We start from the raw sequence: 144,179 nt of genomic DNA, 5'->3' as shown, positions 1-144,179 counted from the left end.
TACCAGAAAGTTACCTTGCATTAAATTGAAGATTTACAAATTAAAACTCAAATCTTTTTTTTCCCAAATAACTCCACAAACATGTTAAACAGGAAAAGGAAGTTGGAGTTAGGAATTGGGAGGCTATAAGAATTTTTCGTTTCTAAAGGATTGGATGTGACTGCCAACAATTCCGTGGTTTTAGATGCTTTCAAAAGGAAGAATGTGATAATAGCTCCTGGGTGGAATAATTTTGGCTGGACTTGATTAAATCTAAGCTTAAAACTTATAGAGAACAGCTTGGACTGCATTTATTTTTTTTAAGAAACAGCTATGCATTTCATCTTACTGTGGCCTTGCCAAATTCAGGGCCTTTTGGGAGTCTGGCACCAGATTAGACACTAACAAAGCGAGCTAAATGCCCTAGGTGATATGAGTTACTTAACTCCAATCAACACTAATGAGTGTGTGTCTCACTAAAACCCTGCACGCGTAATTTTGGAAAGGAGTCCTTTCCTTTCTCAAAGAGCTATTCCATTAAACTCCCAGAAAGTAATCAATCTAAAACAGACTGAGTGACAAACACTGGACATATTCAGCTGGCTTTTTTATTTGTACTCTAATATCTTTTTCTGTTGGTAAATAAATTATTTTACACTTCTTAGAAATGCATCTAGAGTTTGCATCCAATATCTTAAGCTTTGTTCTTGACATCATTTTCTGGTGGCTTCAGGACATATGATGTTTTAAAAAATTTTTATTGGAGTATAGTTGCTTTATAATATTGTGTTAGTTTCTACTGTACAGCAAAGTGAATCAGCTATACGCATATATATATCCCCTCTTTTTTGGATTTCCTTCCCGTTTAGGTCACCACAGAGCACTGAGTAGAGTCCCCTGAGCTATACAGTAGGTTCTCATTAGTTATCTGTTTTATACATAGTATCAATAGTGTCAATCCCAATTTCCCAATTCATCCCACCACCACCACCCCTCCCGCTTTCCCCCCTTGGTATCCATATGTTTGTTCTCTATGTCTGTGTCTCTATTTCTGCTTTGTAAATAAGATCGTCTAAACGAATTTTTTCAGATTCCATATGTATGTGTTAATATACGATATTTGTTTTTCTCTTTCTTACTTCACTCTGTATGACAGTCTCTAGATCCATCCATGTCTCTACAAATGACCCAATTTCGTTCCTTTTTATGGCTGAGTAATATTCCATTATATATACAGGACATATGATTTTAGTACCACTGACAATAATTCTAGAATATTTGAAAAAATCAACTACATGTTGGATAACTCCTGGAGTCTCCATTTTCCAAATCTGAATACAAATAACACTAAATATTAAAAACTGCCCGATGGGTTTCTGGTTCCAAGACAAGATGGCATAAATGTACCTCTCCCTAATCCTCCTGCTAAGCATTGCTAAAATCCTGGGACATTATATATAAAACACACATAAGAAGACTGAATATTCTTGCAGCGGTGAAAGAAAAAAACTCTATATCCTTCAAGAATGAAAGGAAATTCAGACATTCTCAGATGAAAGAAAAGTAAGAGAATTTGTTGCCAGCAGGCTACCCTAAAGGATGGCTAAAAGAAGTTCTTAAATCAGAAAGGAATGATAAAAGAAGGAAACTTGGAACATCAGGAAGGAAGAAAGAACAAAAAGAGTAAAAAGTTGGGTAAATACAATAGACATTCCTTCACCTCTTGAGTTTTCTAAACTGTGTTTAATGGTTGAAGTAAAAAAATTATAGCATTATTTGATGTGGTTCTAAATGTAAGTAGAGGAAATATCAATATTTAAGACAATTACATTATAAATGGTGGAGGTAAGGTTTCTATACTTTATTTGAAATGGCAAAGGCCAACACCAGTAGACTGTGATAAGTTATGTATACATAATACAATGCCTAGCGCAACCACTCAGAAAGCTATACAAAGACATACACTCAAAACACTATAGATGAATTAAGACGGAATTCCAAAGAATGTTTTAGCAACCCACAGGAAGGCAAAATGGAGAAACAGAGAGAACAAACATAAAATGAAAAATAAGATGGAATACTTAAGCTATAAGATATCAATAATTACATTAAATGAAAATAGTCTAAGTTCCCCACTTAAACAGAGATTGGCAGAGTGGATAAAAACCATGACCCAGATATATGCTGTCTGCAGCAAACTGCATACAACAACTTGGATGGCACTCAAGGTCATGATGCTGGGTGAAAAAAGTCCTCAGAAGGTCACATACTATATTTTTCCACTTATATAACATTCTCAAAATGACAAAATTAAAAATATGGAGAACAGATTAGCAGTTACCAGGGTTAGGGTTGGGGTGGGCGTGCCTATAAAGGGATAGCATTAGGGGAAATTTTGCAGTAAAGGAATAGTTCTGTATCTTAATTGCAGTGGCAGTTACACAAATCTACATGTTATAGAATGGCATAGAACTATACACACACATTGCACCAATGTCAGTTTTCTAGTATTAATATTGTATCATGGTTACATAAGATGTAACCCTTTTATAGGCATACTGCAGAGATATTGCAGGTTCACTTCCAGATCACCACAATAAGGCAAATATTGCAACAAAGAGAGTCATGAATTGTTTCGTTTCCCAGTGCATATAAAAGTTATGTTTGGGGGGGGGGGAGAGATAAATTGGGAGATTGGGATTGACATATACACACTACTATATATAAAATAGATAACTAATAAGAACCTACTGTATAGCACAGGGAATTCTACTCAATACTCTGTAATGACTTATATGGGAACAGAATCTAAAAAAGAGTGGATATATGATTATGTATAACTGATTCACTTTGCTGTACAGCAGAAACTAACACAACATTGTAAATCAACTGTACTCCAATACAAATTTTTTTAAAAAGCTATGTTTACACCATACTGTTGTCTCTCAAGTGTGCAACAGCATTATTTTTTTTAAAGGTACACCTTAATTTAAAAATACTTTATTGTTTACAGAAACAGAAATATGGATCAATGGAACAGAATAGAGAGCCCAGAAATAAACCCTCATACCTACAGTCGATTAATCTTCAACAAAGGAGGCAAGAATATACAATGAAGAAAAGACAGTCTCTTCAGCAAGTGGTGTTGAGAAAGCTGGACAGCCACATGTAAATCAATGAATTTAGAACATACCCTCATACCATACACAAAAATAAACTCAAAATGGCTTAAAGACTTAAATATAAGACATGACACCACAAAACTCCTGAAGAGAACACAGGCAAAACATTCTCTGACATAAATCGTACCAATGGTTTTTTAGGTCAGTCTCCCGAGGCAATAGAAAGAAAAGCAAAAATAAACAAATGGGACCTAATCAAACTTATAAGCTTTTGCACAGCAAAGGAAACCATAAACAAAACAAAAAACAATCTACAGACCGGGAGAAAATATTCGCAAGCAATGTTACTGACAAGGGCTTAATTTCCAAAATATAGAAACAGCTCATACAACTCAATAACAAAAAAACAAACAACCCAATCGAAAAAAAAAAAGGGCAGAGAACCTAAACAGACATTTCTCCAAAGAAGACATATGGCCAAAAAGCACATGAAAAGATGCTCAACATCGCTAATTATTAGAGAAATGCAGATCAAAACTACAATGAGGTACCACCTCACACCAGTCAGAATGGCCATCATTAAAAAGTCTACAAATAACAAATGCTGGAGAGGGTATGGAGAAAAGGGAACTCTCCTACCCTGTTGGTAGGAATGTAAATTGGTGCAGCCCCTATGGAGAGCAGTATGGAGTTTCCTTAAAAAACTAAAAATAGAGTCTCCATATGATCCAGCAATCCCACTCCTGGGCATATATCCAGAGAAAACTAAAATTTGGAAAGATACCAAGGTTCACTGCAGAACTGTTTACAATAGCCAAGACATGGAAGCAACCTAAATGGCCATCAACAGATAAATGGATACAGAAGATGTGGTATATATACACAGTGGAATACTACTCATCCATAAAAAAGAATGAAATAATGCCATTTGCAGCAACATGGATGGACCTAGAAATTATCATACTAAGCGAAGTAAGTTTGACAGAGAAAGACAAATACCATATGATACCACTTATATGTGGAATGTAAAACATGACACAAATGAACTTATTTACAAAACCGAAACAGACTCACAGACACAGAAAACAAACTTATGGTTACCAAAGGGGAAAGGGGTTGGGATAGGGATAAGTTAGGAGTTTGGGATTAGCAGATACAAACTACTATATATAAAATAGATAAACAACAAGGTCCTACTGTATAGCACAGGGAACTATATTCAACATCCTGTAATAAACTGTAATAGAAAAGAACATGAAAAAGAATATGTGTGTATATATTATATATATATATATAATATGACTGAATCACTTTTCTGTACACCAGAAACTAACAAAACATTGTAAATCAACTATACTTCAATTTAAAAAATACTTTATTGCTTAAAAATGCTTCCTGGTGGCGCAGTGGTTGAGAGTCTGCCTGCTGATGCAGGGGACTCGGGTTCGTGCCCCTGTCCGGGAGGATCCCACGTGCCGCAGAGTGGCTAGGCCCGTGAGCCATGGCCGCTGGGCCTGCGCGTCTGGAGCCTGTGCTCCGCAACGGGAGAGGCCACAGCAGTGAGAGGCCCGTGTACCGCAAAAAAAAAAAAAAAAAAAAGCTAACCATCATCTGAGCTTTCAACAAGTTGTGATTTTTTTGCCATAGTAACATCAAAGATCACTGATCACAGATCACCATAACAAATATAATAATAATGGAAAAGTTTGAAGTATTGCAAGAATTACCAAAATGTGACACGGAGACACCAAGTGAACAAATGCTGTGGGGAGAATGGCACTGATAGACTTGCTCAATGCAGCGTTGCCACAAACCTTCAGTTTGTTAAAAACATATCTGCAAAACATAATAAACTGAAGTATGCCTGTACCTAGTTTCCCCAGTGGTTATGTTACATCTTATGTAATCACTGGGGAAAACTGAGTAGAGGGTACACAGGACCTCTCTGTACTATTCTGCAGCTTCCTGTGAATCTGTAGCTATCTCGAAAACAAAACAAAACAAAGAAAAAGCTCTGCCTAAGTTCAAATCCAGGCTCCACCACCCTCTGTGCGAACTTGAGCTCATTTAACCACTCTGTGCCTTGGTTTTGTCATCCTTAAACAAAATAACATTATCTACCACATCATGGCAAGAAATAACTGAAATAATACATTATAAGAAAAACTGTTCTATGAGTACTAAGTGATTATTTGCATATTTCTGACTTTCCTTTGTTGTAGAGCTGGGCAAGATCAAGTCCTCTTTTCATCTCTGATTATTTACATGATCTACTTCATGTCCAAATCATACAGCTATTATCAGGGAGCCTATATGACTAATAAAATGTTTTAAGCATCTCTCCAACACATCTACGAAAACGTTGGCCTGCAGGCTGAAAACAAGAACTAGACACTGAGCATATCAAGGATAGGCATGGGCAGTTCTACTCTCTGACTTTATTCACACCCTACCTTGAGAATCAAAATACGCCTCCCAAAGCACAGGATGTTTACTAGCCGTATAATTTATTGAACAAAAGCAAACAAAAATCATGCTGTTTAATTAATCAAAAGCAATTAGAAAACCTGACACATATATAGCAGACAAACCAGAAGAACAGAATAGGAAGCCAAGAAATAAATCAAATACATTTGGGAGTTAAGTATATGAAAAGGGTGTTATCTGAAATTGGTCAGGGACAGTTGGAATATTCAATAAACTGTGTTGTAACAATTGGACAGCCACCTGGAAGTAAAGGTTAGACCCACACTTTACATCAGGATAAATTCTAAATGGATCAAAGACTTAGGTGTGAAGATAAAGCAATGAAAGTACTAGAAGAAAATAGAAACTTCTTTTTAACCTTGCAGTAAGGCAGGCTTTTCTTACCATGATACAAAACAAAGAAGCCATAGAAGAAACAATTAACAAAACTGACTACATAAAATCAAAAAGTTCTGCATGACAAAAACAAAACCAAAATATCTCAAAAAAAAAAAAAAGAAAAGCAAAGAATAAATGAGGAAAAATATTCACAGAAAACAATAAGATCAATAATCCTCTTTAAAAACATATCTGGTTATTCCTGTAGCACTGTTTATAACAGCAAAAAATTGGAAACAACCTAAATGTCCATCAGCAATAACCCGATTAAGTTATAGTTTAGTAAATTTTACATGATAGAATATTATGCAGTTGTGAAAAAATGGAAAAGTTCTTCAGTTAAATAATACAGAAAGGGACCTATTATTAAAACTATTATTAGTTTTTTTAAAAAAGTAAAGTGAAAACAGAATATATGGTATGCTTCCTTTTGAGTAAAAGGGTAACTTAAGAAAATATAAATATATATATATTGCTTATATGCAAAAAGAAACTCTGTAATGATATATAATAAACCACTTATATTGGCTATCCGGGGGTAGGCAGGTAGGTGGGAACTGAGTAGATAAGAAAAAATTTTTCATTTTATACTTTTTGTTACTTTTTGAATCATTCAAAACTTTATCTGTTCAAAATATTAGATTAAAAACAACTTTTAAGCAGATTAGGAAAAGATTATTTTATTCATTTTAACCTCCATTAAAAGGTATCCCAAGCAATTTGAATAGACTGAAAATATTCTTATAAACACGTAATCAGAGAATGGGAGGTCTTAAGATGCTACCAAGAGCCCCTGAGTCAAAATACTGAAAAATGATTTCCCACTCAACAGTCTAAGAAATTAGTTTAAATTTACTTAAAAATAGGAACAATCATAAAAGTATTTTAGCAAATTTTAAAGGCATTAACAACTGAATTTTATGAAATTCTGAGGTCTAGAAATGCCACACTATATTAAAGAGAAAAAATATATTGTTTAAAGACAACAATGAAGGTGGACAATTGGCAGGGGTGGGGGAAGCAGCTTTTGCAGTAGGAAGATGACTAGTAGGAAATACCAAAGAGCTACAGTTTACTACAGCAGCAACCTAAAGTTTGAGAGAAATATTCCAACAGCTTATTATCTGTGTACTGTGTGTGTTTACCTATTTATTCATTTGTTTACTTATGTACTTGTTTATTTTAGTCATTCATTCATTCATCCCAGACTGATAACTTTCATGTTATTTAATTTTTTTTATTGAAGTAGAGTTGATTTACAAAGTTGTGGCAATCTCTGCTGTACAGCAGTGACTCAGTGATACACATATAGACATTCTTCTTTATATTCTTTTCCATTAGGATTTATCACAGGATACTGAGTATAGTTCCCTGTGCTATACAGGAGGACCTTGTTGTTTACCCATCCTTTATATAATAGTTTACATCTGCTAATCCCACACTTTCAGTCCTTCCCTCTCCCACCCCCTCCCCCTTGGCAACCAGAAGTCTGTTCTCTATGTCTGTGAGTCTGTTTCTGTTTTGTAGATAGGTTCATTTGTGCCACATTTTAGATTCCACATATAAGTGATATCATATGGTATTTGTCTTTCTCTTTCTGACTTACTTCACTTAGTATGATAATCTCTGGTTGCATCCATGTTGCTGCAAATGGCATTATTTTGTTCATTTTTATGGTTGAATAGTGTTCCATTGTATATATGTACCACATCTTCTTTATCCATTCCTCTGTCGATGGACATTTAGGTTGCTTCCATGTCTTGGCTATCGTGAATAGTGCTGCTATGAACATTGGGGTGCATGTATCTTTTTAAATTAGTTTTGTCTGGGTATATGCCCAGGAGTGGGATTGCTGGATCATGTGGTAATTCTATTTTTAGTTTTCTGAGGAACTTCTACACTGTATTCCTTGTCCTTTCATTTTAAACAAAATAAATTTAAAAGCTGAAGGGAATTATATTCTTAAAGCTTTCAGACCTACAGAGCTAAAAATCTATTTAAAGAAGCAATTTTTTACAGAACATAAGCCTAAATTATAAAATGGGAGGGCAGCATGATTACCACGTTGGTAAGTGATCATAAAAAAGTAAAAGTGATCATTCCTAAGACACTAAATATTAAACCCAGAGAGACTACAAATATAACTTTCATAGCTTCTAGTCATTTCTAAGCTTTAGTTATTAAATGATTTACATCTTAACTATGGAAAGAGTACACAATTTTTCCAAATTTAAGTATTTTACCTTGAGAGAAGAAAAAGGGAAATTTACAATGAATAATATACACTTTAGATAGAAACCTGACAATATAAAACTGGGGCTTAAGTTTTTGTTAGGGGAGACATAAATTTGTCTGTATTTGTCAGCTGCAAACTGGTGTGCCTATTTACATTAATCTGCTTTGTCTTTTATTTTCCATAATCCAAGATGGGGTTGAGAGTTCCTCCCACATGCTCCCAAAGTACTCTATGTATAATGCACCTTACTGTGTTCTAGAATTCTGTTGATGTCTCCATGACACCAGAAGGCAGGACCCTTTGTCATTCTATTCACTGTAGTAGTCACAGAACCTAGTAGAGTGTTTGGCTTGATGATGATTAATAGACATTGTTGATTTGATTAGATATCAAAAAATTTAGGTGTAGCACATATTGACTCTATTGATATTTTTGTTACCAAGATGCAAGTCCGTGTGCCCAACGATGCACAGTGAGGCCAGACAATACCAAAACGCCGGAGTCTGGAACAGAGAAAGGTTTATCAGTTGGTGGCTCCCTCGGGGCCAGGGGAGCCGACATCCCTTTTGGCCCTGCGATAAACCTTTCTCTGTTAAAAAGAGATGACAAACTTATAAGACTGAATAAGCATAAGAGGAATTGATCCTTAAGAGTTTCACTATAAAATTCTCCAAGGTTAATTTTCTTTCTGTTTATATAACTCAAAATTAGCTGTAATAGAGTTTACTCTTTTGCAGCATCCTTGTATAACTCTGTGGGAAGTATTTCAGATTATTTGGTCCCTTTGACTGTTATATGATTTTTATTTATAATTCAAATATTTGATGAATCCTCTAGATGTTGAAAATCCAAATTACTATGTTCAGAAAGTATTAAATGTTAGTGAGAATGAGGAATTATACTGCAGGCTCCACTGGGATCCTACAAAAGCTGCCCTGCTTTTATCTGGCCAAGAGGTGGCAGCATGCTCCAGGAAAACGTCACGAAAATCCTGTGACTTTCTCCTGAGTATTTAGAACCACTAAAGAATTGCTGGACTGTGGGAAACAAAAATTTAGCTATTCTACTGGTTCCAACCAAACTGAATGTCCAAAGCAGTAGAGGTCATTGGATGGTTTCAACCATTTTACAGCTAGATCCAATGTCACCACTGTTGCTAATTATCACCTGCTTGTGGATTCACAACAGGTGTAACACAACGCAAACTAGCAAGGTTCCTGCCAAGCCAGAGAGGAGAGAGGTAAAGGAACAAGGGGAGCTTGGGAATAAGAGAAACTGAAGAATGCTTTGAGTAGTCTGGAACACCTCTCATATGCACATTTGATGACCTTTCAGTCTAATAAACATGATTAATATGTGATATACTTTTACAGTTTATAATACTAACCCTTTATATATCTATATTATTAACATAGATACTAACAATAATATGATCAAATAACTACAAAAACTAGTGAGGGTTTTAAGGTCATTTAAGTTACTCATTCTTTGTACAAGTATACGAGTCGGTAAAAATAGAAGAATTTATCCCATGGCATAGGTACTTCTGTTTGACTGACATTCAACATTTTTATATATTTTATTATACCTGTAGGATGTGATCCTTTTATAGAATAATAAAATTATGGTAAAATATTGGGCCAGTTAGATATTAAAGATAAATAATTACTTGTTTGAGTTTGTTTGGTTTGGTTTAGTTAGATTCAGTCATTAGTTGAGTTTATTTCATTCTGCCATGTCATCATGCTTACCTATAAACTGTTCATTAATAGTGTCCTTGCTTTTAAAGATTTAAGAGATCCTGGCATGCTCTATATTTAAAGAGTTCCTAGTTGCCATGCAGTTTCCTAGGAGACTGAGAAATCTGCTGCTATTTAAACACAAAACTAAACCAACTAGACTTGTTTAACTGCAAAATTGACTTCAGACCTGTTTAAAATTATATAAGGGAGTAGCCACTAAGCTTAGAAATGTGTGAAGTGTGCATCAGGGTAGACCTTGAATTTCAAGTGAAACTTGGAGACTTAGTAGCACATCATCTTCCTGTGCACAGTCTCTGCTAGGACTCACCATGGACTGTATGGTAGCACAGCACTGGAAGAAGTACAATCACGCAACCATGGAGCTGGCTGAGCTGGTGGTGCAGGACCAACTGTTAAATCTTTCTGCCCCCTAATTGCATGCAAGCAGTCTAGACATCTGGTAAATGTTTGTCAAAGTGTTGATGACTGATGATGATGTTAGTTTGGTTTGCTAAGAAATCAAACAAAGGAAATTTACCAGGTAAAGAACTAAATGGTAATAAAAACTACATTTTTAAGGATCGTTTCTAAAAATAAGGACTTCAAATTTTAAAAAGAAGTTAACAGTATGCTCAAAGTGCTTTGCTAGACCCTAGGAATACTGACACGTACAAGAGGAGCAACTCATAACAGAGCCCTTCCTAGGGTGCTGAGGAAGGTTTCAAAGGGAAAACAATACATAAAGCAGCCTTGAAGGATGCTCAGGATTACATCCAAAAGCAAAAAGGTTAGTAAAGACAATTTATTAAAGACATTTTGCAACGGCAAAATGGTGAACAGAGCAGGATGAGAGCAGGATGAGAGATGTGGTGCCTCAGCTTTGATGCCCGAGTATACAACAGGCAATACTGTGGGTCAGAAGGAGGAAGATGCTGCATGGCGTGGCAATGGTGTGCACCTCGTATTCTGAGGACACAGCAAGGCAGCAAAGATTTCTACATAGGAGGCTTACATCATCAGATTCATGTTAAGACTGGCAGCAATCTGCAAGATGCACCGGAGTAAGAGGGCAGATGTGAGTCAAGATCAATTAAGAAGCTATTACTAGAAAGATAATAAAGGCTTGAATTAAAACAGTAAAAAGGAAAAGAAGACAAATTCGAGCTACTTCAGATGATGATTCAATACTGATCTCAGGTGGCCTTGGCCTGCAGCAGCTTGAAGCGGGATTTCGGTTCCCGGCCAGACACTGAAGTCAGGCCGCCGCGGTGAGAGTGCTGAATCCTAGCCACTAGACCAGTGGTCAGTGACAAGGCCCTGGCCTTTCGGCTTTGCAGAAATGAATTCCCACAAAGACACGGAAAGTAGTGAAACAAGCAAAGTGTTTACTAGGAGGAAAAAGAGTACTTGTGGATAGACACATGGGCGGGCTCAGAGGGAGTTGCACCCTCCTGGTAGTTTGAATCACTTTTATGGGGCATTTCTTCTGGGTTTTCTTTGACCAATCATCTTCCTTTGCCTAGTTTTGAGTCCGTATTTGGTATATCTCAGGGTCCTCCCATGTGCGTGCGTGCGTGCGTGTGTGCGTGCATCTCTTAGCCAAGATGGATTCTAGCAAAGAGGCCTATGTGTAGGTTGGCATCACTTACTATGGGGTGGTGCCCCCTCCCTTACTGACCTCCAAGGAGACTTTCTGCGCCTGTGTAGTCAGGAAGGTCTCCTTGACTTGGAGAATGAGGAATATGTGGTCTTTTATCTCTTATCTGGGCAGGGCTCAGCTTCTCCTCCCTCCTGCTATTTTGGAGTATCTGTCACAGGGGACAAACTCTGGCTGCTCAGCCTGGGGCCCATCTATCTCCTGCCTCAATACGACCAAAGTTTTTAAATGACCAATTTTTCCCAGTCCCTTCCACTGGCCCTAAAATTTCTACTTAGCCATGATGTGCGAGGTTAAAAAAGCAAGTTAATAAGTAATTATTCTAATAATTCCATAACATAACAATTATTAATAAGATTAAAAATGAAGGAAGGTAGTCAAGTCGGATTTGGCTGTGTGAATGTTGAAGAATTGGTAAACTGTCCAGGATACATGTCCTCACAGGTTGGAAATTAAGATTTGGGGCTTGGTAGATATAATAAGAAAGACATATTTGGTCCTCATCCCCCGTTCCTCGCACAGAGCTCCTAAAACCCCTGGAATTTCCTGAGTGGTGGGGTGAGAGGAGTGTCTTTTGTTATTCTTAATAAGCCCCTTTCAACTACACCTGAGTATATGTTAATGGCGTGACTATTGGAAGGGCTGTTTGCCAGAGAAAATAACCACATGGTTAGAGGACTGGAATTTTCAGCCTCACCCAGCGACCTCCAGGGAGAGGAGAGGGACTAGGGATTCAGTTAATCGTCAGTGGTCGATGATTTAATCAATCATGCTTTTGTAATGGAACCTCCATAAAAACCCTAAATGATGGGTTCAGAAAGCTACCAGTAGGGTGGCACAACCCAAACTCTATGGGAACAGAAGCTCCCACACCTTGAGACCCTTCCTGACCTCACTCTATATACATCTTCATCTGGCTGTTCATTTGTATCCTTTATAATAAATCAGTAATAGTAAGTCAAGTATTTCCCTGAGTTCTGTGAGCTGTTATAGCAAATTATCATACCTGTGCAGGAGGGACTGTGGGAACCTCCAATTTATAGCCAAGTCAGACAGAAGTGTGGGTAAGCTGGGAACCCACTACTTAAAATTGTTGTCTCGGGGGCTTCCCTGGTGGCGCAGTGATTGAGAGTCAGCCTGCCGATGCAGGCGACACGGGTTCGTGCCCCAGTCCGGGAGGATCCCACGTGCTGCGGAGCGGCTGGGCCCGTGAGCCATGGCCGCTGAGCCTGCGCGTCCGGAGTCTGTGCTCCGCAACGGGAGATACCACAACAGTGAGAGGCCCGCGTACCGAAAAAAAAGAAAAAAAAAAAATTGTTGTCTCAAGTGGGGGGCAGTATTATGGGACTCAACCTTTAACCTGTGGGGTCTGTGCTGACTGGGTAGTTAGTGTCAGAACTGAATTAAACTGTAGGACACCTAGTTTGTGTCCCCAGAGAACTGGAGAATTGCTGGGTAATGAAAACCCACACATTTGGTGTCAGAAGTGTCATGAATAGAGAAATGGTTTTCCTTTAATAAACAAGTCAGGAAGGAAAATACAAATTGGGGGATCATTTATGTATGAGTAGAAGAGTGAAATCACTCCCCCAACAGAGGGAATACATATGGAGAGTGTTGAAGATGAGCTCAGCAGAAGCCTGAAGGAAGGAAGTAGGTGGTAAAGAGGAGCTAGCTAGGCAAATCGCGGCTGGAGTAGTAGAGAAAAATAGTGCCCTAGAAACTAAAAAAAAAAAAAGGATAGGCTGTCAACAGTGACAAAGTGCTTAAGTTCAGGAAGGATAAGGATTGAGAAGAGGTCGCAATTACAAGGTTACTATCTTCTAAGGTTCAACTTCACTGGAATGGTAAGAGGAAACTGGATTAATAAATAAGAAGAGAGTATATTGAAAATTTTTAAAGCTATCACTTACTTTTACATTAAAGTATGATTTTGGGGAATTATGGAAGTGTGGAGATAAGGATACATACTTCCTTTTTTTTTTCTGTTCTAAATTCTTTTACTCAATATGAAAGTGTTACGACCTGCAGCAGTATAATCCCAGTCACAAAAAGATGATATAAAATAATGAATTTTTAAAAGCAATACAAATCCAGAAAAAGTAAGCAAACTGGACTGTACCTCCTGAAAAATGTTTTTTAAATAAAAGTATATTTTGGCATTTGGGAGGCCTAGAGGTAATACTGGGTAGTATATATATTAGTCATTTCCCACCATGTTACCTAAAATGATTAAAAGAAATGAACTTCTCATTAGATGTTGCCAAATGGAAACCCAATGAAGATTCAATAAGTTCACTGTTCTATTAAAAATTCAATTAAAACATCAATCTCCTTCTAGTAACAATTAATACAACAACAAAAGAATATAGGCAAATAATACAACCTCAAGACAACCAAATTAGATTTTTAAACAGGTCCAGCTTACCACAAATAACAGTTATAATGAAATGACATGCCTTTTAACACCTAAGTCCTACAGCTTTAAAAAAAGAAAAAAAACCTCCCCTCCACACTTTAATGTTTCCTACCCACAAAACCATTAGAAAATATTTCATTCAGCTTCTTTAGTAGAGTTGTTCTTTTCATTACTCATAATCCATTCATTTAGAAAGGCATTGCCTTTCCCCGCCCCCCCCCAATCTTAGAATGTATCTTTCTTTGTTGAATCACCCCTAAGGCAGAACAGAATCCTGGTGGAAGATCTTTCTGAAGTGGCTGGCAGGATTAAGAGCTAGGATGAGATCTGTCATTGTGGTTAGCCCATAAAGGGAAAAAAAAAAAAAAGTAAACAACAATAAGAGCCTGTCTGTAGCTTTATCTCTGTTCTAGGCATGGTAAATGAAAGAATGTACCTCATGAGCAACCTCAACGGCTTTCTTTGACATTGAGGCAAAGAGAAACAACTCAGTAAATAAGGCCTTTGTTTACTGTCTTTTGTGCTACAAATAAGCATTGTCTTGTTCTGTTAATACATCTATTATGTCTCTAAAAAAATACAAAGCTAAATTGGTGAAATAACAGTAACAGTAATAGAATTTAATTGTGTAATAATTATTCTTGATATTCCGTATTAACGATCTGGCATCTTGGAGTCATGGAGCCATGCTAATAATGCAAGGTTTTTTACAAACACCTCCACCATCAGGCATTCGGAAATCTGTCACAAACCCTCCAATCACAAGCATCAACTGTGTGTTTGGCTTCCCACTCAGTAGGAGACATCCCCACCTAGCTCTTCTCAGCACTATAACAAAGGTTTAGTCCCAGTTTTCTCTACTTCTCCCTGTAAGTGACGCCATATGGCCCCATGTGGCACGTGGTGCCTACCATCCTCTGGGTAACTGTGAGTAATAAACTCTTCTTTCAAAGGTTGTTGTCTGCACGTCTGTCAAAACCTGATTAAAATAAATCTTAGGTTAAAATAAATAGTCTAAGTATATTATTCAAAATTTTCCTTTCTGAATATTCTACATCTCTGAATCCTTCAATTACTAACACTAGTTTTGGTATTGTTAAAAGGTAAACTAAGGATCATGAAAATTTTGAAGAGTGTATTTGAGCAAACATCAAAGCAAATCAGGCAGCACCAAACTGAAAATGGCTAGGAGCACTCCACTGCAGGAGCAAAAGCAAAGGGTTTATAGAGCAGACGTGGCGGAAGCGAAGCAAGGAAATTGATTGACTATAGCTTAAGTGATGGCCTCATTTGAGAAAGCCTAATTGGCTCTTCGTGATTAGCTGTTCTTAAGTTTCACTCTCTTGACCTTGAGGTATTTACACGAATCAACTCTGGCTTAGGTTTTGGTTTGCTTATACAGGCTGCCAAGGCATTAGAGCCACCTCCGTCAAACGACCTCCCTGTTGAATTACTTTAACAGAACCAATGCTCTCTCTTGTGTATTTGTTTGCTAGTCATACTGGGGAGACGACAACAGAAAAACAAAACCCCTGCCCTCATGAAGTTTATACTCCAGGTGTTATAGTTGTAAGTGAAGTGAGGAAACTTATCTTTTATTTCATTTGATTCCCTCACTTCTCTTACATATACTAATATTCAATAATATTTGCTGAGTGAAAGAATGATCCATTTTCCTTTAAGCATCAGAAGCCATTTTCTTTATCTTTACAACTGAATAGTGGTTTACAGTTAAGTTTACCTCACTTGATGAAGACCATGAAGTATATAGCATTGCTAAATGATATTTACATAATTCAGGCAGTTGGACTCTACTGAATGAATAGCTTTACTCACCAATCACCAGTTTATGAATGAGTAAGTGGGTCCTCACCAGACACTGAATCTACTGATGCCTTGATCATAACTTCCCAACCTCCAGAACTGTAAGAAATAAATTTATGTTGTTTATAAGCCACTGAGTCTATGGTATTTTTGTTATAGCAAAATGGGCTAAGACGCTATGTAAGTGGAAATTGTCGACTAAGGCTCTTAAAAGTAATCAGTTGCTATCCCACTAGGAATTTAAACCAAGTCCTAGAAATTTGCTATAAATCTCTAGTCTACATCTCTTGCAATTAAGTAACTGGTTTATATTTTAAATATCTGTACCATCTTGTAAGGAATGATAGGAATTTGAATTTTTTCAAAATGTCTCACTTTCTTACCCATATAGGCCTATTACCTGTAAAAAGATTACCTACTGAAGTAGATGTTACTGTTGCACACTCTCTAACCCCTTTTTCTGTCTTTTTAACATAACCGTAATTTTGTTCACCTTCCCCAGACTGTCTGTGTCTTTCAGGAGAGGCTGGGATATGAATCTCAATTGGCCAAGCCTATCTTGGAGGTCTCACCCCTTTGTTACTGATAGGCATGAACAGGTGAAGCAATTTTAACTAATGAGATATGAGGGAAAATCTGCTGGGGGGAAAGGTTTTCCTTAGTCTTAAAAAGTGACCGAATATAAGGGTGTCCCCCTTTTCTTGCCTCTGGGTATTATCTGTAATCTGTAACTGAGACCATTTTAGGACCATAAGGAAAATCAGACTGGAGAACCAGCCAACACACTTAAAGATGGAGGAGCATAAAAAGGGAAGGGACCTGGGTCCTTGACAATATTGTCAATTCATTGAATTAACCAACCCTGGCGATGGCCTGACCTCCATGCACCTAGCTATGTTAAGTAATAAAAAGGCTTAAACATTAAGGATATTTAGTAAGGTTTTCTACCACTGCAATTGAGAGCATTTCTTCTCTCTCTCAATAGCTCCGCTCCTAAATAGTAGACTTCTCAATATAACAAGGTGTGGTAGATTGAATGCAATGATAATCGCTTTAATTTCCTCCTATGTTCAAGCTGCTCTTCCTATTAAAAGGTAGTCTATTTCAAGACGCTTCCCATGAGACTAGTCCTGCCAGCAGAATACAGAAGAAGTATTATGCATATATAAATATAATGCCAGTTCCAGACCTAGGTCTTAAGAGATCAAGCATCTTCCCTTCCTCCTTCACTGCTGAAACCAGGATGACGTAAGAAAGCCTAGGCTAACTCCCGAATGATGGGCCACTACATGGAGAGAAACTTTATGGAGGAGAATCAAGTAACTCCAGCCAAAAGGCAGCACCAAGACCACAACAATGTGAGTGACACCATCTTGGACCTTTCGGTCCCAATTAGGCCAAGAGGACTGACACATAAAGCATCTCTGCTAAGCCCTGTCTGAATTCCTGACCACAGAATTGTGAGCAATAAAACACCTGCTGTTTTTAGTCACTAACTATTGGCGGGCTTTGTTAGGCAGCAACAGCTGAAACACAAGGTTGTATTACTTGTTCTCTTGCTTTGTAAAATTACCAGTCTGTGCACAACGATTAAGAATTATTTAGTGAGCCACTCTGAATGCTAGTGAATATTTTTTTCCAAATATGTGTTTTAATTGTCTTAGCTCACAAAGGAGAATGTGTTTCTATGCATGTATCATCTTGTACTAACATTTACAAAATAATTAAATACTAATAAGAGGGGAAATATTTGTAACAAATGAGAGTCCATATCCTCAGCAAATAAAAACCTCTCTCAAATACAAAAGAAAAATAGTAACACCTCAATTTTAAAAACGGGAAAAGCCTGAGATTTATTAAGATGGCGGAAGAGTAAGACGAGATCACCTTCCTCCCCAAAGATACATCAGAAATACATCTACACGTGGAACAACTCCTACAGAACACCTACTGAATGCTGGAAGAAGCCCTCAGACCTCCCAAAAGGCAAGAAACTCCCCACGTACCTGCGTAGAGCAAAAGAAAAAACAGAGACAAAAGAATAGAGACGGGACCTGCAGCAGTGAGAGGGAGCTGTGAAGGAGGAAAGGTTTCTACACACTACAAGCCCCTTCGAGGGCGTAGACTGCGGGTGGCGGAGCGGGAGAGCTTCGGCGCCGCAGATGAGAGCGCAGCAACAGGGGTGCAGAGGGCAAAGCGAAGAGATTCCTGCACGGAGGATCGTTGCCGACCGGCACTCACCAGCCCGAGAGGCTTGTCTGCTCACCCACCAGGGCGGGCGGGGCTGCGAGCTGAGGCTCGGGCTTCAGTCGGAGCGCAGGTAGAGGACTAGCGGCGTGAACACAGCCGGAAGGGGTTAATGAACCACGGCTAGCCGGGAGGGAGTCCGGGGAAAAGTCTTGACGTGCCGAAGAGGCAAGAGACTTTTTCTTCCCTCTTTATTTCCTGGTGCGCGACGAGAGGGGATTAAGAGCGCTGCTTAAAGGAGCTCCAGAGACGGGCACGAGCCGCGGCTAAAAGCGCGGACCCCAGCGACGGGCATGAGACGCTAAGGCTGCTGCTGCCGCCACCAAGAAGCCTGTGTGTGAGCACAGGTCACTATCCACACCCCGCTTCCGGGGAGCCTGTGCAGCCCGCCACTGCCAGTGTCCCGGGATCCAGGGACAACTTCCTCGGGAGAACGCACGGTGGGCCTCAGGCTGGTGCAACGTCACGCCGGCCTCTGCCACCGCAGGCTCGCCCCAAATCGTGCCCCTCACTCCCCCAGCCTGAGTGAGTCAGAGCCCCCGAATCAGCGGCTCCTTTAACCTCGTCCTGTCTGAGCGAAGAACAGACGCCCTCCGGCGACCTACACGCAGAGGCGGGGCCAAATCCAAAGCGGAGCCGCGGGAGCTGTGAGAACAAAGAAGAGAAAGGGAAATCTCTCCCAGCAGCCTCAGAAGCAGCGGATTAAAGCTCCGCAATCAACTTGATGTACCCTGCACCGGTGGAATACCTGAATAGACAAGGAATGATCCCAAATTGAGGAGGTGGGCTTTGAGAGCAAGATTTATGATTTTTTCCCCTTTTCCTCTTTTTGTGAGTGTGTATGTGTATGCTTCTGTGTGAGATTTTGTCTGTATAGCTTTGCTTTCACCATTTGTCCTAGGGTTCTATCTGTCCGTTTTTTTTTACTTTTTAAAAAAATTTTTTTCGTAATAATCTTTATTTTAATAACTTTATTTTATTTTACCTTACTTTATTTTATTTTATTTTATCTTCTTTCTTTCTACTTTTTCTCCCTTTTATTCTCAGCCATGTGGATGAAAGGCTCTTGGTGCTGCAGCCAGGAGTCAGTGCTGTGCCTCTGAGGTGGGAGAGCCAACTTCAGGACACTGGTCCACAAGAGACCTCCCAGCTCCACATAATATCAAACAGTGAAAATCTCCCAGAGATCTCCACCTCAGCACCAACACCCAGCTTCACTCAACGATCAGCAAGGTACAGTGCTGGACACCCTATGCCAAACAACTAGCAAGACAGGAACACAACCCCACCCATTAGCAGAGAGGCTGCCTAAAATCATAATAAGTCCACAGAAACCCCAAAACACACCACCAGACGGGGGCCTGCCCACCAGAAAGACAAGATCCAGCCTCATCCACCAGAACACAGGCACTAGTCCCCTCCACCAGGAAGCCTACACAACCCACTGAACTAACTTTAGCCACTGGGAAACAGACACCAAAAACAACAGGAACGACGAACCTGAAGCCTGCAAAAGGGAGACCCCAAACACAGGAAGATAAGCAAAATGAGAGGACAGAAAAACACATAGCAGATGAAGGAGCAAGATAAAAACCCACCAGACCTAACAAATGAAGAAGAAATAGGCAGTCTACCTGAAAAAGAATTCAGAATAATGATTGTAAAGATGATCCAAAATCTTGGAAATAGAATAGACAAAATGCAAGAAACATTTAACAAGGACCAAGAAGAACTAAAGATGAAACAAGCAACGATGAACAGCAAAATAAATGAAATTAAACATACTCTAGAAGGGATCAATAGCAGAATAACTCATGCAGAAGAACGGATAAGTGACCTGGAAGATAAAGTAGTGGAAATAACTACTGCAGAGCAGAATAAAGAAAAAAGAATGAAAAGAACTGAGGACAGTCTCAGAGACCTCTGGGACAACATTAAATGCACCAACATTCGAATTATACGAGTTCCAGGAGAAGAAGAGAAAACGAAAGGGACTGAGAAAATATTTGAAGAGATTATAGTTGAAAACTTCCCTAATATGGGAAAGGAAATAGTTAATCAAGTCCAGGAAGCACAGAGAGTCCCATACAGGATAAATCCAAGGAGAAACATGCCAAGACACAAATTAATCACACTGTCAAAAGTTAAATACAAAGAAAACATATTAAAAGCAGCAAGAAAACAAAAAAACAACAAATAACACACAAGGGAATCCCCATAAGGTTAACAGCTGATCTTTCAGCAGAAACTCTGCAAGCCAGAAGGGACTGGCAGGACATGTTTAAAGTGATGAAGGAGAAAAACCTACAACCAAGATTACTCTACCCAACAAGGATCACATTCAGATTTGATGGAGAAATTAAAACCTTTACAGACAAGCAAAAGCTGAGAGAGTTCAGCACCACCAAACCAGCTTTACAACAAATGCTAAAGGATCTTCTCTAGGCAAGAAACACAAGAGAAGGAAAAGACCTACAATAACAAACCTAAAACAATTAAGGAAATGGTCATAGGAACATACATATCGATAATTACCTTAAGTGTAAATTGACTAAATGCTCCCACCAAAGACAGAGCCTGGCTGAATGGTTACAAAAACAAAACCCATATATATGCTGTCCACAAGAGACCCACTTCAGACCTAGAGACACATACAGACTGAAAATAAGGGGATGGAAAAAGATATTCCATGCAAATGGAAACCAAAAGAAAGCTGGAGTACCAATTCTCAAATCAGGCAAAATAGACTTTAAAATAAAGACTATTACAAGAGACAGAGGAGCACACTACGTAATGATCAAGGGATCGATCCAAGAAGAAGATATAACAATTGTAATATTTATGCACCCAACATAGGAGCACCTCCATACATAAGGCAAATACTAACAGCCATAAAAGGGGAAATCGACAGTAACACATTCATAGTAGGGGACTTTAACACCCCACTTTCACCAATGGACAGATCATCCAAAATGAAAATAAACAAGGAAACACAAGCTTTAAATGATACATTAAACAAGATGGACTTAATTGATATTTATAGGACATTCCATCCAAAAACAACAGAATACATATTTTTCTCAAGTGCTCATGGAACATTCTCCAGGATAGATCATATCTTGGGTCACAAATCAAACCTTGGGAAATTTAAGAAAATTGAAATTTTATCAAGTATCTTTTCCGACCACAACCCTATGAGGCTAGATATCAATTACAGGAAAAGATCTGTAAAAAATACAAACACATGGAGGCTAAACAATACACTACTTAATAACGAAGTGATCACTGAAGAAATCAAAAAGGAAATTTAAAAAATACCTAGAAACAAATGACAATGGAGACACGACAAGCCAAAACCTATGGGATGCAGCAAAAGCAGTTCTAAGAGGGAAATTTATAGCAATACAATCCTACCTTAAGAAACAGGAAATATCTCGAATAAACAACCTAACCTTGCACCTAAAGCAATTAGAAAAAGAAGAACAAAAAACCCCCAGAGGTAGCAGAAGGAAAGAAATCATAAAGATCAGATCAGAAATAAATGAAAAAGAAATGAAGGAAATGATAGCAAAGATCAATAAAACTAAAAGCTGGTTCTTTGAGAAGATAAACCAAATTGATAAACCATTAGCCAGACTCATCAAGAGAAAAAGGGAGAAGACTCAAATCAATAGAATTAGAAATGAAAAAGGAGAAGTAACAACTGACACTGCAGAAATGCAAGGGATCATGAGAGATTACTACAAGCAACTCTATGCCAATAAAATGGACAACCTGGAAGAAATGGACAAATTCTTAGAAATGCACAACCTGCCAAGACTGAATCAGGAAGAAATAGAAAATATAAATAGACCAATCACAAGCACTGAAATTGAAACTGTGATTAAAAATCTTCCAACAAACAAAATACCCAGGACCAGATGGCTTCACAGGCGAATTCTTTCAAACATTTAGAGAAAAGCTAACACCTATCCTCAAACTCTTCCAAAATATAGCAGAGGGAAGAACACTCCCAAGCTCATTCTATGAGGCCACGATCACCCTGATACCAAAACCACACAAGGAAATAAAACTACAGGCCAATATCACTGATGAACATAGATGCAAAAATCCTCAACAGAATACTAGCAAACAGAATCCAACAGCACATTAAAAGGATCATACACCATGATCAAGTGGGGTTTATTCTAGGAATGCAAGGATTCTTCAATATACGCAAATGAATCACTGTGATACACCATATTAACAAACTGAAGGAGAAAAACCATATGGTCATCTCAATAGATGCATAGAAAGCTTTCGACAAAATTCAACACCCATTTATGAAAAAAACCCTCCAGAGAGTAGGCATAGAGGGAACTTTCCTCAACATAATAAAGGCCATATATGACAAACCCACAGCCAACATCGTCCTCAATGGTGAAAAACTGAAAGCATTTCCACTAAAATCAGGAACATGACAAAGTTACCCACTCTCACCACTCTTATTCAACATAGTTTTGGAAGTTTTAGTCACAGCAATCAGAGAAGAAAAGGAAATAAAAGGAATCCAAATCGGAAAAGAAGAAGTAAAGCTGTCACTGTTTGCAGATGACATGATACTATACATAGAGAATCCTAAAGATGCTACCAGAAAACTACTAGAGCTAATCAATGAATTTGGTAAAGTAGCAGGATACAAAATTAATGCACAGAAATATCTTGCATTCCTATACACTAATGATGAAAAATCTGAACTGAAGTCAAGAAAACACTCCCATTTACCACTGCAACAAAAATAATAAAGTATCTAGGAATAAACCTACCTAAGGAGACAAAAGACCTGTATGCAGAAAATTATAAGACACTGATGAAAGAAATTAAAGATGATACAAATAGATGGAGAGACATACCATGTTCTCAGATTGGAAGAATCAACATTGTGAAAATGACTCAACTACCCAAAGCAATCTACAGATTCAATGCAATCCCTATCAAAGTACCACTGGCATTTTTCACAGAACCTGAACAAAAAATTTCACAACTTGTATGGAAACACAAAAGACCCCGAATAGCCAAATCAATCTTGAGAACAAAAAACGGAGCTGGAGGAATCAGGCTCCCTGACTTCAGACTATACTACAAAGCTACAGTAATCAAGACAGTATGGTACTGGCACAAAAACAGAAAGATAGATCAATGGAACAGGATAGAAAGCCCAGAGATAAACCCACGCACATATGGTCACCTTATCTTTGATAAAGGAGGCAGGAGTGTACAGTGGAGAAAGGACAGCCTCTTCAATAAATGGTGCTGGGAAAACTGGACAGGTACATGTAAAAGTATGAGATTAGATCACTCCATAACACCATACACAAAAATAGCTCAAAATGGATTAAAGACCTAAATGTAAGGCTAGAAACTATCAAACTCTTAGAGGAAAACATAGGCAGAACACTCTATGACATAAATCACAGCAAGATCCTTTTTGACCCATCTCCTAGAGAAATGGAAATAAAAGCAAAAATAAACAAATAGGACCTAATGAAACTTCAAAGCTCTTGCACAGCAAAGGAAACCATAAACAAGACCAAAGACAACCCTCAGAATGGGAGAAAATATTTGCAAATGAAGCAACTGACAAAGGATTAATCTCCAAAATTTACAAGCAGCTCATGCAGCTCAATAACAAAAAAACAAACAACCCAATCCAAAAATGGGCAGAAGACCTAAATAGACATTTCTCCAAAGAAGATATACAGTCTGCCAACGAACACATGAAAGAATGCTCAACATCATTAATCATTAGAGAAATGCAAATCAAAACTACAATGAGATATCATCTCACACCAGTCAGAATGGCCATCATCAAAAAATCTAGAAACAATAAATGCTGGAGAGGTTGTGGAGAAAAGGGAACACTCTTGCACTGCTGGTGGGAATGTGAATTGGTACAGCCATTATGGAGAACAGTATGGAGATTCCTTAAAAAACTACAAATAGAACTACCATATGACCCAGCAATCCCATTACTGGGCATATACCCTAAGCAAACCATAATTCAAAAAGAGTCATGTACCAAAATGTTCATTGCAGCTCTATTTACAATAGCCAGGAGATGGAAACAACCTAAATGTCCATCATCGGATGAATGGATAAAGAAGATGTGGCACATATATACAATGCAATATTACTCAGCCATAAAAAGGAACAAAATTGAGCTATTTGTAATGAGGTGGATGGACCTAGAGTCTGTCATACAGAGTGAAGTAAGTGAGAAAGTGAAAGACAAATACCGTATTCTAACACATATATATGGAATCTAAGAAAAAAAAGAGTCATGAAGAACCTAGGGGTAAAACAGGAATAAAGACACAGACCTACTAGAGAATGGACTTGAGGATATGGGGAGGGGGAAGGGTAAGCTGTGACAAAGTGAGAGAGTGGCAGGGACATATATACACTACCAAACGTAAAATAGATAGCTAGTGGGAAGCAGCGCATAGCACAGGGAGATCAGCTCAGTGCTTTGTGACCACCTAGAGGGGTGGGATAGGGAGGGTGGGAGGGAGGGAGACGCAAGAGGGAAGGGATATGGGAACATATGTATATGTATAACTGATTCACTTTGTTATAAAGCAGAAACTAACACACCATTGTAAAGCAATTATACTCCAATAAAGATGTAAAAAAAATAAAAGGAAAAAGCCATTTCCATGAAGAACCATAAATGGTCAATAAACATGTGAGGAAAATACTTTAACTCAAGCTCACTAATTTAAAAGAAATGCAAGTTAAAACATGAGGTGGGCTTCCCTGGTGGCGCAGTGGTTGAGAGTCTGCCTGCCAATGCAGGGGACATGGGTTCATGCCCCGGTCCGGAAAGATCCCACATGCTGCGGAGCGGCTAGGCCCGTGAGCCATGGCCACTGAGCCTTCGCGTCCGGAGCCTGTGCTCCGCAACGGGAGAGGCCACAACAGTGAGAGGCCCACGTACCCCCCAAAAAAAAGAAAAAAATGAGGCATCATTTTTTAATCTAGTGAACAGCCAAAGAAAAATATAAACCATAAAACTTAAGCCAGCTAAGTTCCAGTGAAAAATGGAAAAGTCCTGCATTAGAGGTGCAATGTCTGGGACCCCAGAGTGTCCTTGAACTACGGCGACTTCGGCGTATCTTGTCACACGTTGCCTGACATTGGGCAGAGTCTATGGCTGTAAAATGAGCATAAATAGCTATCGCACAGAGCAGTTGGAAGGCTCAAACGATACTCAGAGGGAAAAGAAATATAAATGGTTGTTACTTTTTGTTCAGCGCGTTCATCCACGGGTTTACTTCTGTCGGCAGTACGGGAAATGCACAGGAATTACAGGAAAATGACACGACACAAATCAGGAGGAAGAAAGCCAGGGTAGGAGGTAGCCGAGGCGTGCAGCAGTGCCCTAGGGGACGGCGACGTCCCCCTAAGATCTCCGCCTCTAGAGCATCCTAGCCCCGGCGTCGATGCTCCACGGGGCCCGCAGCCACCCCGGGAAGGCGGTGGGAGGGCCGGAGTCACGCGCTGATTGGCTGACTGTGAGCACGGGGCGGGACGGATGGAGGTTCGGGGGTGGGGGGGGGCGCGCGAGCGGAAGGCCGCCAGCGCGCACTTCCGGTCTTTGTGGCTCGCAGCTGCAGGTCCGGGGCTCGTGCCCTGGCGGCTCCTGAGCTTCGCGGTGAGGGACACGGGGCCTGAGACGGAGCGGGGGCGGGAGGGCGCGCGGCCGGGGCGGTGGGCGCTGGGTGGAGGAGCCCCGCTCCTCGGCCTGCCCATCTCCGGGTCTCGGCACCTTGTCCGGGCGGCGTCTCCGAGTGTCCTGGGGACGCAGAGGAGACCAGCACTGCCCCTGCTTTCCAGCGGAAAGGGCAGTTATTCCCCCACCGCCGTGATTTCGCAGATGCTGCGATTTAACCGGGATATAAAAATAGAAAGGCTAGTGCGGCAGGGCTGGTTAATAAACCACGGATTTGTAGGCTAAATATTCTGTTCTCTAAAGTTAACTGTAGTGTTAGTGTTCAGATGTACTGATCTGTCTTGCTAATTCAGGGGTACACCTTTCTATCAATATTCTCCCATCCAAAGACCAGATCATGATCGGTCTATATATTACAAAATTAAAAACAATTATTTGTTGCCATATTTCACTTTTTAAAATGTTTACTCCCCTATCTTCTAAGTTTTTGAGAGTTGAGATTAACGTTTTTGCTTTTGTGTCTCTATAATATCTGACATTTGCGTACATGGTAAGCATTTAACAAATACTTCTTGGTTAATTTCTAGGTAGACTCATTTATTCACGAGCAAAAACCTTTGTATCTTAATACCTGGCTCGGGACAGAGCCCATAATAAGTGCCTCAATGTTTGTTGAAGAAGCGCATTAAATACTAAATTTAATCAAATGGCAAACGTCCAACAATGTTTTTATTTAAATCAACTCATGTTTAATATGGATTTTTAAAAATGTTTTATTACTACCTAAATGACAAGCACCATTATGTGCCATAGGTTAAAGGTAACTAAAAATAAACGTTTAAAAATCAGCATATCAAATCCTAGCTAGATACTGTTACCCATGGAAGTCTGAGGCCTATAGTTTATTTAAAAGGGAATTCTGGGGCTTCCCTGGTGGCGCAGTGGTTGAGAGTCCGCCTGCCGCTGCAGGGGACACGGGTTCGTGCCCGGGTCTGGGAAGATCCCACATGCCACGGAGCGGCTAGGCCCGTGAGCCATGGCCGCTGCGCCTGCGCGTCCGGAGCCTGTGCTCCGCAGTGGGAGAGGCCACAACAGTGAGAGGCCTGCATACCGCAAAAAAAAAAAAGATACATAAAAGGGAATTCTGTAAGTAACATCTTCAGAAGGTGTTAAAGACAGACTATTCTGCTTGATACAAACAGGATTGACAGAGAATTGAAAAGGAAATTCCTCAATATGTGATTCATGTTAATATTGCATTCTTTTGCCTCTAAAATAATTTCTCATAGCATAAATGTGGTAGGAATTCTACAAAATGAGAGACGTTGAATGAGGTGACTTTTAGTTTTGTCATTTGATTATTACTTAGTTACAGTCTCAAACCTGATCCCTTTCCATATATTACTCCGATGACTGATCTTTATTATTGTAAGTTCTTAGAGGTTTTTTTTCATTGCTGTAAGTTAACAGTGCTTTTATATCCTTCAGGAAAGAAGAGATTACTCAAAAGCAACTGAAGTAGAGGACCTAGTTGTAGTGAGCTTTTTGCTAAGCTGTTTCAGCTCAGAACGGCTATGGAATCCAGAGCAGTTTCAACCCCAGTACCTCAGAATTCTCAGGAACAAGAGCTAATACTAGTGAAAGTAGAAGAAAGCCTTTCTTGGGGTCAGAAACTTAAGCAGAATGGGAGTACCCGATCCTGCCAGGAATTGTTTCGCCAGCAGTTCAGAAAGTTTTGCTACCAGGAGACACCTGGGCCCCGGGAGGCTCTGGGCCGACTCCAGGAGCTTTGCTGTCAGTGGCTGAGGCCAGAGTTGCACACGAAGGAGCAGATCCTGGAGCTGCTGGTGCTGGAGCAGTTCCTGAGCATCCTGCCTGAGGAGCTGCAGATCTGGGTTCAGCAACACAGTCCAAAAAGTGGCGAGGAAGCTGTGACTCTGTTGGAGGATTTGGAGAGGGAATTTGATGATCCAGGGCAGCAGGTGAGAACAGGGAAGATGTGATATATTTTGGGGAAAGGAATCTACTTCCTGGAGCATGTGGTGGCATCATAAGAATGGAGTGAGAATTTGTCTCTACTGAACCGTAACCCTGAAGTGACTGCCAGGGCCATACCTGTCTCTGTCGTTAAACAGTTCTTTTGTTCCTACCCGTCATCCCTGGAGATGTCTTCGGTGACCTCTTGGAGATTTTTACTAAGCATTTTCCCTAGGGATTTTCTCACAAATTTTCTCACAAATTTTACTGATTTCAGGTCCCAGCTAGTCCACAGGGACCAGCAGTGCCATGGATGGATTTGACATGTCTTGGAGCGTCCCAGGAGTTAACAGACATCGAACTCCAGCCTTTAAAGACACAGCTGAAACCCTGGGAACCTTGCCTTTCCCCCAGAAGCGGTAAGAAGTAGAAACTCATCTAGGAACTGTTATCAGGCCTCTGGTCTTGAGGGTAGAGAATTAACGACATTTTACAGCATGCCCCATGTGAGCCTCACGTTTATTTTTCTCGAATGGAGGTGCTCACTCTTGAGCACCTTTGTATTCAGCAATCCTGATGAATTGCAGTCAGCCCTCCTTGTGTCAGTTTCCCCATCATTTATCCAATTATCCCTTCATTTCATGACTTAATAAGGTGCTAGTACACGTCTGTATTGTGGTAGGCACTGGGTCTCTATCCTGAAAGAACTTTCAAGCCTAGATGGGGTGGTGGACAAGCAAAAAGGCAATTACAATACAGTATAGGGTAGTAAATTACAGAATAATTAATGTACTCTGGGGGCACATATAAAGGCACCCACCCTAACTCCACCTTAGAGGTCCAAGGAGTACTTCCTGGAGGGAGAGACATCTAAGCTAGGACTTGAACTCTGAGTAGAAGAAAGCCAGGTAAATAGGTGGGAGGAGGAGATTCCCGAGCTAAAGGGAAAAACTGTTTCTCTGCTCACAACATTTCTGACACTGCATATGTGGGGTTTTCCCTCCCATTAAGCAATTCTGACACTAACTACCCAGAACCAGTGCAGACCCCACAGGTTAAGGTTTCAGTCCCAAGAGACTGCCTCCCACATCAGATGCCAGTTGCATGTAATGAGTCCCCAGATTATCCACACTTCTGTCCGATATGGCTGCAAATTGGTGCTTCCACAACCCCCTCCTCAGGTTTCATAATTTGCTATAATGGCTCACAGGACTCTGGGAAACACCTTACTTACCATTACCTGTTCATCATAAAGGACAGAAATGAACAGCCAGATGAAGAAGTCCATAGCGCAAGGTTCAGAAGGGTCCTGGTCACAAGAACTTCTGTCTCTCTGGAGTTTGGGGTTCACCACTCTCCTGGGTGCATTCACCATCCCTGAAGCTCTCTGAACCCCTTTGTTTAAGGTTTTTATGGAGGTTTTGTTAATTAAATCATTGGCCATTGGTGATTGATTAACTCAATCTCCAGCCCCTCTCCCTGGAGGTCAGAGGATGGGTCCAAAAGTTCTAACACTCTAATCAACCAGCCGCCCTGCCCTCCAAGAGTCAACTCATTAGAATAACCTCCGGCACCTTCTCATCTCTACCAGAGAGGAAATTTTCAGGGGTTTTAAAAGCTCTGTGCCAGGAACTGGGGGTGAGGCCAAATCTATATTTCCCATATTACAGTATCACATGAGCAAAGTCCACAAAATCCTGAAGGTGAGAGATTACAATCCATTCCGGGAATTTCAGGTAATTCAATTTAACTTGAAGAGAGAACTCCTAGGGGAGAGCTGGTTAGAGGGAAACTAGAGACGAAACTGGGACACAGATTGTGAAAACGTGTCTGTCATGCTCATTCGTTTGTACAGTACAGTGGGGAACAGTTGAAGGGTTTTAGACGAGTGAGTGACATGATCAGATTTGTGTTTTAGGACTCAGTTGCAGAGCGGGAATGGATTTGAGGAAGGCAAGAGTAGAGTCTGGTTAGAGACAGTTGTAATCCAAGTGGCCACAGTGAATAAATCAAGATGTATTGTGGTGAGAGGTGGGAAAGATCACGGCTGACTCCTGTTCTTCTGCATTTAACTTGAATTGCAGTAGCTGGTCGTAAACGTGGAGCATGTGGGAGAGGAGTTGAGGGTGATACTCGGGTTTCGGTCTTGAACAACTTGGTTAATGGCGGTGCTATTCATATAAGTGGGAAAACATAAGGAAAAAAAATACATATGATGATGTGTTTAGTTCGGGACATTTTGGTGCTTGTCAAATATTTACAGGTAATATGGCCAATTAGCATTGGATACGAGAGTCTAGAGCTTCATAGAACTGGGATAGAATTGGGGATCTGGGGGGATATTAGCTTATAACATAAGTAGTGATTGAAGCTTAGGACATAGAGAGTTGGTGGAGTGAGGATATATGAGAGCTCAGAACAGAACCCTGAGAAACTCGTGTTCGAGTGATTGACCTTGAATCTAAGAAGGAACAGCCACAGAAATCAGGCTAATGTATTTGGAAGAGAATGGCTCTGGAAGGAAGATGTGGTCCCCAGTGTCAGTGCTACAGAGAGGCCAACTAAGTAAGATCCAGAAAGAAGCCATTGGATTTAGCAGCTATGAAGTTGATTTTGATGAGAGTAGTTTGGGGGGTGGGAGGTGCACAGGTATGGCAGAAACCAGATTACAGAATGGGAACGAGTACCAACAACCGTTTGAAGAAGCTTTATTCTCAGTGGGAGTGATGTTGCATGAGGGAGAGTTGTAGGCAAGGAGCTTGATTTAAAAAGATGAGAGAGACTTGAATTTATTTAAATGCTGACGAACAGGAGTCAGCAGAGAAAGAGATTGAAAACAATAGGAAAGGAATAGTGGGTAACTGATGAACTGAAGTCTCAGAGGAAGCAGGAAAGGATAAATTTCAAACTGTAGACGTAGGCCTTAGTATTAGAAAGGAGGAGGGACCCTATTTTGACCAGTTAAAGAAAAGATACATGCAGATGGCTTTATGTTTGTAAGTAGAAGCATCTGTTTTCTCTCACATAGAAAGGGAGTATTGAAAGTGGAGAAATAAAAAGTTGTTTTTTTGCTGTTATCATTTCAGATTGTGAGAACAATGGATCAGCAACAAAGAAGGACATTTCAGGAGAGAAATCACAAAGACTTCCCCAGGAGCCTTCATTTGGAGGAATTAGTGAACATGAAAGCAGTTCAGAATGGCAGCAAGGAAGTGCTACAGGGGAGAAATTAAGAAGATCCCCTTCCCAAGGGGGCAGTTTCAGTCAAGTAATCTTCACACACAAATCTCTAGGAAACAAAGACCATCCTGAGCCCCAGAGAAGCTTGATTCTAAATACAAACTCTATAACGTATCAGAAAGTTCCTGCAGAAGAGAGACCTTACAGGTGTGATGTATGCGGGCACAGCTTCAAACAGCATTCTGCTCTAACACAACATCAGAGAATCCATACTGGAGAAAAGCCGTACAAATGTAGCCAGTGTGGGAAGGCCTTTAGTTTGAGGTCCTATCTTATTATTCATCAGAGAATTCATAGTGGTGAGAAAGCATATGAATGCAGTGAATGTGGGAAGGCCTTCAACCAGAGCTCAGCCCTCATTAGACATCGGAAAATCCATACTGGTGAGAAAGCTTGTAAATGTAATGAATGTGGCAAAGCATTCAGTCAAAGTTCATATCTCATTATCCATCAAAGAATTCACACTGGTGAGAAACCCTACGAGTGTAATGAGTGTGGGAAAACCTTTAGCCAAAGCTCAAAGCTTATTAGACACCAGCGAATTCATACAGGAGAAAGACCTTATGAATGTAATGAGTGTGGAAAAGCTTTCAGGCAGAGCTCAGAGCTGATAACCCATCAGAGAATACATAGTGGAGAGAAACCCTATGAATGTAGTGAGTGTGGAAAAGCCTTCAGTCTGAGCTCAAACCTCATCAGACACCAGAGAATTCACAGTGGAGAGGAACCTTATCAGTGTAATGAATGCGGCAAAACCTTCAAAAGGAGCTCAGCCCTTGTTCAACATCAGAGAATCCACTCTGGGGATGAGGCTTACATATGTAGCGAATGTGGGAAGGCTTTCAGGCACAGATCAGTCCTCATGCGCCATCAGAGAGTCCACACTGTAAAGTGACTTATGAATACAATCAGTACTGTAAATACTTCAGTCAGGCTTCTATCTTTGTTAGTCAAAAGGGTTTAATTTACTTTGGAGTAAGACTCCATGGGGTGGTTGTACAGTACTAGGTCTCGAATCAATCTGACTTTATACAGCACTTGCCAGTGCTCATGCACATTGTCCCCTGAAAGCTTTTCCTGTGACTAATTAGAAGAGCAGACAGAAGAATCATTGCTTCCACCTTTCTCTTACCAGTAAGAATACTCAGGAACTGTGAAAGATGGGACTATAACATTGAAACATCATTTTCCATGAGAATGTCACAAAGGGCACCAGCAACTCTTGTCACTGCATCTAATTGTCAGTGGGCCAGATTTGGAGGATGGTGTGGAGAGTATGAGGGACATTTTGTCTCAGGAATGCAAAAATTGTACTGACCAGTTAAGAACAGTGGCAGGGCAGCGAGATATGGGGAAACAGTTTCATCGATGACTTATTGAGCCCACGGCAGACCAGAAGTGAGATAATGAAAAGGAAATACAAATTAAGTTATCCAACAGTTATTTTTTGGGTGGCTGCTTTGTGCCAGGCGCTAGGGATACAGTGGAGAATAAGACCATACCTTCAGTTTCACGGACAACACAAACAGGCGGTGACACTGTGGTACGATCCGTGCTGTGTGATGTTAAGGAGTACCTGGCCCAACCTTCCATCAGGGGAGGCTTCTGAGAAAAATTATCTGAAGGATGAGTGGCCAGGAAGGTCGGCCAGCCAGGAAGAAAGTCTGGCACATCTGAGGAAAGGAAAAGGCCATTTTGCCTGGAGTATTCTTTTTGAGTTCCTTTTGAAGTGGGTTCCTGTCTGTAGGAAAAGCATGCATGTGGCCAGAATCTGTTTACTGCAGTGCCTATAGTGAAACTGAGCCAGTGGAGGAATTTGTTAATAGACAAAACCTGGAGTCCTTGGAGCATGGCGTGGTGAGGAGCTTTGTCTTGGTTTGTATGACCCCAGGGGAAGGGTTAAAACGTAGCTTCCTTGTCCAACCTGGAGGCTAGGCCTTCCATGTGGGTGAGGGCAGAGCCCAGTCTAGAAGTTAAGAGTCTTAGAGTTGCAAATCTCACCCTCGCAGACATAAGGACTCCTTTGGTTCTTAAGACGTGACCAGCGCTTCTGTCGGCTTCCTCCTAACTCCCCAGGCTCCGGGTCGGAAGCCGCTACGGCTGCCGTATCATTTGTTTCTGGGTCTGTACTTCCACAGTTCCTAGTGCGCGCCCCTAGGCTCAGGCACTAAAAACTTCCTCCACTGCTGGGTCTGTTACTCTCCAGGCGCCTCACGTGTGTTCAGTTTTGTCCTATCAGCAGTATTTCACAGTCTTGTGAATTTTGTTAAAGACCATGCTAAAGGGAAATAACAGTAACAGTCACGGTCCATCCAGAGAGACTGCCCTCTTCTGAGGGACCCAGCAGGAAAAGGATCCCTAGACTGGTGCTTCTCAGTGCAGTGCAGAAAGGTGTATAGGTTAGTCAGCAACAGAAAGACATGTTATTTAAAATACCTAATAGGTCAGAGTTACAACACACCTTACCAAAAAATTCAAACCTTTGGGAATCTCGAGTCCTGCACATAGGAAGAGTTTTCATGAGGATAAATAGAGAAGTAATGCCTCTGTTGGGGCATGGGCATGTACTAACCAGTAAGAATGGCAGGAGGACTAGATGCCCATGCTTGGAGAGAATGTGAGAAAAGAAAGGGCTAGGTTAAATAACCAAACAGCATGGTAAAGCTATTCAACTCATATTCCTCTTCCACAGAGGAAGATCCAATCAAACTGAAAAGGGCAGAACAAATGTTAAGTAGGAATTGATACAACATATATTACAAAAGGCAAATATTCTTTATATAGAGGGTTCTTGCATATATTGGTAAGAAACATAATAGGTACTTGCAAAGGGCTTTGTGTATATGTATTACTTCTCAGCCCATATTTTGCAGATGAAGAAATGAAGGCTTGAGGTCATGGCTTACTCAAGATCATGTAGCTACAAAGTGGTGACCTCAGACTTTAAACCCAGGCAGTAGGAATCCAGAACGTGTCTGGGGAGCCACTTCTCTGTACTATCTCCCCATGAAAAAGTCCCAGTAGAAAAAAGTAGTACTTAAATAGGCAAATCACAAAAGAATAAATGCCAATGGACAGTAAATATTAGCCTTGCTAGAATTAAAAATGTATATTAAAGCAAGAGTTGAGATGGCACTTTTTTTCCCTCATAAAACTAAAAAAAGATTCAGGGAAATTGGGACTCTAATGCTGCTGGTGAGATGTGAGTAGATGCTGTCTGTGGCAATCAATACCAGAAGCCTTAAACATTGCCTTTTGACTTTAAAATTCTACCTGGAAATGTATGCTTCAGAAACCATCATGAATGTATACAAAGTCTTAAAAGCTGTTAAAAGTGATGTTGATTAATATTAAATAAGAAAGCGTTCATATCTTAAGTAAAAATATAAGACGATATGTACAATACGATTTGTGTAAAAATATATTTATGCATTAAAAATACTGGAAATATATATAATCTTAATGCTATACTGGTTATATCTGAGTAATAAGATTATAGGAGATTTAATTTTTTCTTGTGTTTGTGTCTTCCAATTTTTTCTACAGTAAATATCTAAAATTTCTAAAGTTAGAGAAAAAAAGGTTTAAAAGGGAATGGAAGCCCAGGATAGCTGAGAAATTATCAAGAAAAGCATGTGCTTTCTATGGCATCTCTGTGCCTTCCAAGTCCTAGGCAGTTAGCTAACTCGTTAACTGATCTGTGACTTCCTAACTGGTAAGTGACAATGGCAGATGTACTCATCTGACTAGTGTACAAAAAAACCAGTGCAAATTATAAATCTCTGTGCAAATATAAGTTATTTGCATGAAAGTGATTATAGTTGAGAAAAGCAATAGCCTTGAAGTGAAGACTTCTGTTCTCATTAGTGCTTCTCCGTGAATTCTGCAGCCATAAGCAAGTCACCTGACAACTCTGGACCCTCAGTTTAAGAGAGCTGAAGTAGGTGATCTCTTACAGTTAAAGCTTCAATAGTCTATATGAAACAGAGGGGGCACCAAGTAGGTGGATGTCAAAGGTAATTGTTTTTTCCTTCACCAGAGTTGCCTGAGGAAAAGTAATCCATCCCTTTCCTTTCTGCTCAGAGCCCTCATTTCTCTCGGTGTAGAGGCAGTCCACTGTTTACCTTAAATGGGTCCTGCGCAGATTCATGGATTTTAAAAGATGTGGAATTTAGGCAAAGTGCTTAATACCAGTTTCCTACCTCTCCACTCCTCCCTCCTCACTTCCACAGGCTGCAGTTAACACTGTCCAGATGAGAAGATTAGAAATTTAAGCAAGTCTGACCTTGGTCTCTCCAACCCCCCCTGTGAACAACTTTGCTTCTTTTGCCCCGTAAAGTGAATCCTTAGAGCAAGGAGGATTGCCAATCATTTCCATGCAGAAGGAACTGACCTGAAGAGCATTTCTGCAAAGTCAAGAGGAAGGGTGAGCAGGGTAGGCAGACCTACCCCCTGCTCTCTGATGGCCCAAAACCAGATGTTGCTGCTCAGTAACTTTATCGTTCACAGCTCTCTTGTTGGCAGGCACAAATGATGACAGATCTAAAGGGTCATGGGGTGTTCTTGCACATGTGTGTCTATTAAGGACCTGCTGAGAGGGGAGGGGAAAGCTGTGGTATTCTCCCAGGCTCTTGCTCCCAAGGTGGGGAAGCGTCCTGATTCTTGTGGACGATACGTCTGTTTGTAGAGGCTACTTGCTCTCATTCCCATGTTCTTTCAACCACAGTGCAGCTCCAGATGTCCCCTCAATTTTGTGACTTCACCTGGTGAACTGCAGCCCCAGGGACTAGGTATCGTTTCCAGACATGTTTTGGCCCAGGAATCAAAGCTAAGACCACCAATTCCCTGCCTTCTTCCCACAACTCCTTCCCCCATTCTCCCAGCACATCTCCATTCGTGTTACGGTGCTCCCTATTACTGAATGATTAATTTCAAAGCAAAACTTAAAACTCAAATTTTATTACAAGACATCTTGCATTACATTCTAATACTAAATAGTTAAAGTATAAACAATGAGGTCCTACTGTATAGCACAGGGAACTATATTCAATATCCTGAGATAAATCATAATGGAAAAGAATATTAAAAAAGAATGTGTGTATATATATATATATATGTATAACTGAATCACTTTGCTGTACAGCAGAAATTAACGCCACATTGTAGATCAACTACAAAAAATATTTTAAATAAACAGTTGAAGTATATAATCAAAAGTATAAGTGTTAAAATCAGTTACTAAAAATGATTTACCAAACAAGATTTTCACCAAAAAAAGTACACATATATTAGGGTTGGGGGGGGGGTGTAAAAAAAAATCTACTAGAAGTACTCCAAAATGTTAACAAAGTTTCTATGGATGGTGGGATCGTGGGTGATTTATACTTTCTCATTTTCTGTACTATCAACATTTACAATTAATTCACAATCAGTAAAAAAAATATTAAGTGGTATTAAAAACATGAAATCATTTGATTGTCACCCATAGGAAAAGGCAACTATCCATTTGAAGGATCTTTTTAGATTTCTGACTGGCCTCACTAATAATCCTACAACCTCTGGACACAAAAGCTGTCTCCCTAATTTCACCTCTCCTATTACCCACAACAGCTTTGATTATCACATCTTCTTCAGAAGTGACAGTATCAGGAAGGGAAATCAGGACATCTTAGAAGAGGACTCAAACTTCCTCTTAGGTGTTAACTGCCCTCAGCAATTGTGAGTTAATTAAAACTGCCAAAATAAAAATTGGAGAAGTAAAGTTTTGAGGAATATTCAACAAATAATCATTGCCCTCACGTAGCTTAGCATCTGTGAGTCTGGTGATGAGAGGAGGGAACAGGGAATAAGGAAGGCAGACCTCCCATTCAGGTGTTCCTGTCAGCTTCCCATTTCCTGAGCCCTAGGGTCATGGGACACAAGCACTTCAGTCCGCACTGTCCCTCTAGCCTCCAATATGTATTCTTTCCTTGGTGTACAAACATGCCTTTTTCCATACAACGCAGCAAAGTCTTCCATCACTCTAATTCTCCTAAGTACTCCAAGAGAACTGGGATAGGCCACCCAACTCAGTGACTAAATAGGAAGAGAGGAACAAACACCTGTCCTGGCTTCTGAACCAGGGGCCCCCAAGAAAAAATTCCTGCCAGAGAGTTCAGAGGAAGGGATGTCTCCAGATCCTCTGTTCATGCCATTGCATGTGATATAACCTCTGCCTGTAACATTCTTCTCTTCCTTCTTGCCTTGGTCTGGCTAACTTCTACCCACCTTTTATGCCTCAACTGAGATTTCATCACATCCAGGAAGCCTTTAGTGACTCATGGACCAGGCTAGGTACTCCCCTGCCATACATGCATTTCAACAGAACCATATATATATATATATGTATATATATATATATATATATATATAAAATATATCCCGTTATATCACATATATATCATATATACATATCCCATTATTCACCCCCAAAGTGAATTCCTAGTATTTCATAGTTGTACAACTCTTACCCAAAGAGTTAAACTCTGGTGTGAGTTCTCTGATGCTGCATAAGGCCTGATCTATGCCTAAATGTTTTCTTACATTCACTACATTCATAAGGCTTTTCTCCAGTGTGGATTCTCTGGTGCTGGGTGAGGGCTGAGCTCTGATTGAAGGATTTTCCACATTCATTACACTCATAAGGTTTCTCTCCAGTGTGAATTCTTTGATGTTCAGTAAGGATAGAGCTTCTACCAAAAGCCTTACCACATTCAATACATTCATAGCCTTTGTCTCCAGTGTGAATTTTCTTATGCTGAATAAGGGCTGAGCTCCGGCTGAAAGCTCTCCCACATTCACCACATTCATAAGGTTTCTCTCCAGTGTGAATTCTCCGATGCCGGATGAGCTCTGAGCTGCCCCTGAAAGCTTTTCTACATTGACAACATTCGTAGGGTTTTTCACCACTATGAATTCTCTGATGTCTAACAAGGTCTGAGCTCAGACTAAAGGCTTTGCCACATTCTTTACATGCATAAGGTCTCTCTCCAGTATGAGTTCTCTGATGTCTAATCAGCTTTGAGCTCTGGCAAAAGGCTTTCCCACAGTCGAAGCACTCATAGAGCTTTCCCCCAGCGTGAATTCTCGGTTGTGTTATAACATTTGAGTTCAGACTGAGACTTCCTTCACCTTCATTACATTCCAGGACACTCTCTTCTGTGGAGATTTCCTTGTTGAAGTTTGTCAGGCTAAAATGTCTTTCCTGGGAAGGGAGCTGACTCATTTTGTCCCCTGAAGCACTTCCTTTTGGCTTCTCAAAATTGTCCAGACCTCCCAAAGCTTCTTCAACTACCTGTCCTGAAGGAGTTTCCCCAGGGAGTCGTCTTGAGGATATCATGGCTGCTGATGCCACACATTCAATAATTTCTTGCTTTGCTGTCAACAATTTGTCAGCCACCAGCTTGCCATCTAAAAATGTGAACAGAAAATGCAAGTGTCATTTGCTCCCCATGTTGGAAGAAAAGAACTTACTGTAGCAGAAACAGAAAATAAACCAAATGAAATAGGTATTTACCTATTAGAAGGAAAACTCTTAAAAACTAGCTTCCCAACCTAGAATTTAGAAAAGTGGCCTGGGGTAGGGAGAGTTGGCACCCTCAGAGAGTAACATAGACTAGAATGAGAGTCAGCATTGGAAAGGAGGGATGGTGAACAGGGCAAGACATTAGTTAAAGGAGTTAGTGATAAACAGGAGTAGCAGTGAGAGACCAGGAAGCTGGGAGACAATCTTGGGTTAGAGGAGAAGATGTGCTTTTAGGTAATGAGGGAAAGGAAAAGAGGTGATAAAGAGTAATTAGAATAAAGACAGATGTCTAAGAGTCTTGAATCAGCAGTGCTTCTACAAAAATAGGAGAGCAGGAGATACAATTAGGAAATGCTTTAGGGGTTAGAATTGGACAGAGGTAGGTGGTACAAAGGTAAATTGCAGATTCTGGCAGGTTCTAAGTTGATCAAATGATTATAAGCAAATAGAATAAGACATGCAGAGCATAAGAAAAGGAATATTGTGAGTTCCTGACTCATTCTGGGGCCAGGTGGGAGTCTTCTATGTTCACTTTTTTATGTATAAATGGTCAAAGATGGTGGATGGAAACAAGAGGCAGACGTGACTGCCTGGTGCCAAACCTTCAGCTCTCACACGACACACCCCTCTCATTTCTCGATTTCTAGTAACTCAGAACAGGAGACTACTGGATGATGGCTGAGGTAACTTCAATTATTTTGAGTGGGGAAAATCTGAAGAACTGTTAAGTTACTTTCGTCCCCCCCAAAGCCCTCTAAACTTATATGAATTTTACACATCAGGAAACGAAGGCTCAGAGAGGCTATGTCACTGATGTAAGGCCACAGAATTAGTAATTGGTAGAGTCGGGATCCTAACAAAGATGCTTAACATCAAGGCCTGCTCTTTCCCCCTATGTCATCTGCTTTCCCTACTGGAAGGAAGCAGGGCTGTAGTTGCACTAAGAAAAAAAAATTAATTTAAAAACCATTTTTATTTAGCTTCAGAAAAGTCATGTTTTTCTATGAAAACAAATACTTCTTTTTGATATTCTTGGAGTTCATCACACTTCAAACACAACAATAAAGGCTCACAATGATTACGTGACCAAAGCAGGGAGCTATCCAGCTTTCCCTTTCCTCACTCCTTACCAGGAATCACAGATGGACAACACTGCCTCTTAGATCAGGACAGAACACTAAAATTCACACTGTTCTTGGATCTTAAATAGAAATTTAAATTACTCAAGGCTATGCTCGTTCAAAAAGGGAAAATTTACGAATAAAAGCATAATATATAAAAAAGGCAGAAGAATAATAAGCACCGACTTGGTTAAAGTCAGAGACCTGACAACCTAATGAGAAATCTTGTGAAAGTAGTAACTAGGTCAAAGTATAAAGAGTATACATTATAAAGGGTATAAAGTGGCAATAAAATTGTGTAGGGACAAATTTAGGGCTGTGAAAATTAGAAAAGCAATGTAATTTATAGGATTTAAAATACTTCTTCAAATTCTATAATCACATGAAGACAAATGATGAGACCAGAGAAAAATCTTGACCTTAGATGTATCGATCAGGAAAATACCAAGACTCTTATTCTTTCAACTATATATGTATATTACATTTTTATTTATTTATTTATTTATTTTTTTGTGTGGTACGCAGGCCTCTCACTGTTGTGGCCTCTCCCGTTGCGGAGCACAGGCTCCGGACGCGCAGGCTCGGCGGCCATGGCTCACGGGCCCAGCCGCTCCGCGGCATGTGGGATCCTCCCGGACCGGGGCACGAACCCGTGTCCCCTGCATCGGCAGGCGGACTCCCAACCACTGCGCCACCAGGGAAACCCTGTATATTACATTTTAAAAAATTAGGATAAACAGTTAACTAGAGTAATTCCTGGAAATGACAGAGATTAAAAGTAGAATATGAGATGATTACTTGAATATTTAGAAATATTGGTACAAAAATAATCCAAACAATCTAATTGATATCTTCCAAGAGTGAGTGATAATTTACAATCAAGCCCAAAGTCCAGATGCTGGAGGGCAGGGTATAGATTATAGGAGGCTCTTCGGAAGAGAAATAAGCCACAGGTTCCTCTGTAGAAGAGCTCTTCTATATAACATCCCCTCACCCCATCCCACTACTTCCCTACCTTTTCAGTGACCTGTATGGTCTAAAATCATCTTAACTCGGACTTGGCCTTTAATTGCACATGGGCAAATATGATTCAGCCTTAATACTATATAGGCTCCACTACCCACTCAGATCCCCTTCACCAACACAGTGCCTCCTTCCCCCAGCCGCTGTGAGTGTTGGCTCCTAACGACCCACAGCTTCCCTCTTCTCTGGAGCATTGCCCTGGCTGATGAAAGCCACCTGGCCTAGGAAATTACTTCGACCCTCACTGCCCCCCAACCCCGCCTCAAGAAGGAACAACTCAGCAGTACAATTATGCTCCAGGGGGTCCCCCCAAAGCCCCACCTCATGGATTAAGCCAAGGCTAGGTTTTACCCGAGACCATATCATTGCTTGATCTTTTCCCTTCCTAACCCTACCTCTCTCACTCCATCACAGAGTTCTCCTGAGGAGCACGCCCTCAGTAAACCACCTGCACTCAAATCTCCATCTCAGGCTCTTCTTCTAGCAAAACATACTGCTAGGCTAGTGAAGAAGCTAAGGAAAATTATATATTATATTATATAACCAAGAGTGTAAGGTTGTAAAAATGACATGGCAACTCTTACAATCCTATCAAGGTGGATTCCTCCAATGATTTAATCCTTATTGACCTAGGTAAGAGATGTGAAATGATCCACATTAATTCTTCAGAGGTGGAGCTAAGACCCTCAAGACTAGAAAGAGATCATCATAATGAGATTTATCAGAAACCCAGTCAAGGCCATTCAAGACCATATACTTAGGAATCAGGCATAAACGGAGGATGAGGACATTTTGCTAAGGCCAAGGAAGGCTGGAAGATGGAATCACTGTGGCCATAAGTTGATTGAGTCAACAACATAATACCACTGTGAAGGGGCAAACAAATAAAAATATATAGAGTGCAACAAATAAGAGTTGGGGTGTGTGTGAATCTACCTTGTAAACTGACCAGATCTTCATTAGAGTACTTAATTTTTTTTATCCCTGTACTTCAAATGAATGTGGAGAAACTGAAGCACGTCCAGAGGAATGAGCTGTGATGACCGGAGAGATGGAACACAGATGGAATCAGAGGCAGTGAAATGCTTAGTTAAAACAAAGTCAAAGGGCAGTGTACTCATTACCTTCAAGAACAGGTGTGTTTTATGAGGATTCTGCTAAACAAATAAAATAAAATGGAATTAAATTAAAGCAGTAAGTAGTTCATATGGACACAGAGAAGAAGTTTAATACCGTTTTAGTTTGCCCGTCTGCCTGCCGTAACAAAATACCCTACACTGGATGGCTTAAACAACAGAAATTTATTTTCTCACAGTTCTGGAGGCTGGAAGTCCAAGATCAAGGTGTTGGCAGGTTTGGTATCATTTGAGGTCTATCTCTCCTTGGCTTGCAGTGGCTCCTTCCCACTGTGTCCTTATACGGTTGTCCCTCGATTTGTGTTATGTCCCAATCTCCGCTTCTTACAAGGACACCGTCGTATTGGATTAGGGCTCACCCTAACAATCTCATATTAACTTATTTACTTATTTAAAGGCCCTACCTCAAATACAGTCATGTTCTCGGGTACTGGGTGGGGGTAGGGCTTCAACATAGAAACTGGGGGGACATAATTCAGGCCACAACAAATATCAGTATGAAAAGCCCAAGAACGACTTAAAAAATTACAGCACAGTCTCTGTTCCTCAAGACCTTAAAAGAAGGAAATAGCAGTCATCTACCCTAACTGATCTAGATATTTACCTACTTTAAGGCAGGGGACTTGAGGAGATGATTTTTTTAAATCCACTTGAATGTAGTTTTTGCTTGATGCGGAAAATATTTAAGTGGGCTTACTTGGCTAATGATGTGGGGGGCGGGTGCTGGGAGGGAGTTTCCTAGGAGGTCTCAGTGTACAGATGCATGGATACCTTTGGTGAATGCCATGGTCCAAGATCTAGCCCTTGACCTTGTGGCCTCATAAACCTAACTTTATCATCATACAATGAATAGATTTACCTCTTGGGGTTAACTCTCATTAGCCAAGCTCATGAAACTGAGCAATAAAACCATAACAAAAATTAATGAGTAATTTAACTGTCACACAGACCAGACTAGACTAATGTACATTTTTATTATAGCTAGGCTTCATAGGAATTTAATAAGATTGCTTGGTAAAGATGAAATCAGAAGGGTAGTTGGCTGTAACAAACTTGTTAATGAGAACAAGTTAACAGGCCTGATGTACATGCTGCCCATAGGGATGATTTTGCCAATAACATAATCAAAGCCCTTTTGGTCAGCTTCAAATCCACCTTTCAGTGCCCTGCCTGTGCAACACTTCTCCCTGGCCAGCTGACAACGATGTGACCTTTAACAGTAGGGGCTGAACAGACCCTGGAGGAGGAAGGGGCTTTTCTTCCTGGTGCTGGTGTGCTCTCTTTTTCCCTGCAACGTGTGGGGCACCCAGCAGTGCCAATCAGTTTCAGGGGCACCATCCCTGAGGGTGGCTTTGCAGCAAGTTCTGTGTCATGGCACCTCCCCATGGTGGGGGGTTGCTCCTGACACCCCAGAGGGTAGCTTCTGAGTTCTGCCCCCTAGAACACACACTTTCCCCCCACCCATGAATGGCTTTCCTTCATACGCCAAAGAGCAGTTTCCCAGCAAATCTGCCAGCAAGCACTCAGGGGGCATCTCCACCCAGTGGAACATAGCTGTGTCCTCTCCAACAAGATCTGGATCTCAGTTCTGCCAAGGGAGGGGGAAGATGCAGCACCCTCTTGCAGATTTGTTCCTTTCTTGGGTGCTCTGCCTCAACCCTAGAGACTCCCTGTATGTGTTACTTCTGTATACGTTATGGGGGTTTTAAAAACTAATTAGTAAGTAATCCTCTGGCATAATTAATAATTCTTAACATTAAATTTTCCCTTTTCAAGTTACTATGTGGCTTCTCTTATTGATACATTATGCATCTCCATCTTAGGGACTGCCTTGTCAGTAGGACCATAATATTAAAAAACCAGAATACTGCTCTTTGAATATTATGGAGATTATTAGAGAATTTTATTAGAGACCTTAATTCTTAACCCCAAATTAGAAATTATATTGGAATTTCAGATTCTAGGCAGAGCCAATGGAAGAATATTTCTAGGCAAGGGGGCTTTTTCACAGCACTTAATGACAGTCATAAGAGGCAGTTGTTAAGAAAATGACCCATGCCACGGATTTAAGCCCTCACCTCCGCCCTCAACCTCAATGGACTGTGGCTCCTCACCTCTCTCACAGAAACCCTGGGGCTCCTGAATCTCATTCTTGCCCTGGTTCTCCAAGGGCTCCAGCTGGATACTCAGCGACTTCAGTGCTCCCACAGATGTCATTTCCTTCCAGATCATTCCTTGGCCATGAGCTGTGTCCTAGGAGTAATCAAGTACCAACACTATGATTCTGAGGACATACAAGAGGAAAACCCCTAGATTAACAGGGCAGGGCAGCCAGAATCAGAAACTCATTCAGGTGATTAGATAGAAAACAACAAGACTAAAAGCTCTAGTGACTTGATCCCAGTGCACAAATAATAACCCAAAGGTCAAACATTTTATAATTCTCGGGGAGCCCAGTCAAGGCCACTCAGAATGGCTTCCTCATTAACTTACAGTCAGTAAAACAAGCAAACAAAACACCTACTTACCTGTTGCCTTGGCTCGTCAAGCTCTTTCTCCAGCTCCTCCAGCATCACCACGGCTTCCTCTCCACTCCCTGGTTGGTTCCCTCGAAGCCAGGTCTGCAGCTCCTCTGGCAGCATGCTCAGGAACTGCTCCAGCACCAGCAGCTCCAGGATCTGCTCCTTGCTGTGCACCTCTGGCCTCAGCCACTGACAGCACAGCTCACGGAGCCGGCTCAGAGCCTCCCGGGGCCCCGCGGAGTCAGAGTAACCGAACTGCCTGAACCGCTGGCGGAAGGCCTCCTGACTATAGGCATTGCCCTGAAGGCCAAAGTCCTGCCCCCAAACATAATTTTCTTCTTCGACCTTCACAATTATGAGTCCTTCCTGCTCTTTTGGAGCATGGTAGACCAAGGCTGCCGACCTTCCTGCCATTCTGGGCAGAGATAGTCTGAAGAGGCTGCCTAGTTGAAGCGGGGAGGGGATGGACGTCTCGTGTCTGAGAGATTCTTTCTGAATTCCAGTTCTCCAAAGAGCTCCTGAGGTGGACAATGCTAATATCACACAGGGAAAAAAAAATGTGTTTAGAATATAAATTCAGGTGTTTGAAAGCCAGTTGCCACCGAGTGTAGCACTGTAAAGGAAACTGACTAAAAGGGAGCTTCCATGTAAATAATACCTTTATAGATGATTCAGGATTTTTCTCAGGATGTAAAACAGAAAAGTTAAAGTACCACTGAAATAAATTCAACTTTTTGTAACAATGTTAGAGACGACATTAGGGATAATAACTAATGCTTATACATCATGGAAATCAGGAAAAACACTATAGTATATTATCACCTCTCAGAATAATAACCACCATTTTACTGAGCACCTACTAGATGCCAAGCACTAGCTAGATACTTGACATAAATTTAATATAATTTCCCTAATAATTCTATAAGGATAATCATAATTATGCCCATTTTCCAAATGAGGCTACTGAGAATCACAAGGGGACCAAAGACACACAGCCAGTAAGCAGCAGAATGGCCCTTTGCAACCAGAGGATTTATTAGTTCTTTCTATTAAGCCATAGGGTCTCCCCAAAGAAGGGAATTTGCACTTAATAAACCTACTATGGGCCAGGCACTTTACAAATACAATTTTTTGAGGCTTGTAAATAACACTAATAGGTATGTATTATCAGCCCCACTTTACAGACAAGGAAACTGAGGTTCTTGAAAGTTAAATAATTTGCCCAAGGCCCCAAACTGGTATACGGCAAAGTCAAGACATGAACCTAGAGTAGCCCAACTCTAAAGCACTTGTTTTTTTAAATTACAGAACGGGTTAATGCCCAGGACAATCCTGGTTGCTACTATAAATTAAGAATGAGGGTGAAGGACTTCCCTGGTGGCACGGTGGTTAAGAATCCACCTGCCAATGCAGGAGACAGGTTCAAGCCCTGGTCCAGGAAGATCCCACATGCCGCAGAGCAACTAAGCCCGTGTGCCACAACTACTGAGCCTGCACCCTAGAGCCCATGTGCCACAACTACTGAAGCCTGTGTGCCTAGAGCCCGTGCTATGCAACAAGAGAAGCCACTGCAATGAGAACCCCGTGCACTGTAACGAAGAGTAGCCCCCGCTCGCCACAACTAGAAAAAGCCCGCACACAGCAACGAAGACCCAACGCAGCCAAAAATAAATAAATAAATATATAAAATTTTTTAAAATCTGCTTTCTAGGGCTTCCCTGGTGGCGCAGCGGTTGAGAGGCCGCCTGCCGATGCAGGGGACGTGGGTTTGTGCCCCGGTCCGGGAAGATCACACATGCCGTGGAGGGGCTAGGCCGGTGAGCCATGGCTGCTGAGCCTGCGCGTCCGGAGCCTGTGCTCCGCAGCGGGAGAGGCCACAACAGTGAGAGGCCCGCGTACCGCAAAAAAAAAAAAAAAAAAAAAAAAAAAAATCTGCTTTCTAAAAAACATAAAAATAAAAAAATAAGGGTGAAAATGTTAGGAAAAGGTCATGGAGAATGGCCAGGGTGAATGTACAAAAAAGGGAAGAATTTTTCTTTTTTATTTTTAATGTTTAGTTCTTTATTTTTTTTAATTTTAATTTATTTATTTTTGGCTGTGTTGGGTCTTCATTGCTGTGCACAGGCTTTCTCTACTTGCGGCGAGCAGGGGCTACTCTTCGTTGTGGTGTGCAGGCTTCTCATTGCAGTGGCTTCTCTCATTGCAGAGCATGGGCTCTAGGTGTGCAGGCTTCAGTAGTTGTGGCACATGGGCTTAGTTGCTCCATCTGCATGTGGGAACTTCCCGGACCAGGGCTCGAACCTGTGACCACTGCATTGGCAGGCGGATTCTTAACCACTGTGCCACCAGGGAAGCCCGGAAGAATTTTTCCTGACTTTAAGTCACAAGATTCTGAGACAGCACAAAGGAAAGAGGAATGGATTCCTTCATCTATTATCTCAACAATATTTGAGCTATGTGCTAGGCAGTGTACTGAACAGGACTCTCAGGATTCAGAGGTCTGTCTTCAAGGACTCCTAGTTTAATAAGGGGAAGTGATAGGGAAACAGGCAAACACAGTGCAATACATCCAAGAATGGAGGGAAGCAGATAAGGTAGCCCGGAAAGATGACTAAGACCAGGAAGAACTGCCTGCCTGGGGGAACCATCTCAGCAGAGTCTGGTATGAGTGAGCTGGGTGGAGCTGTAGAGGGAGGTCATTCAGGCAAGGAGCAGTAGGTATGAGAGGATGTGGCCCACCGAGGAAACTGCAGGTGATTCAGAAAGGCCAGGCTCATGGCTATGGCTCAGAAACAGCCATGCATGGCCCTCAGACTTGTTGAATCAGAATCTCCATGGGTGGGGCTTCAATAAGTGCCACAAATGCTTCCGATGTGCAGCCAGGGTAAAAACCCTGGGCCAGAGCCTTGGCAGAGTTAAGGAATAGTGAGAGGAGGAACCTAAACACAGAGAAACTTGGGGACATTTTTCTACTTAATTTTGTGGTATTTGGAAAATACTAAATACATTTCTTTAGGTCTTATTACAGCAATTGACATTTAAGAAATCCCATGATGATGCATTGTCAGATCTGTGCATCAGTATAAATACTATGCCTCAGCAACTTGTCCTCCATTGGGTGGCTGAAGAATTATCGCTGTTCCTTCTCCATCTCCTTCACAAGTCCATCCTCCTTTACATCAGAGTTCCACAGGTTAGCCCTTAGTCCACCACTCTTCTCATGCTCTCCCAGGCAGTCTCATCCTTACCTTCAGTTACCATCGATCTCTAGTCTGGACCTCTCATCTGAGCTCCAGCCCTATTTATCCATTGCGACTCACATCCATCACAACTCTTTTTCTTTTTTTAAAAATAAATTTATTTCTTTATTTATTGGCTGTGTTGGGTCTCTGTTGCTGCGCGCGGGCTTTCTCTAGTTGCAGCGAGTGGGGGCTACTCTTCGTTGTGGTGCACGAGCTTCTCATTGAGGTGGCTTCTTTTGTTGCGAAGCATGGGCTCTAGGCGTGCGGGCTTCAGCAGTTCTGGCTCACAGGCTCTAGAGCTCAGGCTTAGTAGTTGTGGCACATGGGCTTAGTTGCTCTGTGGACCAGGGCTTGAACCCGTGTCCCCTGCATTGGCAGGCGGATTCTTAACCACTATGCCACCATGGAAGCCTCATCATAACTCTTCTTGAATTTCTCAAAAGGACCTCAAACTCAGCACATCCATGATCAATTGATGATTCCTCCCACCCCAACCTGCTCCTCTCCCAGTGATTCCCCTTTCGGAAGTAGGAACAACCATACGGCTGCACTGCCAGAAACCTGGAAGCATTCCTAATACCTCCTTCCTGTATTTAATGCAAATTAAGTCCCATTGATTTTATTTCCTATTTCCAGAATCTGCTCTTTCCCATCTCTGCCACCACCTTCTTCATTCCAGCAACTATCCTTCCTGTTACACTGTACAATAACCCACAGTCTATTTATAGTGTAACCACAGTGACTTCAAATTGCAAATCTCATCCAGTTCCTCTGACTAGTTTTAAAAAAGCAAAAACAAAAACAATAGATAACCAACAAGGACCTACTGAATAGCACAGGGAACTCTGCTCCATATTCTATAATAACCTAATGGGAAAAGCATTTGAAAAAGAATAGATACAGGGGAGGAGGAACCAAGATGGTGGAGTAGAAGGACGTGCTCTCACTCCCTCTTGCGAGAACACCAGAATCACAACTAGCTGCTGGACAATCATCGACAGGAAGACACTGGAACTCACCAAAAAAGATACCCCACGACCAAAGACAAAGGAGAAGCCACAATGAGACGGTAGGAGGGGCGCAATCACAGTAAAATCAAATCCCATAACTGGTGGGTGGGTGATTCACAGACTGGCAAACACTTATACCACAGAAGTCCACCCACTGGAGTTAAGGTTCTGAGTCCCACGTCAGGCTTCCCAACCGGGGGTCCGGCAACGGGAGGAGGAATTCCTAGAGAATCAGACTTTGAACACTAATGAGAATTGATAGCAGGACTTCGACAGGACTGGGGGAAACAGAGACTCCACTCTTGGAGAGCACACACAAAGTAGTGTGCACATCGGGACCCAGGGGAAGGCGCAGTGACCCCGGAGGAGACTGACCCAGACCTACCTGCTAGTGTTGGAAGGTCTCCTGCAGAGGCGGGGGGTGGCTCTGTTTCACCGTGGGGACAAGGACACTGGCAGCAGAAGTTCTGGGAAGGACGCCTTGGTGTCAGCCCTCCCAGAGTCTGTCATTAGCCCCACCAAAGAGCCCACTTACGCTCCAGTTTTGGGTTGCCTCAGGCCAAACAACCAACAGGGAGGGAACCCAGCCCCACCCATCAACAGTCAAGTGGATTAAAGTTTTACTGAGCTCTGCCCACCAGAGCAACAGTCAGCTCTACCCACCACAAGTCCCTCCCATCAAGCCTCTTAGATAGCCTCATCCACCAGAGGGCAGACAGCCGAAGCAAGAAGAACTACAATCCTGCAGCCTGTGGAACAAAAACCACATTCACAGAAAGACAGACAAGATGAAAAGGCAGAGGGCTATATACCAGATGAAGGAACAAGATAAAACCCCAGAAAAACAACTAAATGAAGTGGAGATAGGCAACCTTCCAGAAAAAGAATTCAGAATAATGATAGTGAAGATGATCCAGGACCTCGGAAAAAGAATGGAGGCAAAGATCGAGAAGATGCAAGAAATGTTTAACAAAGACCTAGAAGAATTAAAGAACAAACAAACAGAGATGAACAATACAATAACTGAAATGAAAACTACACTAGAAGGAATCACTAGCAGAATAACTGAGGCAGAAGAATGGACAAGCGACCTGGAAGACAGAATGGTGGAATTCACTGCTGCAGAACAGACTAAAGAAAAAAGAATGAAAAGAAATGAAGACAGCCTAAGAGACCTCTGGGACAACCTTAAATGCAACAACATTTGCATTATAGGGGTCCCAGAAGGAGAAGAGAGAGAGAAAGGACCAGAAAAAATATTTGAAGAGATTATAGTCGAAACCTCCCTAACATGGGAAAGGAAATAGCCACCCAAGTCCAGAAAGCCCAGCGAGTCCCATACAGGATAAACCCAAGGAGAAACACGCCGAGACACATAGTAATCAAATTGGCAAAAATGAAACACAAAGAAAAATTATTGAAAGCAGCAAGGGAAAAATGACAAATAACATAGAAGGGAACTCCCATAAGGTTAACAGCTGATTTCTCAGCAGAAAATCTACAAGCCAGAGGGAGTGGAATGATATAAAGTGATGAAAGGGAAGAACCTACAACCAAGATTACTCTACCCGGCAAGGATCTCATTCAGATTCGATGGAGAAATCAAAAGCTTTACAGACAAGCAAAAGCTAAGAGAAGTCAGCACCACCAAAGCAGCTCTACAACAAATGCTAAAGTAACTTCTCTAAGTGGGGAACACAAGAGAAGAAAAGGACCTACAAAAACAAACCCAAAACAATTAAGAAAATGGTCATAGGAACATACATATCGATAATTACCTTAAACGTGAATGGATTAAATGCTCCAACCAAAAGACACGAGCTCGCGGAAAGGATACAAAAACAAGACCCATATATATGCTGTTTACAAGAGACCCACTTCAGACCTAGGGACACATACAGACTGAAAGTGAGGGGATGGAAAAAGATATTCCATGCAAATGGAAATCAAAAGAAAGCTGGAGTAGCTATACTCATATCAGATAAAATATACTTTAAAATAAAGAATGTTACAAGAGACAAGGAAGGACACTACATAATGATCAGGGGATCAATCCAAGAAGGAGATATAACAATTATAAATATATATGCACCCAACATAGGAGCACTTCAATACATAAGGCAACCGCTAACGGCTATAAAAGAGGAAATCGACAGTAACACAATAATAGTGGGGGACTTTAACACCTCACTTACACCAATGGACAGATAATCCAAAATGAAAATAAATAAGGAAACAGAAGCTTTAAATGACACAATAGACCAGATAGATTTAATTGATATTTATAGGACATTCCATCCAAAAACAGCAGATTACACTTTCTTCTCAAGTGCACATGGAACATTCTCCAGGATAGATCACAACTTGGGTCACAAATCAAGCCTCAGTAAATTTAAGAAAATTGTAATCATATCAAGCATCTTTTCTGACCACAATGCTATGAGATTAGAAATGAATTACAGGGAAAAAAATGTAAAAAGTACAAACACATGGAGGTTAAACAATACATTACTAAATACCCGAGAGATCGCTGAAGAAATCAAAGAGGAAATCAAAAAATACCTAGAGACAAATGACAATGAAAACACGATGATCCAAAACCTATGGCATGCAGCAAAAGCAGTTCTAAGAGGGAAGTTTATAGCTATACAAGCCTACCTCAAGAAACAAGAAAAATCTTAAGTAAACAATCTAACCTTACACCTAAAGGAAGTAGAGAAAGAAGAACAAACAAAACCCAGAGTTAGCAGAAGGAAAAAAATCATAAAAATCAGAGCAGAAACAAATGAAATAGAAACAAAGAAAACAATAGCAAAGATCAATAAAACTAAACTCTGGTTCTTTGAGAAGATAAACAAAATTGATAAACCATTAGCCAGACTCATCAAGAAAAAGAGGAGAGGACTCAAATCAATAAAATTAGAAATGAAAAAGGAGAAGTTACAACAGACACCTCAGAAATACAAAGCATTCTAAGAGACTACTACAAGCAACTCTATGCCAATAAAGTGGACAACCTGGAAGAAATGGACAAATTCTTAGAAAGGTATAACCTTCCAAGACTGAAGCAGGAAGAAATAGAAAATATGAACAGACCAATCACAAGTAAGGAAATTGAAACTGTGATTTAAAATCTTCCTACAAACAAAAGCCCAGGACCAGATGGCGTCACAGGTGAATTCTATCAAACATTTAGAGAAGAGCTAACACCCATTCTTCTCAAACTCTTCCAAAATATTGCAGATGAAGGAACACTCCCAAACTCATTCTATGAGGCCACCATCACCCTGATACCAAAACCTACAAAGATACTACAAAAAAAGAAAATTACAGACCAATAGCAGTGATGAATATATATGCAAAAATCCTCAACGAAATACTAGCAAACAGAATCCAACAACACATTAAAAGGATCATACACCATGATCAAGTGGGATTTATCCCAGGGATGCAAGGATTCTTCAATATATGCAAATCAATCAACGTGATATACCATAATAACAAATTGAAGAATAAAAGCCATATGATCATCTCAATAGATGCAGAAAAAGCTTTTGACGAAATTCAACACCAATTTATGAAAAAAAACTCTCCAGCAAGTGGGCACAAAGGGAACCTACTTCAACATAATAAAGGCCATATATGAAAAACCCACAGCAAACACCATTCTCAATGGTGAAAAACTGAAACCATTTCATCTAAGATCAGGACCAAGACAAGGATGTCCATTCTCACCACTACTATTCAACATAGTTTTGGAAGTCCTAGCCATGGCAATCAGAGAAGAAAAAGAGATAAAAGGAATCCAAGCGGGAAAAGAAGAAGTAAAACTTGTCACTGTTTGCAGATGACATGATACTATACATAGAGAAGCCTAAAAATGCCACCAGAAAACTACTAGAGCTAATCAATGAATCTAATAAAGTTGCAGGATACAAAATTAATGCACAGAAATCTCTTGCATTCCTGTACACTAACGATGAAAAATCTGAGAGAGAAATTATGGAAAACACTCCCATTTACCATTGCCACAAAAAGAATAAAATACCTAGGAATAAACCTACCTAGGGAGACAAAAGACCTGTATGCAGAAAACTATGACACTGATGAAAGAAATTAAAGATGATACCAACAGATGGAGCAATATACCAGGTTCTTGGATTGGAAGAATCCATATTGTGAAAATGACTCTACTACCCAAAGCAATCTACAGATTCAATGCAATCCCTATCAAACTACCACTGGCATTTTCAACAGAACCTGAACAAAAAATTTCACAATTTGTATGGAAACACAAAAGACCCCGAATAGCCAAAGCAATCTTGAGAATGAAAAATGAGCTGGAGGAATCAGGCTCCCTGACTTCAGACTATACTATAAAGCTACAGTAATCAAGGCAGTATGGTACTGGCACAAAAACAGAAGGATATATCAATGGAACAGGATAGAAAGCCCAGAGATAAACCCACGCACATATGGTCACCTTATCTTTGATAAAGGAGGCAAGAATATACAGTGGAGAAAAGACATCCTCTTCAATAAGTGGTGCTGAGAAAACTGGACAGCTACATGTAAAAGTATGAAATTACAACACTCTCTAACACCATACACAAAAATAAACTCAAAATGGATTAAAGACCTAAATATAAGGCCAGACACTATAAAACTCTTAGAGGAAAACATAGGCAGAACACTCTATGACATAAATCACAGCAAGATCCTTTTTGACCCATCTCCTAGAGAAATGGAAATAAAAACAAAAATAAACAAATGGGAACTAATGAAACTTAAAAGCTTTTGCACAGCAAAGGAAACCATAAACAAGACTAAAAGACGATCCTCAGAATTGGAGAAAATATTTGCAAATGAAACAACTGAAAATGGGTTAATCTCCAAAATTTACAAGCAGCTCACGCAGCTCAATAACAAGAAAACAAGCAACCCAATCCAAAAATGGGCAGAAGACCTAAATAGACATTTCTCCAAAGAAGATATACAGACTGCCAACAAACACATGAAAGAATGCTCAACATCATTAATCATTAGAGAAATGCAAATCAAATCCACAATGAGGTATCATCTCACACAGGTTAGAATGGCCATCATCAGAAAATCTAGAAACAATAAATGGTGGAGAGGGTGTGGAGAAAAGGGAACCCTCTTGCACTGTTGGTGGGAATGTAAATTGATACAGCCACTACAGCGAACAGTATGGAGGTTCCTTTAAAAACTAAAAATAGAATTACCATAAGACCCAGCAATCCCACTACTGGGCATATACCCTGAGAAAACCATAATTCAAAAAAAGGTCATGTACCAAAATGTTCATTGCAGCTCTGTTTACAATAGCCAGGACATGGAAGCAACCTAAGTGTCCATCAAAAGATGAATGGATAAAGAAGATGTGGCACATATATACAATGGAATATTACTCAGCCATAAAAAGAAACAATATTGAGTTATTTGTCATGAGGTGGGTGGACCTAGAGTCTGTCATACAGAGTGAAGTAAGTCAGAAAGAGTAAAACAAATACTGTATGCTAACACATATATATGGAATCTAAGAAAAAAAAATGTCATGAAGAACCTAGTGGTAAGACAGGAATAAAGACACAGACCTACTAGAGAATGGACTTGAGGATCTGGGGAGGGGGAAGGGTAAGCTATGACAAAGCGAGAGAGTGGCATGGACATATATACACTACCAAACATAAAATAGATAGCTAGTGGGAAGCAGCTGCATAGCACAGGGAGATCAGCTCGGTGGTTTGTGACCACCTAGAGGGGTGGGATAGGGAGGGTGGGAGGGAGGGAGACACAAGAGGGAAGAGATATGGGAACATATGTATATGTATAACTGATTCACTTTGTTATAAAGCAGAAACTAACACACCATTGTAAAGCAATTATACTCCAATGAAGATGTTAAAAATAATAATAAGTGGTGTTCGGAAAACTGGACAGCTACATGTAAAAGAATGAAATTAGGGCTTTCCCGGTGGCACAGTGGTTGAGAGTCTGCCTGCCAATGCAGGGGACATGGGTTCATGCCCCGGTCCGGGAAGATCCCACATGCTGCAGAGCGGCTGGGCCCGTGAGTCATGGCCGCTGAGCCTGCGCATCCGGAGCCTGTGCTCCACAACGGGAGAGGCCACAGCAGTGAGAGGACTGCGTAGTGGAAAAAAAAAAAAAAAGAAATTAGAACACTCCCTAACACCCATACACAAAAATAAACTCAAAAGGGATTCGAGACCTAAATGTAAGACCGGACACTATAAAACTCTTAGAGGAAAACATAGGAAGAACACTCTTTGACATAAATCACAGCAAAATCTTTTTTGATCCACCTCCTACAGTAATGGAAATAAAAACAAAAAAAAAAATGGGACCTAATGAAACTTCAAAGCTTTTGCACAGCAAAGGAAACCATAAACAAGATGAAAAGACAACCCTCAGAATGGGAGAAAATATTTGCAAACGAATCAACAGACAAAGATTAATCTCCAAAATATATAAACAGCTCATGCAGCTCAATATTAAAGAAACAAACAACCCAATCCAAAAATGGGCAGAAGACCTAAATAGACATTTCTCCAAAGAGGACATACAGATGGCCAAGAAGCACATGAAAAGCTGCTCAACATCACTAATTATTAGAGAAATGCAAATCAAAACTACAATGAGGTATCACCTCACACCAGTTAGAATGGGCATCATCAGAAAATCTACAAACAACAAATACTGGAGAGGGTGTGGAGAAAAGGGAACCCTCTTGCACTGTTGGTGGGAATGTAAATTGATACAGACAGCCACTATGGAGAACAGTATGGAGGTTCCTTAAAAAACTAAAAATAGAATTACCATATGATCCAGCAAACCCACTATTGGGCATATACCCAGAGAAAACCATAATTCAAAAAGACACATGCACCCCAATGTTCATTGCAGCACTATTTACAATAGCCAGCTCATGGAATCAACCTAAATGCCCATCGACAGATGAATGGATAAAGATGTGATACATATATACAATGGAATATTACTCAGCCATCAAAAGGAACAAAATTGAGTCATTTGTAGAGACATGGATGGATCTAGAGACTGCCATACAGAGTGAAGTAAGTCAGAAAGAGAAAAACAAATATCGTATATTAACGCATGTATGTGGAACCTAGGAAAATGGTACAGATGAACCTGTTTGCAAGGCAGAAGTTGAGACACAGATGTAGAGAACAAAGGTTTGGACACCAAGGGGGGGGAACCGCGGTGGGACGGGGATGGTGGTGTGCTGAATTGGGCCATTGCGATTGACATGTATACACTGATGTGTATAAAATTGATGACTGATAAGAACCTGCAGTACAAAAAAACAAACAAACAAAACTAATGCTAAACTTTCTTTGGGTTATTTGTATGGAAATATGTTAATATAAATGTTTCAGACATTACGTGAAATTTCTAAAAATCTTATATGTTCTAGTATAATGTTATGTCATAATTCTAGTTATTACTTTAAAATGTATATCTCAGAAATAACTAAATTTCCTTGTCAATTGCATTATTATGAACTTTCATCAAATCTTTAACCGTGGTCATTTTTAAGTCTTTTGTCATTTATAGACAGTTCTGGGTGTACTCTGATGCTTTTGCAAAAATGTTCCTATAAGAGGGTTTTATGTTCAAGGAATTCATGGAAAAGACTCTGACAAGTACAGGTTTCTGGTAACTGACTATAGTGCTGAACTGAATGAATAAGCATTTTCAGAACTCTAATGGAAAACTGATGAATTCACAAAAGTGCTAACAAAAGATCAAGATAAAAAAAATTAATTACATGCGACTGAGTGAGCTGATGAGGATGATTATAATTTTTGTGACTTTCTGTTTGAATATTAAAAAAAAAACATTCCACAAGGACTCAGAAGCAAAAAATATACAAATCAATTTTCACTGCAAAGTAAAGGAGCTGTTACAGTGGAGGATTACTGGACTGAATGTCAATATTATGACATAGTATGAGTGTGTTTCGTGTTTGGTAATTGGAATCATTGTTGATTTTGTTGTGGTCATCCATTTACAATGCTTGGTGTCTGTTTATTTATCTTTTGTAAAAATAAAATACAGTGTGTGTGTGTGTGTGAAAAAAATCTGATAGCCAAAAAAAATAAAGGATACAGGTATACGTATAACTGAATCACTTTGCTGTATACCTGAAATTAACAAAACATTGTTAATCAACTATACTCCAGTATAAAATAAAAATTTAAAAAGACAAACAAAACAAAATCCTTTAGCCAAGGTGAGGCTTTCTTTGACTGCAGTCACCTCACTTTACAGATGCCTGGGCCTCATCCCAGCCTGAGCCAGAAACTTGTGGGTCGGGTTTTAGATCTGTAAAACATTCCGCAAGTGATTCTGATGTGTAGGCAGGCTTGAGAACCCTGGGCCAGTCAAGGAGTCATGAGAGACACAATGAAAGAGAATTGCATTGCTTTCCCTCAGAGCACGTCTCTCATTTTGTCAGTATATATACTTCGGTAGGACTGTTGGGGTAATACATATCTTCTCCATGATTAGATTGTAAGCTACATCAACATTTTTGCTCACCACTGTATCACCATCACCCAATCCAATGTGTGGCATAAGTTGACTGCTTTGGACCAGAAGTGTGGATTTAAGTGTCAGTTGTTTATGGAGTTGTCTAGGGAACCCAGTTGGGGGGCTGGAAGCACCTCTGGGAGATAAGATCCTGGTTCCAGTTACCTCTTAGTCCATTCAACCCAAGATCCTCCACGGCACTTTTGGACAATCCTGCTTACTGCAGTATAATGTATCTGCATTGTCTGCTTACTTAAACACTAATTGAGCTTTTATTACAGTCAAGTGCTGTCTACCTGTTTTAAGTGTCTTCATTCATTTCACCTTCATAGCACTCTATGTTCTACAGTTTTACAGAAGAGAAACAGAGAAGTTATGCAATTTGTCTCAGGTCACATGGCTAGTAAGAGATGTAGTCGGGACTGTTTTGAAACCACATGGTCTGACTCCAGAGTCCATACTCTTGGATGTGTGTTCTGCTGAACTGCCCTTTCACATCTGCCTTCCCCCACCAATCCAAGAGCACTTCTAAGGACAGCCTGTGGTTTTCGCACATTTCTCTAACAATATTTATTGAGTGCCTACTTTGTGCAGGCACTGTGCTAGGCACTGAGCAAAGAGTTATAAACAGTGTCCTTGCATTACAGAACTTAAAAATAGTAAGGAGAAGCAGATGTCAAACAAAAGTCGCACGGAACTACCTGATTTAATCGTGATAAGAACTACAAAAGGGAGAGCAGAAAGTGCTCTGAAAGTGTCTGGTAAAAAATCTAACCTAGACTGGGAAGTCAATAAGGACGGCTGAGAGCGGACTCAAAAGCGATCTCTGGGCGCGTGAAGTGGGAGGAAAGATTCCATTAGTGCCTCCCCGACTCCTCTGCTAGCGGCCTGGCACACAGGAGGCGCCCGGTAAGTGCTTGTGGAGTCAGTCGACGCAAGGGCGGGTGGATGAACCGGCAAACGGACAAATGCATGAAAGATGGACGGACGGACTGATGGGCTGATGGACAGATGGACGGGCGGACGGTAGCATCGAGGGGCGGCCACCTGGTGCAGCCGCAGGCTCTGCCCGGGGCCGAGGAAGGCCGAGGCCGGTCAAGGGCGGTTTGGGAAACACCCAGGGCCGTGCTGCCGGACCACCACACTCACCCTTCGCTCCGCGGGCTACGGGGACCGACCCCAGGCGGGGAGCAGATCGGCCTCTGGGCGCGCGCGCCGGAAGTGAGAGCGGCGCGCCCCTCTAGGCCGCCCGGAGGACTGCAGCTCTGTGGCGGGCGCGCGGCGGGGTTCGGAGGACTGGTGCGGGGTCCGGGAGAAGGAGCGCGTCTCTGGGTGGGACCTGGTGGGGAGAGCCCCAGGTCGAAAACGGTTGACAGACGACTGAAAGAGGAAAAAAGAAATAGAGATAGAGGTTAGTATAGCATCAAGGAGATAAAAATAGAACCCATCATCTGTAAATTTGGGGAAGAGGACCAGATCACATTCACACACCACAAACACGTTGACTGTCTGCAATGACAGTTCTAGAAGTTACGGGGATGACTGTAGGGGAAGAGGCTGTAGCCTGGCATGGCGAGGGGACAAGGCGGAGATCAACCCTACCGTCGACTGTAAGGGCGTGGGGACCGGGGCCGAGCCAAAGAAGGTCAGTAATTTCCCGTAGAATGCGGTACTCAAGCTGAGCCTTGACGACCGGGTAAAACGGAGATTTGGAGGAGCGCAGGTTTCCCAGGTAGGGAGCGGCAGGAGCGAGAGCCCAGCGGTGGGACGTACAGGGCAGGCTGGGGAGTTAGCCCAGCATCTGGGTTGGCCGGAACCTAGGCTAAGGGATGGGTTGGGGTCAAGTTTGGAGAGTTTCGAATGCCAGGCTAAGGAATTAGGAACGCATTTAGGAACGGTGCAGACCATTTATATGTGAGATGGCCAGAACTGTACTTCAGGGCAGTATCTGACAGTACTTTGTAGAGAGGATTAAAGGGCAAAAAAGAGGAGAGAAAGAGGACAGGCGGTTAAAAATGTGAACTTAGCAAGATTTGCTAGTATCTGAAAATATGATTGAAGATGGGGAAGGGAATGACATTACCAAGGGAGATATTATGGAAAATAAACAGGGAATTATGAAATACTAGTACCCGGGGGTGGGAAGAGGAAGAGTTGGTAAAGAAGAGGGGCTTCTCAGAGAAGTTGGGCCCAGCTGGTTCAAACATCAAAGCCAGGAGAGCATCTCAGGAGAGGAAACAGGGGTCTAGGAGTTGTGCCAGAGAGCTGGAGATGATGAGAACTAAGGTGATGCTGGAATTAAGGCGAAGGGCAGAAGAAGGGTCAGAGAGAGATGTTACCTGAGGAATGTCCTTGCCAGGGGTTAAGAAGTGTATGGTAAGGCCCTGAGAATAGATAATAATTCCTTTTAAGAAATGTGATAATGCAGGAAGGAAAAAGAGAGGACACTGGTTGGTCTAGGCAACAAGATTGAAAGGTGTTTCTTTGTTTTCTGAGGAGGGTAGAGACCTAATTATATTTGTAGAAAAAAGGTAAAGTGTGAGTGGAGTGAAAAATTGAAGATAAAAGAAAAGAGGAATAGCTGACAGGGTGAGAATAAGACTGGATAGGTCTCAGAAAATAAGATGAAGCATTATAATAAAAAATGGTGCATTTGGTCTATGTTGTCATGCTTTGAGTGCAGACCAGCCAAGTAGTATCAGTTAGTAATGCTGATTTTACCAGTAAATATGTGCATGTACCGTTTGTTGAATTGTCACAAACTGAACACACTCATGTTACTAGCACTCAGATAAAAAAACAGAATATTATCAGTCCTCAGAAAACCCCCTTGTGCTCTCCTCAAGCCGCTACCCTCCTCTAGCCCTGAAAGGTAGACTACACTGAACCTTGAGCACGATAGGTTGGCCTTGCCTATTTTTGTATTTTGTATAAATGGAACTCAGTATGCACTCTTTTAAGTCAGACTTCAACATTGTGTGTGAAATTTGTTCATATTGTTTTGTAGATGTACACTGTACATTTTCACTTCTAATAATATTATATTGTGTGATTATGCCAACACTCAGACATTTTATTATTGGTGAACATTATTCAGAGTGAAGTATTTAAGTCTCTAAGTACATTAATTTATTTTTGAATATTAAACCAACCTTGTATTACTAAGATAAATTCTACTTGATTATGGTGTATAATTTTTTAATATATTAAGGGATTTAATTTACTATTGTTTGATTGAGATATTTGTGTCCATATTGTTAGAGGTATTGGTCTGTAGTTTTATTTTCCTGTGATATCTTTGCTGGCTTTGGTAACAGAGTAACTACTGGCCCCACTTATTTTCTGGGAGAGATTGTGAAGGACTGGTATTATTCTTAAACTGTTTGATAGAATTCACTAGTGAAGTCATCTGAGCCTGTGCTTTTGTGCTTTACTTTGTTAGAAAAAATTTTATCACTAACTCAATTTCTTTACTTTTCATATATTTATTCACAGTTTCTATTTCTTTTCCAGTCAGTTTTAGTAATTTGTATATTTCTAGTAATTTGCCCATTTCACTTATGTTGTGTAATGTGTTGGCATAACAATAATCCCTTTAAATCTCTATAGGGTTGGTAGTGATGTCCCTTCTTTTCGGATTTTGTTAATCTCTCTTTTTTCTTCGGTGAGTCTAGTAAAGGCTTGTCAATTTTTGTTGGTATTTTCAAAGAACCAAATTTTGGTTTGTTTTTTTAAAATTGTTTTTCTGCTTTTTATTTCATTAATTACTACTCAAATCATTATTACTTCCTTCCTCCTGCTTGTTTTGGTTGTTGTTAAGTTTGCTCTTCATTTTTAAGTTTCTTAAGGTGGAAACTTAGGTTACTGATACGAGATTTTCTTTTCTAATATAGGCATTTCAAAGCTAAAAAATTTCCTCTAAGCACTGCTGTAGCTGCACCCTATAAAATTTTATATGTTGTATTTCATTTTCATTCAGCATAAAACATTTTCTAATTTCCCTTGTGATTTCTTCTTTGAACCACAGGTTATTTAGATATGGGTTGTTTAATTTCTAAATATTTTAGAGTTCCCAAATTACTCTGTGGCTTGATATGCCCTCTGGGTCAGTGAAAACACTATCAACCCCAGTCTCTGGGCCACATAGGTCCCATTGACCCCTGAGCCACTCTCAGCTGAGGTGGCCTTGGTGTCTCAGCCCTCAGTAGTGGACCCGCCCTCTGGGTACTCCATTTCCTGGATGTAGAATCCCAAAAGTCTGACAGCTTTCCTTTATTTTGTCCTGTCTCTGTCAGGAATTTCCCTGGTTGTCCAGTGCTTAAGACCCTGCGCTTCCACTGCAGGGGGCGTGGGTTCAATCCCTGGTCAGGGAGCTAGAATCCTGCATGCCCTGCAGCACAGCCAAAAAAAAAAAAAATTCGGTCCAAGATGGCAGTGTTGTTTCTGGTGCTATAACATTCTCAAGAGCCACGTTGGTCTTCCATGGATATCAGGGGATCCACACAATTGGATACAAGGGTCCTCCACAGATCCTTCCTATGGATAACCCCATTTCTATTCCTGGTTTCTGTTGAGATGGTTGATTGGATCCATGAATCACACATCCAACCTCTTCACCAAAAGGTTGTACAGCTACATTTATGGCCTTGTCTCCAGAGCATGCTATCTGTGTAGGCTGAGGATTTTCCTAATCCTCAAGTACTGATTCCTTTTTGCTTAACAGTGCCTTCCTCAATTTATCTCGTCCTCTCACATTTTACTATAATCAGCAAGGAAAAAACATCAAGCCACACTTCACACATTTTGCTTAGAAATATCCTCAGTTAATTACCCAAGGTCGTCACAAGTTCTGTTTTCTGTCCAACAGCAGAATATGATTCAGCCAAGTTTCTGCTACTTTCTAACATCTATCACCTTTCTCCAGTTTCCAGTAATGTTTTCTTCATTTCTGCCTAAGACCTCTTTTTTGGCCATGCCACGTGGCTTGTGGGATCTTAGTTCCCAGACCAGGGGTTGAACCTGGGCCCCGGCTGTGAAAGTGCTGAGTTCTAACTACTAGATTGTCAGGGAATTCCCCCCACCAGAAGTTTTTATTTTTAATTTTTATTGGAGTATAGTTGCTTCACAATGTTTTAATAGCTTCTACTGCACAGCAAAATGAATCAGCCATACGTACACATATATCCCCTCCCTTTTGGATTTCCCTCCCATTTAGGTCACCACAGTGGATTAAGTAGAGTTCCCTGTGCTATACAGTATGTTCTCATTAGTTCTCTATTTTATACATAGTATCAGTAGTGTATATGTGTCAGTCCCAATCTCCCAGTTCCTCCCATCCCCCCTTCCCCCTTGGTATCCATACATTTGTTCTCTACATCTGTGTCTCTAGTTCTGCTTTGCAAATAAGGTCATCTATACTATTTTTTTAGATTCCACATATATGCAGTAATATACGATATTTGTTTTTCTCTTTCTGACTTCACTCTGTATAGAAGTATTTTTTTAATGCTCATTATTTCTAGCAAAATTCTGTTCATGAAAATATATGTATTCTCTAAGATGACAGAGGATTCCTCTACTGTCCTTTTCACTTCCTTCTGAGACCCTGCCAAAGTCACCTTTAATGTCCATATTTCTACCAACAATCTCTTCAAGGCAACCTAGACTTTTTGTATCACGAGCCTCAAAACTCTTCCAGCTTCCACCCAATTCTAAAGCCACATCGACATTTTTAGGTATTTGTTAAAGCAGCGCCACATTTCTGGTACCACAGACAGAGTGGTTTAATACAACAGAAATTGATTCTATCACAGTCTGGAGGTTAGAAATCCAAAATCAAAGGTGCTGGCAAGGGCCATGCTCCCCTGAAGGCTCTGGGGAAGGACTGGTTTCATGCCTGTCTCCTAACTTCAGGTGGTTGCTGCCGTCCTTGGCATTCTTTCCCTTATGGATGCATCACTTCAGTCTCTGCCTCCACATTCACATAGCATCCTTCTCTCTCTGTGAGTCCCCTCTGTGTCTGAATTCATCTCTTCTATATGCATACCAGTCATTGGATTAGGGCCTACCTTAAACCAGTATGACCTCATCTTTACTTGATTACATCTGCAAAGACCCTATTTTCAAATACAGTCACATTCTCAGGTAACAGAGGTTAGGAGTTGAACATATCTTTTAAGGGGGCGGGACACAATTCAACACAACAGTGTGGTAAGTACAAACTAAGAGTTGTTTAAACCACTGTGACTTGGTTTTGAAGTTGAAGACTTCAAATTGTTGCCAATGACCTCATTTGATTGAAGACAAAAGAAATGATTCGATCTGAATTCAACACTAAAGGTCTTGGAGAATTCTAGTGTTTCTGATACAAGCCTACCCATCTCTGCAAAGTGAACCTAGGGAACTCTGATTATATTGGCCGTTATTTCCCCTTCTGAATCTGAGTTTTCAGCACCTGTTCGTTTTTGAAAACTCAAAGTCAATTGGACACACACATTAACATTTCAAAGGTGTTTTATTGTTGTAATTCAGGTGTCTTATTCAAAACAAACAGCAGCAGCCTACTCATTAATACATACTTGATCAAAAGGAAAGTTAATTTTTTTAAATTTGGCTTCACAATTTGGATTTATATCCCTTTTTTACCTAAACCTAGAGATTGAGTTTTAAGTTGAAGTTCATTCTTTGTGAAGATTGCTTATATAGTCTAAGTATCGAAGGAAATTAATTTCCAATGCAATGTAATACATGGTAAGCAAAAGTTCTCATGTAGGTCTTCATGTTCAACTTTCTGAGGAAGAGGTCCATAGTTTTCATCATATTCTCAAAGGAATTATATTAGCTCAAAGATTAAGAACCACTACTCTACAAACCATGCCTAAATCAGATATATGTTAGTTTGGCCTAGTTTCTCCCAAGAAGAAATGGAATAGGAAATAGAAATCAGGTAGAATATTGGGGTGGGGGGGTAACATATCAGTTTCATTCTTCAGGCTCTGATATCATTTTCATGCCTGTATTACCATCCCTGATCTCTCTGGAAACCTCTGAATGTCTTTTACCTTACTGAGATGAACCTCTTCAGTGTCAGCTGGAGTGGATCACAGTTGGGTCTAGGTTTGTTTTGGCCAATCCATCGAACTGTTGAACTCCAAGCTGGCTTCTCAGACTCACTCACAGAATGTAACATCTCTGGTAAGACTCCACAAAGCAACAAATCTAGCATAATCTGAAAGAACAGTTTGGTTTTCTTGGTTAAACACCCAGAAAATGTATGTTCACTTCATCACTTCTGGGTAAAAGATTAACAAAACCCTTACATTTGTACATGAGAATTAACCTTTGGTTGACTCTCCCATTCTCTTTTACTGGAAACCTATTACAAGTATGTCAGCTGTGGCATTCTCATACACTGTTGGTGGGAATGCACAATGATTCAGCTACTCTGAAAAGCAGTGTAGCAGTTTCTTAAAATGTTAAACATGCACTTAACCAGGAAAGAGAAAAAAGCATATGTCCATATAAAGACTTGTACACGAATGTTCATAGCACCTTTATTCGTAATAGTGAAAAAACTATAAATAACCCAAATGCCCATCAGCTGGTGAATGGATAAACAAATTGTGGTGTGTACATCCAATGGAATATTATTCAGCAACAAAAAGGAGGAGTGGACTATTGATACACACAGCAAGATAGATAAATCACAAAATAATAATGCTTAGAAAGAAGTCTGAGTGCAAAACAGAGTGCATTCTGTTTGATTCCATTTAAATAACTCTCTAGAAAATGCTAATTAATCTATAGTAACAGAAAGCAGAACAGTGGCTGTGGTAGGAAAGGGAGGGATTATCAAGGGAAGGAGGAAACTTTTAGGGATGTGGTCACAATTTTCATTGTGGTGATGGTTTCACAGTTGTATACATATGACAAAATTTACCAAATTGTATACTTTAGATATTTGCTGATTATTGTATGCCTATTATACATCAGTAAAGCTATTTTTTAAAAAGCATCTGTACTCCCTACTTGGGAGGGCTGGACACAAACGAGCTCCTTACCTTTTATCAGGGTCTCATTCACACATCCCTAAGATTTCATAAATCAGAACAGGGTCTTAGGCTGGAACAGAAAACCCTCTTCCTCTACCTCAATCATTACTTCAGCCAGTCACCATTTTCTCAAACCTATACCTTTTCCTCCAACATCTTAACCCAAGTCACACGTCTCACCAGTCTCAATACTTCTATTATTTATTTCTATATCTCCCCCCCCCCGCCCCCCGCCCTTATTTCCCAAGATATTTCCAAGGAAACAGCAATATCCTTTCCTACCCTGATGCCCTCCCCCACCCCCTTTCAGGTCCTTCTCACCCTGATCCTTTAGCCACAATGAGGATTGTATTGGCGAGCAAACATTTTAGGAGACCCCATGGCCTTTCTTGATAGCAAAGTAGGTGAAAATCCAGCTTCGCAGCAATTTAGGGATTAATTCCTGAGCATTATTTATTTTTAAGGCAGTGGTTCTCAAAGTGTGGTCCCAGGACCAGCAGCATCAGGATCACCTGAGAACCTGGGCTCCCATGACAGACTTACTGATTCTAAACCGGCGTGGGGCCCAGAAATCAGTATTTTATTAGAGGCATGCCACTGTGCTGGGGGGAAAACCAGAGAGGACAGGAAGAAAGTTAGAATGGAAGCACACCGGCGAATCTGATTGACAGGTTTGGGGTTGGGTGGGTGGGGGAAGGGATTAAAAAAAAGAGAGAGAGATAATTAAGGAAGAACTCATTTTGTAGTCAGAAAACCTACCCTGCCCCAGGGAGCTTTCTAGAAAGATGTTTTCGGACATTCACGTCAAGAATTGACAGATAGGGGGACTTCCCTGGTGGCGCGGTGGTTAAGAATCCGCCTGCCAATGCAGGGAACACAGGTTCGATCCGTGGTCTGGGAAGATCCCACCTGCCGCGGAGCAACTAAGCCCGTGCACCACAACTACTGAGCCTGTGCTCTAGAGCCCGCGAGCCACAACTACTGAAGCCTTCATGCCTAGAGCCCGTGCTCCGCAACAAGAGAAGCCACCGCGATGAGAAGCCTGCGCACCGCAAGGAAGAGTAGCCACCGCTCGCCCGCGACAAAGCCCGCTCACAGTAACGAAGACACAACGCAGCCAAAATAATTCATTTTTAAAAATCCGAAGTGATTAAGTTATGTGTGTGCATGTATATATACACACACACACGTATTTAAAAAAAAAAAAAAAGTCATTGGCAGATAGTGCCAGCCAGGCCCCTAGCTACGGCTCCGCTGGGGCCAGATCCGAAGCTGTTCAAGGTTAAATCTCGGCAACTCCCCGCCTCCACCTCACCTCGCCGCCCCCCGCCCCGCGCGTGCGCACGTGCGAAGCTGCGCGCCATAGAGCTGAGCAATCCTCCCAGATTCCTAGAGCGGCCGGCGGTGATGGCCGGTTTACGGGGTGTGAGGCTTGACGGTGACTTGGAGAATACATCGAGGTATGGGTGATGTCGGCTCACGGAAGGCGGAGGAACTCGGGTGATCTGCCCTCCCCAGCGGCCTTGCAGCGCCACCGGGGAACCGTATGCTGTTTCTTGTGTCCGTGGGGAGTCGAGGCTGCCGACGTGGCCCCCAGGCGCGGCTCCTGGGCACTGCGAGCTGGTCGGTTCTCGGCCTGGTGTTCTTTTGGTACGCGGTCAGCCCTTGACTAGCGTTGGGTTCAGCTGAATGAACACCAGAAACTTTGGGGCCGGGTGGAATCCAGAGCTTGGATGCATTCACACGAATCAGCGGACGAATGCGTGAGTGTGATAAGAACGGAAGGAGGGAGAGACAGATCATGATGATGGATCAGTAGTGTCATTTCGGTGTAGAAGGGGCAGCGAATAATATAGAGCTAATCGCTAGGGCAAAATTCTGAAATTCCCTCCCCTGCCTTATCTTTACAGTTATATCCTGATTTTGGTAGCATTAACCCCCTGATTATCTTTGAAGATCTCTAGGTTTGGAATGGAGAATGTATATCCAAGAGGGGTGATGCCTGACTCCTGAATGATAGGGAAAGAAGCGTAGTAAATTTGAAAGAAAAGCGCTTGAAAGTTAAATGAGATTTTGTTTTCTCTTTAACTTCTTTTATATCTAGAGAATGCTCCTGGTGGTCTAGTCTCAGAACTTATATCTCCAGTCTCCGCAATGATTCCCTTCCAAGTCCGGTGGTGCCCAGTTGCCTCCAGGTCTCAGACTCCTACGTGGACAAGAAAAGCTTAGTGAGGAAATGGTAAATCTCCATTTGCTCCCTGAGGTGTCAAGTGTCCAGTGGCAGTCTATGGAGATCCAATTCAATTATGAAGCTCAAGAACACTACCTTCTGTCAGGTGAGAAGCAGTGTGTATCTTTCTTAGTGGTTTGGGTGGGTTGGGGGGGTGGGCGCCGTGTTACCTTGCTATGTTAGTGTCTTCAAGTGCTATTGGTATGCCTCATTGCTTACTCCCCACTGTATTAGGCAGTACCATTTCTTTTGTGCTCCAAGCCCATGGCTTTATTGTACATTCTGTCAATCAAATTCTCTTGGTTTTCCTTCCTCTTCTTAAGTACCCAGTGTCGTCCATTTTTCCCATTATAATCACTTTATTACCAATCTGTCAGTGTTTGGTATTTGCCCTTTAAAATCTTTTCAAGTCATCTTTCTCATGTACTGTTGGGGCATAGTTAAAAGTTTTGGAGTCTGACACCTGTATTCAAATACTAGCTTTGTCATTTACTAGCTTCAGTAAGTTACTTACATTTTAAAAAAATAATCCTGTTTCCTCACTTTATAAGTGTATAATAACTCATACCTTGGAAGTTATTTTGAGGGTTGTGTCTATCTATTACTCCATAATAAAGGACCCCAAAACTTAGTGACCTAAAACACTAAGACATTTTTCAACCATGTTATTTTCTTATGGTTCTGTAGGTCATTGGCTTGGGCTGGGTTCAGCTGGGCAGTTTTCTTCTGGAATCACTCATGCTCAACTAGGGCCAGGGTCTATGTTGGTATCAATTATAACATGTCCAGCTGTTGGTGCTGGCTATAGCTTGGGTCACGTATCTCCGGCAGGCTAGCCTAGACTTCTTCACAGGGCAGCTAGTCTTTAAAAAGAGAGAGGGATGCTAAGCACTTTTCTAGCCTGTGTTTGCGTTACATTTGTTATTATCTCATTGACCAAAGCAAGTCACATAACCAATTCCAGAGTCATTGTGGGAGAAAACCACACAAGGATATAGATATTAGGAGATAGGATCATTGGGGTCCATTACTATTATAACAGATACCACAAGCACTAGATAAGATTCCATATATACGGCTCTGAGCAGATACCTGGCTGGTAGTAAATTCTTTACGAATGGTAGTCACTGTTATTTTTAGTAAGATAATCTTGGTGCTGACTTTGTTCAGATGTTCTGCAGGCTCTCTTTTCCACATCATATTTTGCTGCTTTTTGATTTTGGTCTTTCCATTACTGCTGTTTTGCCTATGAAATTAACCTGTTGTCCTTTTCTTTTACTCTAAATCTTTTGCCTGTCTTTAGTTTTGGAGTATCTTTTTTTTTTTTTTTTTTTTTCCTCGTACGCGGGCCTCTCACTGTTGTGACCTCTCCCGTTGCGGAGCACAGGCTCCGGACGTGCAGGCTCAGCGGCCATGGCTCACGGGCCCAGCCGCTCCGCAGCATGTGGGATCCTCCCGGACCAGGGTACGAACCCATGTCCCCCGCATCGTCAAGTGGACTCTCAACCACTGCGCCACCAGGGAAGCCCTGGAGTATCTTTTATTTTATTTTATTTAGTTTCTCTCTCCTGTATTTAGAATTTGTTCTTCCTTAAGAGTCTATTCTAAGGCATCTAGCTGTCTTCTTTCCTGAGAATCACTGCCTCCTCCTTGTTGTTTTACTTAAATTGACATACATACTATATGTGTTTGTGTCTCTTAGAATATGTATAAAATAACTCTTTTATGATAAAGAAATATAATTATACTAAAGTGCATTTATAAAATATAGAAAGGCACAAAATAGAAATTTTAATAACCTACAACTCCACCATTTAGAGGTAGTCACTGGATACATTAATACATTAATGTATCCTTCAAATCATTTAATTAACTGTTCACCAAATATTTATTGTTGATAAATGTTTATTAGTTCATAAGATCATAGCTTATTAATGATTATTAACCATTAATAATAATATTATTAGTTACTGAGGGTTTACTTTGTATCAGCCACTGTTCTAAGTTCTGGGGATGTAGCAGTGAACTAATCAGAGAAGCCTTTGCCCTCAAGGACTTTACATTCTAGTAGGGGAAACAGGAAATATTTAAGTATACAGTGTAGTATCAGATAGTGATAATGGTTATATAAGATGTATCAGTCAGGATTCTGGCAGGAAACAGATGGCTCATTCAAATTGGGTAATTCAAAGTTTCATAAAGAGGATGGGAAGGATTACAGAAATCAACAAGGGATGGAGAACAGCATACACAAAGCCTAAGCTGATAGTCATAACTATCCTCTTCCATCACCCACTCCATATTGCCCTTGCCTTCTGCCAGAATCTCAGTGGCACAGAGTTCTTTATCTAGTCAAATAAAATAAACGTTTTCTAGATGACCTGAGTCCTTGGTGATCCTGCCTCTTTCATGTTACTTCTGTGAACCATTGACTGGGCCTATTAGACATGAGAGAACTACGAGGCACCCCCACTGAGTCCTCTGAGTTCCAGTAGCAGCAACCATTTCCCCACTGGTGATTGGTATCAGTCATTCTGGCCGGTAGAGGGACCCCATCTCTGCGGGCTGGTTTGGCAGTTTGAGGAGCCCAAAATGCTGAAGCAGGAAGCAGTCTCAACTTCAAATTTAACAAAATTATGACTTTGTCCCATGGTAGAAGTATTTTTCCTTTGAGAATCAGAACCCTGAACCCACCAAGCCCAAGATCATAGGGATAGGAAGCAAAAATAATATAAGTGGATTATGAGGTATATAGTAAGAAGAGACATCATTACTTTCTCTACCACCCTTCGTTCCTATGCCCATGTATTATGGCCATGGGGGAGACAACACTGTTTATCACCCTTTAGTTTAATGCACATATTACATCCTGTATGACAGCACCCCAAACTTATCAAGGTGTTGTTGTCTAGCTTGTACTGTAACTGAGCCTACATTTAATCATTCCACCATTATCACAATCCACTTACTTCTGGATGATGGGACATGTGGTAAGACCCATGAATTATATGTGTATTAGATCATCGCTTAACTTCCTTCCCTGTAAAATGACTCCTTTGGAGGTAATATTATAGAGAGTACCATGATAATATATACGGCATTCTCTTAAGCCAATGCAAATTTGTATCTAGACTATGTATTTAGTCCTTTGAAGTTGCTGCCCTTTCCATAATAAAAGGGGTCAGATGTAATAAATCTGTCCCCAAGTGGCTAGCTGGTTCCTCTCTAGGGAATGGTACCTTATTAGGGCCTTAGCAGTTGGCTACTTGGGCACATAGCAATGATTATAGGCATATCAACCTTGATAAGTGGAGGTCCGTATTGTTAAGCCCATATATAGCCTCCATCCCTGCTGCCATGACCTCTTTGTACATGAGTCCATTGGGCAAACATTGGTAAAAAGGCTGATTGACATTCATAATATGGGTCACCAAGTCCATCCTTCTGATTGGGAGGCTTCTCCACAGTGGATGCCCTTTGGTGAGGATTCACATGGGCCACAAACATATTCATTCTTTGGTTTATCCTCATACTTTTCCTCCAGAATTCTTATTTCTTGTCTTCCAATCTTGTTCTTTCCAGGTACCTAACTAATCAAATAACCCATTAGTCACTATCCATGGATCAGTATATACATGTATCTTAGGCTATATTGCCTTCCATGGAAGGTAGACAACCAGGTGTATACCTGAAATTCTGCCCACTGGAAGGATTTGCCTTTACCAGCATGTTTAAGGCCACCCCTGAGTAGGGGTGTAAGTGAAAGGTACTCACTTTCAGGTGGTGCCCACACACTGGGCAGGCCCATCTACAAACCAGTTCTGTACATTTTACTCCTCTGTTAACTGGTAATAGGGAATTCCCATAGGGCCATGAATATAGGTTGAGGGGGAGAGGTAGTGGAGCAGTAGGAACAAGTACCATGGGAATCTGAGTCACTAGCACATGGAATATACTTGTCTTCCAGATATGCTTTTATAATGGAATACTGGTTTGTATGTTCAATTTTATGAATTGATGGGTCAAATAACAACTAATACATAGTGGTCAGTTTGCAATAGTTATTTGGTGCCCTGTGGTCAAGCATTAAGTTTCTGTTAGTGCTCAAAAGCAAGCCAGGATCTGCTTTTCACTTAGAAAATTGTTGGCAGAAAACAGTATGGCCTTACTCCAGTGTGGTTCTCTTATAGAGGCTTGCAAGAGGCTTCATACAGCAACCATGACTGCTGCAGACACTTCCAATACCATTGGTTATCCTGGTTAATAAGGGTCATGTGACAGGACAGCTTGCATTGCAACATGGTCCTACTGCAGAACGCTTTTTTACTCTAAGCCTCACTCAAAAGTAGCAACTGTGCAAGTTACTCAAATTGGTCATTTCAGCACATTTACTATGGTATCTGTTGCCTCAAAAATGCAGGGCCCACCAACATTGTGCCTTTCTGAGGTGGTAACAGTTGGTTAGAGAGATAACCAAAGTGAAAGAATAAGCTGTAACCATCTGAGAGAAGAGTCTTCCAGGTGGAGGGAATAGCAAAAGACAGAGGCCCATAGATATAGCAGGAACAGAGTAATAAGCCTGGGGTAGACATGTGATAGGGGTGGTTTAGAATGAAATCAGGGCAGAGAGAAAGAAAGGGACCAGATCATATGGAACCTTCTAAGTCACGGTAAGGACTTAGAATTTATTCCCAGTGAAATGGGAAACCATTGGAACTCTTTACACAGGATAACATGTAAAGATCACTCTGACTGTTGTGTGGAGAGCAGGAGAAAGGTAAGTTAGCAGGAAGAAAGCAAATGATTTAAGAGAGTAGTCAACTATGTCAAACAAATCAAGAATAAGATTGAAAACTGACCACTGGATTTTTCAAGATAAAGCATATTAGGGACTTTAATAAGTGCAGTTTTGATGGAGTTACGGAGATAAAAAGCCTGATTGTATTGGGTTAAAAAGAGAATAGACTTGATGTGGGTTAGAATATAGAGCAATGTGAACTATATACACCTGATGGAAGTGTGAATTGGCTTAACCACTTTGGAAAAGTCTAGTTGAAGACCTAACAGTTCTGATCCTAAATTTATATAACCTAGAGAAACATTTGGATATGTGTATCAAGATAGATGTACCCGCATATTCATATCAGCATTGTTTGAAATAGCAAAATGTTCTTATCCATTGAAGAAGAATGGATAAACCACTTGTGGTGTATGTCACACTATAATAGTGAACATGAATGGACTACAGCTACACACATGACTGTGGATGAATCTTCCAAACATAATGTTGAGTAAAAAAACAAGTCACAGAATACATGTGGTATGATTCCATAAATGTATAAAGTTCAAAAACATGCTGTATTTGCCTGCTAGGGCTATAACAAAACCACAGACTAGGTGGCTTAAACAACACAAATTTGTTTTCTCAGTTCTGTGCATTAATTTTAGTCATCTATGCTTTGCTTTCTTCTAGAAGTATTATAGTTTTAGCTTTTATGTTTAGGTTTATATTACATTTCTAGTTAATTTTTGTGTATAGCATAATGAAAGAATCAGAGTTAATTTTTGTTATTACGATATCCAGTTGTAACACTTTTTTTGAAAAGAGACTACCCTTTCACCCTTGAATTATATGGGCAACTTTGTTGAAGGTCAGTTGTACATATATGTTTGGATCTATTTATAGACTCTGTTCTATTCCATTAATGGATATGTCGATCCTATGCCAGTACCTCGCTGCCTTGATTACTGTGGCTTCGTAATAAAGCTTGAAATCAGGGAGTATAAGCTCTCTAATATTGTTCTTCTTTTTCAAAATTGTTTAGACCCTTCTCTGCCTTTCTACACAAAGTTTAGAATCGGTTTGTCAGTTTCTATGAAAAGGCCTGCTGAGATTTTGATTGGGGTTGCATTGAATCCATAGATCAATTTGGGGAGAATTTCATCACTTTAACAATATTAAATCTTCCTATACGTAAATGATGGCATATATTTCTATTTATTAGATCTTTAATTTCAGCAACATTTTATAGTTTTCATTATGTAGATACTGCACATATTTCATTGAATTTGTTTCTAATTATTTCATTTTTTTGGTGCAATTGAAAAAAATTGTTTTTAATTTTAGGTTCTAATTGTTCATTGCTAGTATACAGAAATACAATCAGGTTTTGTGTATTGCACTAATAAACCATTTACAAGTTCTAATAACTTTTTAAAGACACTTTAGTATTTTCTGTATATGTGACTGCATAGTCTATAAGACAGTTTGACTTCTTGTATGCCTCATTTATTTTTCATGTTATATTGCATTTACTATGAATATTGAGTAAAAGTTGTACAATATTGAATAAAAGTAGTTAAGAGAGGGCATCCTTATTTTCCTCCCTTGTTCCTAGGACAAAAGCATTTAATGTTAACCATTAAGTATGATGTTAGCTGTTGGTCTTTCTTTGCTTTTTATTGAAGTAGTTAATTTACATGTAACATAGTTGATGTTTGGATTTAAATGTACCATCTTATTTTTTGTTATTTTCCCATATTTTGTTTCTTTTTTCTTTTTTCTCCCTTTGTGCCTAATTTAATTATGTTAACAAGTTTTTTATTTTTCTGTTTTTTTCTCTATTAGCTTATTGTTTATACATCCTTTTATTGTTATTTAATTGTCACCTAATAGCAGCCTTTCTCAAATGTGATTCTGTGAGAGAATTAAGCCAAAATGCTCTGAGGCATCCACTAAGTTACATATTAATGTTTCTCCTGTACATCTATTGATTTACTTGCTATCTACCATCTTTGGGAGAATTAAGAAAATAGTCAGGCAAATTATTTTCTTTTTATTTTCTTGTGGAACCCTAGTTGAAAAAGGCTGCCTTAGAAGTTACAACATACACATTTGATTTATTACAGTTTATCTTAATTTATTATTTCTAGGATAACCCAAAGACCTTGTAAAATTATAGTTCTATTTACCTCCCTCCTCTTGTTCTATTTTTGCCATATATTTTAACTCTACATATATATTGTAAAATCCATGAGACATTCATATTGCTTATATCATTCAGTACATACACGTTTAGATTTACCGCAATACTTTACTTTTTCCAGTACCCTTTGCCTTTGGCAAAGAGGATAAGCCTCCACTTGGAGGCTTGGGATTTTGGACTTTAGCCCTTGAAATTAATCTTTGTCATGTTTTCAGCTCTCCAGACCATTTGCTGTCTGAGAATGGTGTGCCTTTTATAGTAAACACCACTTAATAATGGACTGATAGTCTCAAGAATTTCAATGGAGCTCCCATGTTCTCTACCATTACAGGCCTCTGGTATTGTTGAGCAGAGGAATAATCTCCTCAAAAATCAACTCAAAAGAGATTTCTGATCCTACCTCCCTAACCTTTTTCTGGTCCACATACCTTAGTAAGGAAGTTTGGTCACTGAATATGGCTGTTCCCAAAAGGATCATGTTTTCTAGGCCACTTCTTTCTAATAATCAGGGCAAAAGAGGTGGAGGACTATGTAGACCTCTTTTTGAAAATTCAGACTTCTTTTCTAACCATTCCTGAGCTTGATGCTTCTTTCTTTCCACCAATGACAACATGTGACCAGCCTGGTTGGTATACACTCACAGTGACAGCCTGGCTGCCACTGCCTCCTCCTCCTCTCCCTCCCTTTCACCTCCTCCCCCACTCCTTCACCCAAGTATTCATTCATACTGCCTACTTTATATATGTCAGTAAGTTGTTTATGTATTAGCTCTAATATAGTCAAACTTTCCTAATCACGGTAATTAGGTTTCAGTATTCCCAGATCTCCTGTGACAGACATATACAGAACATATCTGATAAGCCACTTCAATAAACGATTATCCATTACTTGTTGATTCTTCTTAGTTTCCCTCTCAGAAGATAATTTTCAGTATTTTCGTAGGAAAATACTAATATATTTCACCTGAAACTTTCTTACAGTATGGAGAACATATTCCATTTATATTTTATTGTTCTAGATGGTGAGACTAAGGCCAAGGTTGGAGAGCTGGCTTCCGAGGAGGAAATTACAGCAAAAATTGAACCATTGACTGAAGAGTCTGGTAACCCCAGAGATGATGTTCTCCAGGATTCTGAATGCAGGGAATTCTGTGGATTTGGGGATAAATTCAATGAAAAGGATCAGAACCTCTTCAAAAGAAGACAATATAACTGTGATGAATGTGGGCAAAACTTTGCTTGTAGTACAGGCCTTATTAGGCATCAAAGAACCCATTGGGAGAAACCCTATGAATGTGATAAGTGTGGAAAGGCCTTTAATGTGAGCTCAGCCCTGGTTCTGCATCAGAGAATTCATACTGGGGAGAAACCCTATCCTTGTAATTGGTGTATTAAAAGTTTCCGTCGGAGCTCAGACCTTATTAAACATCAAAGAGTCCACACTGGTGAAAAACCTTACAAATGTGATGAATGTGGGAAAGCCTTCAGTCAGAGCTCTGATCTTATTATACATCAGAGAATACATACAGGAGAAAAACCCTATCAGTGCAGTCATTGTAGTAAAAGTTTTAGCCAGCGCTCAGACCTGGTTAAACATCAAAGAATACATACTGGAGAGAAACCTTATACATGTAACCAGTGTAACAAACATTTTAGTCAGAGTTCTGATGTTATAAAACATCAAAGAATCCATACTGGTGAGAAACCATATAAATGTGATGTGTGTGGAAAAGCCTTCAGTCAGAGCTCAGATCTTATTCTACATCAGAGAATCCACACTGGAGAGAAACCATATCCATGTAATCAGTGTAGCAAAAGTTTCAGTCAGAACTCAGACCTTATTAAACATCGAAGGATCCACACTGGAGAGAAACCCTATAAATGTAATGAATGTGGGAAAGCTTTTAATCAGAGCTCAGTCCTTATTCTGCATCAGAGAATTCACACTGGAGAGAAACCCTATCCATGTAATCAGTGTAGCAAAACCTTCAGTAGACTTTCAGATCTTGTTAATCATCAACGAATTCACACTGGAGAGAAGCCTTACCCATGTAACCAGTGCAATAAAATGTTTAGTCGAAGATCAGACCTTATTAAACATCATAGAATTCATACAGGTGAGAAACCCTATGAATGTGATGAGTGTGGGAAAACCTTTAGTCAAAGCTCAAACCTCATTCTGCATCAGAGAATCCACACTGGAGAGAAACCCTATCCATGTAGCGATTGTACTAAAAGTTTTAGTCGTCGTTCTGACCTCGTGAAACATCAGAGAATACACACTGGAGAGAAACCGTATGCATGTAATCAGTGCAATAAAAGTTTTAGTCAAAGCTCAGACCTCACTAAACATCAGAGAGTACACTCTGGGGAAAAACCCTATCATTGTGATTGTTGTGAGAAAGCCTTCAGTCAGAGTTCTGACCTTATTCTTCATCAGAGAATTCACACTGGAGAAAAACCATATCCATGCACACAGTGCAGCAAAAGTTTCAGTCAGAACTCCGACCTTATCAAGCACCAGAGGATCCACACTGGGGAAAAACCATATAAATGTAATGAATGTGGGAAGGCTTTCAGTCAGTGCTCAGCTCTTGTCCTACATCAGAGGATCCACACTGGGGAGAAACCATATCCATGTGATCAGTGTGGCAAAAGCTTTAGTCGACGCTCTGATCTTATTCACCATCAAAGAATCCACACTAATGAAAATCCATATAAATGTGATGTGTCTGGGGAAGCCTTTAGCGCATGCACTGATCTTACTGAACACCAGGGAATCCACGTTGGAGAGAAATCCCACAGGTGTGTTCAGTGCAGCAGACATTTTAGCCAACTCTCTGATCTTATTAATCATGAGAAAGTCCATTCTGGGGAAGACACTCTAAATGTGATGAATATGGGAAAACCTTTAGTGTATACACCAACTTTATTCGGTACCAGAGACACTCTGCCAGAAAGAAATCTTATGAATGCTATGGATGATTATGAAAAAGGTTTTAATCAATGCTCAACTCTTGTGCTACATTAAAAAAGACCACACGCACTAGAGAGAAAACATATTAATTCAATTTTTATAATGAAAGTTTAACTCAGAGCTCAGACATTACTAAAGAAAAATTCTGAGGAGGAATCCTGTGAGTTGTTGGAAAAACCTTCAATGTGAAAAAATTTTTACTGAATGTCAGAAACAATGGGAAAAAATTCTATCTGCTGTAATGTAAGAAAAGCTCTAGTCTTTTATTCAAACACTGCACAAGAGGAAAGTTTTATCATTATAAGAAATGTCTAACCATATTAATGCAGAACCTTATCAGATATTGTAAAAACCAGTGTGGTGTTGTGTGCAATCAGAAAGAAATGTATTAGTGTTATAATCTCAAACCTTTTGTGAGCCCAGATCACCTATTGCATATCACAGAAGTTATTTTAGCGAATGTAGGGAAAATTTAAACCCTTCCCATATCTTAATTGGCATTCAGTCTGATAATTCGCATACCACTTATCTCCTGAAAGCTGGAGAATCCTACCTTATGCAAACATTAGTTATTAAATTCCCTCTGTGTGAACATGCTATGCTATTCTGGTATTAAACTTATTAACTGCATAACTCTAGTGCCCCATTTTCTGAAATATCCTTTTTTTTGTGGGGGTGGCCAAGTTTTGGTCTTCCTAGTGAGCATGAGTTTTCAAGTTCCTGTGGTGTTCACAGCAAACATGAATTTTTTTGCTCTTAATAATGTAGCCCATCCATAAACTTTAGTGGTTTGAAATTACTTCTTCAACACTACCATTTAATTACAGTTTCTAAATATGTGAAACAATTTTTTTAAAAATAATTCCATATGTTAAAGTGTGGATATTTCTCTACTTCTATGTTTATCCTGTCTGTCATCTATAGATTGAACAAAAATGTTAGCTAAAGTAACACCCACATGACTAATTGATATTGCATATTCTGTCTAAAAATAAAAAGACCTATTGATCTTTTTTTAATGGCAACATTCATCAGACTTTGTTTTGTTTGTTGATTTCTGACATATATATTGATAATATGCCATGTGTACACAATGTTTTCAACTGAAAAACAAATAGTTTTTAAAAGTAAGAAAAATTGTCTTTGTGGTATTAACCATTTGTTAAAATCCTGCTACTGTCATTTACTTTGACTATCCCCATAATTATCCAATTAATATTTTAATTTAACATACATTGTTAAATTATTATGTGCAAGGCATTTTTTTAGGTTTTGTAGTATACACAAAGAATATACTGTCCCCCAAAAACATGTACTGTACAGTGATAAAGGCTGATGTATACAGAAAATATATGGTTCAATATAATCATAAAGTTAGGCAAGATGCTTATAAGAGCTCACAGGAGGTAGGGTTCAATTCTGATTGGAAAGAAAAGGAAAAGCTTTGTGGAACTCCTGAGATTTGAGTTTTGAAGGATGGGAGTAGAGGCATAAAGGCAGAGAGGGAATAATCAACAAAGGCACAGAAGCGAGAAAATATAAGAAGTGATGTAGAGTATGGTGCTTAGTCATTAATTCAATAAATATTCAGTGTCAGGCACTGTACTGAGTGCTGCTGAAGAAAAAATGATTCCTGCCCTCATGCTTAAGTGTTTAGGAAAATAATGACTGAAGCATGTACTTAAAAGAGTAAGAATAAAGTGGAAATTAAAATGAAGGAGAAAAGACAGTTAAGAAATGTGATGCTAGGGCTTCCCTCGTGGCTCAGTGGTTAAGAATCCGCCTGCCAATGCAGGGGACACGGGTTCGAACCTTGGTCCAGGGAGGATCCCACATGCCGCGGAGCAACTGGGCCCGTGAGCCACAACTACTGAGCCTGCGCGTCTGGAGCCTGTGCTCCGCAACAAGAGAGGCCGCGGCAGTGAGAGTCCCACGCACCGTGATGAAGAGTGGCCCCCACTTGCCGCTTTCGCTCGAGAGCCCTCGCACAGAAACGAAGGCCCAACGCAGCCAAAAATTAATTAATTAATTATTTTTTAAAAAGTAAACATTGAATTACAATATGATCCAGCAATTCCACTTCTGGGTGTATACTCAAAATAATTGAAAGAAGGGACTCAAATGTGTGTACACTGATGTTCATAGCAACATTATTCACAATAGCCAAAAGCTGAAAGCAACCTAAATGTCCATTGACAGATAAATGGATAAACAAAATGCAGTGTATACATACAATAGAATATTACTGAGCATTTCAGAGAAAAGAAATGTTGATATACACTACATCATGGAGGAACACTGAAGACATCATGCTAAGTGAGATAAGCCAGGCACAGGACAAATATCTTATGATCCCACTTACATGAAGTACCTAGCAGCTTGGATACACTGAAATGGGAGTTAGTGAAAGCTACATAAGTAGAAAACATGAAGGCTGAAACATGGAGGGGAAAAATTATAGAAGATACAGCAGAGAGCCTAGGAATCATATCTGATATGGAAAAAAAGGCCTAACATACACATATCTGAGTCTCAAAATGAAATAAGAGATGATGGGACAAAGGCTATATTTAAAGAAAGAGTGGTCAAGAATTTCCCAACCCTCATGAATAATCAAATTATACATTAAAGGAGCACCACAGACAACAAAAACTACAAAGAAAAGTATACCTGGGGACATCATAGTACCTAACAAAAGCAAAGAAAAAGAGAAAAATCGAAAAAAGGGGAAAAACCATTATATTCAGGTAAGCAACAAATAGACTGAGGTTTAACTTCTCAACATAAAGCCAGAAGATAATGAAATATCTTGGAAGTATAACTTTCAAAAGTAAAGACAATGTGAAGACATTTCCAGACAAACAAAAATGAGAGAATTCATTGCCCACATACTCAAACAAAAAATACTAAAAGGAGTTCTTCAGGCACAAGGAAAAAACAGTTTAGGAAGAGATGAAGAACCATGGGAAGTGTAAATCTGAAGGTAAATCTAAATGAATATTAACTGTAAGAAAAGATAATAATGCCTAAAGTTAGGAACTAAATACATTCTCAGAGAGATTGTAGAAGTACTAATTTATATTAGGTTCTAATAAACCAAGGGTGCATGTTGTAATCGCTAGAGTAAAAGAGGAATATAACTAACAAATTAACAAAAAGTAAAATGGAGTAATAAAAATTGTTGATTAGGGCTTCCCTGGTAGCACAGTCGTTGAGAGTCCGCCTGCCAATGCAGGGGACGTGGGTTCTTGCCCCGGTCCGAGAAGGCCCGTGAGCCATGGCCACTGAGCCTGCGCGTCCAGAGCCTGTGCTCTGCAACGGGAGAGGCCACAACAGTGAGAGGCCCGCGTACCGGAAAAAAAAAAAAAAAAAAAATTGTTGATTAATCTCAAAGAAGGCAAGGGAATAAGAATATAAATAGGCAAGACAAATAGATAACAAATTGGATCATGATAGATGTAAGCCCAAATACACCAGTAATTATATTACCTGCAAGTGGACACAAGACAAAGATTCTTGACTAGAATTTTAAAAATTAATCATGTAGTACTTACTTGAGATACAACTACCAGAATCCAGGAAATTTAAAATACAAGTACGGAAAAAAGATACTGCATTCAAACACTAACCAAAAGAAAGGTGCTAATCGCTGTACCAATATCAAACAAGAAGTAGACTTTAAAGCAAAAGTCTTACTAGAGATAAAATGGGACATTTCTATTGATGAGTCAATTTACCAAGAAAATAGAAATATTCTAAAAGTGTATACATCTAATAATTTTGCTTCAAAGTATATAAAACTAAAATTGACAAAACTAAAATGAGAAAGAGATAAATCTACAATCCTAGTAGGAGACTTTTACACAACTCCCTTAGTAAAAGAGGGCAAGCAGAAAAAATGTCTAAGAATATAGTATATGTGGACAATATGATTAACAAAATGACCTAATGGACATATTAGATAACAGTACAACCAACAGTGACAGAAACCTTGATTCTTTTTAGGTGCACAGAGAACATTTTCCAAAACTGAGCATATGCGGGTTTGTATATTCAACAAGCATATGCAGCAAGCCTCAACAAATTTCATCAGATTGAAATTGTTTAGAGTAGGGCTGTGCGATAGAATATTCTGTGTTCTACCTGCATTGTTCAATACAATAGACACCATAGTCAACACAGTAGTCACTAGCCACATGTGTCTACTGAACACTTAAAATGTGTGCCTGAACTACATTTTATTCATTCTAATTAATTTATATAGCCACATCTGGTTAGCGACTACATATTGGACAGCACAGACTTAGCACATGTTTTCACATAACAATGAAATTAGCTAGAAATCAATAACACACACACTTAAAAAAATTCCTAAATGTTTGGAAATTAAGAAAAACAATTGAACTTACCCATGGGCAAAGGAAGAAAGCGCAATAGAAATTAGAATATATTTTTATCTGGATAATAGTGATATTATTAGGGGAAAAAAAGGCTAAAATTCAATGATTTGAGGATCCATCACAAGAAGTTAGAAAAAGAATAGCAAGTAAATCTAAAGCAAGTAGGATGAGGTCCATAAGGGTTGTTCTGGTTTCTCATCATAACTTAAAGAGAAATATTCACAATGTCCAGAGCCCTTGATGTCCTGCAAATGAAGGAAGAGGAGGTCCTCAAATTCCTTACATAAGGAACCCACTTAGGGTGACACCAGCCTCGACTTCCAAATGCAACAGTGCCTCTACAAAAGGAAAAGTGATGGCATCTGCCTCATAAATCTGAAGAGAATCTGGGAGAGGGTTCTGCTGGTAGCTTGTGCCATTGATGCCACTGAAAACTCAACAGATGTCAGTGTCGTATCCTCCAGAAGTACCGGCCGGCAAGCTGTGCTGAAGTTTGCTGCTGCCGCTGGAGCCACTCCTACTGCTGACTGTGTCACTCCTGGAAGCTTTACTCACCAGATCCAGGCAGCCTTCCAGGAGTAGAGACTTCTGGTGGTTACTGACCCCAGGGCTGCCCACCAGCCTCTCACACAGGTGTCTTATGTTGACCTGCCCACCATTGCTCTGTGTAACACAGACTCAACTCTGTGTTCTGCGGGCATTGCCATTCCCTACAGCAACAAGGGAGCTCATTCAGGGGGTCCGAGGTGGTGGGTGCTGACCCTGGAAGTTCTGCACATGCGTGGCACCATCGCCCGTGGACACCCACGGGAGGTCATTCCTGATCTCTACTTCCACACACACCTGGAAGAAACTGAAAAGGAAGAGCAGGCCACACCTGAAAAGGTTGTGACCAAGGAGGAATTTCAGTGCGAATGGACGGCTCTAACTCCTGAGTTTATTGCTACTCAACCTGAGATCCCAGACTGGTCTGCAGATGTGTAGGTCCCCTGTGTGCCTATTCAGCAGTTCCCTCCTGAAGACTGGTCTGCAGCTCCCACTGCTCAGGACATTGAATGGGGAGGGACGACCACTGATTGGCTTTAAGCTGTTCTCCCATAGACCTTAAAGAGAAAATGGAAATGAAGTTGATGAAAAATCAACAGTTTCTTTAAAAAAAGAAAATAGAAGGAAGGAAATAGTAGAGCATGAATTAATGAAATAGAAAGCACACATTTTTGAAAAAAAAAAGCCAAAAGCTCATTTTTGAGAAAGAATTAAATTGACAATCCCCCAGCAAAACTGATCAAGAAACCGAGAGAAGTCCCGTTTGTCAACATAAGGAATGCAAAAGTGGCCATCAGCACAGATCTACAGCCACTACAAGTGTAATATAAAGGATATGATTCATAGTTTTCCCTAAAAAATTATAAAATTTACCCAAAATTAACACAATAAGAAATATAAAATCTGGGACTTCCCCAGTGGTTAAGAATCCACTTGCCAATGCAGGGGACACAGGTTCGATCCCTGGTCGGGGAAGATCCCATATGCCATAGAGCAACTAAGTCCGTGCGCCACAACTACTGAGCCTGCACTCTAGAGCCCGCGAGCCACAACTACTGAGCACGAGAGCCACAACTACTGAAGCCCACGCTCCCACAGCCCGTGCTCCACAGCAAGAGAAGCCACCGCAATGAGAGGCCTGCGCATCTCAACAAAGAGCAGCCCTTGCTCACCGCAACTAGAGAAAGCCAGTGAGCAGCAACAAAAACCCAACACAGCCCAGAACGAAATTAATTAATTAATTTAAAATAAAATGTCCAGCTCAATGGCTTTAAAAAAAGAAAAGAAAAGAAAAGAAATATAAAATCTAAATAGCTCTGTGTCTATTAAGGAAATTATTGGGAATTCCCTGGTGGTCCAGTGGTTAGTATGTGGCACTTTCACTACCGGGGTGGCCAAAAAGAAAAAAAAAGGAAATTATCTGTAACTTAAAATTTTCCCATCAAGAATAGTCCAAGCCAGATATCTCAGCAGGGAAAAGTTCCAGACATTAAAGGAAGAAATAAAGCAATCTTACACAATCTCTTCACGGTAAAAGAAAAAGACAATACACTACCCAACTAATTTTATGGAAGCTGTGGATTACGTTCCTTACAGAAGAAGATTTCCTTCCTGGAACTAGACCAGGAGGCATGGCTTTCCCAAGGATTTTGGCACACGCATTTCTCCGCATCTCCCTAGGATGCCTTTCAGGCCTTTGATCACTCCAGATGTCAGGCAGCTGCATCCGAGCCTCCAGGGCACATTAAAAGGAATCTCTTTCCAACAGTTGGGATCCAGTGGCAGGCAGACTGAATCTAATTATCTACAATATCATACAATGCATATTTATCACTTACACTACACTTCTCCAGACAAGGTGTTTGTTATTTGTTTATAAATGTGGTTCTGTTTAAATGCTTTCATTAAATTTTATTTAGTCAGCTTACTCAATGATATAGCTAATTACATGGGGCCAGTGGAATTCCCAGACTGTCAGTTGGTCAAGGGGGCCCTATAGAAAACTCCAGAAGAATGAGAATATTCCTTTCCTGTAAGCCATGCTTTAGGGAAAAAGTATTCTTCTAAATCAGGGGTCTACAAACTACTGCAGGAAGGCCAGCCAGCCACTGTTTTAATAGAACACAGCCTCACCCATTTGTTTGTGAGTTATCTAAGGCTGCTTTCTGCTATAAAGGCAGAGTTGCATAGTTGCAGCAGAAACTGTATGGCCCTCAAAGCTGAAAATATTTGCTATCTGGCCCTTTACAGAAAATGTTTGCTGACCCATGATCTAAATGAAAGTTTTTTTTAACTTCTTTGATTTTTTTTTCTTTTTGCTGATTATAAATGTGCTGCTAGCTTGCTGTTAAAAAAAAAGATACTATGTAAAAGAATAAAGATAAAAGTCATTTATCTCCAGAAGCCTACTTAGCAAACTTAGTATTTTGATGAGTGCCATTCTACATATATATTTGTGTACTTTTTTCCAAAAATGATATTGATGATGGCAAATGAAAAATTTCCCATTGTTGTATCATAAACATTTTAAAAATAAATTTATTTATTTGTTTTATTTTTGGCCGTGTTGGGTCTTTATTGCTGCGTGCGGAGTTTCTCTGGTTGCGGCGAGCGGGGGCTACTCTTCGTTGCGGTGCGCGGGCTTCTCATTGCGGTGGCTTCTCTTGTTGCACAGCATGGGCTCTAGGCGCGTGGGCTTCAGTAGTTGTGGCTCACAGGCTTAGTTGCTCTGCAGCATGTGGGATCTTCCCAGGCCAGGGCTCGAACCCGTGTCCCCTGCATTGGCAGGCAGATTCTTAACCATGCGCCACCAGGGAAGCCCTATCATAAATTTTTTACACATCCATAAACATAGCTCTTCGTCTTCTTTTTAAATATGGCTGTAGGGGATATTTATAACTGCTTTCTCAATATTCCCTTCTCCCTCTCCCTGCCCCAAGCTTTCTCGATAACAGCACCTTACCTGATTTTCCGTTAGTAATTCACTCTCTCCCTTTCGGGGCCATTAAGTTTTCTTTAACTTTGAATTTTGAGATAATTTCAAACTTATAGAAAAATTGCAAGAATAGAACAAAGAATTCCTATATTTGCTTCACCCAGATTCCCCAAGTATTATTTTATCACATTTGCTTTATAATTCTCTATCTACTTATGCTACATGCCCAGATATATCTATATCTATATATATAGATATGTTAAGTTTTCCCTGAATTGTTAGTAAGTTACAGACACAATGCCCCTTTGACATTCAAACAGAGCGAGGAGGAAGAGGATTTTGAGCAGAGAAGTGACACAGTCTGAACATGATCTGGATGCTGTGGGGAGAGCTGAGTGAAGCAGAGCAAGCAGGAAATCAGGGAGACTATGGCCTGACCAACTGGGAGGACAAAACTGCCACTTTCTAAGGTGAAGATAACTACAAGAAGAACATGTTTGGGGAGAAATTAAAAATGTGATGGGGGCATGTTGGGTTTAAGATGCCTAATTAGTCACTGTACCAAGCCCAGTTTATAAGCCTCCGCCTATTTGCAGGGCCAGAGTTTCTGCTCTGTGATACTGATGACGCTCTAAGAAGACTTTCTGCACCAACCCTTCAGGTTGCAGGCCCACCGGGCTGCAGGCAGAGGGAGCAACTGACTCCCGCTGGATCTCTTGCCTGCCACTCCTGTGCTATTGCGTTGTCTTGGAACCTGACTGCTGGAGAGGCTGAATGGTGCACCTGGAAGTGTGGAATTGATGTTCTGTGGTGGAAACTGACCAGAGGGCGAGCGAGGGGAGCCTGCAGAAAATTCTTCTCCCTCTTCCTACCCCATGGTGAGGTGAGATGACATAGTTCATGCCATTTGCCCTCTGAAGATAGTGAGACTAAGCAAACAGCTGTGCCTATGCTGTAGACGCTCAGTAACACCCACCTGTGTCTGTTCTCTCTTTCCCCTGCTTCACTGCTCATTTACCTTCAGTCATCCTGTTCCGGGATTGCATCACCCCAATAAAGTATTAACAATAAGGTTTAATTTTATGCTGTTTTCTTAGGAACCCAGATTAAAGCAGGTATCAAAGTGGAGATGTCTAGTAGGCAAAGCGATATATGAGCCTGTAGTTCAGAGAAGAGATCTAGGCTGAAATATACATTTTGGAGTCCTAGGTAATAAAGATCTAAGACCAGATGAGATTACCTAGGAAGTGAACATAGGTAGAAAAAAGAAGAGATTTGAACACTGAGCCCTCAGGCACTCCAACATACTGAAGTCCAGAGAGGTGAGGAAATACCAGCATCGAGACTGAAAAAAAATGTCCCATGAGGTAGAGAAAAACCAAGCATGTTGTTTCTTGAAGCCAAATGAAAATACATCAATTATGCAAAATACTGCTGATGGCTCAAGCAATATAAGTAATAAATGAATATTGAAATCAGCAATATGGAAGTTAGCAAAGTTGATTAGCACTCTTCTTTTGTTTTGTCTTGTTTGGCCACACCATGCAGCTTGCGTGCGGGATCTCAGTTCCCTAACCAGGGACTGAACCTGGGACACGGCAGTGAAAGCGCTGAGTCCTAAGCACTGGACCGCCAGGGAATTCCCATTGATTAGCAGCACTCTTTATGTGGAGAAGAATTTGTGTAATATACAGTAATGTCACACCTCTCATTCCTGTTATAATTTGTATCTTCAACTTTTTTTTCTTTCCTGATCAGTCTGGCGGGAAGTTTATCAATTTTATTAATCTTTTTTAAAAGTTAGCTTTTGGTTTAAACAGAGTACAGAAATTGATTTTTCTCTTGTTTTTCTGTTTTCTATTTTGTTGATTTCCAATCTAATCTTTCTTTTCTTCTCTTTACTTTGGGTTTAATTTATTCTTTTTCTGGTTTCTTAAGGTGGAAGCTGAAGAAATTGAGACTTTTTTTTTTCTAGTATAAGTACTTCATTACTAAAAATTTACCAATAAGAGCTGCGTCCCAGAGATTACTTTTTTCAAATATTTCGCTATTCCTCCTCCCTCCCCTCACCTTCAGGAACTCTAATTACTCTTAAACATATTAGGTTGCTTGAAGTTGTACTACAGCTCTGTTCAATTTTTCTTAGTGTTTTATTTGCCCGTTTTTCATTTTGGATGGTTTCTTTTGTTATGTCTTATCTACCATGATTTTTTAATTCTTTTCTTCTATTATGTTTAATCCACAGTTAATCCCATCTGTGCATTTTTTTAAAATCTCAGACATTGTAGTTTTTATCTCTAAAAGCTTAATTTGGTTGACTTTTTAATAGCTTTCATGTTGCTACTGAGCATGTTCAATACTTCCACTAGCTTCCTGATCACATGGAATAGTTTAATAATTGTCTTAATGAGCTTGTCTAATTCTTTGTCATTTCTGGGTCAATTTGATTGAGTGGTTTTTCTTATTATGGGTTGTATTTTCCTGCTTTGCATGACTTACGAGTTATCCAATTTTTGATTGGATGCCAGTCATTTTGTATTGTATGTTGTTGGGTACTGAATATTTTTAATATATATATTCTTGAGCTTTGTTCTGGGATGTGTTTAAATTACTTGGGCAGTTTTATCCTCTTAGGTCTTGCTATTAAGTATCTTTCAGGCAGTGTTTAGTCTAGGGTTCATTTTTTTCTCCTATGCAGGCAAGACTCTACTATTCGAACCCAGAGTTTCTCAACCTCAGCACTATTGATATTTAAGGCTGGATAATTCATTGTAGGATGTTTAGCAGCATCTCTGGCCTCTACCCAGTAGATGCCAGTAGATCCCATCTTCTCTGGTTATGAAAACCAAAAATGTCTCCAGATACTACCAATTGTCTCTTGGCGGGGGTGGAGCAGGGCATAAAACTGCCATCGTTTGAGAGCCATTGCTCTGACGTCCTGTGACTTAGGAGGTTTTCTGCCCTCGCCGATGGTACTATTACTGGCACTTTGTGAGTTCCAGTGATTTTCCCCCCTAATTCTTCTGGATGATTCTTTCCCCCACCTCAGGTAGTTTCTTTACACAGGTGTTCATCAGCAATCAACTGAATACTTGTGAGGGACCCTCTGCAGACCTCCAGCGTTTAGGTCTCTCCTCTTTGGTACTCTGCCCTGCCAATCTAGTCACTTGGCCTCTCAGGGCGCCTTGCTCCATCATCTCAATTTAGGAATACGGTCAAGGTCTGCTTGAGTTCTCCCTCCCTGTGCTGTAGCCTAGAAACTCTCTCCAGGCAGTAAACTGAGGGAACCCAAGTTTGCTTCACGTTTCCCATTTCAGGGATCACGTCTCTCCCATCCTTTGCTTCTGATATATTTTGTCTGGTATTGTACTTGTTCAGGCAGGTTAGTCATCTTGGTCCGAAGGCTATGTGAGTGACTTTTAAAAAGTATGTTTGCATGCTAATTAAAAAATTCAGGAGAGGAAAATTTGATAATGCAAGAGGTGAGGATTATTGGGGTATGTCTTTGAGTAGGTGTGAGAGGGTGGCTTAGATCCAATGAAGATGCTAGCCTCAGGCAGAAGCACAGTTGATCCAAAGTTAAGAGGAAAGAGGCACTAAGATTAGCAAACCAAGATACAGACATTTTGTTTACTGTCTTCTAGATTTTTCTTTCTGTTTTAAACATGGTATAATAGGTATAGATGGGGATAGGTACATAGAGAATAATACAGGCATAGAGAGAACATAAAAATGTTAATGGGCTGTTACTATGTGGACTCATGGGTGACTATTGGGGTGATTTCTATTTCTAAACTTTTCCTATTATATATTAGTTTATATATTAATAGTTATATTATAGAATTATATTTTTAAAGAATTTAAAGAAACGAGATAGCTAGACACTGCTTTGTTCTATTCTCAGCACCTACTCATTACACTCCTTTGCCCAAAACCTCTAACAGTTTCTCATCTCATTCAAAGTAAAAGTCATAGTCCTTACCAATGGCTAACCAGGTCTTCCATGATCTGGCCCTACCCTCCACCCTTAACTCATTTCTCTGGCTTCATCCACTACTTTCCCCCTTTTCATTCTGCTCCAGCCTCACTGGCCTTCTTGCTGTCTCTTGAACAAATCGGGCATTGCTCCTACATCAAGTTCTTCGCACTTGCTGTTCCCATGCCTAGAACATCTTTCCTCCAGAGTCTCATGGACTTCCTTATACTCATTTGTATCTTTTCTCAAATTTCACTATCAGTGAAATCTTCCCTGGACAACCTATCTAAATTGCAATACTCTTCCTCCTTGATGTTTTGTGATCCTTTCTTTCCCAATATATTTTCTCTTTACCATTCATCACGTCGAACAATATGCTTTCCTTTTTTTCCACTGCCGTCTATAGTTTCCAAAATCAATAGATGTAAACCCCAGAACACTCCTGGACCTGAGCAACTTCAAATCCACAGGCCTGAAAATTTTAAAAAGAGGACTCCAGAGAACCTTGGGGGGAGGCAGGGGAGTGGAGGCCATGGGGAGGAAGTCACATACAGGGGATGCTTCAGGGAAACACCCCAGGAGCAACGGTTGGAGGTGGGTACAGCATAGACTCAGCAGTGTAATCCTGTCTGAGTCCCAAGTTAATGAATCTGTAGGAAGGACAGAAGAGAAATGCCAAAGACCTGATTGTGTGAAGTTTTTCATCTATAGACAATGCCAACACCAATGTTCAGTTATTATTGGAATTTAAAGTATATGTGTGTGGTGTGTGGTGTAGAGTAACAAATGGCAGAGGTTGAGAGAGGCCGAATCATGGAACGCCATGCTAATTTTATTAACCTATGTAGTGCATTAAGTATAAGTCTAGAATTTAAAATTACAAAGGTTTTCTAAAAATTGATAAGAAAATACAAATAACCTATATTAATCAGGACAGAAATCCAATTCAATTATCTTAAACAAGAAAGGGACTTTATTGGCTCACAAAACGTTAAAGTCCAGAGGTAGGGCAGGCTTTAGGCACAGCTGGATCTAGGGCCTCCAGAAAATTGACATCAGAACTTAGTTCTCATTCCTTTCTGCTAGCCTCTGAGTTTCCCCTCAGACTCGCTCCACATGGTACAAATTTTCAGTCTTACACAGTCATTAGTTCGTGAGATCTCTGTCGAGCGTTCTTTCCAAGAGTTCCAGCAGAAGTTCTGTTGAGGGCTTTCTTTAGCCTGGCTTGAGTTACATGCCCATTCTTTAATCACTGTGGCTAAGGAGCTGTGGGACTCAGGAGGGCCAGGCCTGGTTATGTACTCACCTAAGCCACAGGGAATGGGTTCCCCACAATAAATAAGGATTCTGTTATCACAAGATGGGGAAAGAGATGCTGAACAAAAACAACATATATCCACACATAACCCAACAGAAGAGCAGGTAAAGGATACAAACAATCCATGATAAAACTATAAATGGCCAATAAATATATGTAATCAACCTCACCATTAACCAGGGAAATGCAAAATCATCCTTTTGTTTTTTTTTGTCCATCAGATAAAAATTATCAAGTGTAGGTAAGGCTATATGGCAAAATGAGCACTTTCTATAAAGTTGGTGAAAATAGAAAGTTATGAGGGCCTTTGGGAAGGCTAAGGTGGGTCTACCAGAGCACACCCTTTGTCCCAACAATCTACATTATACTCCATTCTAAAGACATATTCACACACGTGCACAAAGAGCTATGAAAGAGATCTTTACTTCGGCAATGTAATAGCAAAAGAAAAAAATAAGGGAATAGTTAAATAATGGTATTTTCATAGTACTGAATACTATTCAACCATTAATTTAAAGACCTCAGGATCTGAGACAAAAAAAAAAAAGGCAAGCTGCAGAATACATATATGACCCTATTTATGTAAAAACAGCATTTATATGTGTATGTATATTCACATGGAAATTATGGAAAGGAGATCAGAAGAACGTATACTAAACTGTGGGCAGTGGAATGTGACAGGAAACGCTGCAGAAAAGGGTCTCTCTTCAGTCTTGTGTAAGAGTTAAGTACACTGAGATGGTAGTCATTTATACTTCCATAATTTAAAAAAATGGGGAAATGCAATTCACAATAGGAAATGAAAATGGCCAATGAACATATGAAAAGATGTTCCTTCTTATTAACAAAGAAAAGAAAGATAAATTTTTGCCTATCAGAGTGGCAAAAATATTGAAGGATTCAGTGTTGGTTGGGAGTGTAGGCAAAGAGGCACTCTGACTACTGATGGAGTTGTAAAGTGGTACAATCTTTTTGATGGTATTTCTCAAAATGTTAAATGTGCATGTTTTCTGACCCAATAATTCCACTTCTAGCTATTTATCCCACAGAAATACCAACACAGGCAGCAAAATATATACGGATGTTAACTCTAATTTACCTATAATAAAGAACCAGAAATAACCAAATTACCTACCAATAGGGGTTGGCTAAATAAGTTACAGTGTATTGATGCAATGGATTAGTATGTAGCTATAAAAAGACAATGTCTACATCAAAGTGGGAGGGAGGAGGCAAGTCTCAGTGCAGTTCACGTAAAATAGGGATATGTACCTACCACACACATATGATCGCTGTGAGGATTAAGAGTTAATCCATGGTAAAGCACTTCCAACAGTGCTTGTATACAGTGACAAGTGTCAGCTATTAACACATTTTTGCTTAATTATGTATATGTCTAAGTCTGGAAGAACAGCAAACCAAATAATTATTACTTCTGTGTGAAGACCATGAAAAGGAATGTCCTTTTTCATTTTACATTTCTGTACTGTAGAAAACTCAAACGAGCATGTTTTAATAGCTTTTACATTTGTTAACCATAAGATAAAAGCATAAAATTTATCAATCAAGGTTTAATAGCCATCATTCAGTGCATTGTGAAAAAATATACATCCCTGGAATTCACAGAACTAGATTTTGAGTTTTAGCTCTAATTGGCCACATGCAAGTCACACAATCTCTAAATCTTGCTTTCCTAGTCTACAAATCTAAGTGAGATAGGTAAAGTGTCTAATCCAATGTCTGGCATGCAGATTACTTCAGTACATAGAACTCTCCCTTGAACTTACACAAATGTATTAGACATATTGCTAAATGATCAAGTGCCAACTGGGTGTGAATGTGGGGAGTTCAACCTCCAAGAAAACCAAAAGAAAATTTAGCAGTAATGAGCAAATAAATGCTCAGTGGCTACTGGACAGGCATCAGCAGTCTGCATGCTGTTAACAATGACTGCTCACTTGATAACCCAACAGATGCCACTGCCTGGCAACTGCCAGATCACCACTTCATCAGAGGCTGGGCACCCCCCCAGAATCGCCAATATGATTATCTGTGTTAACGTAAATGAATGTCTGGATGAAATCATAAATCACCAAATAGTTATTTAAAATCAATTTGTCTAGTGGGAACTTAGACTAACCAGAGATGGCGAGTACACAGACCATCACTTCCTTTTCATGTGTATTGTCACACAGTTTTTTTGGGTCCAACCCATTTTCCCCAGAGCCTTGCCTTAGTTTCAGAATCCTTTCTAAACAACGTACAGGTATCGGAGATGGCAAGACAACCTCATATTTGCCAACTCAAATACTTTCTCTAAGCTCTCACATTATACCAAACATCTTTGGCATTTATGAAAAATGTACCACAGGGAAGCTTCTTTGTATATACGAAAAATAAGATCTAAAAAAAACCATGAAATTCTAGCCACCAAGAGGTTATTCCCTTCTTACCTACTCTGATAAAAGAATTCTGTCATCCCAGCAGTATTCCAAATATGCCACCTCAAAACCTACTTGGAAAGAAGCCAGTTATAAATAAATAAATCAATCAACCCAAGACCGTTTTATCTTAGAGTGGAGGAATTTATAGCTTTATTGGACATTGACTTGTTTCCTCTCAGCCACAAAGAGAAGACCCAAACAAAAGTCCCTACATATTCTTGTATAACTTAAAATACATTATATCATTACTACATATTTATACTTCAATAAATCTTAATCTATAAAGCACATTTCTTATAATTATCAGAAAATCTATAAACAAGCTCCATTCTGCCTCACTTCTCCATCAGCTGGCCTCGCATTAGGCTCATGCAAATCTCACCTTCCATTTTTTAATTTGATCCAAGTACCAGATGTAACCAAAACCTCTGGAACTATGAAATATTTTTATTCACATGGGTCATTTTCCACACAATTATGCCCACTATAAAAAAGCCTTTTCTCATATCTATATTTTAACTTTCAGAGTTTTCCACTAAACAGAACCACAGTACTTGGGATTCTCAGACAAGGAGTATATGATCCTACTACTACAATGTGTATTATTTTTATACATTAAAAAAATGTGTTAAAGACTTAAAATGAAAAAAAAAAATAGTTCCACCAACTCTGACAGTTAAACTAGTTGTTATAAGCTAGTTTTTTTTTTTTAAAATAGAACCCATTCAACTTAACATGTAAGTATAACCTCAATGCTACTAGAGATTGATTAGTTTTTGTTTTTTTTTTTTATAAAAGACCCACAAACCTCCAAACTGTGATAGTTATCTCGGACTCACCTCTGAAGATTGCTGAAGAGCTGGCTAGCTCTTTGAGCTGAGTCTTCCTTTACCCAAATACAACACCCTGGTAAGACAACTATGGCTCTAGGAATCTGAGGTGGGGGAAGAGGCTAACTCACATGCAACAGCTTTGTACCAACCCCCAAAGATTTACAGTGGAAGAAATACCTACCTAATTATGGCAGGGTTACAGTACCTAGCACAGTGCCTTGTCGGTAGAAAATTTAATAAATGCACGGCTGCTTTGTTAGCCTGGTGTTCAATCCTTTTGTACCAAAGGAGTAAAATCGCAAACCTGATACTCATTGCCCACCTGTCATGGATTTTTCTGTCCTTAAAAATGAAGGAAAAATAATAATGACTTAGATCTTCAAGTCTTTTGTTTTCTAAAAGCCAAGACAGACCATCACTCTTGTTTACATTTGCCCTTCAACACTGCCATTCACTACAAATCTTTTCCTAGTGTTATAATTTCTACCTTCATAGTTTTGTAACTGTTTATTGTTTAGACTGTCCACTTTCTAATGATACATGAGAGGACATCATTTTCATTAGTGGGATGCTTCCCAATTACAGGTAAGATGAGCTATTTTTGAGTTTTCCTGCAGGCAGGAAACTAACTACACCTAGATAAATTCTTGATATACTTCAATTCTTGGATCGAAGTATTTGTCAATCTTCCCCAATCTAGGTGTCCCATTCACTTTTTGATGTTTCATCACCATCACTTCTTATCTGAGTTTTAAGGCTCATTTCACTTTGAGGTTTTTGGTCATCCTTTATCTTCTATTTTCTGAAATGCATATTCAAATTAGGTAAAAGAAAACTGGTAAATTTGGAAAAAATGGTTTCAGTTTTCAGATTTTACAATTCCTACATTGCTTTTCAATGTAGAAAGGAATGTATCCTTGTAAAGAACATTTCAATGATCAACACAAATAACATATCTGTCTAAGAAGGAAAAGTTTTAACAAAGGGACAAAGAATCAGGTAGTTTATCGTTTGGAAAAATAATAAGAATATAAACATCACATGGAAGATTTAGGCATTAACACCTGAATTAAGTTTAAAATTTCAGTTTCTAGGCAGGTATGACACCATTTCTTTCAAGATAAGATAATAATAGTGGGTGAAAATTTTCTACATTTCCCAGTGGATTTTCTAAGTCTATAGGAAAACTATTATGTATCATTTCATGTTTTTAATTTTGTCTTCATTTCAGAAGAAAAAGACCTGAGTGCTGATTTTTTTTTTTTCATTTCTTAAACTTTCACAACATTGAGAAGTTTCTCTGCATTGTGTCTTCGTTGATGTCTAAAAAGATTTGAGCTTTGACTATAGGATTTCCCACACTGAACGCATTCATAAGGTTTCTCCCCAGTATGGATTCTCTGATGATTAATAAGCCCAGAATTCTGGCTAAAGGCTTTTCCACATTCGAGACATTTGTAAGGTTTTTCTCCAGTATGGACTCTCTGGTGTTGCACAAGGATAGAACTCCTGCTGAATGCTTTCCCACACTCAACACATCCATAGGGTTTCTCCCCACTGTGGATTCTTTGATGAAGAATAAGGGCTGAGCCCTGACTGAAGTGTTTTCCACATTCATCGCATATATGTTGTTTCTTTCGGGAGGGATTTCTCTTTCTTTCAAACCTGCCCTTGGGAAAACAGGTTTCTCCATATTTAAAAATTTGAGGAACACCTATATTGAGAGTGCCAGGAACTTCATGAGATTCTACTGCTGAAGGAATCTCCTGCTTTGGAGCTAGCGCTCCATTTTCAGTCCTAGCATCATCATCTGAAATAAACAGAAAATGTAAATATCACTCATTTCCTATTCTGAGAGGAAAGAAACTTGAAGAAAAATTTTTTTAAAAAATGAACTAAAAGTAAATAGCTTGCATATGTCTATAAACAGCACTATGAAAACAGATGATAAGGTTACCTACTCTCAAAAAAGAAAAAAAATGAAATGGCTGATTATGAGGTTAATGAAGTGAGAGCATGGGAACATGAGAAATTAAAAGGTTGTATCCTAATAAAGTGGTAACATAAGGGAGTGGGTTATACAGTAGTAGTCAAAAACCAAAGGGCAGAAAAATGGCAGATTTTTTAGAGAGTCTAAGTTTGTTAGAGACAGTCAAAGTGATGCAGCTAGGTCTGGAGAAAAATAAAATAAAATTGGCCATTAGAAATCATTTCAATATTCTTTTGCTTTGAAAAAGGGAGAAATTATATCAAAATACAATGTGTAAATAACCATCAATCTGTCAGAAAGTGACTATTTCTAAAATGAGCAGGACAAGGCAGGTCACAGCCAAGATCAGACTAAAAGGAGAATATAGGAGTCCTGACAAAAAGCTGAAGGTAAGCCGAGAGTGTCCTGTGTTAACTTGGGACATGACACTTACAAATTCAATGCACCTTTAATAATGCACCTTTAATAAGTGAAAGTTTTCCTTTAAAAGCAGCCTCATGTATTTGGTATTTGTCATGGTTTTTAGATGAGTTGTTACTTCCAGGCCTCAGTTAGATGTGTTCAGTGAAAGAACGGCCCAAATTACCAACATGAGGTACCATGACCCACCTGTAGGCAGGCAGTGATTATGAGCGAGTCCTGAAACTTCAAGCCTTAAAGAATAAACACAGTTACTAAAGGGTGAACAGAACTGCTCAAAAAAGTTATAAACAGTGAGCAAATCTGTAACAAATGATTAAGAAAGGGATAATCAGAAAAAAGGCGGACAAAGAGATGCTGAAGAGTTAGAGGGGATCAGTGAGGTCTGGAGACTTGAAGAACAGAGGAGTGTGAAGGTGACAAATGGCACACAAAGAATTGAGCTCCCAAGTGTGGTAGAGACCAGACTGCTAAAATGAGGCTACTTAAAAAGAGGCGAGAATTATCCTAAAGTTCAGGCAGGGGAGAAGTTCCCAGGAAGATACCACCTCCAACAACCAAAGACAGTGGTTCTCAAACTTTATTGCACTAAAGAATGCCCCATAATTCAGAGGGGAAGCCTGCTCAGAGCTCTTTACACTAGCATTACCTCCAACTACCTCAAGGAATGATTCCCAAAGCAGTCTCAAACAAAATTTCATTTTAATTCATAAAAATATGAAAAAGAAATATAGCGGTTTTAGGAATATACGGGGTTGTATCAAAATAAGTAAGTATGTGGCATTAACTGCCAAGATACTGGGAAAGAACAGCCTTAGTGAATTATGAGCTTTCTACTTAATTTTTCTATACTTATATTTATTATAGCTAGGGGCCATATTTTTGCCTAAATACTTAGAAAAGGTGAAGAATTTTCTCTAAATATCATTTCTACAAAAGAAGCTTCTTAGGAAACAAAAATGACTTTAGGTAGGATGTTTGAAGGAAAAAACACATACAAAAAGCTAAAAATTCAGAAAAGGCTTCAGTAATAAACTATAAACAAAAAAACTAGATTTGAAGAGGTATCAGGTAAGCTTATTGTACCAGGAACACTAGGCAAGAGACTAAAAGGATGTGAAACAGATGGCAAATAAGCAATATGGCAAGTGAAACAGAGCGACCCAGTCTACAGGTGGGTGCTGGCTCAGAGTAAGGCAAATGCCAGCCTGAAATGGATAGGCCTTCAAAGAAAGAAGTAAAAGAGAAGAAAAGGCTGATGATGTTAATGTTGAGGAATAAAAGACCTGAGGTTAGCAAACCAACTGTTATTAGAAAAGACACACCCTACAGTGTGTCTATGTCTAAGCAATCAAGTTAAGGTGATTATCCGCCCCCCCCCACAGTAAAAATAAGCAAAGAGTTCCGGACAAAAGGTCCACACCCTCTTTCATCCTCCTGCCCACATGGGGTCCTCACCACAGTGCCTTAGGGAATGGAGCTCCCAGGATGCCCACTTGAGCTGGTTTTCCACTGCATCGAGCTCAGAACTTGGTAATCCCTGAGCTTCTTCTTGAGATACCATCTCCTCTACTAACACTTCCCGTTTTCGTCGTCGAAGAGAAACCTGGAAATGAAAGGGTTTGGTTCAGTTGAGAATGAACGTGATGAGAATCAAACCTAAACGCACACAAAAGAAACCATACAAAACATATGCTGCAGAGGCCTAGATGGCAAACAAGCATAGATAATGGGGGGTGGGGGGAGCGACACAGAAACATAATTTTAACTTAGTTGAGTGGAATTAATTCAGCAGCGCGTCTACTGCCATGCCAATGCTCCTGACCCAGGAACGTGACGCAGCAGGCTTACCGGCTGTCCAGGGTCGTCCAGTTCACTCTCTAAATCCTCCAGCACCGTCACTGCCTCCTCTCCATTCTCTGGATGATGCTCTCGAACCCAAGTCTGTAGCTCCTTGGGTAGGATGGCAACAAACTGCTCCAGTACTACCAGCTCCAAGATTTGTTCTTTTGTGTGTGTCTCTGGCCTGAGCCATAGACGGCAAAGTTCCCGAAGCTGGCTCACAGCTTCACGGGGCCCAGGTGAATCCTGGTATCCAAACTGCCTGAATCGCTGCCGGAAAACCTCCGGGTCAGGGAGATGGTTCCAGGGGATACTTGACCCCTCTTCGCCATCAGGATCCTCCTCCAACTTCACTCTCAGAATTTTTTCCTCTTCATCTGGAGTTGGGATGATAAGTATTGAATCCTCTTCCACTGACTGTGCAGACATCCTGATTTATAATACTTCAAGAAAAGACAATCAAGGTAGGATACAGGCCTCAGGGAAATACCCCGTTTTCTTCACAGGCACTCCTGAGGCACAAGAAATGAAAAATATATTAATGACCAAATATTCTAAGAATTTGGACACATACCGATTAAAGGAAATAAAAATGTATTCTTTTACTAGGTTAAAAATTCCAATCAATAACCTAAACCAGAAGTTGGCAAACTACAGCTCACGACCACATCTAGCCTGGTGCCCACTTTTGTACCGTGCTTGTACTAAGTAGAGTTTTCACATTTTGACATGGTTGAAAGAAATCAAAAGAACACTTCATGACATGTGAAAATGATACGAAATTAAGTTGTCTCCATAAATTTTATTTATTTGTTCACGCTACAATAGCAGAATTGAGTAGTTGCAATAGACACTATAGGGCATGAAAAACCTAGTATTTACTCTGGCCCTTTAGAGAAAAAGTTTGCCTATCTGTGACCTACAAAACCTATTTCAACAATCAAAAGAATCCAAGTAAGCACCAGACCACTTCAGTGTTATTTAAATGCATCTGACCCTTGAACACATTATTTGCAATTCATAACTGATGTTCCCTGACACACTTAGGTCACCTCAAAAGCAGGGACTGCTTTTTCATTATCCGCTTAAAAAATTTCTTTTGACAAATGTTTTTTAAGGGCTAAGAAATATTTTCAAAATGTTTAAGAACTCCCTGGAGTTAAAATATACGTGAAAAAAACATTCACTTGCTCAGTAACAGATACATAATGTTGATAAAAATTAACCACTTATGTGCCATAAAACTTAAGTATTATTCAGTCACCCACCGCGCCGTAAGTACCTTTACATTTGTAATGACAGGCATTAATCACAGTAAAATTCTTCGAAGAAAAGGCACTCTCATAACACCGTAACTTCGTGCAGTGGTGCAGACTCTTGTCCTTACACTGGGTGACTCACAGGCTCCCTGGCTTCTACCTTCAGGGAAACCTTGTACTATTTCTGATCCTTTCCTTAGTATTTGCACAGTCATGCCCATGCCATTGTTTACAATACCCATTAGGAATGGAGCCATGCAGCTACTCAATGTACCTATTCAGGACCCGGAATGTGAAAGCCAGTAATTTCCAAACAACTTCCCGTAACCCCATGAGACTAGGAATCGGAAAAGATCTTATCAGGTAATATACATACAGGTGTAATTAAATACTCTGGAGTGTGGCGGCCTTACAAACACGTAGGTTTGGCCTACAGATTCGTTTGTTCCTATTCCAAGACCCTACCTTATCGACGGTTCAAACAGCCTACAGAAAATAAATTTCTCTTCCTTTTAAGTTCTCATAGAGCACCCTGCCCGTGGGACGTGAGGAGGTGAGGGGAGAGCAGCCTCGCTGTCCCGACGATGCGTGGGCGGGGAGCCCAGTTCCAAGTAACTCACTCCTGCAGACTGCCGCTGCGAACCCCGCCCCCACCGCAGCGATTCCAGCCTTCTTCCCCGCACTCGCGGCGGCGGCTTTCGTTAGACCAAAAGCCACTCTGCCACAACAGCGTCGAAGCCACGGTACTTCCGCCCGCGGCCGGCTGAACTACAAGTCCCGGCAGGCCCCGCGCGAGGTCCGCCCACCCCCACCTCCGCCCGAAAAGAATCCCAGAACTCTCCGCGAGATGCCAGGGCCTCGAAATAGAACAAAACCGGCCGATGGGGGAGGGGAAGGCAAGGGTCGCGGAGGACACAAGGGATGGAGGAGTCTCCGAAGGTGCTGAAAGCCGAATCTGGCTTTCCGTCTACCCCTCGCCGTCCCCCAACTGCTGGGCACGGAGACCGCGGCCTGCCCCCCCCGCGCCTCCCGGGAAGCCGAGAAAGGTCCCCGCCAGGCTTCTTCGCTGACTCTTGCCAAAGCAGTCCGCAGCCCGTAGCCCAGAGTCCCCCTCACGCACTTCCCCCCACACTCGCGCAAACCTCGGGCTCGGGAACCGCAGCCGCTTCGCTGTGCACGGCGGACGCACAAACGCCACTCACGAGCGGTTTCCCAGCAGCCCCCGGCGCAGACTGCTTCCGGTCTGCGGGCCCCAGGAGGCGGGGGGAGGCGAAGCACCGCGTTACCATGGAGATGCGCTCCGGGCGGGGGGAAGGGCTGTCCGACGACAATGACTTCTTTGAGGCTACGCTTGGCCTCGCGCCTCTTTTCTCCGGATAGCCCAGCCTTCTGTGTTCCGCTTAGAAGACAAGGAAAAGAAAGAATTCAGCCACTAAGATAGTCTTACGGTTTCATAAGCCTTTTCACATGCATTATCTCATGTGATCCTCACAGTAATCCTCTGACAGAAGTAACAAAAGCTAATATTTATGAATGCTAACTACATCGTACCAGGCACAGTCACCATGCTTCACATGTATTGTAATTTAATTTTCACAACAACCCTAAGATGGTAAGAACTTTTATTATCCCCATTTCACAGCTGAGATAATCGCGGCACAAGTAAATAGCTTGCCCAGAGCTCATAACTAGTAAGTGGGAAGCAAGATTTAAAACCAAGGCATGACTCTAACCTTTGCCTCCCACTTGCTGTGCTATAGAGCTTTAGTATGACCAATTTGTGTGTCAGGGAAACAAAATGAGACTCTTAACCAAGAGCTTTGGCAATGATCGCACATTGAATTTGCAGAATGCGTGGTCACCTTCTGACTTCAGGCTTGACATTTTATACTACAAAACAGCTACCAAAGTGATCGTTTAAAAACATAAATCAGATCATTTCATCCCCTATTTAAAGGCCTTCAGTGGATCCCTACTGCCTTAATTATGACATAAAAACTCCTGACGTTTGTCTGTAAGGCCTCCTGTAATCTGTTCCTTGCCCCCAATCCCATCTCCACCCCACCCTACTCCACAGCTCTTAGGCTCATTGTAACCCAGGATCCTCAGCCTCCCTGACCACCTTTCCTCCCAGAAGCCTCCCCACTCTCAAGCACTGGGTAGAAGTGAGCCCACTTATTCATTTCTCTGGTTTTTGTTTTCTTTTGTTTTTCTCCATAAGTCCCCTAAGGGCAGGGACCTTGCCTGTCTTGTTCACCACAGTATCCCCACCTAGTAGTCCCAGGATGCTGACTGCCTAGTACATAGAGAACCCAATAAATATTTATTGAATAAATGAATGAAGCATGGGCTGCTCAGATTGCTGCCTTTGCCAGATCACATGTCAGGCCTCAGAAACCACACAAAAGAGCCCTGTTGTTTAAGTTCTGTGTTAGAAGTGCAGGTCCAGCCTTCCAGAAGCATTCCAAGTTCCTCAGGCTTCAGCTTTCTGCCTCCTTCAGGAAAGTGTCCTTTGCAAAGAGCCCTCAAGTCTCTGCTGGATTCATGAATGAGAGAGCAAGTGAGTTAGAAGCTGATGGTATAGCATTACTCTACTCTCTGACTAGAGCTTTGCCTCCCCAGAACCCCTGCGACTTCTAATGCCTCTTCTCTCTTCATTTAGGAGGTTTCCGAAATCCAGACTTTTTTCTTTCCTGCTTGCCTACTGCCACCAACCTACCTGGCTGCTCTTCCCAACCTTTCTCTCTTCTGTGACTCTAAAAGCTAGCTCAGGGCTTCCCTGGTGGCGCAGTGGTTGAGAGTCCGCCTGCCAATGCAGGGGACACGGGTTCGTGCCCCGGTCCGGGAAGATCCCACATGCCGCGGAGCGGCTGGGCCCGTGAGCCGTGGCCGCTGAGCCTGCGTGTCCAGAGCCTGTGCTCCGCAACGGGAGAGGCCACAACAGTGAAAGGCCCGCATACCGCAAAAAAAAAAAAAAAAAAAAAAAAAAAAAAGCTAGCTCAAGCTAGCTCAAAAAATTTTTGTTTTTTGTTTTGCTTTAAGAGTTCTTTTTTCTACATCTAATTAATGTTGGAAAACTAAAAGGATACACATCAAACAGAAATACTTGGGGAGATTAAAAATGTTGCAAAATTTTACAAAACCCTTTGCCTGGGATTCGTTTTATCATTCCTAATTCTGAGAGAATAAATGGTAACCACGATGAAGTTTTCCTCTCTAATTTACTCGTTTGAGGGCAGGGACTACCAACCCTGGTTTTGAAACACCATCCTTCTGAGCCCCACTATGTGAGCTCTTTCCTGAATGGTGGACCCTGTTGCTATCTTAAAGATCTAGTCTTAAAGATCTAGGACTTCCCTGGTGGCGCAGTGGTTAAGAATCCGCCTGCCAATGCAGGGGACACGGGTTCAAGCCCTGGTTTAGGAAGATCCCACAGGCCACAGAGCAACTGAGCCCGTGCACCACGACTACTGAGCCTGTGCTCCAGAGCCCTAGGGCCACAACTACTGAAGCCCGCGCACCTAGAGCCCGTGTGACGACCTTGCACATAGCTACAGAGGCCACAGAGACGAGGCTTGTGCTGCAGCTGACCTGAGTCTTGGCAGAACACCTTGTGATCCCCCTGGCACATGAGAGGCTCATGAGGAGCTGCTATAGGCCATTTGCCACTCAGCTCCCTGTCCTCCCAGGAGGCTGTCAGGGAAGTTTCTCCAGGCTTCCCAGGTTGTGATGAGGCTTTCTGCCTCACCAGCCTAGAGTACAGATGCAGATTATACACAGGTTTAGACATGCAGTGTGGCATTAGCCCCTCAGCAACAAGGGGTCCCACATCTCAGGTTGCAGTCACCCAACTGTTGTTTTGGTGTCATCCTTTTGGTGTGTGAGACAAAAGCTCATGGGGAGCTGAAACCTTTGGCTACTCTTGCTTTGTCTCTGTCAGTAATAATCTGTCTAAATCTAAAAACGGCTTGTTGTTTCTTTACCAGCCAAATCTTTTAACCTTGCCTTGAAAGCATCTCATCCATTAATTAATGGTAAAAATTAAATGCAAACAAACAAACAAAAGCAGACAGATGCTACCTGGCTGAGTTCCAGAGACCTAGAAATGATTAAAATGAAGTCATGATTCCCTCTTTTAACATTACCGTCTCGTTCAGGAGACAGACATAGAAAACAAGGAGATAGACATAGAAAACAAGTATTTACAAGACAATGTAGAAGTGCTACAGTAAAAGCGCTTAAGAATACCAGCAGGAAAAAAAAAAAAAAGAAAAGAATACCAGCAGGGGCACCTAAATGAATTAGTATGCTGAAGAGGAACGGAGGCACCCCGAGAGGGAGGAAGTGGAGTAAGAAAAGTTTTCACGCTGAACAAAAACACAGACCTTCAGATTTGGTGTTACCATATTTCATCCAAAAATTATCTTTTCTGGGATTTTCTCTAACAATTATTTTGGAGCTCTCATACCTTCTCCTCAGCTCAAAAGTATCTCCCTCTGGGCACTTAAAATACACTGGTTAAATATTCCATTTTAGCTAATAAATGCACTGCATGAGGAATCTTTTCATTGCAAGTGACTAAAAAGGTAACTGTGGCAGGCACTGTTAGTTTCCTACATAAAGCACTCCCCCTTACTTCTAATACACCCCTCATTTTTTTGATTTTGGGGGCCCAACACTGTGCCCAGCCCATAGATAATAAGTTGTGATTGAGCTAAGCCATCCATGACTTCTCTGTTTCTCTTTGCCATGTATTCACTTTGCCTTCCTAATGGCTAGGAATGGCCAAATGATTCTGTTCTGGTCAATGAGATGTAAGGGGCAGGAGTTTGTGTATTTCAAGAAATTTATCTAATTCATGTAAGTTGTCAGATGTATTAGCATAAAGTTGTTCATAATATTTCCTTACTATCCTGTCTACAGGATCAGTAGTGATGTCCCCTTTTTCATTCCTGAAATTGATACTCTTGTTTCTTTTTCAGTTTTGCTTGAAGTTTATCAATTTTATTAATCTTTCAAAGTAACAACTTTTGGGTTCATTTATTTGCTCTATTACTTTTGTTTTCTACTTCATGGAGTTCTGCTCCTTTTAAAAGAAATTAATATACAGTAAAATTAGTTCTGTTTTAGCAGATAGCTCCAGGAGTTTTAAAACATGTACAGATTGTAAAACTACCACCAAAATCACGATACAGGATCGTTCTATCATTCCACAAAACTCCCTCAAGATGTACTCACAACTTTCCTACTCCCTAACCCATGGCAACCACTGATTTATAATCCATCAATGACTTTTACACGATGTAATACAAGTGGAATCATAAAGTATTTAACCTTTTACATAACCTTCACTAAACATACTACCTTTGAGATTCATCTATGTTGTTGCATGTCTCAATAGTGCATTTCATTTGATCGCTGAGTAGTATTTTACTGTAGATATCAGTTTGTTTATCCATTCATCCACTGAAGGACTTTTGGGTTGATTCCAGATTTGGGCGATTTTGAATAGAGCTACTATAAATACTAATGGACATGCTTTTGTGTGACCATAAGTTTTTATCTCTCTAGAGTAAATATCTAGAAGTGGAATTGCTGGGTCATGTAGTATTATGGACTGAATATTTGTGCCCGCCTCCCAAACTCACACGTTGAAGCCTTAACCCACAGTGTGATGGTATTTGAAGATGGGCCCTTTGGGAGGTAATTAGGTTAGATACGGTCATGAGAGTGGGGCCTCCACGATGGGATTAGTTCCCTTATAAAAAGAGATGTAGAGAGTTTGCTTCCTCTCTCTCTCCACCATGTGAAGACAAGGCAAGAAGATGGCCATCTGCAAGACAGGAAGAGAGCCCTCACCTGGGAACCAAATCAGCTGGCACCTTGACCTTGGATTTCCCAACCTCAAGAACTGTAAGAACTAAACTCCTGTTATTTAAGCCACCCAGTTTATAGTATTTTGTTATAGCAGCTGGAGCTAATATATATGATTTTTGCTTTTTTTAGTTTGAATAAGTTGAATTTTAAAAAGTGAAAAAAAGAAAGAAATATTGAGCCAAAATCAATATTTGGTACATAGAGTATGAATCTGGAAAAGCACTATTAAAAATTATATCTATCTCTATATTCTTTTAATAGTGTGTTTCACAGAGAAAAATGTTTAATTTTGATGAACTCCAATTTATCCATTTTAAAATTTTATGGCTAGTCCTTTTGGTGCCATAGCTAAGAATTCCTAACACCAGGACCTGAAGATTCTCTCATGTTTTCTTCTAAAAGTTTTATATTTTTACATTTAATAATAGATGTACGATTTATATTACATTAATTTTTATATAAGGTATGAATTATAGGTTGAAAGTTTGTGTATATGTCTGTTTCCATATAGATGTCCAGTTGTTCTATTTGATAAAAAGGTTTTGTTTTTATTGCATTGCATTTCCATCTTTTTTTTTAAATTTATTTTTGGCTGCATTGGGTTTTCGTTGCTGTGCGTGGGCTTTCTCTAGTTGCAGCGAGGAGGGGCTACTCTTCATTGCAGTGCTCAGGCTTCTCATTGTGGTGGCTTCTCTTGTTGTGGAGCACGGGCTCCAGGCATGCAGGCTTCAGTAGTTGTGGCACACGGGCTCAGTAGTTTTGGCTCGAGGGCTCTAGAAGGGAGGCTCAGTAGTTGTGGCGCACGGGCTCAGTTGCTCCATGGCATATGGAATCTTCCCGGACCAGGGCTTGAACCCGTGTCCCCTGCATTGGCACATGGATTCTTAACCACTGCACCACCAAGGAAGCCCTCCATCTTTATAAAAAAAAAAAATCAGTTAGCCATATTTGTGTGGATCTTTTTCTGAACTCTCTAATATGTTACATTGATCTCTGTGTTTATCTCAATACCACATCTTTGATTACTATAGCTTTATAATAATTGCTTAAAATCTGGTAGTGTGAGTCCTCCAACTTTGTTTTTCTTTTCAAAATTATTTTAGGTATATATATATATATATATATATTTAGCATTCCATAAAACTTTTAGAATTAGCTTGCCTATATCTACACAAAATATCCTACTGAATTCTGTCAGAATTGCTTTAAATCTATAGATCAATTTTATGGACGACTGGCATGTTAATCATATTGAGTCTATCAATCCATGCATACACATTATATCTCTCCATTTAAATTTTCTTTGATTTTATTCATCAGCATTTTGTATATTTCAGTGTGTAGATCCTGCCCATGTTTTATTCAATTTATTTCTGAGCATTAACTGATTTTTGGAGCTATTTAAAATGATATTTTAAAATATCCAGTTATTCACAGCTGTATTTATAAATATAATTGATTTTTGTGTATTGACTTCTATCCTAGAACCTTGATAAATTCCTGTATTAGTCAAGGTTCGCCGGAGAAACAGAACCAACAGGATATATATCCATATATCTGTATCTATCTATCTAAGATATGTTCTAGAAGTTGCCTTACAGTTATGAAGGCTAAGAAGTTCCACAATCTTCTATCTGTAAACTGGGGAATCCGGAAAGTTGGAGATGTAATTCATTCTGGCTGATGTCTGAGAGGCAGGAAAAAATGGATGTCTCAGTTCAAGCAGAGAGAGCAAATATGCCCATCCTTTGCCTTTTCAGGTCCTCAAGAGATTGGATGATGCTCACCCATATTGGTGAAGGCGAACTTCTTCTTTATTTTTTATTTTATTGAAGTGTAGTTGACTTACAATGTTGGGTTAATTTCTGTTGTACAGCAAAGTGATTCAATTACATAAGTACATTCTTTTTCATATTCTTTTCCATTATGGTTTATCACAGGATTTTGAATATTTCCCTGTGCTGTACAGGAGGACCTTGTTTTTTATCCATTCCATATATAATAGTTTGCCTCTGCTAATCCCAAACTCCCAATACAAGGGTGAACTTCTTTACTTAATCTACTGATTCAAATGCTAATCTCTTCTGGAAATACCTTCACAGGAACACCCAGAAATAAGGTTTTACCAGGTATCTGGGCATCCCTTAGCTCAATCAAGCTGACACATAAAATTAACCATCATAACTCCATCATTAGCATTTTGAAGATATTTTATAGAGTCAGTGAAATTTTCTATGGAGATAATCATGTTATCTGTGAATAGGGAAAATTTATTTAATTTCCAATCTGTATTATTTTGATTTCTTTTTCTTTGCCTTATTGTACTGTCTAGGACTTCCAATTCAATACTGAGTAGGAGAGGAGAGAGTAGATATCTCTTAGGGGAAAAAGTATTCAGTCTTTCACAATTAAGTATGATCTTAATTCTAGAGGTTTTTGTTTGTTTGTTTTGGTTTTTTTGCTTTATGTAAGACTTTTTTGGAGCAGTTTTAGGTTTACAACAAAATTGAGAAGAAGACATCCCCTGCCCCTACACATTCATAGCCTCTCTCATTATCAACATCACTCACCAGAATGGTATATATATATATATATATATATATATATATATTTTTTTTTTTTTTTTTAAACCAAGGATGAACCTACATTGACACATCATAATCTCCCAAAGTCCATAGTCTACCTTAGGGTTCACGCTTGGTGTTGTACATTCTATGGGTTTGGACAAATGTATAATGTCATATAACCATCCTTATAATATCATAAAGAGTATTTTCATTGCCCTGAAATCCTCTGTGCTCTGGCTATTCATCTCTCTACTCTCCCCCACCCCTGGCAACTTTTTACTGTCTCCATAGTTTTGCCTTTTCCAGAATGTCATACAGTTGGAATCATACTGTATATAGTCTTTTCAGGTTGGCTTCTTTCACTTAGTAATATGTATTTAACGTTTCTCCATGCCTTTTCATGTCTTGACAGCTCATCTCTTTTTTAGCCCTGAATAGTATTCCATTGTCTGGATATACTGCAATTATCTTTTCGAATTAATGTTTTCTTTTTTTTGGATACATACCCACAACTGGAATTGCCGGGTCATATGGTAGTTCTATTTTTCGTTTTTTGAGAAATCTCCATACTGTTTTCCACAGTGGCTGCACCAATTTGCACTCCCATCAATAGTGTACAAGGTTCCCCTTTTATCCACCTCCTGGCCAGCATTTGTTATTTGTGTTCTTTTTGATGATAGCCATTCTGACAGGTGTGAGGTGATATCTCATTGTGGTTTTAATTTGCATTTCCCTGATGATTAACGATATTGAGCATTTTTTCATGTGCCTGTTGGCCAACTGAACGTCCTCTTCGGGAAAATGTCTGTTCAGATCTTCTGCCCATTTTTAAAATGGGTTGTTTGTTTTTTTGAAGTTGGGTTGTATGAGTTGTTTATGTATTTTGGATATTTACCCCTTATCGGTCATATCATTTGCAAGAGAGTATGTTTAATTCTGTAAGAAACTACCAAACTGTCTTCCAATGTATCTGTACAATTTTGCATTCCCACCACCAATGAGTGAGAGTTCCTGTTGCTCCATATCCTCATCAGCATTTGGCATTGTTGGTGTTCCAGGTTTTGGCCATTCTAATAGGTTTGTAGTGAATTCTAGCTTTTTAATAGATGCCCTTTATGAGTTTGAGGAAGTTCCTATTTTTTCTTCTCAGTGGGTGGTGAATTTTGTCAAACACTTTCTGCATTAATTGATATGGCCATGTGGTGTTTTCTCTTTGCAACTACTAATCTGGTGTGTTTCTTTGATTTTGAATACTGAGTCAACCTTATAGTCCTGGGATAAACCCCACTTGGTCCAGGTGTTTTATTCTTTTTATACATTGCTGGATTCAGTTTGATAACATTTTGTTGAGGAATTTTGTGCCTGTGTTCCTTAAGGATTTTGGATTGTGGTTTTCTTTATTGTACTGTCTGGTTTTTTTTCTGTTTTTCAATCTTTTATTCTCTGTGTTGTTTAAATTGGATGATTTCTACTGATCTATAGCTATTTCCTCTGTCATCTACATTGTTCCATTAAGCTCATCAAGTGAATATTTTATTTTGGTTGTATTTTTCAGCACTAAAATTTCCGTTTGGGTCTTCTTTATACCTTCTATTTCTTTGCTGATGTTTCCTGTCTTTCCATTCATTCACCCTTACTTCCTAAGCAGGGTTATAATATCTGATTAAGGTCTTTTTCTGATAACTCTAAAATCTATGTCATCTAGGCCTTGATATAATTTGATTTTCTTTCTCTTTGCAAATTGAGATAGTCTGTTTCTTCCTATGCTTAACAATTTTGCATTGTATACTACACATTTTGAATATTATGTTATCAGATTCTGGGTATCATTTAAACCCTAAGTTGAAGGTTGACTTGTTTGTTTGTTTTAGCAAGGAGCTGCCCTTGTTAGGGTCAGGTAACGAGGTCTGATCTCCATTGTTTGGGCTTTCCAAAGTCAATTCAGTTTCCAAACATTTCTAGTCCTATGTGTATGCACTCAGTGGCCAGTCTGGATTCTGGGCGGTAGTCTGCCCTGTAGCTCAGTTCTCAATGCCTGTGCTCTGATGTTTAGGGTCAGATCCATGCATGCATAGTTTAGAGGTGAGTAGAGGAGTTCATACACTACTTGTGGGAATCACTCTTGATCTCTCTAGTCTCTGCAACAAATGCAACACCTTCTCACTCCTTGAGGCCTCCCTTACTAGTCTTCCAGCTAGAAAGCTGGGGTTTTATTTTCCTTGCTGTGATATTTACTCCTCTCAACTACATCTGCATCCTGGTCAAAGGAGTGATAGGACACCAAGAGAATAAAAGTAATGGGGATTGGCACCATGCTCTTGGGACCAAAGCTCCTCCGATCAGAGTGAAGGGTTCCCCTCTCTCTTAGTTTAAGGTGACTTCCCTGTGACCCCTGCCATTGCTGTGCTGCTGCTGCTGCCACTGCCACTGCCATAGGGAGAGAAGTTGAATGAAAAAAAAAAGATGCGGGATTTCCCCTATTTTCTGGACCCTTAGAAGCCCCTTTCCCATCCCTTGGGCCAGACACAGAACACTTCTCTTGGAGTTCTTCTCTTTGTGCACTTCAGGGTTTCAGGCTCCCTTTGAGTCCAGGCCAGGTGATACCAAAAGGGAAAAAGGGTAAATTCAGTGGAACTTGAAATTCTAGTCCTCTTCCCCAGTCTGCTTGCTATTATTTACATTGAGGAGTCCTCAGCATGAAAGTTCCATGCTTTCTGTCCAGGATTCTGTGGGAATCTCTCTTTAGAGAGAGACAGGTTGGAGTGTACTTACTCCATCTTGCCTAAAACCAGAGCCTCTATTTTTATTCTGATCATTTTCCCCCTTTGGCTTACTTTAGTTTTAAATTGCTCTTTTGTTTTTTCCCTGACTTCTCCTACTTTTTTTTTCTTTAATTAATTTATTTTTGGCTGCGTTGGGTCTTTGTTGCTGTGCACGGGCTTTCTCTAGTTGCGGTGAGCGGGGGCCACTCTTCATTGTGGTGTGCGGTCTTCTCACTGCAGTTGCCTCTCTTGTTGCAGAGCACGGGCTCCAGGCGTCAGGGCCTCAGTAGTTGTGGCTCGCGGGCTATAGAGCACAGACTCAGCAGTTGTGGCGCACGGGCCTATTTGCCTCTCGGCATGTGGGATCTTCCTGGACCAGGGATCGAACCTGTGTCTCCTGCATTGGCAGGCAGACTCCTAACCACTGTGCCATCAGGGAAGTCCCATTCCCTGGCTTCTTAAGGTAGATAATCAGATCACTGATTTTAAGTCTTTTGTCTCTTCTAATATAAGTATTTAAAGGAATGGTACCTCAGGAAAAAAAAAAAACTTGTTACCTCAGGGCTTCAGTCCTGCTTGTCTGTAGTACTCTTGGCTCCTTCCTCCACATGGGTCTGCTTCATCTTCCAGCTGTTGCAGCACTGCCTGCTGTCATAACCAGTCACAACAACATCTGGAGATAGAAAAGCATCATCTCTTCTTCATGTCTCTCTTTTGTTTTTTGACCGCGTTGCGCAGCATGTGGGATTTTGGTTCTCCAACCAGGGATTAAACCCTCGCCCCCTGCAGTGGAAGTGCAGAGCCTTAACCACTGGACTGCCAGCGAAGTCCCTATGTCTCTTTTTTAGAAGAAAGCAAACTTTTCCAGAAGCCATGCAGCAGGCTTCCCCTAATGTCTCATTGGTCCAAATTGAGTGATATGCCTGTTCCTAAATCAAAATTACTTGCAAGTGGAATAGGATTATCGTAATTGGCTTAGACTAATCATTTGGGGTTGAATGAATATTTAAAAAATCGAGCTGTAAAACCACCTAGGTGACAAGACTGCTAATAGCCAATGAATCAAAAGCAAATTTAATGGACTAACTCAGTTCTGATGCAGCCTCACTGACATGTCCAGCTGGAGATATTCTACCTAGAATCCTGACAACTCCTTCTTCAAAAGACTGGAGCCAGCAAAGCTGCATAGGAAAAGACTGCAGATGTCTACCTGGCTGATCATTAGCTCTGACAGTAGAGTTCCTTAGCTTAGCTGCCACTCAATGTCTTTGTAGCCTTTGAATAAAAATAATCCTTCATTTGAAGACAAACCAGTTAATCTGAGCTAAATTCAAACTCAAGTATGATTAAGAGAGCCAGATAATAAGATACATCCATTAGCTTAAAATTTCAGGAATCAATAAAGTAATTAACTTAGCATATGGCTTTATATAAGGAAATACATTGAATCCAAGATGGAAATTATAACTAATTTTAATATTATTTACTAGCCATCCAGGATTTGTAGCCCATATAGTCCATTCAAATCTTCTTTTAGGGCTGCTGGGATAGTCTCATCATTGCCTGTCCTAAGTGTTAGTGGCAAAGAGAAAATTGTTAGTCCCTTCACCAAACACTCGTCTGGATTTTATCTTCCAGATCTTCTGCTTTTCAGCATTCCATAGAGTTTCTTATTATTCCTCTTTTTTTTTTACTAGAATATAAACGTTATTAGGACAGGATTATAGAAAACTGATTTATTTCCTTTTTGTTTCTTCCAATGCTCTTGTGGTAAAATATACATAAAGTTTACCATTTTAACCATTTTTAAGTGTACAATTCAGTGGCATTAAGTACATTTATAATGTTGTACAGCCATCACAATTATCCATTTCCAGAACTTTTTTATCACCCTAAACAGAAACTCTGTACCCATTAAACAACTCCTCATTCCTCTCTCCCCCCTGCCCTGGTAACCACTATTCTACTTTGTCTCTATGAGTCTGCCTATTCTAGATACCTTATGTAAGTAGAATCATACAATATTCATCCTTTTTTGTCTGGCTTATTTCACTTAGCATGTTTTCAAGGTTCATTCATGTTGTAGTGTGTACAAGTTTCCTCTGCTATCCCATAGCAGGGAGTTTCTATGAAACTTTTCGGAAGCCGAAATGGTGTAAAGCAAAGAATCGATTACTTTACGACACATCTTGCTAACGGATACGTGAAATAAATCAAGATAAAGCACATATGCTCACAGACACAGTTCAAAGCTACGGCAGCTTGATGCTGAGATGCTTGGTGTAGTTCCAGGGAAGGAGCTTGGCTGTGCCAGTCTTGCCGTGTGGGGAGCATACTGCCTCTATTACGGACCGTTAAATAGGTACTAATGTAGGTCTTTCATAAAAGTGCAGTGATGGAAAGCAAACTTTCAAAAAGCAGAGGATACCTGTACCTGTTTTCACTAACTGAAATAAATCTGAGGAGGATTTTCACTTTTAAGGAAAACGGCAAAAAGCAATGACAGCATTCAGCCTTTGTTTTGGTGGCAAGCTGTTATAGAGGCAGCAAGCCGCCCAAGCAGCTAGAGTGGCACTGCCAAGCTCCTTCCTGGAGAACTGCTCTCAGCATCTCAGCGTGAAACTGCCATAGCTTAGAACTGTGTCTACAGTAATTGCTTCTTTGCTTTACACCATTTCAGCTTATGAAAAGTTTCATAGGAACACTCTACTTTCAGATAGTGGGAAAAGCCTGTACTAATGTAGGTCTTTCGTAAAAGCGAAGTGGTGTAAAGTGAACTTTTGAAAAGCGGGGAAAACCCGTATCAGAATTTCATTGCTTTTTAACGTTAAATGATATTCCAGTTGTATGTGTATACCATATTTTTGCTTATCCATTGATTTATTGATGAACACGTGGGTTGTTTCCAATTTTTGGCTGTTGTAAATAATGCTGCTATGAACATGAGTGTACAAGTATTGGTTTGAGTCCATGCTTTCAATTCTTTGGGGTATATACCAGGAGTGGAATTGCCATACCATGTGGTAATTCTATGTTTAGCTTTTTGAGGAACCACCAAACTGTTTTCCACAGTGGCTGTACCATTTTACATTCCCATCAGCAGTGCACAAGGGTTCCAGTTTCTCCACATCCTTGCCAACGCTTGTTATTTTTTGTATTTTTAATCAGCCAGCATGATGGGTGTGAGGTGGCATCTCACTGAGGTGTTGATTTGCATTTCCCAAATGATTAGTGATATTGAACATCTTTTCCTGTACTTACTGGCCATTTATATATTTTCTTTGGAGAAATGTCTATTCATGTCTTTTGCCCATTTTTGAAATGGGTTTTGTTTTTTTCCTGTTGAATTATAGGAGTTCTTTACATATTCTGGATATTAACCCTTTATCACATATAAGATTTGCAAATATTTTCATTTCATAAATATTTGAGTGCCTATTATGGGCATGTACTGTGCCTGATGCTTGAGAAACACGTGAATGAGGCAGTTCATGCTCTGGAGAAACATAGCATAGTGAGGTCAATACAGGAGTAGATATAGTATCCATTTAGTGGATAAAAAGCTACCACATTGAAAAGTGGAACTTATTTTTTACAACTGATGTTTTTGCTTCTTGAATTCCCACCCCATTGAGTGGGGAGTGGTAGTGATGAAAGAGTTGAATTAAATTATTCGGTCCATTTTAAGTTCAACTCCCTATCACGGCTATTTCTCCCTCTGTCCTTCTCTGCCATCTAGATGTCTGGGAAGAGAGTTTATATTCCCTGTGGTGAGGTGGTGCTGTGGATTGGGTCTCAGATGGCCTTGCTATCCTCCTGAGCCTCTCTGGTTTCTATTCTGGGCAGCTAGTCTGAGGTGCTTGCTCACCAAACCTGCAGCAGTAAGTGATCTGTTCTTCTGGTGAGGCAGGAGGCCAGTATCCCTTCCTTCATGATTTGCCTCCACCTTGGCTCTAGCCACTCCTCTAAGGTGTAGCTGAGACTCACAGTTCTGGCTACAGGTTCCACAAAGTTACTTTGTCCAATGATCCCAATTCTCCAGGTGGTTCAATCAGCTCCTTTCCAAGGTCCCCATCGGGTAGGGGGAACGGCTACATATCTTCTAAATCACATGGTAGCTGGTAGACTCTTCACTAACTCTGTATTGCCATTTTTACAATAGTCCAGGGTTGGAGCACAGGAAGTCTGCTGAGCAACTGTTTCCCAATGCACCCCAATGCACTCAATGACAAGTAAGCCCAGCTTTCTCCCCTTTCAAGTTCTCTCCCAACCCCCTCCAGCATTTCTGCAGAGGTGAAACGTCACCCGTGTCTGACCTTCTCTTTGTCTCACCATTCCCAGGATCAGGAGGGCTTTTTTTTTCTTTTACTATTCCGTGACTTCTTTCTTCTCAAAGTATCATTCCTCCTCTTCCTTGGGCCATATTTGCAGTTTGATATTTTATCTTTTAAAAATTATTGGAGTGGGTTTCCCTGGTGGCGCAGTGGTTGAGAGTCTGCCTGCCGATGCAGGGGACACGGGTTTGTGCCCCGGTCCGGGAAGATCCTACATGCAGTGGAGCGGCTGGGCCCGTGAGCCTATGGCCGCTGAGCCTGTGCGTCCGGAGCCTGTGCTCCACAACGGGAGAGGCCACAACAGTGAGAGGCCCGTGTACCGCAAAAAAAAAAAAAAAAAAAAAAAAAAATTGGAGTATAGTTGATTTACAATGCTGTGTTAGCTTCAGCTGTACAGCAAAGTGAATCAGTTATACATATACATATATACATATATTTACTCTTTTTTAGATTCTTTTCCCGTATAGGTCATTACAGAGTCGAGTTGAGTTCCCTGTGCTATACAGTAAGTCCTTATTAGTTATCTATTTTATACATAGTAGTGTGTATATGTCAGTCCCAATCTCCCAATTTATCCCTCCCCTGACACTTCCCCCCGGTAACCATAAGTTCTACATCTGTGACTCTACTGTAAATAAGTTCAACTGTACCTTTTTTTTTTTTTTAGATTCCACATATAAGCAGCATATGATATTTGCCTTTCTCTGTCTGACTTACTTCACTATGACAATCTCCAGGTCCATCCATGTTGCTGCAAATGACATTATTTTGTTCTTTTTTATGGCCGACTGTAGTTTGATATTTTAAAAATATCGTATTTCATGTGATAAATGTAATGCCAGGGTGAGAACAGATTACTATGGAATCAATAGGAAGGTGTGGAGGTGGTCCCAACCTATTCTTAGGGTGTTACAGTAGGCTTCCTGGAAGAAGTGGCATTTAAGCTAAAACCTGAAGAATACACAGGAGTTAGATAAAGTGCAGAAGCTGGATAAGAGTTTAAAAGGAACACATACAAAGTCCCAGAGGCAGGAGAAGGACTTCTAATTCAGAATGTCCTTGGCATAGAGTATTAAGGAGGCAGTAACAAAAGAGAAAGCTGAAATGGTAAGCTGTGGTCACATCATGAAAAGCCTCAAAAACCTTGTTTAGGAGTTCTGATTTTATATTAAAAGCAATGGGGGGAAATCCCTGGCGGTCCAGTGGTTAGGACTCCATGCTTTCACTGCTGAGGGCCCAGGTTCAATCCCGGTGGGGGAACTAGGATACCGCAAGACGTGCGGCTTGGCCAAAGGGGGAAAAAAAAAGCAATGGGTGGCTTGTGTTTTAAGCAAGGAGGGTACATAATCAAATTTATGTTTTAGAAAGATCACTGTGTTTGAGAGATGGATGCATATGAAGGAGGCAAAAGTAAGGGCCATTTTGCTCCCCCTGACTCAGGGATTAGCCACCATCTTGAATTTTTAAGAATATGCTAGAAAAGTCACATCAACATATTTGAATGTTGAAGAGATGGATCCTGAAGGAAAACAAAAGGATGAATAAAAAAGAGAGAGAATAACTGATGGCAGCCAACATCCTTCAGAGGTGGGAAGGAATGCTGACGGACCAGAGAAGAGAGACTCCTCTATTATTCTGAAAGGAAGGGGAGAGGAAATGATGGGTGAGATGTAGGTAAGTTGACAAACTTGGTGGAGTTCTCATCTTTTTTTTTTTTTGATAATGAAGGAGGCAAAATCATAGCCATCTGCTCATGAAAAGGAAAGCGGCCAAGGAGTATGGCAAACACTGTTGGCTGACTCACTGTGGTTCCCAATCCCCATCTGCCCTGCTGCTTTCCCTCTAGGAGTTGAAAACATTGGCTTTACTAGACACATCTGCAACAAGGAAACATAAGCAGAATTTTGCTAGAGTTTCTTGGAAAGCTTTCCCTTTTCCTAGTAGAAGACATGGCCATGGCTGGAGTCCCTCCTCCTCTCTGACTTGACCCCAGATGCCATTCCCAGAGCTGGGACAGCTCTCTTGCATATCTGAGAAAATAAGTATGAAGGAAAGGTCCAAAGAAGTGCAGAGATAGCAGCCAGACAAGTCATTGTTCAGCTGCCGATTGACAGCTAGCAGCAACTCGCCTCCAGATTTCTGGTTGCAAAGTCTAATTTGTTTAAGCCACCAAAGGTGGATTTTGTATCCAGAAGCATTCCTGATACAGGAAGTTTCAAGGACAGTGACAAACATCTGACCTAGTCTCTGAAGAGAATGGGAGAAAAAGAGGGAACATAGGATTATAGATAATAATAAAGGCTCAGATGGAGTGAAATTCACTTAAAAAACACCAATTTCATTTTGGAGTATTTACTATCTGTGGAAATTAATCAGTTTGATGGGGTGCTAATACGCTAATTTTATCAAGGTTACACCAAGTCATTTAATTCTCCAGTTACATAAACTAGCACCTTCTACATATTAGGAGACCTGTGTAAGTGCAAGATAACTTCGGGTACTCAGCGACACCCTTTAAAGATTCGTTATTCTAAGATGATATGATTCACATCACTGTCTGGTGGAGAAGTTCAGATTACTCACACTGAAGACAATGTAATCTTGCAAAGTTTATGGCAGAAGCAAGTGAAGAAAGACGCTTCCCTCAGAATATTTGATTTAGATTCTGTCATTTTATTCACATAGTACCCAAAAAACTCTTTCCATGATTAAGCAGTAATTCACAATACATGTATCTTTTGAGGCATTTGCTTCTTTAATAGATGGCTTGTTCCTCTCTTTAATTATAAAAAGAATGAGACCCAAATAAAAAGACTCTTACATTTTTAATAAATGAAAATGTACAAAACTCAATACTTATTCATATTTACTAGAGCTACAAAGTATAATCACTATCAGAAAATTCTAAAATTAAAATTTGTATTCTCCTCTCCCCTTACTAATCTAATATTTATCAATATTCTAACTAAGCAGAGCATGTAATCCCACATTTGTCTCAGGAGTTAGTCCAAGCACTAGATATGACTGGATTTTCTGATAATGAAATGTTTACCCTTCATGAGGTACAAAGTTCACCATGAGGCCTATCTTCCCTTCTCCTTCTAAGGACTTTCATTTCTCATGGTTGCCTCCATATTGGGTAATGGTGGCACCATGGGAGGCACGACAATCCATGTATTCTTGTAATACATACAGAGTTTTATTAAGAATCCCTGGAAAGGGGGACATTATGTTATATATTGTCAGAATACTTAAAAAAAAAACCAGTCATTTACTTTTTAAACAAGAGAATCTGATTGAATTAAATGTGGGTTAAACTCAATGGACTCTTTAAATTGAACTTTAGTGATTTTCTCATTTGTACAAGAGTATCGAAATCCAAGGTCTTAACATCATGATAAATTGTCTAGAAACTCATTTACTAAGAATGCATAAGACCCTGAAAAGGTTGTCCTGGGATGCCTGAAACATGTTCACAGCTGATTAATGCCAGAACAGAGGCCATGAAGAACTCTGAAGGATAGTCACCAGCTGTTAAGGGTTCCCATTTCCAGGTAAGTACAGTTCTCCATTATGTGCTACACTTACCAGGTAACATCAGTCTCGTTTGGACAGTCTTTTCTTCATCTTCCTTATTTCTTTATGTTAAGGTGATCGTCAACTTTATATAAGCACCCACAGATAACTGTTCATTATTAGAACACTCATCATATTTAGGCCACTTCCTAAAGACACGTAGAGCAAATCTTAATGCTTTCACTGAGATATTTCCAATATAAATTGTAAAGGAGATAATTTTTTTTTTCCTACACAGGAAATTACTTAGTATCATCAACAGTATGTATAGATGATATTATACATCAACTAAACCTCAATTTTAAAAATTGAAACAAAACAGTATGTAGGTTCTCAGGTTTTTGTAAGAGACAAGTAAAGTCCCTTTACTCACCTGCTTCCTAACAATGACCCTGGACATTTCAGCTTAGGTCTTGAGGTACATATTCTTTTGGGTCTCCTCAATCCTATTCTCATATTTTGAATCTGGTAACAGAAAATAAAACAGGAAATTTATTATATTTTATTATTATTATTTTTGGCCACACCACGTGACTTGGAGGATATTAGTTCCCTGATCAGGGACTGAATCCAGGCCTGCAGCAGTGAAAGTGTGGAGTCCTAACCACTGGACTGCCAGAGAATTTCCAGGAAATTTTTTTAAAAAACTGATTTAATCTTTGGTCTAGTAACTCCAATGTGCAAGAAATGAAATGGAGAATACCCACTTATATACTAACTCACACACTCCTTCTCAACAGGGAAAATGTACTTGTCTAAAAAGGAACATACTAGTTCATTATTTGTGTTAATAATGGAAACAGTAGGACATGTCTGAGAGTATCTTTTCAAGAGTTGCACTAGGGATGGAAATCCGATTTAAGCTTTAGACTCTCAATCATCTGAACTGACACTGTACAGAAAAGCAAACAATGCTGACAGAAAATATTCTACATTCTCTCCTGTGGCTTTTACAACCTTTGAAAGGAAACTGGTGCCCACTGAAACTACCGATTTATGCTAAAGGAGTATTGGTGCCTTGTGTCTGCTCCCCTGTTGAAAAAGTTCTCAGTAAATGTTTTGACTCCCTCACAGCACTGATGGGACTTTCTCTCTAGTATGTTTTTTCCTATGTCTGAAAAGATTCGAGCTCTGACTAAAGGCTTTCCCACATTCATGACATTTGAAGGGTTTCTCCCCAGTGTGGGTTCTTCGATGTTGAATCAGGATTGCACTTCGGCTGAAAGCCTTTGCACACACGTCACATGTATAAGGTTTCTCTCCACTGTGGATCCTCTGATGTAGATTAAGGGCTGAGCTCTGAGTAAAGACTTTCCCACATTCATTACATTTGTGTTGTTTTTTTCGAGTACGGTTTCCCTGTCTTCTTTCAAACTTTCTATCTTGTTCACAGGTTCCTCTAAATGTGAAACTCTGGGAAGCATTCATTTGAAGAGTGTTAGAAACTTTGTGATGCAGTTCTTTGCCTGAAGAAGTCTTTCGCCTTGAAGCTGATTTCACATTTATAGTTCCAGTGTCTCTATCTGAAATAATACATGGAAAAGCAAATGTAACCAGTTCTCTGTTCAGAAGGAAGGAAAACGAAATAGAATGATCCAAATGAAATATATATAGACTATTTTTTAGCTGGCATGTTTGAAGTATAGCATCACAATGTGGAGGATGGAGAGGGTAAGGCAGAAAACACTGAGAAGATCAAAAGGTGAAAGAGGTTTATATACTGATGAGGCGGGCAACTATAAAGATGAAAAGCTCTAAAAAAAAAAAGATGAAAAGCTCTGTGCAAAAGGTAGAATGGTGGGTAGGGGTAAAAAGATACATTAGAAACTGAGGAAAGTCTGGAGGAAAAGAAAGGGCCTAAAAGATGAGGAATTATTGGAGAAGCAGAGGAGCAACTGAAGGAGAGGAATTAAATGTGGTAGTGGGTAGCAATAAGCAAGATTTAGTACAAGAGTATCAATAAACAAAAGTTATAAAAATAAATGAATCAGTCTTTAGACCGTGACCTTGGGGTCCCTCAAAAGGGCCTCAGGGACTGCCTGATGGCGGAAGAGGTGGGCTGACACTGCTTGTTCCTGCTTTAGTCAGAGTAGCTGTGTTTTCATCTGTTTAATATATTGCAACTCCGCATAAAATTTCATTGAGAAGAGGGCCATGCTGCTTAAAAAAAGGTTTGAAAATCCGGATGGAGATGATGTCAAGGATTCAAAAATCTGAACGATATTATAAGAATCTCTGAGAAGGAAATGAGGACAAAATACTGAGAATGTGCACTGGCAGGATATATAATGGTGGAAGTTCCCACAGGAACAGGAGGCAGGAGGGGAGATTGGAGACCGCTTACAGAACGTAGCCTAGATGTGTGTGATGGGTGGGCTGAGAGGCCACCTTCCCACCCCCCAACCATGAACTGAACCCTGCCCCTCACCATTTTGTCTTAAGGTGTGATGCTCCTTCGATGCCCACTGCAGTTGCTTTTTTGTGGGCTTAAGCTGGCTACATGGTGTCTCCTGAGTGATTTCACAAGTTGATAGCTTCTTTGCAAGCATGTCCTCATTTCGTCCAAGAGAGACCTAGAAACAGTTTGGTACTAACTGAGGCTGAAGAAGGGAATCAGGTTGGGACTTGAAGATAAAATAACAGTGAAGAAACTATCCTGGGACACAGGAAAAGGGAGGAAGGCAGAGGCGCGTTCTGTTCTCTGGCACAGCTGGGAGTCCACTCACCACACTCTACATTTAGTTGTGCTGAGTGGGAGTACAATTTGGGAGCTCTAACCCCAGTGATGTGCCAGAGCTCCTGACTCAGCCTTGTCCCTCATGCCCACAGCCCCTTCTCACCTGTTCAGCCACCCTGTCATGTTCTTTCTCCAGCTCCTCCAGCATCACCACGGCTTCCTCTCCACTCTCTGGTCGGTTCTCTTCAAACCAGGCCTGCAGCTCCTCAGGCAACATGGCCAGGAACTGCTCCAGCACGAGCAGCTCCAGGATCTGCTCCTTGCTGTGCACCTCTGGCCTCAGCCACTGACAGCACAGCTCGCGGAGCCGGCTCAGAGCCTCCCGGGGCCCAGATGACTCTTGGTAGTCAAACTGCCTGAACCGCTGGCGGTAGGCCTCTGAGCTGTAGTAGCTGCTCCAGTGGCGGCTGGAGACCATATTAGAGGCCTGCCCTCCCTCTTCCACCTTCATTGCCAGAATGCAGTCAGGGTCCCCTGAAGTTTGTGGAAGGAGTTTTGATGTCTCTCTCAATTTGGCAGACATTTGGACTAGGAATAGCTCAGAACTGCTAGGCTTTAATCTTCAAGAAGGTGAAACTCTCCTTATGGACACTCCTAAATATGGTTAAAGAGACAAGTGGAAACAAGGCAGAGACAAATGCTTCTTAGAACGATACAACTAAGATTAGAAACATAAGGCTGTACAGAAAGTGCTGCCCTTAATCTTAACATAAACCATGCTTTCAAAGAACACTTCCTTCTCTAAGAGAATCAAAGAGCTCAGAGGCATTAATTTACATACATGAGTAATTCGCAATCTATTCTGAAAATCATGCACGTGAGGCTGACTATCACAATAAGAGTTCAGCCAGGGTTGCAGAGGAGCTCCTGGAGAACAGAAATAAGGGAAGGCTGAGGAAAGTTATGACTCTGGGTCAGCCTCGAAGAGCCAGTTTAAGTTTTTCTAGACTGCTGCAAGGAGCTCTAAGGAATAGTCTCAGGAGAGAAGTACTTTTGCATAGATTTTTTTTTCGATGCTTACTAATTTTAAAAACAATATTACTTTGGCATTAAAGGGACCATTCAAAAGAAAAAAGCATATTCCTCCATCTTAATGTATTTCCATTTTTTCATGTCCATGTCTACTGCTCATCTGTGACATCCATATTATTTACTTAATTATCTTTTTACTGTAGAATATTTAGGCTGTTTCTAATTTTTACTATTATAAACAATGCTGGGAAGCACATTTTCAGAAAATATACTATTTTTCTCCTTTCAAATTATTTCCTTCAAAGATGTCCCAAGGACTTGACTTACTGGGGTCAAAGGAAAAGGGACAAATATCTTGCTATGTATTATCAAATAGATTATAGAAAACGCTGTATCAAATCACAGTGTCACCAGCAACATAGTGATGTATGGGGGCAACAATTTCTCCAAGTATCGCTAGCTTGTTAGCAGGAAGGAGGTGGGAAGACACTTTCCTTAGTAGCATTTTAGTATATGTATCACTAGTAACTGACAGCTAATTTAAACTGTTATATGTGCCCCTATTTTTCTTCTCTACCATTTTTTCCCCCACTTCACCGAGAACTCTTCTAGGCACTGAAGATATGGCGGTGACCCGAACAAAGCCTGCGGCTGCATAGAGCTTATATTCTAGCCCGGGAAAGACAAGGTTACCAAATAAATGACACAACTTTATACAGTGCTCCACAACCGAAACGCAGAGAATTTACTATGTGCTAAGCACTCGTTTAGGGATCTTAATAAATACAAACTCATTTAAATCCCCACAAAAGCCCTGTAAGGTTCTTTTCATCCCCACGTTGAGGAACCCGCCAGGGCAAGCTCAGGTAAGGAGACCAAAGGCAAAGGAGCAGGGCTGGGGTCTGAGTTCAGGCCATCCACACCTTCTACGGTGCTGCGCGGTCCAGAGCCGGTGGCCGGGGTCCCAGCGCAAAGAAGGGCGGCAGACCCATATGATCCTGAGCCGGAACCGAATCTGGGATCGAGACCGGAGCGACAGGTGGGGTTTGAGGCCACGTGTCTGGAGCCGTCTAGGGGAGTTACACAGAGAGCCCCTAAGCTAAAGCATCCTCTGGAAGTCGCAGGAGTGGCCACCGGGACGCACTTTGCGTCTCCCGCACCAGGAGCGAAGTCTGTGCCGGGTCCACAATTGCTCTCAGTTCCACCCAAGAGACCAAACCCCCAACACCGCGCGAGGGTCCGTAACGAACCCGGTCCCTGGAGGGAAGGTTTCGCCCAGAGTCCCAGATCCGTGGGTCTTTCCCGAGGGGACCCACTCTCCCTTGGAAATACCTCCTCTGCTGAGCCTGCTCCCGACGGTCCCGGGACACCTTCCTCCACCACACGGCGCCGCTCCCGGACGGGGACCCGACTCCGCGAGACCACACGAGGAGAATGGGCGCGGGGGGAGGGTGCGCGGGAGGTCAGGTAAGCGCGCGGAGGGTGATGGGAGGAGGTCGGCTTGGGGGGCGGGGGTCAGGCGCCACGGGGTACCCGGACAAGGAGAGGGGGTGCACGCACGCGCTGTAAGAGGCCAGGAGGTGCGGGACGAGGTGGAGGCCGCGGGGAAGCGCCGGGGGCGTGAGGAAGAGGTAGCCGGGGTGGGGGCGGGGAGGGGTATGAAGAGGGGTTGCGCGGGCGCGTGCTAGGAGTGGTGGTGGGGCTCCCGTGAGGTGGCCCCAGGCCGACGGCCATCCCTTCCCCATCCCCCCGGGTGCCGGTCGCTTCTCCCAGAGGCCTAGCAGAGCGAAGAGACGTACTCTCACCTCCGGCCTAGGAAGGATGACCCCGCGTTTTGGGGGAGAAGCCGGGGAAGCGCCCAACAGGACGCTGCTTCCGGTCCTCGCGGCGGCGGGGGGGGGGGGGGGGGGGCGGAGCTCGGGATGCCGGAGACGTTGCCATGGAGACGAGCCGAGGCCCGCGCCTCAGGCTTCCAGAGGGGTAGCTCTCTTGGACTGCGGGGAAGAGCGAAATACCGACGGATGGGAATCCAGCTGCTTGGGATCCCCGTTCAAAGAAACCAGCATTATTTTTCTCAGAGTACTTTTACTTACATTATTTCGTTTATTCTTTCGATAACCCAGTACGGTTTTCTCCATTTTACAGGGAATAAACCCAAAGTTTCAGTGACTTGGCCAAGGTCACGGAGGAGACTCCCGGGCTTTCCACCGCTACGCACAACTTTCTGTAATACCATCTGCGCTCCTGAGGCTGGCTACGCTCCAAGTATCGTCGTAAGAAATGTGTTTGACCCTCCCATCCTCACCCCATATTTTCACGAGAACCTAATGGACCTTGAAAAGGTGTGAACCTGCGCACGCACATATTTTGGCACTAATATATACATATATATGTCCTCAGATAATCTTGAGTAAATTTAAAAATAAATTTGAGGCTAACTGAGCTACAAGGCCACAGCCCCACATATTGGCTCCCTCCTCCACCCACTTTCCCTAGGGACTCTTGGAAATATAGAGGGAAGTAGGGAATCAGGGAGAGGACAGCAATGCTTGAAAATTAATAAACGACAATAAGAAGAAAAAAACCCTTTTGGTGTGAGCAAACAAATAAAAAAGAAAGGTATATTAGTAATGGAGTCTGAAGTGATGAGAGAAAAGGCAGGTGTACTCAGTCTATGCCAGACCTAGGGGATTAGTGGAGAAACTTGCATCTTAATTAACCTACAATGGTATTAAATTTGAAGAATTTATTTTTTTAAAGAAATTCTTGCTTCTACAGCGGTATTTCATGAGATAAGATTTTTTGTTGAGTTAATTGCTAACACAAATAGCAAGACAACCCAAAAGTGTACAAGGGAATGTATTTATGGTGATGGTGGGTAGGTTAAATGACTCAAGGCAATGAGGAATCTGAAACAGATCCTCAAGGGCAATCTTGGCAGTGGTGTGAAGTCATAGAAGGTGGTTTAAGGAGAAAATGGACAGCAGTCAAAAGCTGCAAGGAGAATAAGGAACTGTGAAAAGCCATGTGATTTGGCAGGAAGTCAGAGGTGAGTACATCAGCTAGGATTCTACCAAATAGCTGGACCCAAGAACCTAAAGTTTCTTTTAAGAAAGGGAGGCTTCTGGGCTTCCCTGGTGGTGCAGTGGTTAAGAATCTGCCTGCCAATGCAGGGGACGTGGGTTTGAGCCCTGGTCCAGGAAGATCCCACGTGCCACGGAGCAACTAAGCCCGTGTGCCACACTACTGAGCCTGCGCTCTAGAGCCCGCGAGCCATAACTACTGAGCCTGTGTGCCACAACTACTGAAGCCTGTGCTCCTAGAGCTCCACAACAAGAGAAACCACCACAGTGAGAAGCCTGCGCACCGCAATGAAGAGTAGCGCCCGATCGCCGCAACTAGAGAAAGCCCGCAAGCAGCAACAAAGACCCAACACAGCCAAAAAAAAGAAAAGAAAAAGGGAGCAAATGTAAAAGATTGGTTGTAATAAATAGTTCACAGTAAGCTTGATAAAGGGCAGGCTTTTGTTTGTTTGTTTTTATTTTTTTAATGTTTGGGTGGAAAGCAATTAACAAGAACAAGCTCCTAGTAGAGCAAGCATCTAGCTGTATACCAGATGCATGGTAAACACTGGGAATTCAGATCTGAGATACAGATTCTTATTTTTTTTTTTTTTATTTGGCTGCGTCTTAGTTGTTAGTCTTAGTTGCAGGCATGTGGGATCTTCGTTGCATCATGCAGGCTTCTCTCTAGTTGTGGCTCGCAGGCTCCAGAGTATGCGGGCTAAGTAGTTGTGGTGCTCCGGGTTAGTTGCCCCGTGGCGTGTGGGATCTTAGTTCCCTGACCAGAGATCGAACCCACGTCCCCTGCATTGGAAGGTGGATTCTTAACCACTGGACCACCAAGGAAGTCCTGAGATACATATTCTTGCTCTTTAGGAACTGATAGACTACTTAAGGAGAAGAGTATATAAACTGACTATTCCAAACAAAGTGGCAGATGTTCTGATGGAGCTACCTACAGGATGCTACAAAAGCACAAAGAAAGGGAGGTGTTGGGGAGAGCTGAGTGTTGATACATTTCAGACTGAGGGACCAGAGCAGAAAGTTTACATTTGTTGGATTGAAGGACGTCAAAACACGAGTGGCTGAGGATGAGGGTGAAGAAGTAAGCAAGGGTCTAGTTTTGAAAGATTTGGCAGGCCAAGTAAAAGGCTGTGAACTAAAATTTTAAGCAGGGTCTTGAGCGACTGGCTCAAGCATATCAGCAATTCAGATGAAATTCTGATGGCAGTGTGAAAGATGGGTTTGAGTGGAGACCAAACTGAAGGTAGGGTGACCAGCTCTGAAGCTATTTCAAGGTTCCAGGCTGCAACTGATGGAGGTCTGAACTAGTGCACAGCGGGGAGAGGATGGAGGCAGATTCAGGGAATATTTGGGAGGCTGGTGTTTGTTGGATGGTAGGCTGACCATTGGATGGATTGTGCATCATTAAAGAAGTTTTAAAAAAAAAACAGTATGAGGAGGTTTGACAGTGGCTTACATGGACTTTTGAGGGGAGTTTTCGGTAGCCTGAATCTGAGTCTGAATGAGATGAAAGCAATACCATACAATCACACAACACAAAATTGGACACTTTGTGAGATTATGTGAAAGTAAATATCAAATGTGCTCTATATCTGAATGCTTCTCCTGTATATTAAACTCCTTGTAAATTTTTTCTTTTTTTCTTTTTTCCCTGCGTGGCGCAGCTTGCAGGATCTTAGTTCCCTAACCAGGGATTGAACCCACGCCCTTGGCAGTGAAAGCTTTGAGTCCTAACCACTGGACTGCCAGGGAATTCCCTCCCTGTAAATTTTATAAGCTACTTATAAACACAGTGAAGGGGGGCTTCCCTGGTGGCGCAGCAGTTGAGAGTCCACCTGCCGATGAAGGGGACATGGGTTCGTGCCCCGGTCCGGGAAGATCCCACATGCCGTGGAGCGGCTGGGCCCGTGAGCCATGGCCTCTGAGCCTGCGCGTCCGGAGCCTGTGCTCCACAACGGGAGAGGCCACAACAGTGAGAGGCCTGCGTACCACAAAAAAAAAAAAACAAAAAAAACACAGTGAAGGAAGATGGCAATCACTTTATTTATTTTTTGAATTTTTGAATTTTATATTACTTATTTTTGTACACAGCAGGTCCTTATTAGTCATCAATTTTATACACATCAGTGTATACATGTCAATCCCAGTTGCCCAGTTCATCACACACCCCGCCCCGCCACCGCTTTCCCCCCTTGGTGGCCATACATTTGTTCTCTACATCTGTGTCTCAATTTCTGCCCTGCAAACCAGTTCATCTGTACCATTTTTCTAGGTTCCACATATATACGTTAATATACGATATTTGTTTTTCTCTTTCTGACTTACTTCACTCTGTATGACAGTCTCTAGATCCATCCACGTCTCTACAAATGACCCAGTTTCGTTCCTTTTTATGGCTGAGTAATATTCCATTGTATATATGTACCACATCTTCTTTATCCATTCATCTGTCGATGGGCATTTAGGTTGTTTCCATGACCTGGCTATTGTAAATATTGCTGCAATGAATATTGAGGTGCATGTGTCTTTTTGAATTATGGTTTTCTCTCGGTATATGCCCAATAGTGGGATTGCTGGATCATATGGTAGTTCTATTTTTAGTTTTTTAAGGAACCTCCATACTGTTCTCCATAGTGGCTGTATCAGTTTACATTCCCACCAACAGTGCAAGAGGGTTCCCTTTTCTCCACACCCTCTCCAGCATTTGTTGTTTGTAGATTTTCTGATGATGCCTGCCCATTCTAACTGGTGTGAGGTGATACCTCATTGCAGTTTTGATTTGCATTTCTCTAATAATTAGTGATGTTGAGCAGCTTTTCATGTGCTTCTTGGCCATCTGTATGTCTTTGGAGAAATGTCTATTTAGGTCTTCTGCCCATTTTTGGATTGGGTTGTTTGTTTCTTTAATATTGAGCTGCATGAGCTGTTTATATATTTTAGAGGTTAATCCTTTGTCCATTGCTTCGTTTGCAAATATTTTCTCCCATTCTGAGGGTTGTCTTTTCGTCTTGTTTATGGTTTCCTTTGCTGTGCAAAAGCTTTGAAGTTTCATTAGGTACCATTTGTTTATTTTTGTTTTTATTTCCATTACTGTAGGAGGTGGATCAAAAAAGATTTTGCTGTGATTTATGTCAAAGAGTGTTCTTCCTATGTTTTCCTCTAAGAGTTTTATAGTGTCCGGTCTTACATTTAGGTCTCGAATCCATTTTGAGTTTATTTTTGTGTATGGTGTTAGGGAGTGTTCTAATTTCATTCTTTTACATGTAGCTGTCCAGGTTTCCCAGCACCACTTATTGAAGAGGCTGTCTTTTCTCCATTGTATATCTTTGCCTCCTTTGTCATAGATTAGTTGACCATAGGTGTGTGGGTTTATCTCTGGGCTTTCTATCATTCTATCTATCCATTCACCTATGTTTATGTTTTTGTGCCAGTACCATATTGTCTTAATTACTGTAGCTTTGTAGTATAGTCTGAAGTCAGGGAGCCTGATTCCTCCAGCTCCGTTTTTTTCTCTCAAGACCGCTCTGGCTATTTGGGGTCTTTTGTGTCTCCATACAAATTTTAAGATTTTTTGTTTTAGTTCTGTACAAAATGCCATTGGTAATTTGATAGGGATTGCATTGAATCTGTAGATTGCTTTGGGTAGTATAGTCATTTTCACAATGTGGATTCTTCCAATCCAAGAACATGGTATATCTCTCCATCTGTTGGTATCATCTTTAATTTCTTTCATCAGTGTCTTATAGTTTTCTGCATACAGGTCTTTTGTCTCCCTAGGTAGGTTTATTCCTAGGTATTTTATTCTTTTTGTTGCAATGGTAAATGGGAGTATTTCTTTAAATTCTCTTTCAGATTTTTCATCAGTAGTGTATAGGAATGCAAGGGATTTCTGTGCATTAATTTTGTATCCTGCAACTTTACCAAATTCATTGATTAGCTCTAGTAGTTTTCTGGTGGCATCTTTAGGATTCTCTATGTATAGTATCATGTCATCTGCAAACAGTGACACTTTTACTTCTTCTTTTCCAATTTGTATTCCTTTTATTTCTTTTTCTTCTCTGATTGCCATAATGACATTATAGAGACATTCACTCCTCAACTTTCTATTCACCTTCCTCACGACATTCCTCATTCCAGCATATTTGCTTTCCACCTAGTTAAAGGCTTTTAGTGGTGTGGTTCTGTTTCCACCTGTGCATAGAACCATTTTTTTCCTTGCCCAGGGTATGTGAAGCAGATGTGTTAGAGACAAGCTGCCGTATTTCTATAAGGAAAATAGGTTAGAAAGTCAAGAAATTTAGCTTTAGAAATAAAAAGAAATTTGCCTGCAATTGAACTACAGTTTCCAGAGAGTGGTGGATAGAGTGTGTGTAGCAAGTCCAAGTGTGGATACACATTGAATGGCTATGAGAGTTTGGATGTGTCCCTTTGTGGAAGATACGAATTAGGGAAACAACTAAGGAAGATACGAATTAGGGAAACAACTAAGATACATGTTAGGGAAACAACTAAGGAGGCATCCCAAACTGAGTTCATGTTCTTCCCCTTATACCCTCAACTGTCCCCACTTCCCCAATTCCTTGCTTTGATAGTGAAAACTACTGTTAACTCCATGCTCCAGGCAAAAATCTTAGAATTCATCTTGGACATTTCCCTCTCCCTCATTCTACTACCCCCAGTGGGTGCAGAAGTCAGCAGAGGGACCTGGTTCATGCCCTGACTCTGCCACAAGCTAGCTGTGGGCAAGTTCCTGCAATCCTCTACTCCTCATCTCCTCATTTATAAAATAGGGATCATAGTAGTCATCTCATTGGGTGAAGATTAAATAAGATAATGTACGTAGGTAAAGTTCCACCAGGTGATTCCAGTGGACAGCTGTATCAGTTTCCTGGGGCTTCTGGAACAAAGTACCACAGAATTGGTGCCTTAAAACAGCAGAAATTTATTCCCTCACAGTTCTGGAGGCCAGACATCCAAAATCCGTTTCACCGGGCTGAAATCAAGGTGTCAGCAGGGCAGCACTGCCTCTGGAAGCTCTAGGGGAAAATCCATTTCTTTCCTCTTCCAGCTCCTGGTGGCTGCCAGCATTCCTTGGCATGTGGCTGCATCACTTCAATTTTCAAGGCCAGTAACTTCAAGTCTCCTTTTTCCTCTCTCTTTTAAGGTTAAATGTGATTGCATTTAGGGTCTACCTACCCACAAAATCAAGGATAATTTCCCTATCTCAAGATTCTTAATTTAATCACCCCTGCAAAGACACCTTTTCCAAATGAGGTAACATTTACAGGTTCCAGGAATTAGGATCTGATATCTTTGGGGGCCATTTTTTGGGGGGTCTGCCACAACAGACAAGGTTGAGAATCTCTATATTAGGTAGATAAGGAACTGCCTCAAAAGGAAAGCTTTGGAAAAACAAGCATTTAAGAGGAGAGTTCTAACCCATGGTCTATGGGCTCTCTATCTGTGTGCCTGATGTGGTAACCACTAAATACCTGTGGCTAGTTAAGTTTAAATTTAAACTAATTAAAATTAAATAAAATTAGAAATCCAATTCCTTGGTCACATCTGCCAGTTTCAAATGCTCGTAGCCTCATGTGTCTCACGGGCTACCATATTGGACAGCACAAATACAGAACATGTCCACAATCGTAGAAAGCTTTAATGGACATCATTTCTCACCCCTGAAATATGTTTCTAGATGCGTATGTTCACTTTTCTGGGGACAGGGTCTAACAGAAGACACAAGTTACCAACACTGACAAAGACCAGCCTGTTGATGTGTTTTATTGGCTCACTGTTTTAAAATTGAATTGGTTCCTAACATGGACATTTTGATTCAATACATTAAAAAAAAAAAAATCGGGCTTCCCTGGTGGCGCAGTGGTTGAGTGTCCGCCTGCCGATGCAGGGGACACGGGTTCGTGCCCCTGTCTGGGAAGATCCCACATGCAGTGGAGCGGCTGGGCCTGTGAGCCATGGCCGCTGAGCCTGTGCGTCCGGAGCCTGTGCTCCGCAACGGGAGAGGCCACAACAGTGAGAGGCCCGCGTACTGCAAAAAAAAAAAAAAAAAATCACACTACTTCTTTTGAAAAACTGAAAAATCTAGGAATACTGATCCCGCATTCCCCCAGAGCAAACATTTCTTGGACAAAGTATCTGCTACCTGCTTTAGACAGATCATGCTTTCCCCAGTTGCCATTGTCCCCACCTACCCACTGCCATTTCTATCACTAGTCTAGCCCCTACAGGTTAGTGGAGTTTGAGGCTTCTCATCTTCATCTTCTGATTCTCAAAGATGTCCAAGATTATCGCTTCTCAAACTTGAGTGTATCAATACCTACAGATCACTTGGGGAGCTTGCTGAAATGCAGATTCTGATTCAATAAGTTTGAGGTGGGGCCCGAGTTTCTGCATTTCTAATACACTCCCAGGTGATGGTAATGTTTGAATAGCAAAGCTCTGATGGAATCTAGAATCTATTTTCTATCAATAGAATAACTTAGTGGAGAGCCAAATTCAAGCTGCCAGAGACATGTTCTGAATATTGGAGAAGTCACAGCACTAGTAGCAGTACTGAACAACTGGTAAATGAGGCTGCTTCCCCCATCTTTAAAATGGCTTCTTTGGTATTTAATAGTGAATTTGTACCAGTTAAAACCCAGTTTAATTATTCACAGATATGAGTGGAGATGTTTTTAATTGCCCACTCAGCAACTGTTTTTGGGGTAAAGGCTGCCAAGATACTTAGCATAAATCATTTTACCAAAACATCTGAAGAGGGGATTCCCTGGCAGTCCAGTGGTTAGGACTCAGCACTTTCACTGCTGAGGTCCCGGGTTGGATCGCTGGTTGGGGAAACTAAGATCCCTGAAGCCTCAAGGGCAGCCAAAAAAAAAAAAAAAATCTGAAGATGATCAAACAACCTGAAAATGATACACATCTCCCCAGTGTGGATTCTTTGATGATCAATTAGGAGGACAGAACTTGTCCCCAGTGTGTATGCTTTGAGGCTGAATAAAGGTTGAGCTTTGAGTAAAGGTTTTTCAAGAAAATGTCCCAGGACTGAAAGACAAGAATTCACAGGTCAAAAGGGCCAGCCCTTTGTGTACTCAACACATGGGATGAAGACCTATATCATTATGGAATTTCTCAAAATTTAAGATCCTAAAAGCTTCCAGAATCTAACAGGCCACAAACTAAAAATTGAAGAACAAGATGGTATTAGACTTCTCAGTTTAGAAGGTGATAAACAGTGCCATCAAAATCTTGAGAAAAATTATTTCCAATTAAAATCCTGCTGGGAAGTTCCCTGGTGGTCCAGTGGTCAGGACTTAGTGCTTTCACTGCCGTGGCCAGGTTCAATCCCTAGTCGGGGAACTAAGATCCCGCAAGTCATGTGGCATGGCCAGAAAAATAAATTAATTAATTAAAAAATTTAAAAATAAAACATCAAACCCTGCTGGATCATTATGCAAAGCGAGAAAAAGGACATTTTCAGGCATGCGAAGTATTAAAAAAAAGTTACCTTCCATGCAGCCTTTTTCAGGAGACTATTGGATGTCTACCAAAAAGAGAGTAAACCAAGTAAGAAGATAGGAATAGAGGATTCAACACAGGAGATAATTAAGAAGATTCCCAAGAGGGTGATGATAGGAGGTCCCAGGTGGCAGTCGGAGTTTAGCAGCAGAGGGATGGAGAGCTCAAGGAACATGACTTCAAGGGGGAAATGGTGCGATGGAGTACTGGGTGTGTTTGTTTTGTTATGTTCCAGTGTTGAGAGGAGATTTATACTCTGGCTGAAAGTCAGTGGAAAAAACTAGTGGTAGATGGATAGAAGACTAAACAAAGGGGGAAAACAATGTTATCATTTATCATTAGATCCAGGTAAGCAAAATAGTATATACGAAATTTAATTATAGTATATCATAAGGCTTAGCTATGGATAATATTTATATAGTCATAATAATGTAAACACTGAATTCTGATCTAACCAAAATATGTTAGAAGTATATTGGGAGGATTGGGGTTGCAGGGAGGAGAATCCTGTGTGACGAAGATGCCTGTGGATTTATAAGAGAGCTAAGTCCTTATCTTCCATAATATGAGCTTAGTCAATAGTAGTTAAAATGAAATATCAAGAAGAAATAGCTGTATTAACAAGTTATTTTTAAAGTGTAAGTAAATCGCCATAGAAACAGCTGTAAGAATTGAAGGTAGATGCAGTCCTGGGGAGCGGGGGATGGGGAAGGGACTGCCCTTGTCCATTCTAGGTCTTGTAGACCAATTTGACTTTTCAATTATATGTATTATGACATCAGTTATAGAGAATAAACTATAATTGCGCCTCCCATCCTCTTTAAGCCTTCTGTATTGAGGCTTCCACCCTCACCCCCTTACTAGTCTTCCCTGTTGCCAAATCTAATTCACTTGTTTTAGTTCTCATCTTCTCAGAATTTCGCATTATTAACTATGGTACTTCTTCCACTTTGAACTCTTTGTCCTTCATTTTCACTACTCTTCTGTCTTCGGGTTCTCTTCCTTCTTCTGAACACTCTTTACAGTGGTTCCTCTTGCTCTGCAATCCCACATATTGAGTGTTCCCCATTGTTCTGCCTTTGGTTCCTGCACTTTTCATGTTGTAAGCTCTCTGTGGGCCAGCTCATCTATTTCCACCTGTACCTCTTCACCAACCATCTCTAAACTAATCAGTTCCAATTTACATCTTGAGCCTGATCTTCTCCTTGAGGCTCCTCCCCACAGAGCTGAGTGCTTATCAGACGTTACCACCTGTTAAGTCAGACAGAGAAAGAGAAATACTGTGTGATATCCCTTATATGTGTAATCTAAAAAGAAATGGTACAAATGAACTTATTTACAAAACAGAAACAGACTCACAGACTTAGAGAATGAACTTATGGTTACTGGGGGGAAGGGAGGAGGGCCGGGGATAGTTAGGGAGTTTGGGATCGACATGTACACACTGCTGTATTTTAAATGGACAACCAACAAGAACCTACTATATAGCACAGGGAACTCTGTTCAATGTTATGTGGCAGCCTGGATGGGAGGGGAGTTTAGGGGAGAATGGATACATGTATATGTATGGCTGAGTCCCTTTGCTGTGCACCTGAGACTATCACAACATTGTTAATTGGCTATATGCCAATATAAAATAAAGAGTTTAAAAAAAAAAAAGCATTACCACTTGTTTGTTTTACTGACACCTTAAACTAAACATGAGTTACTCCTCACTTCTCCCACACTCACCTCCTTATCTCTTGAACTAGCACCACCATCCACTCATTCCCCCCAGTAGAAATCTGGAATCTTCCAGATATGTCTATTTCACTCATGTACATATCAGGCAGTGTCTGTGTCCCATTCATCCTTGGGCTCTCTGTGTCCTTTATTCCCTTTATGGTGGCTGGCACATTGATCTCTACTTAATTCATGCTCCATAAATGCAGGAATAAAAAAGAAGAGGATCAAATTGATAAAAGGGTCAGTTTCCCACTAGCAATGGGATTATGGGAGTGGACTGGAAACGATATGAAATTTGATGTGTACTGGTAGTGGGAGTCCAGGGTAAGGTCTGAAGGTGATGAAAGACGAAGTCAAAATGTTAAATCTGAAATTTAGCAAAGAGTGTTCAGATGGATTTAAAGGTGTAGTTACCAGAGAAGACAGATAATCTACAAGGAGAGCACAGTGGGTCAGAGAGCTGCTACAGGTACAAATATTGCAATAAAAGCATAATGGCTTCATGACAGTTTCATGTGAAGAGATGAAGATAATACATTTCATACAGTACTGAGCATCCATGTCTGGGAAGACAGTAAAACCCAATGAGAGGGAGATAAATGGTAGAGTTTCACAGTCTGCTGTAACCTTGGGTGTTTAGCACACTGTCTACGTGGAGTCTTGCTTCTTGCCTCTCTCCCGAAACACGGGGCTCCAGGTATTCATTTATGAGTTGGTTCTCTACAAACTGCAACTGAACATTTGGTGCTGTATTAGTTTCTTAGAGCTGCCATAACAAATTACCACAAACGGTGCCTTCAAACAACAAGAATTTGTTATCTCGTGGTTCTGGAGGCTAGAAGTCTGAAATCAAGGTGTTGGCGGGGCCATACTCCCTCTGAAGGGTCTTTGCCTCTTCCTAATTTCTGATGCTTGCTGGCGATCCTGCATCACTCCAATCTCTGCCTCTGTCATCTTATGGCCTTCTTCCTTCTGTGTCTAAGTGTGGCTTCTTGTCTCATCTCCTTTTAAAGGATTCATTGGATTTAGGGCCCACCCTAATCCAGTATGACCTCATCTTAACTAATTACATCTGCAAAAAATGTCCATTTCTAAATAACGTCACATTCTGAGCTTTCAGGTGGACATGAATTTTGGGAGGACACTATTCAACCCAGTTCAGTGCCTTTGCCTTTTAGCAGTTTATTGCAATTCACCCTTCTTTGCCTGCTCTGTAAACCTGAAATTGGCCTCCTAAATATTTTCCCTTTACCCACAAACATGATGTTACGATTTGTCAGTTGGGGGCGCTGGAGAAATGTTGCGGGAGGAAGGGGTTTCCCTTCCCCGTTCTGGTGTGCTGGCTCAGCTTGTGGCTCTCCAGAATCCAGCAGCAGCTCTCCCTGCAGCAGTTTTCTCCTGCACCCTCTCAGGCACGCTGCCTCTAGTGAGATACTCCCTTGCCCTCTAGAGGGAAGACTTCCAGCAAGATCCACTACCATGGCACAACAGTTGACTCCTTTCTATCCAGTGAGCCGTGACTGCACTGCAGAGGAGGGTCCTAAGCAAGTAAACAAAATGACAGACTCGGTATATGTAAGTCAGTCCCTTACCCCAGTCACCCCAGCGCTTGCTCTACGGGCCATAAACAAAGTGGCCCCAGTGGCAGGGATGGAGGCTATGCGTGGGCTAAAAACTCGGACTTTACCTACCCAAGACTGACCTGACAAGCATTACTGCTGAGTGTCTAACCTGTCAACAGCAGAGGCCAAAGCTAAGCCTCTCAAATGGCACCACTCCCCACGGGGACCAACCAGCCACCTGGGGCAGATTGATTACATTGGACCTCTTTCTTCATAGAGGGAGCAGAGATTCATCCTCACTGGAATATTCATGACTCTGAACATGGATTTGCCTTCCCTGAACATAACACTTCAGCCCCACCATCTGTGTACTTATGGAATGCTTTATCCATCATCTTGGTATTCTGCGCAGCACTGCTTCTCATCAAAGAGCTCATTTCACAGCAAAGGAAATAGAGCAATCGGCTTATGCCCATGGAATCAACTGGTCCTACCACATACCCCATCACCTGGAGCCATTGGCCTAATTGAAAGTCGGAATGGATGATTCAGTTGTGGTGCCAGTTGGGAGACAACCCCCCCAGAACCATGGGATTCTGCCTTACAGGGTAGAGTATAGGTTTTGAATCAGTGACTGTTATATGATGTTCTCTCTCCTGTAGCCAGAACACACGGATCTGGGCATCAAGGGGAGGAAGTGGGAGTGGCTCCTTTCACTCTTAAACTCACTAAGAAGAAATGTTCTTCCTTCCCCAGAAACTTTGAGCAATGCTGGTTTGGAATTCATAGTCCCCAGGGGAGGAACGTTTCCACCAGCAGACACAATGGTTCAATTGAATTGGAAAGTGAGAATGCCTCCTGGACATTGTGGACCTCTTATACTATTCACCAACTGGCCAGAGAAAAAGGGGAGGGGGTTACTCTAAATGAGGTACTTGAACTTGGGCTGCTACTACACAGTGCAGGCAAGGAGGACTATGTCTGAAACCCAGGGAGTTATGTGGGTGTGCTTCTTAGTACTTCCATGCCTAATAGCGAAAGTTAATGGAAAACTACAGAAACCAGGAAAGGCAGGACTGAAGACTCAAACACTCTTGAGAGTGAAGGTTTGGGTCACTCTGGTAAGTAATGAACTCCAACCAGCTGAATTTCTGGCTGAGGATGGGGAAAATGTGATGTGGACTGGGCAGTGCAAGAAGGAAGAGATGGGTACCATTGACAGCCTCATAACAAAGCACAGAAATAATGGCAGTAGTAGCTTCGTATATATTCTCATTACATACATGTGTGTTTATTGAATGTATTAAACATTTTCGTCTTCTATCTCCTTTCTATTTTTATGTTACATACATGTGGTTGAAAATTAACTTTACAGTTTATTCTTTAGGTGACAGAATATTCAGTGGGACTCCACCTGAATTTGGGGAGTGATTCATATAACCATTGATGGATATGGTGCCTGTTGGAACTGTGTGCCTCTACATTTTGAAGAAGAGGTGAGAACTTTACTTTTAATACAGAAAGTTGTATTTTGTTACGGGAAAAAATAGAGGTGTTTTGTTGATGTACAGAAGTTCGAAGCTGTGTAGAAGGCTGCACGTGGAAGCTGAGGAGCCAGAGGGCTCTCCTCACTTGTACTGCTGTGCTACTGCTCCAGCTATTCTTGGAACCTTTAAGTGTCTCTTCTTGTCCTCTCCAATTTGAGACACAGCTTGTATCACCGTGAAGTTTCTTCCAATTTCCCTGTTCTATAGTGATTTTGTTCTTCTCATGACCCTGAAGAACTTGACGATATCACACATTTAGCATCTAATTGTACTCTGAATATAATTTTCCTCTCATTATTTGGTGCATTACACTGCTCCTCCACCAGCCCCAGTCCATTTGATCCTAAACTCTTTTAGGACAATGTCTCATTCCTTTTTTGCCTCATCCACCAAAAATACACACATGAATACACATGCAATGAATATCTCTTAATTAACTGCCCTTGCTTGCCGCACTGATTGTCTGCTTCTTGCTCCAAATTTAGTGTTTCAGCTAATACAGTGTTTCCTAACCTAATCTGACTAGAGATTGCCTCTGACATTAATATGTTAAACTTACTCAAAATTACTTGGAAATTTTAAAAAATTCATCAAGTTTTGCTTGATATAGAGCAGGGATTTATGGAAAATATTTTATTCTGGATTAGTACATTGTATCATAATATGACTTTCCCCCACTACTTAAAAATAATTATATAAGAATTAAAATGACATACTGTAGTTCCAAAGAAATTAAAAACTAAAATTACTATATGATACAGCAATTCCACTTCTGGGTATATACCCCAAAGAATTGAAAACAGAGTCTTAAAAAGATATTTGTACATCCATGTTTATAGCAGCATTATTCACAGAAGATGGAAGCCAGCAAGTGTCCATCAACAGATGAATAGATAAGCAAAATGTGGCATAAACATGCAATGGAATGTTAGTCAGCCTGAAAAAGGAAGGGAATTCTGACACATGCTACAACATGGATGAATCTTGAGGATATAATGCTAAGTGAAATAAGCCAGTCACAAAAAGACAAATACTGTGTGATTCCACTTATATGAGTGTAATCAATAGAGTAGTCAAATTCATAGAGACAGAAAGTAGAATGGTGGTTTCCAGGGTCTGGGGGAAGGGGTATGGGGAGTAGTTGTTCGATACAAAGTTTCAGTTTTACAATATGGAAAGAGTTCTGGAGATTGGTTGCATAGTAACGTGAGTATACTTAATACTACTGCACAGTACACTTGAAAATGGTTAAGATGGTAAATTTTGTTGTGTATCTTTTACAGCAATTTAAAAAATCCAACAGAGTCCATAAAATAAAATTTATAGATGAGATTGTTTAGGAACCAATGGAAAAATTATTGAGAGAAATTAAAGACTGAAATAAATGGAGTGACATCCTGTGTTCATGGATTAGAAGACCTGACATAGTAAAAATGACAGTTCTTTCTAAAACTATCTGTAGATTTCATGCAATCCCAATAAAAATTTCAACACTTTTTCTGTAAATTAAAAAACTGATACTAACATTTATATGGAAATGCAAAGACTTAAGAAGAACCAAGACACTCTTCTTTTTTTCAATTGAAGTATAGTTGATGTACAATACTATATAAGTTACAGGTGTACAATATAGTGATTCATAGTTTTTAAAGGTTTTATTCCTTTTATAGTTATTATAAAATATTGGCTATATTCCCCATGTTGTACAATATGTCCTTGTAGCCTGTTTGATACTTAATAGTTTGTACTTCTTAATCCCTAACCCCTATATTGCCCCTCTCCCCTTCCCTCTCCCAGCTGGTAACCACTAGTTTGTTCTCCATATCTGTGAGTCTGTTTCTTTCTTGTTATATCCACTAGTTTGTTGTATTTTTTAGATTCCACATATAAGTGATATCATACAGTATTTGTCTTTCTCTGTCTGACTTATTTAACTTAGCATAATATCCTCCAAGTCCATCCATGTTGTTGCAAATGTCAAAATTTCATTCTTGTTTATGGCTGAATAGTATTCCATTGTATATGTATATACCACATCTTCTTTATCCATTCAATTGTTGATGGACACTTAGGTTGCTTCTGTGTCTTGGCAGTTGTAAATAATGCTGCCATGAACATCTGGGATGCATGTATCTTTTCAAATTAGTGGGTTTTTTTTTTTTTCAGGTATATACCCAGGAGTGGAATTGCTGGGTCACATGGTAGTTCTATTTTTAGTTTTATGAGAAACCTCCATACTACTTTCAACAGTGGCTGCACCAATTTACATTCCCACCAACAGTGCGTACAAGGGTTCCGTTTTCTCCACATCCTGCTCAACATATGTTATTTGTGTTCTTTTTGATGATAGCCATTCTGATAGGTATGAGGTGATATCTCATTGTGGTTTTTATTTGCATTTCCTTGATGATTAGCAATGTTGAGGATCTTTTTATGTGCTTGTTGGCCATCTGAATGTCCTCTTTGGAAAAATGTCTGTTCAGGTCTTGTGCCCATTTTTTAATTGGGTTGGTTGGTTTTTGATGTTGAGTTGTATGAAGAAGAGCCAAGACACCCTTAAAGGAGAAGAATGAGGTTATAAAGATATATTAAAACTCTGCAGTAGCTAAAAAATGTGATATTAATGTAAGAATAAATAAACATACCAATAGAAGAGATTAAAGGTACCAGGAATAGATTCACACATACATGGTTAGTTGATGAGTGACACAAGTAGCACTGCAGAATAGTGGGTGAAAGGTGGTCTTTTCAATAAATGATGTTGGATCAATTAATTATCTATGTAGAAAAAGTAAAGTAAAACTTTATCCCTACCTTACACCATACACAAAAATAATTTCCAAGTCAATTTTAGGCCTAAATGTGCAAAGCAAAACAATAAAGATTTTGGAATATAATGTAGGAAAACATCTTCAAGGTATTGGGATGAGAGAGATTTTAAAAATAGGACATTAAAAGCACTAACCAAAAAAGGAAAAAATGACAGATTTGTCTTATTAAAATTCAGAACTTCTATTCATCAAAAGATTGAGAAGGCAAGCAAGTGTGGGATCTCAGAATTTTAGCTGTGCACCAAATGAGGGGGTAAATAACTAGTCTCATTTTTTTTTTTTTTTTTTTTTGCGGTACACGGGCCTCTCGCTGTTGCGGCCCCTCCCGCCGCAGAGCACAGGCTCCGGACGCTCAGGCTCAGCGGCCATGGCTCACGGGCCCAGCCACTCCGCGGCATGTGGGATCTTCCTGGACCGGGGCACGAACCCGTGTCCCCTGCATCGGCAGGCGGACTCTCAACCCCTGCGCCACCAGGGAAGCCCTAGTCTCATTTTAAGTGGTAGCACTGAAGATAGCTCCAGTCATTTTTATTAAAAAAAATTAATTTAAAGGATATACTGTATAGCATAGGTTATACCCATTATACTCATTATCTTGTGATAACCTATAATGGAATATAATCTGCAAAAATACTGAGTCACTATGCTGTATACCTGAAACTAACACGATATTATACATCAAGTATACTTCAATAAACAATTTAAAATTTTAATTTACTTTTAATTTTTTATTGAAGTATGGTTAATGTATTATATTATGTTAGTTTTAGGTGTACTACATAGTGATTTGACTTTTGTATACATTATGAAATGGTTACCACAATATATCTAGTAACCATCTGTCTCCATACAAAGTTATTACAATATTATTGACCATATTCCTTATGCTGTATATTATATCCCATAGCTTATTTATTTTATAACTGAAGGTTTGTGCCTCTTAATCCCCTTCACCTATTTCCCCCCATCATCTTACTCAGTTCCAGTAATTTTTAATAGTATTTTTGAAGTTTCCAGATTTGTTTAACCATATTGAGAGGACCTTAGAGCTTCATCAGAGAGTTTGGACATTAATTTTGACAATGCCTAGAAGACTAAGCAAATAAAAAAATGAAGCAATGTAATGATCTTCCAGGAGCAAAAACATACAAGGATATTACCAGGAGGAAAATATAATTATATAATACTTTCTAGTTCATCTGTGAATAATACTTACAAAATCATAAATCATAATATGGTAAAGATGATTTATTAATATCCTATTATAACTATATTTAGAATAGTTATATATAAATACAGACTAATATTAAGTTAGAATTAAATATTGAAAGATATATTTGTAGTTAAATATATTTTAATTTATTAATATTGTACTACCAGTATAATTAGAGGAGGAGGGTAGGGAAAGAACTAAATCCCCATCTTCCAAGGTAGTAGTAATACAGTGTTCTTTGCCTTCTTCTCCACAAGAGGGCGCAAGGTGAATAAGATTTTCAAGTCCATTGTTTCAGCCAGGGCCTTCGGCTGTGACCAGGGACTGCCACTTACCTCCATTTTGGTAGAGTTAACAAACTACTATTGTTAACATCTAAACAACTGTCTTTGAGGTCCGGGAGCTGTTGAAGGGACACCCAGATGAATAAGTCATGATTTAAGCACTCACAATCTAGTGGGGTCCCAAAGGGAGCAAAAATAATACATTTGGAGGGCGTGCTAAGGGCCCAAGGAGTCCCACAGATAATGAGTTGGGGTGTGCCTTCCGAGAGGTTGGCATGGTTGGGGGTGATACATTGGATGAGGCAGAGCGATGGAATAGACTGCACGTGGAGAGATCAACGGTGGGAGCACTGAGGGCCCAGGGCTGCTGTGGGAACACAGGAATTCTTCACCAGCAGACTCGGGGGCCATGATGAAAGAGGCGAAGGTTTCTTAACCAACACTCTGCCTGCAAACACTGGGCAGTTTCTGAGGTCTGTTCTCCCTTCTTTGTCCCTTGCAGTCTGCTCTGTTCCCTTAAGGGCCCATGACTTTCACACAGACACCACCCCTGCCCACTCTGCCCCACCCCCATGACCTTCTTCAGGTGTGCTTCACTCTTTCCTCACAGAGGCCTTTCCTTATCCAAGGCCATTTCCTCTTATTCTTTCAGGCCTTCCCCACTTATCTGAGGGTTTGCTCTCTGGTCTCTAGGCCTCTTCTCCTCTCCTGGACCTTCCTCCCCAACACCAGGATTGCTGTCCTTCTTCCCCCTGGTCTCTCATCTGTCGCCCAGTCAGCTCCCTTTCTGGAGGGCTGGAAAGGGACTGACCCTCAGGACCCCTGGGGCTCCGGTGAATACGGCTGACGCTCTTTTCACACCTCTGCTTTTCCTTTTGTGGCCAGGTGTTCACGCTGTATCCTTGACATTTCAATCTGATATTTCCAAAGCAGTAGCACTGCTTATGGACTCTGAACTTGAAACATGAGAAAGTTCTGCACCGCCCTTTCAGATCTTAAACATGGTTCCAAGTGAGCTTGTCTGTCGTGTGGTGTGATGATGTGATGGATATCACAGGGTTCACGATGTACAGGCCCGCCTCCTGGTGCTGACCTTCCCGGCCAGGGTACTTGGGCAAATGAAGGTACTCTGGGAGTCTCAGTTTCCTCACCTGTAAAATGAAGCCAATGAGAGCAATTACCTCATAGGATTGTCCTGAGAAGTAAATGAGGTAACAATAAATGAGGTAGTGTTTCCTAAGCATCTAGGAGATCCTTTACACTAAAAGGAAGTGCTAAAAAATGTAGCTATTATTATTATTTCTTCATCTGTGACATCAGGTGGGATTGCCAAGGGCAGACTGAATGATCTCCAAGAGGCTCCTTCAAGCTCTTTCCTCTGAGTTTGTCAAATATGACTCGCCATACATGCTGCATGGGTTTTGCGGCTCAATCCTCATAGCTTCCCTCCTCTGTCTGTCTCCTCTGGTAACCCCCATGCCACCCCAGCCCTGGGACACCTCAGTCACCAGCTCTTCGCACTAAATTCCTCGCTGTTTGAAAGAGCGAGTGGTTTCAGTTCTGGGTGCAGTGGCTTCACCATCCGGGGAGTCAGCTCCATGCAAGTGGCATCCACAGGACAAACCAGAGGAGTCATCACCACCTCTGCTCATAATCTGGCTTCTAGATATGAATATGGGTCAAAGGATACCGTATTGGTTGCCATGACAAACCACCTGGCGTATATAAATGTTTTCATTTCTATTCTGGAACAAAATCTCACACAGCCTGCAATGGGACAGTGTTTCCAGGCCTGAGGGGAGGCTGAACCTTCACTGATGTGTCAGACTGGTCAGATTGTCCATTCCCCTTATGACATTTCTGTTTCCTGGCATTTTGCTGTCTTCCTGCTTTAGAACAACAGCAGCCATGAGTAAACTCTGCACACGTTGCGCGTGCAAATCAGCGTGGCAGGACTGAGAAGCGGGGCTTGCGTCAGCCCAGTTCAGGCTGAGTGACAGGTGCTGCTTTCCCAAGTGACCGACGGAAGGCAGGAGTGTTTCCCAAGGACCAGGCTCAGGCCACTCAAATGAGAAAGCTGGCCTGGGGTCAACTTATATCCCAACCAAGGAGGCTGCCTGATGAGCAGA

At 40.7% G+C, this 144,179-nt stretch overlaps 5 protein-coding genes and 1 pseudogene across 5 annotated transcripts; 3 read left to right on the top strand and 3 right to left on the bottom strand.

Moving 5' to 3' along the window:
- The first annotated feature begins 26,936 nt into the window (after nucleotides 1-26,936).
- ZNF397 (zinc finger protein 397) lies at nucleotides 26,937-31,940 on the top strand. Its single transcript, XM_065890345.1, has 4 exons — nucleotides 26,937-27,136; nucleotides 27,291-27,784; nucleotides 28,057-28,198; nucleotides 30,866-31,940. Exons 2-4 carry the CDS (start codon nucleotides 27,377-27,379, stop codon nucleotides 31,912-31,914), a joined length of 1,599 nt encoding a protein of 532 aa, XP_065746417.1. The 5' UTR covers nucleotides 26,937-27,136; nucleotides 27,291-27,376; the 3' UTR covers nucleotides 31,915-31,940.
- A 5,539-nt stretch (nucleotides 31,941-37,479) lies between these two features.
- ZSCAN30 (zinc finger and SCAN domain containing 30) lies at nucleotides 37,480-66,110 on the bottom strand. Its single transcript, XM_065890344.1, has 4 exons — nucleotides 66,046-66,110; nucleotides 44,392-44,903; nucleotides 43,978-44,116; nucleotides 37,480-38,468 (listed from the first exon to the last, which is right to left on the bottom strand). The coding sequence occupies exons 1-4, from the start codon at nucleotides 66,083-66,085 to the stop codon at nucleotides 37,537-37,539; spliced, it is 1,623 nt and encodes a 540-aa protein (XP_065746416.1). The 5' UTR covers nucleotides 66,086-66,110; the 3' UTR covers nucleotides 37,480-37,536.
- Nucleotides 66,111-67,384: 1,274 nt separating this feature from the next.
- Nucleotides 67,385-77,532, top strand: LOC136132550 (zinc finger protein 271). The gene is made up of 2 exons (XM_065889452.1): nucleotides 67,385-67,622; nucleotides 75,521-77,532. The coding sequence occupies exons 1-2, from the start codon at nucleotides 67,523-67,525 to the stop codon at nucleotides 77,530-77,532; spliced, it is 2,112 nt and encodes a 703-aa protein (XP_065745524.1). The 5' UTR covers nucleotides 67,385-67,522.
- Nucleotides 77,533-82,102: 4,570 nt separating this feature from the next.
- Nucleotides 82,103-82,964, top strand: LOC136132549 (small ribosomal subunit protein uS2-like; annotated as a pseudogene).
- Nucleotides 82,965-94,790: 11,826 nt separating this feature from the next.
- Nucleotides 94,791-100,677, bottom strand: ZNF24 (zinc finger protein 24). The gene is made up of 4 exons (XM_065890346.1): nucleotides 100,584-100,677; nucleotides 98,192-98,694; nucleotides 97,799-97,946; nucleotides 94,791-95,740 (listed from the first exon to the last, which is right to left on the bottom strand). Exons 2-4 carry the CDS (start codon nucleotides 98,609-98,611, stop codon nucleotides 95,202-95,204), a joined length of 1,107 nt encoding a protein of 368 aa, XP_065746418.1. The 5' UTR covers nucleotides 98,612-98,694; nucleotides 100,584-100,677; the 3' UTR covers nucleotides 94,791-95,201.
- An 18,286-nt stretch (nucleotides 100,678-118,963) lies between these two features.
- Nucleotides 118,964-121,817, bottom strand: ZNF396 (zinc finger protein 396). Its single transcript, XM_065890347.1, has 4 exons — nucleotides 121,398-121,817; nucleotides 120,986-121,130; nucleotides 119,739-120,080; nucleotides 118,964-119,025 (listed from the first exon to the last, which is right to left on the bottom strand). Exons 1-4 carry the CDS (start codon nucleotides 121,815-121,817, stop codon nucleotides 118,964-118,966), a joined length of 969 nt encoding a protein of 322 aa, XP_065746419.1.
- Nucleotides 121,818-144,179: the final 22,362 nt, after the last annotated feature.

The sequence above is a fragment of the Phocoena phocoena genome, chromosome 13 (genome assembly GCF_963924675.1).
Source record: "Phocoena phocoena chromosome 13, mPhoPho1.1, whole genome shotgun sequence".
Classification (NCBI taxonomy): Eukaryota; Metazoa; Chordata; class Mammalia; order Artiodactyla; family Phocoenidae; genus Phocoena; species Phocoena phocoena.
This window is presented reverse-complemented; position numbering and strand designations above follow the sequence as displayed.

Coding starts and splice junctions, on each gene's coding strand:
- LOC136132550 (XM_065889452.1), top strand. CDS start 67,523: ATGGTAAATCTCCATTTGCTCCCTGAGGTGTCAAGTGTCCAGTGGCAG. Junction 67,623..75,520: donor AGAACACTACCTTCTGTCAG/GTGAGAAGCAGT, acceptor TTATTGTTCTAG/ATGGTGAGACTAAGGCCAAG.
- ZNF396 (XM_065890347.1), bottom strand. CDS start 121,817: ATGTCTGCCAAATTGAGAGAGACATCAAAACTCCTTCCACAAACTTCA. Junction 121,131..121,397: donor ATGACAGGGTGGCTGAACAG/GTGAGAAGGGGC, acceptor AACTGTTTCTAG/GTCTCTCTTGGACGAAATGA. Junction 120,081..120,985: donor TCACACCTTAAGACAAAATG/GTGAGGGGCAGG, acceptor GTATTATTTCAG/ATAGAGACACTGGAACTATA.
- ZNF397 (XM_065890345.1), top strand. CDS start 27,377: ATGGAATCCAGAGCAGTTTCAACCCCAGTACCTCAGAATTCTCAGGAA. Junction 27,785..28,056: donor TTGATGATCCAGGGCAGCAG/GTGAGAACAGGG, acceptor TACTGATTTCAG/GTCCCAGCTAGTCCACAGGG. Junction 28,199..30,865: donor TTGCCTTTCCCCCAGAAGCG/GTAAGAAGTAGA, acceptor TTATCATTTCAG/ATTGTGAGAACAATGGATCA.
- ZNF24 (XM_065890346.1), bottom strand. CDS start 98,611: ATGTCTGCACAGTCAGTGGAAGAGGATTCAATACTTATCATCCCAACT. Junction 97,947..98,191: donor TGGACGACCCTGGACAGCCG/GTAAGCCTGCTG, acceptor TTTCATTTCCAG/GTTTCTCTTCGACGACGAAA. Junction 95,741..97,798: donor CCATTCCCTAAGGCACTGTG/GTGAGGACCCCA, acceptor TGTTTATTTCAG/ATGATGATGCTAGGACTGAA.
- ZSCAN30 (XM_065890344.1), bottom strand. CDS start 66,085: ATGTCCGAAAACATCTTTCTAGAAAGCTCCCTGGGGCAGG. Junction 44,904..66,045: donor AGAAAGCTCCCTGGGGCAGG/GTAGGTTTTCTG, acceptor TGTCCACCTCAG/GAGCTCTTTGGAGAACTGGA. Junction 44,117..44,391: donor TTGACGAGCCAAGGCAACAG/GTAAGTAGGTGT, acceptor GATTACTCCTAG/GACACAGCTCATGGCCAAGG.